Genomic DNA, 144,179 nt, shown 5'->3' with positions numbered 1-144,179 from the left:
CAAAGCCCTACCCTGTTTCTATCCAAGTCTTTTGTTTGTGACGGACAGCCAATCAGAAGAAAGTTGAAGACTTTCAGTTACCACAGCCCAGTGTAAGATAAATAAGGATTAATTTAAACTGTGATTCATGCAAAGTTGGTATAATCTAAGGAATTAGCATAATAGGTCCCCTTTAAATTTACACCTTTAGTTCCAAGGCACCCTATTAGCAGTAGTTCAGTAGTCTTCAGTTTCCTCCAGTCTAAACTATAAAATGTTGTTAGCCCATCTAATGTTAGAAATGGTTACTTGTTCTGTGATAAAGTCATTAACAGCCTTCGTCTGTTTGCAATCCACTGCCTCACTTTCCTTTTGTGACAATAATAACAGTTGCTATTTGAAAACATTCAAAGATTGCATGAATGATTGTCCCCTAATCCTGATGCATGATTTGGATTGTCTGCTTCAGAAATTTGCAAAAATTCCTCAACCTCCTTAAAAGGTTCATCTTTAGAAGCTCTTTCTTTCAGAGTTTTTATGTTTTTTAATTGTATAGAACCATTTTGTGCAGCAGTGACTAATGTATGTAACTATAATTGCACTGGTTCAATACATCTATCTGGTTGTTAAATAACCCCTTTGAAATCCAACAATGTTAATAATTTTTAAAAATGTTAATGGGGAGTAATTTTGCATTGCAGTCAGTCGCCCTAAAAGTTCCTGAATGTGGACTTTTAATAGCTATAAGTTCACAATAATGAAATATAGCCATAATATCAATCTCATACAAACAAAATAAAGCAGAATAAAAATAGTTTTACAGTTAACAGCCCATATTTACATATAAAAATATAACAAAGAAACATTTAACATATCAGGTCAATGTGTGTCACACCCACACACACACACACACACACACACACGCATCCAAACATGAACACACACGCTTAAAAACCTGTACATGCGTACACACACCAGCAAACATACATGCATACTTTGTGTGTGTGTTTTTTAACTGATTTTGATCCTCCTCTAAATGTGTTCCATTTATGGTTTGCATCAACACCTGAAGTCCTGAAAAAACTAAACAAACAAACAAACAAACAAAATCCAAAAATTTAAATCTACACTGCTTTTACTGAGTATTCATGGTCTCTAAATGACCTCATGGACCCATCAACATCCTCTGTTACTTTCCCTTCATCGAAAGACTCCTTTTCTTTTTCCTCTTAGCATCCCTCCACACCATTCTGTCCGTTTGCCAAACACCACAACTCTACTCATCCTGTCCTCTCTCTTCCCTCCCTCCCACGCTCCATTCTTCTCCAGGCCATTAAGAGCTATCATGAAGCTAATTGCCTGTTTGATGAACTCTCCATGGACCTGGAACTCAAGGCTTTTAGCCGTCTGAGCTTAAGAGGAGAGGCGGATGAGACATTAGGGATATACAATGCAGTATGGGTGTGTAATGTGCCTTGTGTCGGCTGCTTTTGATGGTTGGGTCATTTTTAGTGCTGTTTGGATCAGTTTTAGACTTTTTGCCTTTACCTGTAACTAACCGATATTATTTGAAGTTTTGTCCAGGGAGGCGGGAGCTAATGAAATTTTCTATCCAATTTCAGTAACAGAAAATGAAATTGTGATCGAAGCTCAGGTCCAGCTCTAGGGTGTTAAATACTGCTATTTTGTCAAAGCCACTGGTGTCTCATACATACGTAGAATTTTGCTTTGGTGGTACTCCTGTCATACATCCTGGCTTCACATGAACGCTGGCCTCAGTACTCCAGGTAAGCCTGTTTTTTCAAGGGGTATTTTCAAACCTAACCACTCCTAACCAGGAAGTGAAAGAACAAAGTGAGTGGAAATTGCACCAATCAAACAAAGTGCAAAGCCCCAGACTGAAGATTAGAGCATGCTGTCTCCTGGCTGACAAACTCCTGGTTAACAAGCGGCCGTTATTCTCAGCATTGAGTGTGACCTCCTTAGGTGCGTAAAGGCACTGGGACCAAAGCAACCCTTCTGCATATCTGTGCAACAGCAGCTTCAGGCAAAAGCACAGCATTTGATACCTCTAGCACTTCTAACTTTTTACCTTATTAGCTTCCTTGTGTGTCCTTTTCTTCTGCCAAGTAGTCAACCGCTTTTTAGGTTATAGGACGCAATGTCTCCCCATGTTAACCCAAGAATTTGTTTTTAAATGCTAAAACACTTAATGGATTATATAGACGAATGGTTCATTAACAATATGGTTTTCAAAACCCTCCAAGCATTTGGATCATCTGGAAGTTCAGAAATGGCATTTGATTTCAGAATGGGTAGAGAACTGATGGGTGGGGTGGGGGGTGTTTATGTGTAGTAGTGGAGTAGAGGATTGTGAAGGAGGTGGGTCAGAGGAGGGAGCGAGGGAGGTTGGCGACAGGCTGGCTTCAGGAGGAAACCCGACCAGACCCTCAGAGCTCCAGCGAAGCAGGACTGCTAAAAATAACACAAGGCAGGCTTCTTCTGCTGATAAAACAACAAACACACAGGCTCATACACAGGTTGTTGCACAGTAGGAGGACACACACAGACGGACACGCACGCACGCTGCCTCACAATAGATGCATCCTCCCTCTGGTTAAATAATCCCCCAATGAGCTCTAGGCTCACAGGGAAAACATTGTCCATCTACCTCACAGTGCTTTTCGTTTACAAATGAGCTTAATAACATTGAAATTCACACCGTTTGTTACAGTGAATGGTCCCTTTTTGGTGTCAAACTGCTGTTACAGGTGTCTTTCATCTCACTTTATATCTTGGTGCTTTGCTGAGTCTCAGTAAGATGTTCACCTCAGTACAACACTGGTTTCCTCGTTCATCTTTAACGTTTTTTTCAAAGTTCTGAATCTCATTGTAGTTTTAAACCTCCATCTCTCACACTTCTTCTGATCAGGTCAGAATCTGTTTGCAAAGTCCATATGCAGGCTTCTTTCCTTTGCGAGCGATTCCTTTGCAAAGAATTAGCACAGAGAGTGGCAAAGGGTTGAGAAGGGAGGAGATTCAATAATAAATAAATACAATTTAACATGCTGAGATTGCACCATAGAAAGCATGTTTTTTTGTTTTGCCTTGTTTTTTGTCTAGGTGTCTTGGTTAAGGTTTAAGGGTCAGTCCAGCAAAGCACAACAGCTTCTTATTCTTCAACATAGGCATTAATTCTCCAACATAAGCAGGCACATTAAAGCTTTGGTCCCTCCTGAGTTGGAGAAATAAAGGTACGTTAGGTGAACAACTTGGTTGTTTGGTTGGTTGGGTGATTGGTTGGCTTGTCATACGTAGGTAGTTGGGTCACAATGGCACTGTCGTCATGATGTCAACTGAGGGACCATTGATTGGTGACAGCATTGCTTTTGGCCACATCTGAGGGGAAATTCATTTACTTGGCCCTCATTCAAGCCTGTCATAACGGTTTCTCCAGAGCTTTGCTGCGGAGCGAGGGATGGCAAGGATTAGGGTTGGAATTGGAAATCTTGCGGCACACAGTGTTGGTGTTGCTGCACCTGCAGCCGGGCCGCGTAGCCCGGTCATGGGCACACCGGCACAGAGCAAGGCACAGCCTGGCAGGGGGGTAGCAGCAAAGGCAGGGCAGACATAGCGCCAGCAGTCCCATTGTGCTCCAGCGGGCACAGGCGTGGGCTGGAGCACATGAACATGGCTGGTCAGCACAGTTATCTTCATCATCCTGGGCAGAGCAGTGATAGAATAAACCTTTAACACAACACAAGCATGTGCCATACTCCACGGCATTCTCAGCAGAACACAGACAGCGTTGTCCACAGGCCCAGCAAGAAGGCAGGCGGCGCGGGGCGCAGCACTCTTGGCATTTACAGCGACCACACCTCTCGCAGATGAACTGATGGAGACTGAGTTCAGCCTCATCTTCCGCCAGGCGTTTACCAAAAGAATCAGGCTTCAGGTCCCCTTTAGGCTGCGAATGGACCACCGAACCTAAGCCAGAGTGAGATGGTGTCAAACCTGCCAGTAGCCGCTGGTCTGAGGTGGCACTTGTTCGTGACATAGAAGAGCTTATGGTACTGGAACGGCTCAAATGGGAAAGATGAGTGTGCTGCTGTTGACTTTGGCTGCGGGACATGGCTGAGGGGAAGGAAGGCTGGGGGTGATGGATGTATGCAACGTGAGGGTAACGGTCATCGTGGACTAAAAAAAATCCAGACTGTGTTGCAGGTTCCAGTGCCACGGGCCGCTCCACATAGTCATTGTTGGCCCGAATGGCACGTATCTGGTCAAGCGACAGCACTGAGTCCAGCTCCATCCTGAAGGAATGAGCAGAGTCCATCCTGGTCAGCCTGCTGGATGGCACCAGGGTTGGAAGCCGGGTCTGGGGCAAAGTGCTCCCGGTGCTCAAGGCACATCAGATAAACCTGCAAACACAAAGAAAGGAAGCAACAGTGATTATTGGTTCTATTTTTCATGAAATTCTGGGTTATAACATCTCTCTCTGAGATACATAAGAACTATTTTTAACTATCAGGAGTGACTTTAGTAAAATGCATTAATAAAAACATTTAACTGGAAATCTTAAGCCACTTCTACACATGGTAGAAGTGGCTTTGGTATTGGGTTGGCATACATTCAATTTATACCAGGCATATTTTCTGTAATCACAATTATATTAACTAATAAACCTTTGATTTTTGTATATGTCAGATGTTGTTGCTTCATTTTTATGAAGTGAAAGAATGATTTCTTTTGAGTGTATGGTGTATATTTAGTGTTATGTGGAGAAAAATGTTGTGAAAAGCAAACAGTAGCCTGCATGTTGCTCTCCAAAACTTTAAGAAGCATTTGATCAGGTGGATGGATTTTGGCTGCAGAACCTCCACACAACCATCAACCATGTCATCATGACCGCTGAGGCGCTCCACTACTCAAGCTAACACTATTATTAGCCTGCCAGAGCCAAAGAGACACAACCATGAGGTTCACACTGTAATTTAACATCTGTTGAGCACAGCTGCTGATGCCATGAAGGAATCCCACCTGCAGACAGAGGCTGGCAGTGTGGCCAAGCACTTGAGCAACAGCGAAATGGCTTTAAAAATGGTTTCATTGAGACACACACACACACACACACACACACACACACACACACACACACACACACACACACACACACACATATACATATATTAATCATTTTGTCTCTGATTGGCTCAACTATGCCAGCTAAAGGTTTTAGACTGATTTATTGAGGTACATTTTCACTGAGCAAAATATCTCACCATAAAAATACTTTATTTCAGAAAACCATCTGATAAAAATAAAGTAGGCTACTCTGAGTTTCGGTCTGTGGTTCCAATCAAGCAGCAACCACAGCGAAATGCTGAGGCCAGTTCAGAGATACTTAAAGACATGTATTTCCTTAAAAGCTAGCAATATATGCCAGTAAGTAGCTTATAAAAATCATCTGCTTTCCTGTAACAGTTTCTTTACAAACTATTTTCAGAGGAAGCACTTTCTAGAAACAAGGTTCCTGTGTATGTAATTTATAAGTATGTGAGCTATTTGGAGCACCACTAATAAACCTTGTTTATCCTCATGCACACTTTTTGCATAGGTTCACTCCAGTGGACCAGTTTTACCTCATTTAAACCATCAGCTTTTAGAGTTACAGTTATTGCTTCAGTTCAGTTGAAATTTGTGGGTATTTGTTTATGCGCAGCTCTCATAAGGTCCTGCCACAGGATTTCAGTCAGGCTGAGGTCTGGACCTTGACTGGGATCATGGTCCTTTCTCAAACTTTAGCTGTCAGACAGATGAACTCACATTTGACTCTTGAATAGTATAAAGAGGTGTTCATGATGGACGCAGTGACTCAAAGTGCCCTGGTCCTGTGGCTGCAAAATAAGCCAAATCTTCACCTTTTTATCACAGTGTTTGAAAGTTGCTATGAGGTGTTTGTTCAGTGTTTGGTTTTCTTCAAATGTATTTCTTATGGCCAGACATTTCCACATTGGTCCAGTCTGTCCAAAGAATGTTGTTCCAGACGTTTTGTGGTTTGTTCAGATGTAACTTTGGAGAGAAGAGGCTTTTTTCATGGCAACAGTTTTAAATAAGGCATACAGACTCTTTCTCTAGTTTCACTGTTATGAATTTAACATTTTAAATGGTAACTGAGGCCTGTAGAGCCTGAGATACAACTCACTGGATTTTAGTACTTTTTCAAAGTGTTGGACAATCTGACCTTGGGATAAATTTGATGGGACATACACTCCTGAATGCTTGAAAACAGGAAAACGTCTGAACCTCTCCTTTTATAGAGGTGCTCACACCTGTTGATGATCAGTTAATCAAGCCTATTTGAACAGAAGCACCTGGCTGCTAGTTATCCTTTTATTTCCAATGGAAACTGTAAAGCATTGGTAGGCAACTCCAGGCCTCGAGTGCCGGTGTCCTGCAGGTTTTAGATCTCACCCTGTGTCAACACACCTGCATCGAATGATTAGTTCATTACCAGGCCTCTGGAGACCTTCAAGACATGGTGAGGAGGTAATTTAGCAATTTGAATCAGCTGTGTTGGATCAAGGACACATCTAAAACCTGCAGGACGGAGGCCTTGAGGCCTGGAGTTGCCTATCAGTGCTGTAAAGGGTCTCACAGGACGGGATAGAATTAATTTCACGTGACTGTGTATTGTATTTGTGATAAAATAATGCATTTCTTCTTTAAAAATTTAGAGTGGCCCTACAACCAGTAGGACGCAAGAGTGGAAGGAACAGATTAGCAACTGTCAAGGTAAGAGTAAGGGAGGTGTCCGCCATTAAATAAATCCTTTATGTCTTCTTGAATTAAAGAATAAAAATATGAAATGTTACTGGGTAATCTTTGGAGGGTCTTAATATATCTGGTTATCCTGCCCAAGTAAAGTCTGTATGGGAAACACTGGTATAAAATGACATGCATTGTGTTGCATACGCATTCAAATGCTGAGTAAGCCACTTCTTTAAAAGTAAACGTGCATTTGCTTGGAAGTGCAGTAAATGCATGATTATACTATATTAAATTAAAATGTCTGAATATAGATTAATATGCCACTGATTTGATTTCCTGTTTGAACATCAGAGACAGAACGCTGTTGCTTAATTTAGAGGAAAAATGCTCGGTTCTTTGTGTTTGTTTGTGATAAAGCAAGCAGCCAACATATATATATATATATATATATATATATATACACATATACACACACACACACACACACACACACACACACACACACACACACACACACACACACACACAGCTATATCCTCACAGAGAAATGGCAGTCTTGCCAAGTGGCCAACGGGGAGAGATCACTGGCTCACTCCTCACATGGGGCCGGCCCTCTTAGAGAGTAATGAGGCCAAATGGAAATGCGTTTAAAGCAGCTCAGATCATGAGATTAGATAGAGCAGGGAGGTAAGAGGAAGCAGAAGCAAATACGTCTCTTTAGCCGCATCCATATGCATCTAGACTTATTTCAAAAATGTTTCCTCTATTAGTGTCCACTCTTCTGCCAGAGCAAAAGAAACACTGGAGATTCTCTTCTTTGTTTTCTTTTTCAAAAACCAATGCATTACACATTTTCCACGAGCCTCAGATGTTGTGTTATTATGTTATTATGCTGGATTCTAGCAGGTTAATTATTATTAGCTGATTCTGGAATTGCAGTATTGTCCTGCAGATAACTGTCTGAGATGTTAGACATGGGTGGTCGGCTGGAATTATACTTGTTGGGAATTGTTCTGCTTTCATACTCAAATGTATTAAAGACACTGACGCATGGTCATGTCTATGCAGCTCAAAGATGCCCCTAAAATTCTGTCTCCCTGCATTAATGGCATCTTTTCCCCAAAAACTAGTCAATTATCTTTAGAGGACTGCATTATGGATTTGTGTTAGTTGACATGAGGAAAGTCTGTCATTTGATGCATCACTTCACACTTGTTCTGCCAAAAAATAAATAAATAAAAATTAAAAAGTCAGATTAACTGAATGCCACTCATTGAGACACATATTGCCAGAGGAACAGCTGATGGAAATTTATAAAACATGAAAGCTATAATGACATAACACGGCACTGGTGTTGCAAATAAGGCAAGATGGGAAAATTCTGGAAGAAAGTAACTGATTGTGGGAATTCAAGTTTATGTATTTTACCACTATTACAGTAAGAGCATTCGTGTCTGCCGCTGTCCAAGTTTCAGCAGATGTGGAAAAAACTTTAATTTATGGTAGATGAAAGTAAAATGATTTTATGAATTAAATATTCTGTGATAATAGGCTACACAACATTTTGCCCTTACTTTAATTGCAGTACCACATGATGCTTTCTTTTCAAATAATGGTCCAAAACCCAAAATGATTCAGTCTACTGCCAAGCCTCTCTCATAAGTTTCCTCATACATTATTGCAAAATACATTAAAAAACTTTTAAAAATAAATATCTAATCAGGATCTCTCATTTTGGCCAGAAGAATATGTTATATAATTGCTAATGTTTTGGGAGGTTTTTTTTTTTTACTGTTTTGAGTGCCCAAAAGTTAAATAAAAAGTAATAAAAAAGAGAAGTGGATACTGAAAAAGGCAGTGCAGACACAGTAATAGAAGAGCAAACAGATGTAGGGATGATAGGGTGGTTGAAACCCAAGAATGACAATCCATCACTGTGAGAGCAGGAGAGGTGATTAGCAAGAATACAAAATACACTTCCTGTCCTCCGTGCCAGGAGACACCTTTGAGCAAACAGCAAACTGTGGCAGCCTGAACAGAATGGTGCCCAACCCTCTGGCTTTTCTATATAGCCCCCCCGCCGTGCCCTGCTTCCAGAAATCCAGCCATAAAGCAGCAGATAAGGAGGGCCAGGTTGTTTGGATGAGGATGCATTTTCAAATTAGTCTGAGGAGAGAGAAGAGGACCTGGTGACTAATCTCATCATAGAGCAGTGGCCGTGGCTCGCTTATACTCTGCTCGCCTATCACACCATCTAATTGTTAAAAAAGAAGAGGCCTGCCAACTATTTCCATGACCTCATATTATTTATTCTTTCTGGTCGTGCCTACTATTGCCCCCCTTTAATATGACATACTTACAGCAAGTAAAATCAGAAGGCTTGAAACTATAGAGTTTGAATGTAGAGTTACTGTAGGACATTTTCAACAAATTCGACAAGCAGTTGAACGACTCACGATTTTCAGAATGGATTTCTTTTCTCTGTTGCATGATATTGTTAGGTCGTAGACAAAGAAGCAATTCCCCTTAAAAACGAGTTTATTTCAGAACTAAAACTTTGTCCAAAGCTTCTATTTTATGATTAAATTCCACCATAGACTGATGTTTATTGGTGCAATGAAGACTGATGGAAATCTTAGTGAAGTAAATAAGCAGCTCTACAGGTAAGCATACACTTTTAATACAATTATTGTTTCTAGGAAGATTAGAGAGGAAAATATTGTCTGTTTTAAAGGCCCTGGTATCATAATCAACACATGGCCTTTATGCATGCAATCAGCTACTCTGATTGGCTAAGCTGAGATTTCCTGTTGTTTTTAGTGGTGATGCTCAGTGTTGCTTTGCTGGGGAGTGTCTGTCACCAATCCTCTGGTACCAGGAGCTCAGATGAGAGCTTTGACAGAGGATAACAACCCCCCCCCCCCCCCCCCCCCCCCACCCCCCCACCCCCACTTTATCACATGGAAAGTGAAGTATGTGATGCTTCCTTACAAGTCATCTTTTAGTTTTCTTGTTTTCTTTGGTTAATTTGTTTATGCGATACTATGACTCCCAGTCACAGATTATAGGTATAAATCGTAGAGTAAAGGAGCATGCTATGCAAAGTGCAGCAGTCAACCCTGCATCTTTTGAAACTTCATAAACTACAAACATACATTGCTGTTTCTCCAGCCTTCAGCTCTGGTGGATAAAATAGCATCAAGCAGTTTGTATTTTGTGTCTGCATGCACGACCATCGTACATATACAGAACAATTAAGTTCGAGTTTTTGGAGAGTGAAGCATCGTCATCTGTTTTAAGAGAGCACAGTTAACACAAATTTGTGTTAACTGCAAGAACCTAAACCCACGGACTTGGAGACAGGGGAACATGGGGGAATGCAAAACACTAATGAATTTTAGAGTTTCAGGACTCTATAGCAGCACGCTGTATCACACCTTTCATCAAACACTTTGCTATTCTAGTAAATTTAGAATAATTGAAAGTTTGGATCACATGCTTTCCTGATATTTCGTGATCCTAAATAAGATGGATGTTCCCGGGTAACTTGATGCACGTTTGTGGCTTACACTGAACTTCCATGGCAAGAAGCACCGTAATTGTTTTATAATCTATCTGGTTCAGAGTAGAACGAGGATTGGGGATTTTTGTGAAAATTGTGCTCGGCAGCATAAGAACAGGATAAGAACAAGTATCATTGTGGACATAGGGACAGAAAAAGAATCAACAGGAACAGAAGACGGACAGAGAAGGTTAACAGTATGAATACACTGTTTGTTTTGGCACGTTTTTGTTTCTTTCCTTTTCTTTTACCATGATGAATTCTCCAAACATTGCATAAGTAACATAAACAATAGATGTCAATGAAGCAAACCAGCCTAAAAGAAAACAGTCACAGGGAGCTGTTGTTTCAAGAGGCCGTCAGCGGTAACCTGAGGATGGACCTCTGTGCTAGGGGAGTATCAGTAATGACTGAGCCTGTGCCCTGGGACACACACACACACACACACTCCTCTATCACACATTTCTACAAAAACACACACCACACACTGATCTACACTGCTGCCCAGTCATTTCTCATACTGCCAGGTTTAAACTTCAGTGCAGTCTATCTGTATCATTGATACACATAAAACAGGAATTCATTTTTTTTTCTTTTATTGCCTCATATGTTTTCATGGTTGTGATGTAGGTAATCAGACAGGAAGGTTTTTTCATCTCTTTAAACCTTCATATACCAGGAAGCAGGAAGTCTGTGTTTTTCTCAGTACAATTAAACATGAAGCAAAGACTCGCTGCTGCGAGTTACGTTATCCAAGCAGCGCATGTTCAATTACTTTTTGTCCAGGTGAGAGCCATCCATTAGAGAACAGGACAGTAGACAATGATAAAAATACTACAACATAAGCTTATTTGTTTGAAACCTCTAAATATTATCATTAAAAGTTGGCATATTGTACTTCTGGCATTGGGTTTAAGAGCTGACCATCACTGTTTGGATGCGGTCTATGCTAAGTGCGCTTCCAGAGTTTTATAAACTCTGAAAAAAAAGTGTTTAATGTTGAAAACCCATTTGCCTCATAAAATCAAGAGGAAAAAGAAACTTGTAATTAGTCCTGATTCCTTGTCTGCCCGCTGACTCTCTGACTTCCGCTGAGTCTGGGCTCGACCTGCTGATGGTCGATGGAGTTTAATGGATAAGGCTTTGTTGCATCTCCCCCTAGATGACATCATGGTTTCTGGCTATTTTAGAACTGACTGCAGTGACCCTTTGCCTCGAAATGAGGAGGGGTTGCCCTCTCCTCACATCTCCTTTCCTTTCTTCTACTTCCTTCTCTCATATCTTCCCCTATCTTCTCTGCTCCTCTCACTCCCAAATGTCACCTTCACTGCAATCCCTCCGCCTTCTCTTTCATCCTCTCACTGCTCTCCTGTCCTTTTTACTCCTTTAACGTTTTGCGAGGTGTTATAAATTGTCTTTCATGAAAGATGCTATCAAGCGCTGACTGTTGTGGTAAACAATCTGTTAGTTTACATAAATACATTTTGGGAAATTATCCTTTTTTTCAGGGAAGATCAATATTGATTTAATGTTTGTGCCAATATGCCACTGAGCCTGAATATAAGAAGGGAAAACTCCAAACAGGGGCATAGCCAGGATTTTAAGCTACATCCACACTGGAAGCAGTTCGGACCAACGTGGCAAACAGAGACCATAGAAAGACATACATATAGATATTTGGCAACTTCAGGCAACTATGGGGGAAATAATTGCTGGGGATGTGAAGTGGGCGTGACCCAAGATAAACTTTTCTCAACTTTTGGGCAAGTGACTGAAGCAACTACCAGTGAGTTTAAAGAAAGCCACTGATAGTAATGTGTGCAGGTAGTAAATACAGTAAAGTGACCAGCAGTCAGGTTCAGCGCGATGAACAACAGGCAACTCGTGTGGCCAGAACTTCAGAAGTACAGGGATCCAGAGTTGGCCACACATTTCAGAGAGAAATAAAACTACACTTGGTAAAAGTGTTCAAATATATATATATACTCTAAATTATATATGTCTAAAGATTGTCTCTATCCTCACTGGTAGCGGTAATTCTAAATAACTAAACCTTCCCACCAATAGCATTGGGCTTAAAGGTAGCACTGATGTCTGTTTGCCTTAAAGAAACTTTTGGGAGGCTCAAATCACACATATCGAAATAATGAATTCTGTGCTTAAATCATGAATTGTACAATAAATTATGTATTTGTAAATTCAATTACGAATTCTTTTTTTAATTATTTTATCTATTCAAACATTACAAAAGTAATTTATTATTTAATAATTAAAATTTAAATAAAAACACTATTTTTAAATCTATTTTTCAAAATGAATTATTAATCCATCGATAAGTACTTCAAATCGAAAATGATTTCACAAAAAAAGAATGAAACTCTCAATAAAAAACATTTTCAAATTCCAAATTTAAAAAAATGATTTTCAAAATCATTTTTAAAAAACAATTTGAAAAAGAAAAATAAGTAAATGGTTTCCAGAATCAAAGATTTATTTCTGACATTTAAAATGGCGATTCCATTTGATAATCCATTTCCCTTTCCTGTTAGCTCACGGATTAGCTATTATATTAGCTATTGGATTAACTATTGGATTAGCTATTGTGCAGACAATATGGAGAATTGTAATTATATTTAATGCTTTTTTTTTTTTACTTCTACTTCTGTCTTCTTAGAAACAAGAATCACCCACAAAGCATGTTGTGTCCCCAACTGACGGTACACACCTACACCGTGGAGGTTAGCATATAGGTCTGCACGGTGCCTGTGGGATACCATTGCAGTGCCATGCTTGGACCATTAATCCCATGCTGTCTTTGTTACTTTTCCTACTATTGAGCTGCCTGATTTCCCAGTGTAAAACTTGGAGCTATTTTAACACAAGAAAAATAATCTATAACTACAGAAAACCTTTGATATTGAAATATGGGCTGTAAAGCTTCTAATCGCCACAGACCTCTCATTTGAATGCACCGATATACTTCTAGGCAAATAAGTTACATATTTATGTACTTTGCTGTTGTATGTAAAGACTTTGAACTCATAATGGAGCACTTCAAGACCCAACAGTACTAGATATAGATTTTAATCCATTCTGCTCCAGTCAAATTCCAGCTGTATGTGCATGTGTGTTTGGCCAATCAGGCACTAAGACCCAGGGGCCTTCCTCCTGATGCCCTCCGGGAGCACAGCAGGATTGAATGACAATAAACTGGATGAGATACCGGATGTGCCGAATCTGACCCCAACGGAAAGACTGAAATAGACACTGCAGACCAGCAAGTCCAGGCAGAGGGGGTGGGACAGGAGGGGAAGGAGCCAAAGAGGAAGGGAAGAGGCAGCGCATGAGTAAGGGATGGTGATATTAGTAATCATAAAAATGAAAGTGGTGGAGATTTGTTTCAGGAGCTGCACATAAGGTAACACTTTTTTTCTTTTTCCTGACACATAATTTATGTAAAACTAAATTATAGACGGCCAATAACATGAACTGTTATGTTGAGAAATCAGTATTTTTTTTTTTAAAAAAAGCACCAATGGATGAAATAGTGATCGCTTATAGGCTACTGTTCATATTACGGTACATGGCAGGCTGCCATCTTGATCTGCACCATTGTGTGTACAATTATACACTATTATATACACTATACACTATAGATTTAGCTGTAGGCACGAATATGGATCAATGGATGACGTTTGGAGTTGGAACTACATAGTTAGAGCTTTGCTGATTTGGATTTCAGATTACTGTCGTGATTTTTAGGTACATTTTAAACCTTATAAAGGCCCTACCACAGTACCCATAAGGGCTTTTCTGGTGCAGCCCAATTTAGTTACTTCCTAATAAGAACTTTATGTTCAGTAATGTTATTTTCACACCTACACCCCTGAAACTGTCTAGACATAGTTAGCTGGTTAGACAAGATATTAAAGTAGACCAATTATGCTTTTCCTTGTTTTATCTGATAGAAGTTGCATCACAAATGATGGATCCTCAACATAAATGTAGTCATTGTTTCTAATAATGAGGTTAGGATTAAGCCCTGTGAGCCAAAAGGTCAGACTTCACACTGCTCTATATGTTTCTTCAACTTTTCAGTCTTTGTGATGTCAAACAAACTTTCAGCTCCTTTGCACAAAGTCTGAGCGATGTCTGATTTTAGGTGACAATATTAATGTTGACTGTTTGGATGGACTGCTTCTGCTTTGTGCTACACCTTAGTGTAGACAACTTCAATGTCCCGACCTCCAAGTTCACACGTGAAAGTGGCTAGCAGTGGATTTACTAACAGATCGTGCAACTTAGAGGCCCAGAAGGAGAAAAAAGATTGATTTAAGACTAAACAAGTTACAAAGAAGAAATGTGTGAGAACGAGCAGTACTACGTTAACAGTAACAAAGGGGACGCAGTCTAAACATCATGAAAGTATGATAAGAATGAACATTTCTCACATGTGTTGTCAGCAGAGACAAATGAAACCTTGATACTGACTCGATCAGCATAGTTTTTCTCATCAAAGACTTCAGCGTGCAACAAAATTAACCAACTATACTCAAAAAGTATCCCATGCCGGCATGTTCTTCTCAGTCTGACCACCTATTGTCATTTAAAATTGCTCTATGTGGCTTTATTACCACTTTGACCTTCCGATCAATCTATTAAGGAGAGGTCAACGGTCAAACGTGACATGATTTTTTAAAATCTTTATCCTGCACTTTCTATATCTTGGCAATACACACCACACTTGTAAGAACTATAGTTATAAGGATTTTTTTTCAGTTTTTAGTTATTAAAGTTGACATTGAAGACCTTCGTGGATTTAATGGATTGTTAACATGACCCCACTCTACACCCCTACAAAGTTTTTAAGCTATTGTGTTTACAGATAGAGCGACATGCATGCATGCAAACATTACCAAAAACATAGCAACTTAGTGGAGGCAATAAGTACCAACCAAGTGGTGGCATTTGTGCTGAACGCTTAAAAAGCACAGCTTGTCTTTGTGATTCGAGTTGCATGCTCTACCAAACTGGTTTAGTGGTATGAGAGAGTAAAAAAGTATGCAAGTAGTTTTCCTAATGGAGAAAAACACTTCTTTCACTTTCTAGAAGATACCATATTTGAGTGTTTGTATTAATACATTTTTTATATATATTTCCTGTACTCCGGTCAGTTTAGATTTCTTAAATGACTGGATTCCAAATTCTAGCTTCTTGTACAAACATCGTTGGTGTTATACAATCTGAGATTTGAAGTTTAAGGACGACTAAAGACTGAATAACATCAACCACATGAGGCCTGAAACACGAACGCGACGGTAAAGATTCACACCTGTTGCTTGTTTCACACTCTCGTAGTACCATAGATTTGAAGCAGTTTATCAGCTTTCTCATTTTATTCTGTTATATGTTATATAATATATATTTTGAATATTTTATTTGCTCTTTTATAACAAAAGGGAAAAGTTACAAGAATGTGACTAGTTATCTTAGACGTACAGCCAAATGTGATGTTTGATTGTTCGGAGTAAGCAAGCAACAACAGTACAGAGAAGCCAGTGGAAAATTCAGATCACATTAAGCATTTTATTAGAAAATCCTGAGAATATATGTGTAAAGAGCTTTAATTTAAAAGGCAACTGGACTTCTTTAAGCAAAAGAAGTCCATTTTCCATCTTTTGTCAAGCCCTAAAGACGACTGAGATATTTTGAGCATATAAGCAACATTATGCATTTCTTTCTGAAGTTAAACAAAAGAAATATACATTTAAAGAGGGAACTAGTGGCATCTTTTTACTGTTATTGTGTTAAAAAGCATAAAATTCAAATCTAAACTGTATGACATCACTGGATTGATTATTTGGAGCATTTTGTTTGGGGAAAATAAAACTCCTGTAAATGTGGTTGACTTTTCTGATGACTGCCTTACAGTCAGGTGACATCTGGTGACCTTATGCACAGTTAGCACAAGTTTGTGTTTGATTTGATTGAATCTTCCCAAAATCTGATAAGTTTGTGGTTCTCTAGTTTATTAGGAAGTGTATCAGCTCCTGTTGCGTTCCATCTCCATCCATCCCTTCCCTATCTTCAAACATCTTATCATTCTTTTTTGTATCGTCATAGTTTTCCTCTACAATCCGTCCATCCCTTCATGGTCAACCCCTCTGCCTAGCATTGCCACTCCTCTAATCCCATTCACTTTCTTTTTCTTTCATGCTATCCCATCGGTCCATCCCATCAGTTTCTCATCCACCCACCCCTCTAGTCCCACCCCAGCGGAGATGGGTATTGACATTCTGCATCCGACCTTGAGGACAATCAATCCCAACCCCACATGTCCCCATCGCAGTTCCCCGCACACACATACTGGTTAAACGTACCGAGACTGATGTTAACATGCAGAAACAGTTGGCTAATATGATTATAGTACACCATTCCATTTGGTCTGGATCAGCACGAAGTGTGTTTGATCGCACCGCCCCGTGATTTAAAAGAGTTTGATTAAAGTCATCAGACCTTGTGCAGTAGTTGTTATTATTTCAAAACATAAATATAAAAGTCAAAAACGACAACAAAGATTCAGTAAGGCTAAATGACTGAAAGGATCCACCTTTTGCTTGTTATACATGTGTAATATGTATTTATAGAGAATAGAGATTCAAGAGTAAAACCCATCTCTTCCTGACTGTTTCTCCAGCAGCCAAGACAAACACAAGAAACAGAGGAAGGGACAAGACCTGATGTTTTGGAAAAAAAAAAATATGGCAAACATAGTAGGGCAGTGATCATTGAATTTGGCCATTGGTTATCCGGGAGCTGGCTTGCAGTTGATGTTAGGTTCATGTGCACTGAGGCTTTAAAAAGTTCTGATGCAGATTTACCACGTCAAGAGATGAAATCGACAGGAAATGACCATTTTCAGCTGGATTTACATGAAGATCAGAAGGTTGCCTTGATGTTCTGCAAACTTTTTGGTTTCATTTTGAAAAAGCGAGACTTCATTTTTGGAAAATTTTGATTTTTTTTTTGGTAGGTGCTACTCAAACTCCCACCGCATTACAATAAACTTATCAGTTAATCATTTAAAGAACTTTTGAGTATAGAGATGGCTGAGCTTGAAAATTTGCAACATAGTGAACAGCTTATTTTCATTTAAGCAAGTGAGTCAGAACAGGGTCTTTATTTAGAGAACCCAGAAAAAGAACTTAAATGAATTTAACTAAATTGATGCCCAAGTATGAAGTACAAAAAACCTGCAAAGCTGGAAAAAACCTTAATCCGTAATCACTGATTTCAATAAAAAAGAAATTAATGAAAATATCAGTTTCATGCAAATCATTAATAGTCCATCAGCAGATCAGATGGCAACAGGATGAATTTATGCTTACCTCTGATTGGTGCGAGATCCATTCTGCAGCGGTGAGCTGGGGCGTCCTGGTTGTCTGTGTGTATGTATGATTTATAGATGTGTCTATATGTCTGTGAAATTTGAGTTGATGTACTTTTTTATTAGTTTTTTTATATTTTAATTAAACTCACTTTATTGTACAGCAGGGAGTTATTTTCTCCTCTCCAGTTAATTTTATAAGATTACTGAACTCCTGCTGTCCTAAGGGTGTGTGCCTGAGGGTGACAAAGAGGCTGGGAGGATGCTCTTCCCCAGCACGATGCGCCCTCCTCCTCCTCCTCTTCCCGGAGCTTTTTCCCAGAGCACCCCGATCGTGGTGCTGTCCTCCTGAGGTCACCTCCTCCTCCACCTCCTCAAAAAAACCCAACCATTCCTTTCACACACACAGCAAAGAAGGGCTCCACTCTCTCTGTCCAAGGCATTCAAGTTACCACTGAGCCTTCTGATGCACAGATTGTCTCAAAAGCAGGCACAGTTTTGGCGCTTGTAAATTTTCTCAGTTTTCACAGACAGAAAATTGTCCTCTGCTGCAGGAGAGAGAAATGGGAATATCTCCACGGAGAGCGGAAGGAGCAAAGTGAAATATCTGCAGCTCAGTTCTTTTGGTAGCAAAAATAAATGGTGATGAGAAAAAAGTCTTAATTGAGAAACTGATCGCAGAACTTTATTTTTATCTTGTGTTTCTCTTTGTGCTGTAGTTTCCTCTCCACTCTCCAAGAGATGAATGACTGAGAGCTGCATGCACTTTCTCTCACTCCCTCTCTCTCTGTCACACAGATACACAGTCCAGTTACCCCTCCTCCTCCCTTCCTCTCTAACTCCTCCCTCTCCCATCACTGAATTAAATTCAATTCTCTGCTGTCTGAACATGACAGAGCAGAACGCAGTGTTTTAACTAATAAACAGGTGCTGATTCTTGATGTTTTTCTCTATCTGATGTAGCCCAAACCAGTTTAATTCAAAGTTTGCTCAGTGTTTCCAATGAGGAGTATAACATGAAGTGAATTTTGTGTAGTGGCTGATGGGCTTAGTGCCACTTCTGCTTTTCATAATGTGATATAATTTGGCTCCAGATGGTTGTTTGGTTGGCTGTTTTGCAATTTACTTGGGGTTTTTTGTGATTTTAGATCAGTGCAATAGCACGTAAAAGCTGTCGATCTCACTCATGTGTAGACAGCCAACAGTAGGTTAACCAGTCCAGCTAACAAAGCAAGCATATGTCTTCACAAAATGACATTTTCTGTGTGGAGTTTGCATGTTCTCACCATGTGTGCATAGGTTTTCTCCAGGTATCCTCCCTCACTCCAAAGACATGCAGTTAGTGAGGTTAGGTTAATTGGCGATTCTAAACTTCCCATAGGCGTTAATGCGAGTATGAATGGTTGTCTGTCTCTCTGTGTTAGCCCTGTTACAAACTGGCAACCTGTCCAGGGTGTACCCCGGCTCACCCTGTGGCAACTGAGGTAGGCTCCAACCCTTCTACCTGCAGCTTTAAGCAGAAGAAGATGGATGGATGGAACAAGAGTGATCTATATATTGTAGGGTAGAAATGCTACAGCATTAGGGTGGTAACCCCAACGATCCAAGAATCCCCTGGTGAGGAAGAACCCTTTTAACAGAACGAGAGACCTCTCGCAGAACATTAATAAGATACCATCTCTTAAGAGATGTATCCATTTGTTCTCAATACAACCATTACTTCCACTGATAACATTGTTGTAACACAGAATAATGGAATCCACATCCATTTAAGAGTATACTGCCTTCATACAAAGTAAAATGAATCTAGAAATTAGAGATTTAAGCATGTTTAGCTCTGTCTGAGCCGTCCGATTTCTTGTGTATTCTCTATTTGCAAATAAAGAGCGTGGAAATGAATAAACTCTCAGAGTTTTAAAAATTTCTAATTGCTAAAATCATCATAATTAGACATTTTTTATTATTAATTTTACAGCACTTCAGGTGGTCATTGACAGGTTGTGGATTTGAATCTTGCAGTCAGCTGGGAGCTGTCTGTGTGACGCTTACATGTTCCCCCTTTACCTGTAGTTTGCCCATGTTCCTCCGAAAGTCCAAAGACATCCATGGTGGATTCATTTATTAATTTAAATTGGCCATAAGTGTGTATGTGTATTGTTCTCTCTCTTCTTTAGCTTGTCTAGAGTGTACACCAACCCTGATCCTACGAAAAATAAGTTAGTATCCAGCATCACCCACAACCCAAAGCTGGATAACTGTTTAAGATCATGAAAGGACTGATGGGTACAAAAGTTCTCTTGTGCTTTGGGAATCACACGACCTTTAATTCACTGTGGCGTCTGTGCCAAATTATTATGTTGGTAATTTTGACAATAACTGCATCACGGACCCCCATGTCATGACTGCTTCTCTGCTGTGAAGCTGTTAATGCAGTTTTCTAAATGAAAACATTTTAGGATTGTTAGGACTATAAATGTTACACAGAACTTTACCGTGGTCAATAGGGGGGAAAAAGGAAGGAAGAGATTGAAATTCATTCATTCATTTGTTCCATTAGGACAAGTGACATCACTGACAATATGCTACATAACTGAAATATGAACCTCATCTTTTATGTGTGTGTGTATGTTTGTGTGTGAGGATGCTCGTGCATCCATGTGTTCGTGTGTACGAGCTTTTTGTCTTTTTTTGGTCTGTGCCCTTACTCAGCAGGATCCTGGCTAGAGCAAGATACACTGTGCAAGCATACAAGCGTGTAGTCCACACACACACACACACACACACACACACACACACACACACACACACACACACACATTAAGGTAACTGGACACTAGTCCCTAATGGGGGTGAGGGGAGCTCTGTTTCCTGTTGAGGAAAGCATCTGAGATGAAACAAACTGCTGATAGAGACGCTGAGGAGAGGGGGTAAAGACAAAGACAATTAGATTATCTGAAGGAAACCAAAACTACCTTCAATTAAGGCCCTTTCCTTTACGTAAAATCTAAAGAGCATTTTTCAATAAAAATTTAACAAAAAAAACCTTATGGTAACTTAGAAGTGTGTTATGAAATGTACAAAAGGTCAGTATTCATATCATGTTTTGTTTGTGTTGAAGGTTAAAAATACAGCTTGAATATGGGAACAATTTACATTGTGAAAATTGATGGCTGCCTGACAATAACTGCCATAAATGACGACGGCTTTGTTTTATCTTCCTTAGCACTCAGTCAGAAAGGCCTTGAGATTGAGCTACTGGGGAAAACTGTGTAGTCCCACACTAGTTGGTGACCGGTTGCAAGAGGTTACTGGCTTTCATTGGGTGAAATCAGTTGCAAAGTGCTCCATCAAAGACATTCTTGTGATTGCCTCAGTCACCTTTAGTATGCATGGAAGACAGCAGCCTGTCTGCAAAACTCACTAACTTTTAATTATCAAAATTAGACCTATTTTAAGAAAATTTGTGTGATATTTAAAACAATACTGAATGTTTTTTTGGTGACTGCAGCTTCCAGGTAGCAGCATTTAGTAATGCAAACAAAATGAAGGGCAATCTCCATCCTTTTTCGGTGAGCTACTGTCATTGGTGTTTCAAAGTGCAAATATATTGGTAACTTACCACATCAGTAACTTCAATCCACAGCTCACTCTTCCTGTCATATGGAGCGCAGCTAGCGAGCACTCCAGCAAAGCTTACTTTTTGGTTACACATCACCAGCTTCTAGCATCTGCTCCTCTGACTTGTCTTGTTGTGCATGCTAAGGAAGTAAATGCACGTTGTTGCTATATCACTGATATCATGAAATGAGAATTTTGATGAGATGAACAGTCATCAGTCAACAGCCATTTCTGATGTGCGTCTTATTCTTTCACAACCACTTAGTGATCTGTCTGCAAATACTCCCCAACTACTCACTGTCTTCCATGCAAACTAAAGGCTGCTGCAGCAGTCTGCTAGCAACCAAAGGATGCTTTCAGTGTACCACTGTATACTTCTTTGTGACCAGTTTCATCTAAAAAAAAAAAAACAGCAATCAGCCTCCTGCAATCACTCTCCAGCTGGTAATGTAAACTGGGGAATTTCAATTTCTAATGTTGAGAAATGTAAGACCAATTATTTATCAGTTAGTGTCATTTATATGACGACAGCAAAGTGACTGAAAAACAATGAAATTAAATCAAAAAAGACATTTCAGATTAGAGGGTCTCCCAGAAAAATGCTACAACAACTATAGGTGAGATGCACTGTTACAGCTGTCAGTCAGAAATCACAGCTTGTACTTCATCATCCCGACTGCTTGTACATTCTTATCATTCTCACAAGGTTGTGATGAGAACATACAAGCTGCATCAGCTGCTGTTTTGTCAGACGCTAGTGCTATTTCCTAATTAAGGTCTCCTACTTAGTCAGTAGCTTGATTCACCAACTGTGGCAATATTGTAAGGCTAGAAATGATGGCTCTCTTTGAAATAGCTGTGCGTTCCACATTAGGAGGTTGAATGGGTGACGGACGAGCAAGTCAGACATTTCTCAACAAGGACACTGTGGTTGCGTCATTTTGTGTTTGTGTTTCTGTCAACTAGTTTTTCCTTTTAATCTCTGGTTTAGACACGACAAACTTTAGAAAATGACCACGGTCTAGGACAAAATATGTTCCTTCACAACAGCTGTTTGATGCCCTGGAAATGAGAAAGAGCTGACTTTTACGGCATCTGCCAGCTAAACACTCTCCACAGCCTTCTGCTCATTCTTTCTGATTACTTGCTTCTAATTTTTACCTTACCTTATGTTGAAAAATACACAATTGATTCTAGTTATTTCATTTGAATTTGGATATATGTGATTGAACTGCATGACTTTTTTTAAATTCCCATTCTTTTGATGGTTTTAAAACTATTTCTGATGTCATGTTTTGAGATTATATCCTGACATTGACGTTGTCAAACAAAATTTCCCAAAAAACTTCAACTTTTCTGCATAACTGAACTCATTTGTGTGGAAAATGTATAAAAAAGACTGATAAAAGACAAATGACAATCCATAGACACGGGCCTATACATTCTTTTTATGTGTAGCAAATGCAAACTCTTGCTCGTCTAACATGAAAGTTGCATGCCAGCTGATGAAAATAACTACAAATGTGTGTGGATAAAGAGGGGGAGAGATAGAAAGATGTTCTGGGTCATGCAGAGATCAATGCCAAATGGCCTGGTTTACAGCACACAGCTGACAAAGTCATTCATTTCTGCCGGCGCTCCACTCTGGAGGCACTCTTTGTGATTGTGTGTGTGTGTGTACTTGTATCTCTGTATGATTTTTGTTATGTGTCACATTGTGCTGCAATAACAAATGCCTGCTGGATATGGAAGAGGCGTCCCACCCATGAAGCACATGGGTATCAACTTACACAACACATTACAGTATGTCTGTCACGTGAACAGAAGTGCACACACACACACTTTCCTTTCACTGCTTTTATCTGAAGTGCCTGGCTGAACAGTCAGACAGGAAGCAAGGGGGAAATATCTCCTTACTTCATATGCTTCAAGGTTAGTCTGAGAACTGCAGTGCTGACGGGTTTGATGAATCGATGTGAAATGACTGATGAGTCATTTTAGTGGTTTTGCTTGACATGGTTTTTAGTTAAAGGTGAGGAATGATGAAAGTTTGTAGACTAGTTAAACCACAGGCTGTAAAAAGAGTGCTGCCATGTGGTTCCCTGTGTGGTTTCCGAACATATGTTTTGAACCCTGAAGTTTGGGTTTACCCTCCTTCATGGCAATGCCAAGTGCCAGAAAGTCCAAATTTAGCTTATAAGGAAGAAAACTGGGTGGAGCTGAGATTAGACTTTTTCATCATCATAAGTTTGCTATCTCTATCTACCTTTGCATATATGTGTTGGTGTACAGTACTGTACAAAAGCCTTGAGTTACCCCTTGTTTTGTTGTTATATTTTTATAGGAAAAGAAAAAATAGATACAGTGATTTATTGAAAAAAAAAAAGGAAATACATTTTAACAAACGTCTTAAAAGTCAATAATTGGCATGACTACCTTTATTCATCACCCAGGCCTGAACTCTCTTATGCAAGCTTTCTTTTAACTTCTTTAAGTAGTCTTCAGGAATAATTCTACAGGTTTCTTTAAAGACTTTCAAAGCTCTTCTTTGGGTGTTTGTCTCCTTTTGTTCTGATGCTTGTCAAGATGGTTTCACACTACGTTAGTGTTTAGATCCAGGCTCTGGAAAGGTCAACCAATACTGATAGTGTTCTGTTTTTTTCTATTCAGGTATCCTTTTACTGTGTTGATGAAAAATGAAGCTGCCAATCAAATGCTTTCCAGATGGAATTGTATGAAATTGAAAATCTGATGGTGCTTTTCTGCGTTTATAATTCCATCAGTTTTGCCAAGATCCCCAACACCACTGGCTGAATGCAGTCACAAACCACGACACAGCCTCTACCATGTTTTACAGTTGACTGTAGACACCCACTCTTGTACCTCTCTCATGACCTCCTCCATAACATAGTGATGAAAATTTCAACCCAAACTTTTACTGACTGATTCAGTCCAGTACTTGTGTAATTTGGCATACCTTGGCCTTTTCTCTCTGTTTTCCTTTCTGAAGAATGCCTCCTTGACAGATACTCTTCTACTGAGATCATCTACTGATGAAAATTCAGCGAACACTAGATAGATCACCTGGATGGTGGCCATTTCTGAACTGACTCGCTCCAATCAGGTCTCTCCAATCAGGTCCAGGAGTCCATGTAATGACCTCCTTGATAAAGTTCCATTTGACTCTGGCTTGGTTACCCAATGCTATTACATTTTGCAGTCTCCTAACTTTTCCTCCAGCATCCACTGTGATATCAGGTAAATATGTCTCTTTATTACACTCTGTTTCACCCTTCAGTCTGGAAAAGGTCAGAATAACCCCTTTATAAGTCCACTCTGATGTGTAACCATGCCAACATAATGGTTTTGCTCTGTGTTTTAAGAGTTGAATCAGTTCCTCTCCCTCATCTACTGAGCTTGCACATCATCAGTTGTCATCAGTCTCTAGCAACTTAGAGGTGAATATTAGATCATTTCAACTTGTGTTTGGGAGAACTGGCGAAGTCAACATCCTAGTAGAGCTGGTTTTCGTATACTGTTGACAAACATATATTATTGTTTACAGCACTTGGATTACTCACAAAGATGGTACAATATAATTGTTTCAACTGTAGTAAAGAGCAAATCAATTTACTGTGGACTATCCCATTGTTAAGTGATGACATATAAACCCTGCTTCCACTTCACTGGGGTTGTTTTCTTTTTAAGGTGTTCTTATACTTTCTATCTGGTTTTATTTAATCTGAGGGAGCCCCTTAAATAGTGAGTGATCACTGTCGGCATCTCTGGGTTTTTTATTAGCACTATTCAGCGGCACATTTTTAAGCTCAGTTTTTAAAACTTTATGATGTAACCACTTCCTATTGGCTCATGGTTTTCCATAAACCATTTCAAGAGAAAGAATCGCTCTGAGGCTAACTAAGATTTAAATGGCTACATGAAGCTGAGAATTAGGAATTTTTCATTGCAGTCATCCAAACCATGCCAAGTATAGGATGACTAACCGCGTGTTGTGGCTGGAGACTGAGAGAAGATCTCAGATCTTCTCCTGATTGAAATTTGGTCTGTTTCAGCATTTTCCTGCCATGTAGATTGCAATTTTTACTCTGCCCATTGGGATTCGCCACATTAACTTTTATGTAGGGGAAAAAGTTAGCATTCATCTTCTATCTGCACTGCGCTAATGTGTTTATATTATCCTAAACATAGCTTTCTAGTTAGCCACCATTATATACCAACTAGCCCAACTTCAGTAACCTGACAAACATTGCCACCGTTTAGTTTACTGTCTTCATTCATGTCTGACATGATAACAGAGCTTTATGCTTTAGATTCAGTTTTTCAGAAATCCGTCAGTCAGAACATGGTGTATCATCTTTAGATTGAAAATAACAAGCTAACTTCTTGCTAACTTCTAACTCTATTAAACTAGGGTGACCAACCATCCTCTTTTCCCTGGACATGTCCACTTTTCACGTTCTGTCCGGGGCGTCCAGGGAGATTTTCGAGATTGATGAAAATGTCCGGGTTTTCCTACATTGGACGTCATCTCCAAGCTGCAGCTTTGTGAGTTGTTGTTCTGCACTCACAGACGGGACAGACAGCGCGCAGCACCGCGCCTGGTGATGTTTAAAAGATGCCAAAGCGCAACTGCAGCTTTTCAGTTGAACTGCAAAAGAAATTTCCCTCGTACCGTCCTGGTACTGGTAATTTTTCTTATACAGATGAGGCCTTATTTCTGTACCATTATTTAATTCCAGAGGTTTTTAAGTTATTTTTTTGCCCTTGTTTACTTGTAAAAGCCTATATGACATTTTTGTTTCACCATTCATTAACTGCACAGAGAAGAATTGAATATGTTAAAATTTTACTTTAAGCAAACAGTATTATTAGTTCAGTTCAGTTCATTTTTATTTCAAACATGTGCCTTCAAAATCATTACAAAATATCATTTCATTATTTGTTTGAAAAGGAGTAGGCAGAAGTATTTACTTATTTGTCCCTACCCCCTCAAGTTTTACCTCTCATTCATTTAATTTTCTTTTAGTCTTAAATTAAACAAACAACATATGAAACAAAAGTAAAGCAAAACAAAACAAAACGTACATAAATCAAAAACAAGAAATAAGCAAGCCCCACCACAGTATAGTTTCTTTCATATGAAAAATACAGAATGTGTATATTTGCAGATTCACAAGTTATGGAAAAACAAACAAACCAAAAAAACAAAACAAAAAACAAAAAAAGAACCACAACACCATTGCAAGCAACATTACCGTCCTGGGTTAACCCTGTTTTCTTCATTCTTATACTTATTTAAAATTAGGTTTTTATATTTTATTTTAAACTGGTTTATGTTTTTACTTTCTTTTATTTCTTCTGTTAGACTGTTCCATAATTTAACTCCTGCAATTGAGATAGACATAGTTCTTAAAGTTGTTCTAGCACTTTGTATTTTTAAATTCCATTTCCCTCTTAAGTTATACCCACCTTCTCTTTCTATGAACAATTTACAGATTTCTTTTGGAAGCAATTTATTTCTTACTTTATACATTATTTGCGCTGTTTTAAGCTTCACCAAGTCTTGGAATTTAATAGCTTTCATTTTGACAAAGAGTGCATTTGTATGGTCCCTGTACCCCACATTATTTATTAATCTAATGGCCCTTTTCTGTATTATAGTTATTGTTTGTGTGTTACTTTTGTATGTGTTTCCCCAGACCTCTACACAGTAGCTCATATATGGCAATAGTAAAGCACAGTATAATATGTGCAGTGCTTTCTGATCCAACATATGCTTTGCTTTCCCCAGGATGGCAATGCCCCGTGCCAATTTCCCCCGAACATAAGTAATGTGTGGCTTCCTATTAAAGTTCTTCATGACTGGGCCAAGTGTCCTCTTTTTTTGGAAATCAAAATATGGTCACCCTAATTAAACTTCATAAATCCTGTTTTTCCTGGATGCCTGGAAGTTAAACTTTATTGTAACACCTGGGAGAGCAGCCACACTAATCATTAAGAATTTGGACCGTGTTTAACTCTCAGTGACGCCACAGTGTCTTTTTTGAGTTTGGGAACTGAAGAAAAGTTCGGACCTGGAAACAGCTAACGACATCAGACTTAAGAGGCAGATTAAATGTTTGGTCAATCTATTCTGTTAGTATATCATTTAATGATTAAACAAAATGCTATTTTATTTTGCCTTAAAGAAACCTTGCTTCAGCAGGAGGAACACATTAGACTACATGTATCAGCACTCATCTCTTATGCTTACTTTTCAAATCCACAAGCGCAGGCCCAGGAGGAGGAGTGGCAGCAATCTTTTACTCTAGATAGGTTATAAACTAAAGGTTGACAGTTCATCGTAGCACAGAAAAGACACTAATGAAAGTATTTTACTACAGAGATTAGAATACACTATTTTATTCCTACAACTTACTTGGATTTCCTTACCTGAATGATGGAGCATGGATCAAAACAAGTACTTCTCTCCAGAAAACAATACATAGATTTTTATTGCTATGCAGAATGATAAACAGCTGTCTTAATTATGATGCTATATACTGTAGCTTAGACTGTGGGGCTTCATGTGATTTCACTCCCCATGTGTTTATATACCGTATATAAGTAGGAAATGTTTCTGCTAGAAACAAACAAGCAAAGTAAAATTGCCCTGTTGTGGTGCACAGCTTTACAAGAGTTCAACCAGAGTGCTTAACCTTGACAGTGGCTTTTTAGCTCATCAGTGCTCCTGCTACACTCACTGTCCAGAACCAAGAAGCCTGCTTGCTTGATGATATATTGTGAAAGGCATCTATCATCTTATTGCATCTGGATACATGCATATCAGTGTTAGCTGGGCTGTGTGCTCAAATCTCGTTAAAGAGTAAATGTTGATTTACTGTGATGGTGAACATTATATCCGCTGGACATCATCATATCAGAATTATTACTGCAACACTGGTAGAATGCTGTAGAATGGAACAGACAAGGAATGTCACATAAATGTCCAACATAATCCAAATCCTTTTCATTTTTGACCATCCTTTAAGTGTTTAGTATAGGGCTGCCACAAACGATTATTTTTGCGATTAGTGGACTAATCAGATCATGCATCCACTGGACGTAAAACGTACAGCTTTTTGCACCAGCTTGCATCTGCTCTTATATAACTATCATTAGCTTACAGCTTGAAGTGTTTAAGGTATTTGCTAACTAAAAATAAAGACAAGATGATATTTTGTTAAACTTTTAATGAAATTTGCAGATTGTTTCGTTGGATTTTAATAAACTCGGCCGTCTGTTCTTTCTATGTAAAATATAACAGGACACTGGAGTAAATTCTCGACCATTTCACACTTCTGTTTAATCAGTTCTCTGTTTGACATTTATTCAGCTGTGTAAAAACTATAACTTTAATCTCAGCCAAACCAATTTACTGAGGAACAAATAAAACACTGGAAAAAGCCAAACAATAACATTTTTAAATTATCTGAGTGACTTATATATCATGTTTAACCTGAGTAGCGAAAGACCGCGGGGGGTTTGAAAATGATGTGCCGGGAGTTTGCCGTTCTCGGCGGCTCTAGTGACCCTCGAGCACCCGGCTAGCTATCGAGCTGGTGGATAACAGACATCTCCGAAAACGTCGGAGCACTTTTGCAAATATGTGACGTCTTGATAAACCGAACAGATATTTGAAGTTTACACAGCTACATTTTTGCCTGAAAATATGTTAAAAGTTTATTTTGTGACCCAGAAAGAGTAATAAGAGTAATATTAAAACTAAGTAGCTGCCGCCATTGTTAAAAACTGGAATTGGCAGGGCCGCGCTATGAATTCTGGGATAGGTTGGGCCACGAAGGATATACCCGACCCATCCTTCAAATCTTGGGAAATGAAGGACGCATTTTTCGGCCGCGTTTGGGGCAGTCTTTGAATTTGGACAGGCTTCGCCGCGTCGCTGTAACGTAATCGGCCTACAAATGCGGCCTCCAAAGGATGCGGCCGCTAAATTTGGACACAGCTTCTACTTCTTCTTCAGGGTTTAACGGCAGCTGGCATCCCTGGACATGCAGTGCTGCCATCTTCTGTTTCAGTCCGTTACTACACTCTTAAATCCTACTACTTATTCCTGCGTCTTTCGGGATCTTACAAAGCTTCAAACGATGCGTCGACTATTAAATTAGTCGTCAACGATTTTACTAGTCGACTAATCGTGGCAGCCCTAGTTAAGTATAACATGTTTGAGACATTTACAGTCTTTCCTAGGCATAGGATTAATCCAATCCTGCACTTGGGTCAGGTCAGGTATGATTGCACATGGCTGGTTTTTGGAGTACCTACTTTTTAGGTGTTGCTCAGTTATACCAAATGCACAAATGCGAACACACACACACACACACACACACACACACCTTCTAATTGTTGCTGATATTTGGGTGTAGAGAAGAATAGAGCCACTCATCCATTAACTGACCAGGCCCCGCTTGATTGGCTCCGGACAAACCCCTGAAATAGCTGGATTGGCTGTCGGCCAAGCGCTCATTTCCTGTGTGTCTGAGAGGAGCTCCAGCCACCGGAGCTCAAATGCATTTCCTGACTGTGTATAAAACTTTTATTAATGACCAGGAGTGCATCAGCGGCTATGCTTGCTCACCCACACCCATTCCCTCACCCCCTCATTCACTCACTCATCACGGGAGAAGGGAAAAAAGAAAGGATGATGGAAGTGAAAATGAGTTGCAAAGAGAAACGATGTGATGCAAGTCAAGGAAGGGAGAAGAGGGTGTGTGTGTCTGTGAGAGACAAACAGACACTGATGGATGGATTAGGAGATGGGAAGATAGAATTAAGTGAGACAAACCAGAGCTGAGACATTAAAAGATCAAGAGAGAAAAAGGAGATAGGGAGGGGGTTTTCTATAGGCTCCCAACCTACCGTATCACTTACAGTGTTACTCAATTATGTCGCAGCACACTGCAGGTCACTGGGTCCACCTTTCATTCCACTAACAATCAGACTGACACAGAAATATCACTCATAATGTGAACTTCAAATATGTATAAAATAGAATCAAATGATTTGTCATTACTCTTAATAAGCGTTCAGTAGGCTAGTTTTGCCACCTTGAATGTCCAGTAGAGTCAATCAAAACTTTATTTTAAAATTTCTAGTAATTACAGTTGTTGGGGATGGAATAAGAAGTTTGTCCCAAATGACAAATATTAATGAAATAATTTGTCCATGATGGTGGGATGATTGAAATGGAAGTTTTGCTGTGCTTGCCCACTACTTTAATCAAAATCACAAACGCATGGCTTCATAGTAAAAGTAAGTAAGTAAAATTTATTTATATAGCACATTTCACAGATAAAAATCACAAAGTGCTTCACAATAAGATCAGACACACAAGTTAAAATTAATTAAAAGCCCGTTTGTATAAAAATGTCTTCAGCTGCTTTTTAAAGGAGTCAGTAGAGTCTAGACAGCGTAAAGACAACAGCAGGGAGTTCCACAGCCTAGGTGCCAGTGCCTGAAAAGCCCGATCCCCACGTGTTTTAAACCTAGTACGTGGGACCACCAGTAGCCTCTGACCTGAAGACCTAAGTGCTCGGGATGAAGCATGAGGTTTCAACAGGTCAGAGATATACTGGGGAGCTTCACCGTGCAGAGCTCTAAAAGTTACAACTAAAATTTTAAAATGAACCCTAAAATTTACTGGCAACCAATGAAGATAAGCCAACACTGGAGTAATGTGAGACCTCTTGTTTGTACCAGTTAAAAGTCTTGCCGCTGCATTCTGTACAGACTGAAGGCGATCCAGAGCAGATTTGTTGAGACACGTAAAAAGACCGTTACAATAATCCAAACGAGAAGAAATAAAAGCATGAATAATCATCTCAAGTTCTGTCTTTGACACTAGTAGTCTGAGTTTAGAAATGTTTCTTAAATGATAAAAACAGTTCCGGACAAGTTGTTTTGAGTGTTTCTCAAGAGACATTGAACTGTCAAATATAACACCTAAGTTTCTGAGACTCGACTGAAATGAAGGGTCTAAAAAACTGATATGCTGCTGAATTTCTGAGAGCATGTGATCAGGTGCAATAATCAAGGTTTCTGTTTTATCTGCATTTAACTGAAGGAAATTGTCATTTAACCATTGTTTGATTTCTGACAGACAATTATTTAAACAAGACAATTTGTAAAACTCAGAAGCTTTGAAAGAACAGTATAACTGAATATCATCAGCATAGAGATGATAAGAAATATTACTGTAACGTTTGATAATTTGGCCTAGAGGGAGTATATACAGCAAAAAGAGAATAGGACCTAAAACAGATCCTTGAGGTACCCCAGAAGGCAGAACTGACGTTTCAGACAACACATGATTGATACAGACAGTAAAGGATCTCTCAGACAGATACGACATAAACCATTTTAAAACAACACCAGTGATCCCAAACAAGTCCTTCAGCCTATTTATCATGATGCTGTGATCAACAGTATCAAAAGCAGAGCTGAGATCCAACAGAACCAGAACGGTGTACTCTCCAGAGTCTGCTGCCATCAAAATGTCACTAGATACTTTAAGCAAAGCGGTTTCAGTGGAGTGCAATTTGCGGAAACCAGACTGGAAAATGTCCAGAACATTGTTCTTCTCCAAAAAGTTGTTAAGTTGTTCTGCAACTGTTTTTTCCAAGATCTTTGACACCAATGGTAATTTTGATATTGGCCTGTAACTGCTTGGAAGAGATAGGTCCAAATTTGGTTTCTTTAATATTGGTTCAACAATAGCTTGTTTAAAATAGCTGGGAACTGAGCCAGTATAAAGAGAAATATTAATTAAAATATCATGCATTTAAAAGATGAATGAAGCCATTGTGATGTCAATCGCTGTATGTGCACTGGTATTTTATCCTTTGCCATTTTCTTCTGAAACCCTTTGTGACCAGCGTTGGGGTCGTTTCTCAGAAAAAAAGTAATGTATTAAGTTATTTAATTACTCACTGGACAAAGTAGATTGTAGTACATGTTACATTACTTTTGTGTCAAAAAATATTTTCACATAATTACCACCTAACAATTTAAACGTCAGGCTACAGTTCCACACACAATGATTCTAATGAGGACCCACACAATTAGTTTTTATGTATGAACACAAAGCAAAGTTGGCAACCAGCAGAAAGCTTTAGCTGGCTTCAAAGCTACTGACACAATGATTCTTATGTGAGAAACATGAACAGGTAGGTGGACAGGTCATCACTGTCTTTGTTACCTGTTGAAGCTCAGGGTCTGGCTACTGAGCTGAGCCAGCATTCATTCAGCTTTAGCATCATTCTGTGTTCTTGCCTAGCTTTGCTTAAGCATGTCGGCCATGCAGATGTTTGCAAAGATCACAAGCTGTGTTAGCAGTATAATGTAGTTCTTATTGTCCTGGACACAGTTTGCATTTCACCATTGTGCTCTTGTCACTCTTGAGGAGTGTTGATATGGACATTACATTTATTTTTACTATATAAAAGTAATGTCCATGGACATTTTCATTTTTTTTTTACTTTTAGTACTGTCCATATTAGCACACCATAAAAGGTGTACAGTGTTCCCTCGTTTATTGCGGGAGTTACGTTCTAAAAATAACCCGCGACAGGTGAAATCCGCGAAGAAGCCAACTTTATTTTTTACAATTATTATAGATGTTTTAAAGCTGTAAAACCCCTCACTACACACTTTACACACTTTTCTCAGACAGGCACGAACATTTTCACACTTTTCTCTCTTGTTTAAACACCCTCAAAGTTCAAACCTTCGTAGAAAAATAAGTCCAGTATTATAGAATGAAACACGCAGGTGTCTTTGACGGTGCAAAACATTTCATCGACATTGTTGTGTTTGTTGGGGAGAAAACTTACAAACACACATTACAGCACTTCAGAGTCACACTACTAGCAATCAAAGATTTATGTAAATTTCACAAGCTGAATGCATTCTGTACTGTACAGGAGACACGGCACGAGATTGATTAACAATGGTCTACAGCCAATCAGGACGCAGAACACAATGCGCTGTTAAAAAAAGATATTTGCAAAATTGCACAAAAAAAATCCCCGAAACAGGTGAACCGCGTTATAGCGAGGGACCACTGTAGACCACTATCATTTTACTCCTCAATGTACATGAACATGTACTTAGTGAGTTTAGCACAGTTTTGCGTTACAACATTACTTTGGAACACATTATTTAACACCAGTTATTTGGAGAAGAGCTGGAAGTTATATGAAACAAGGACTTAACCATCATCCACTGGTTTGTGGGTGATCTTAAGCTTCAAGCTCATTTTGATTGTTGCCATTATTGCCATTTTAAAAATGGGATGTGACAAGCAAAGGCTGAAACGACTCAATCATCACAGGGTTGGCCTGCCCTATAGCATACTCTGCTTTATCCTAGATCTTTTTATAAATAGGGTAACAATTTACAAAATAAACACTATGTTGTAAAAAAATATATATATTATTTTTTCAATAAGACTAGAGATTGAGACCACAAACTAATCCAAAAAGAGTTTACTGTGGATATAAATCATAATAGCACTATGCTCATTTTCCTATGGACTTCAATACAACCTGACTTCTTGTTATTAATTATTAAGAATTCAGCTTTTTACATCCAGAATTTGTATCTTTTACATTGTTTATGCGAATTTGCTGTAGGAATCTGTAGGTTTGTGTGGTATTAAATGGGACAAAAGATTTTGGCTAGCAAAAAAGAGGTTTTAAACAAAATGCTCTTTGACTGGAAAATTAACTTCTCGGGGGAAGACAAACTGAGCTTTGAACAAGACAAAACTGCATTCATTTGTCATTCAGAGTACCCAGTCCCCTAATTAAAAATAACTTTAAGCCTTAATACAATTTTAACATGTGTTGTCTTCTTCTTCTTTGGCCTGCTTCCTTTAGGGGGATTACAATTGGTCATCTAAGTCCATCTCACCCTATCTCTAGCATCTTCTTCTGTCACACCAGCAGTCTGCATGTTTCCCTTCACTACATCCATTAACCTCCTCTGTGGTCTTCCTCTTTTCCTCCATCTGGCAGCTCCATATTCATCATCCTTTGTCCGATATATCCACTATCCTTCCTCTGCAGGTGTCCAAACCATCTCAGCCTTGCCTCTCTAACTTTGACTCCAAACTGCTCAACTGTCCCTCTGATGTACTGATTTCTTATCCTGTTCATCCCAGTCACTTCCAGTGAAAATCTTAGTACCTTCAGCTCTGCCACATCCAGCTCGGTTTCCTGTCTTTTTTGTTGGTACCACCACCTTCAAACCATACATCACAGCAGGTCTCACTACTATTTTATAAACCTTCTCCAAAGCAGGTGTCCAAACATAAAATTACTACCTGTACATTTGTGATGAAGGGGGGAAATTGGCATTATAAACCCAAATTATTTTTGGAACTAGGAGGAACTAGAAGGCTTTATATTTCAAACATGAAAGTTTCTGTTGGTTAAAACAAAAATATTTAAAGTGGTATTTAACAGGTGACAATTACATTTTATGTTCAAGATTTGAAATGATCTGACTTTTCTAGCAGGTTTTCTATGCTTACAGCCTCTTTTGGCTTAATAATGACTTGTCATAAAACTTGTTACACATATTCACAGTGGATGCAAGAATGAGTCACAAATAAGACGCAAATGTTTCTTTTATCTCAAAAACATGAAAACAAAAGATCAGTCTTTCAGGATATTTTTTGTAAGGCAATTTAGGAACCGTAACTTTACCTAAGTTTATGTTGGGAAGCTGAGAACTGTGTGAGAACACTATGTGGCCTTTTATCCCACCATAAAATGTGAATGGAGAGCTTCAAATGTGGATTGAGAAGCATAATTACATCAAATGGATGAAAGATGAGAGCTGTCAACACTTTCCTGGCAGGGTGGAGAGACAAAGGAAGAGCGTGAGGCAGGGAGAGTGGGGACTGCCATGACTTGGGGAAAACTGAAAATATCCAGGCTGACATGCAACCTGGAGATCCATCCAGACTACTCAGTAGTGTTGAATGACTATATGACTAGAGTTCCTGAGTGATGTTAACCCTGTAAAAGTAGGAATCTCTTGTTTATTCTGAAAACAGATCAAATATATAAATAAAGCCATGTTAGGTCCGAGCATTTAAAACGAAATTATTAAACTGTAGGAACAGAACAATGGAAATATAATAGCTAAAATTTACAAGGCAGATCAATCTGTGCTTTTTAGTGCAGTGCAATGTGATTTGCATCATTGTGAGCTACAGCCTTTTCCCCTACTTAAATGCCTGGCTGTGACCCAGTGTGGAAGCAGGGGGTTGGTGATCATGTGTTATTTTACTGTGTACCCACCACACACTTGCACGCACTTCCCGACACCACAGCCAAGCAGGGGCTTCAGTAGGTCATTGACCCCAGGCATGATGCCTGGTTAGTCAAAGAGAGGGGTCGATAGGCCTGGTTGTATGAAGTAAAGAGGTCAATATGGATAAACGACAAAAAGAAGTGAATATTATGGCTTGTTTGTTTGTTTGTTTGTTTTTACATTTGTTTTAGTCTTGAATTCTCATATTCTTAGTTATGTAATTACAATTATTGTTATCATCATATAATTATTTAACAATTATCTATTTATGATGTAGTCTCAATATTCATAACAGCTTCTTCTATTATTTTTGTGACAATGGCTGCTATCTTATCTGGTAAATAAATCCTTTATTTGAATTGGGTGGGCAAAAACAGAGATCTAGCTTAACTAACACACTTAAATCATACATGAATCCAAGACTACTGTAATATTCTTGTTTAGAGGCAGTAGGTCTAGAATTTCTCCTCTAGTGTTGTTTAATGATACAGTTAAAGCAGGGAAAACAGCAATTGGAGACCAGCATGACCATAATCTTTGCAATGGCGTCCAGTGAACTTGACTTTCAAAATGATTGCTTTGAAGACGAGGTCTGCAACCACTTGCAGGCAGTTGCTGTCTTGAAAGTGACTTTCTGCATCAAGACGGTGATGAAACAGCAATAAGCTGGAGTTCCATGCAATTAGTTTGGGATAACACAGTGATTATCTCTGATAAATAGGCAAAAATTGCAAATCTGCTGCCATCTGTTTTAAATTTGTTGTTTCTGTATGCAGAAACATTAAACAATTCAAGTTCAACTTATATTCAGATTCCAGTCAGAAAGTCAATGATTTAAAACGATTTGAAACAGAAATGTCTTCACAAATGGCCTTGCTTTTATACACAAATACAACCGCATGGCAATTATCCTATTGCAAAAAGATGCATTGCAGACGAGTTGCACTTATCGTGGTGTAGACTGACTCAGGTTGATTGCAACGTGTTGGCAATATGTATACACTTACAAATTAGAAAGCAGTTATTGGCAAAGCCTATCCAATCTAAGAGTGATTGACCACAATTATTAAGAATCACAATCCAACCCACTTCCTCCCACTCAATGTCCTCTGCAATCACCTTGCAATCAAAAACGGTCCCCCAGAGGTTGAGAGTGCTGCACATGCAACCTCTGCTCAATCAGTTGTTTGTCGCAATTATTTGCAAATCATCACAGAACCACAATTTTTTCCTTTTCTAGTTTTGATAAGATTACTGTTCTGTTTTTACTCTAGTTTAATTAATTCTTACCTATGGTATCGACAAACAGTTGTAAACTGATATATTTCTGATCCAAGAAAAACTGAATTTCCTGTATTGCCCACTTGAGGCTGTCTTTAAAAAAGTGAGGACTTTGCCATAGACATAGATGTTTCATGTTTAATGTTTAATTTATAACACCATGCTACTACAATAGTCTCCTCTAGGCACTTTGTATTGTGAGGTAAACACCTTACAATATCAGAAAGGAAAACCCCAAAAATCAGGGTTGCCACCACCGGTTTGGGGTGATGGGAATGAGAAGAGAAAATAGGCTCGCTGTGTGGCACAGACTATCCAAACAGACTGTGCTTCAGTTATGGCAATTAGTTAGTTATTGTATTTGTTTTTGGGTAATGCACCAATATGAAGCTTACTAATGTTAGGTGATAACCTACTACTACGTCATGCCTAACTATAGCATATTTGGACATAAAAATGCAAATCCTCAGGCAAATGGGTGACATTAGGATACCCACATCATCTTTTATTCTGTTTGTGGAACTATGCTCTCATTTCTGGGAACCTAAATATGATCATTCTTTTTGGGCAACCACTTTTGGTGGACCAGTGTCTGCTGATGCCAAAGAACACCTTACTTTGTGACTATTAAGGCGCTAATGATTCTGACACATACAAATATGTCCTATGTGATCAAGCTGGATCAGTGGGCCTCCCCTTGATGATAAGCAAAGAAGTGACTGAGGAAAGGATCTTTTGCTTATATGTCTCCTGGAGGGTGATTGTAGTAAAATGGTTTGACAACAAATGTTTCAACTATCACAGCAATGGAAGTGGGACTGTGCCTCTTTCAAGCATCAAACTATGGAATAATAAGGTGCTACACAAAGATTGCCAAGCCATAGCCATTTACATATACTGGCCAATAATCAGCCACTGACCCTTCTGACACGGGTAGTGTACTGAAACCTAGCTGAATCAAAGCTGTTCAAATTCCTGGCTGGTCTGCAAGAGGAACTGTGGCCCACTGAAAAACCACTGCTCTCAAAGGTTTTGCTTAACAGTCAACCAATTTGAAGCGAGTCAACAAAGTTGGTTGACCATCATACCCCTCTCAACCACAGATGTTGTCTCAGAAGAAACGTTACACCCCAAGACCCTCAGAGTATGTGGTATTTATACTTCGCAGCCAAAAGTACAACTTACAAAAGAGTCCCAAATTACTTTCAAACATTTATCATCCTCCTCCTGTATATTGGCAACTTGCTGATTAATTCACCATTATTTGCCAATATTCATAAGGTACATCCATTCATGCCAATAAAGCATATTGATCTGATTAGAGAGAGATAGAGAGAGGGAGAGAGAGTGAACGAGAAAGGATGACTGGAGTGCGTAATGGGAAAACATTGATTATGGCTGATAACTGGCTCTTTGATGTGGATAATGCAGTCACTCTCTTCCTGTCTCTCCACTGCCTTTACACTCTAAAACCCCCGGGCCTCAGAGGATATTGGGTTTACAGAGAGGGAGAGAGAAAGAGAGAGAGAGAAAGAGTGTGTGTTTGTACATGATGCATAAGCTTGAATTTGATAAAAAAGCAGTTTGATATGGGGGGGCATGTGGCATGAGATTATATTTTCATAGAAAAAGAAATAAGTGTGCAAATGCAAGGGGGTGAACACTGTTTATGTTACGACAAAAGCCAACATTGAGAAAAGAGAAGCAGAAATTGCCTTTTTAGGACTAGTGGAGGTCAGGGAGGATGGATGGGTCAGTACAATGTTGAAACAGGAGTTTTGATTAAATTTTCTGTTAGTCTTAATTTTTATTATTCTAATGTTTACATAACTTTAAATCTACTACAAGAAATTCCCTATATACTCATATTACAACCCACATGAGTCATCTACAACATTAAAAGCCACAGTCGGTGACTAACATTTATGATCTTGTAACAAACTGATGTTCTGCTTGGTCCAGGCATCCTGACGCCACTACTCCCACCCTCCCACACCACATGGCTACAGCATTCCCCGCCAGTAAGGACCTCCCCCAGTAGGATAATGTGCCCTGACATTGTGAAAAATGCTCAGGAATGACTAAGGTAACCCGATGAAGTGTCCAAGACATTGACCCAGCCTCCGAACTCCCCACATCTCTGGATGTACTAAAACAAGCCTCAAGGCCCACCCTCCAATCCACATTAGGCCAAAGGATCCATTCAGTTCCAAACACCACTGGGGTTTGCAGCACAAGGGAGATTTACATTATATTAGACATGTGGTTTTGATGTTGTGGCAGATCAACATCTATTTAAAATACAATAAAGAACACTTCAGTTTACAACAAACTGACACTGTTGTTATTCATTCTTACCAACCTTCTTTCCTCCAGAATTAATAAACACCTGCTTTCAGCAACATTGTTCCAATGAGGTTTGCGAATCGCTGGTGGAAACTGGAAAATTTACTAGCTCTGAATCAGCTGGATGTTTAAATGGCCAGCTGTTTAAGTTTGCATTGATAAATGAGAATTTACTAAGTTAATTTAAATGAATTAATTATAAAAAATAATCAACGAGCAGGTGAATGTTTTGCCAAGTCATACTATGAACCAAGTATGAAAACAAGCGTGTGTAACTGTTAACAACAACTCAGTTTTGTAAGAGCTACAGTCTTTGTTTAGCATTAACTTTTATTGTCCTGCTGACATTAGAGAAAGGAAAGGTAAATACAGTTTCATGTACTTTATGGCCATAAAGTTAAAATTGTATTTAAGCTTATGATTTGCATGAATCCACATTTAAATCCCTTGGTTTATTAACATCATTAATACTTATTATTAATGAATATTTAATCCAAAAAACGGCAATTTGTAGCTGATTATTCATTTGTTAGCTGTGTTTGTGCATATAATCAAACCTCTAAACCGGTGACGTTTGTTTTAGCAAAATTAAAGTTTCTGTTCCTCGGTCTTTTCTTCTGTGGCGCAGCACATTAAAAAATTATTTTAAAGAAAATGGAACTTGTTGTGACTGAACCCAGGTTTGGATAACATCTTTGTTTCTCTTTTTCCATATATTTCCTCATATTTAATTCATAATGCCCACACGGAAAGAGCTGCATAATCGAGTCAAGAAATGTGTCAGTGAGCAAAAAGGAAACACGAAGAGCCACATCATGAAACTAGCATGGATATCAGTCAGAACAAATAATATTCAGCCCATGCTGCAGCGAATATAATTCCATGCTTGGAGATTAGCTAAGGAAAAGATAAAGAAAGATAAATAGACAGGATAAAGTGCTTTACAAACAGTAATATTAAAACGGGAAACCAAAGTCTTAAAAAAGTTTCTTTATTCTGCGCAAACAAAATCCTAAATAAATGTCCTGTCCATTAAGTAACATGTTTTCAGAGTCTAAAATCAGATGATAATAATAAACAATTTAGAAAATCCGATTATTTGTAGTCTGATCGCTTTAATCCTGTTTGGATGTAATCTTTTACTTCCCAGTAATGACTGTTCTCTGAGATGGTTTCTGCTTTCTGCGACCATGTGGGCTTTGAGAACACTGACTGAAGTCAAAATGGTTGACTAGCAGCCAAGTGAGCCAAGCCCTACAGAGCTGCCATGACCTCATTCTCTGTCTCTCTGCTCCATCAGCTCCACTCATTGACCCCAAGTGGAGGGAGAGCTGCTAGGGGAGCTGGCTCCCCCTGCTGACCATTCTTAGACCAGCAGCCTCGTGAGACTTGGAGATGAGAGTACTAGTACAGTTGTTTTAGACATTCTTATACCCTTTAAGGAGGGTATAAGAATGTGCTTTTCTATTGTGAAGACAGTAAAAAAAGAAACAACGTTAAGGGCTTAAAGTAAAAAGAGCTGCTTTTATCCTTGTCATTGTAGACTTTAAACCAGTTTAAGTGACTTGTATTCTGTTTCTCAACCCAGTATGTGGAGCTTCAGGCTTGGATAATTTGTTACAGGGAGTCTGAATAGATTTTTAAAAAGTCCAGATACACACAAGTGAAGGCCAGCAGTGTGGACAGAGGGAAGTCAGACATCTGTGCTTTCATTTGGGTGAACTGACCCTTTAGTAAGACCATAATCTCATAAATGCTTCGTTCAGGCTGTATCTTAATTTAAGTACAAACACAAGCGCACTTCTTCAAAGATATATTACTCATTTTAATTGCAATCCATCTCAGCTGAAACAGGACTGAGGCAAATTCTCTCGGAATGAAAAAATAAAGAAAACAGTTTGCATACGAAAATATATTTAGACATTTAGATCTTTTTGCATATTAGCTACAACCAATTAATTTAGCTCAACACACAGATGATCCTCTGCTGGAAAAGAAAGGCAGGGTTTAATCAGGATAGCAGGCAAATGAAGGCATCTCGTTTGGCGATCAGAGAGCCGTTACCAGAAAGTTTAAAGTGATCCGTGTAGCTAACATGGTAAACACATTAAGGCACTTCAGGTTCCACAAAGTCAAAAATCGTTTTACAGGCTTCCTGCAGAAATGCAGCTGAGTGTCCACTGGGCGACTCTTCTGTCTTTAGAGTCAATCAGATGTTTAGTGCAAGGAGTGTTTTTGCAGTGTGGTTGACACTGTGTGAGGTTTGCGTTTTTTTTCAGTAGGCTATAAATCAGAGCTGCAGCCTGTAAAACCAGTTATAGTACCTGAATGTGCTGCACACGCTAAAATAGTTAGGAATTCAGTTCAGTGTGAAACTCACTGAGACCACATCACAGCAAAAAAAAAAAATATGTACATGTTTTTGACACGATAAACTGCAGAAATATACGATCAAGGAGACAGAAAGAGAGGAATATGGGGGTGGGGGGGGGGGGGGGGGGGATGGGAATTCTGTAATCTCTATGTAATGGTGTTTGTATTTATTACATGATGGAGCCTTTAGGTGTTCACTGTAATCCACTGACTTCCATTAACAAATTTAGAGATGGTAGTCAGAGTCTGTAGTAAAGTTTATACGCTGCAAGTCCTGTACACACTAGAGCAGAGGTGGGGAACTCCAGGCCTCAAGAGTTCGAGGCCTGGAGTTCCCCACCTCTGCACTAGAGGGACATAGCAAAACAAGTGATCAGTAAAATTACTTAGCAGCAAACCACAAGAGGAGCCGTACTTAATTCGGGTTAGTACTACTTCAGAACTTCTCTAATGTTTGGACTCAGAAATGGAGATTTTTTTAATTTATAGATAAATTAGTCTGATATATCAATATAATCATTATTAATTTGTGATATTTAATAGAATATACAGGTATGCAGGAGCTCATTTATTCACTGTGGTGTTCCAGTGGGACATTACACTCCCTGTTTTAAGTTCACATTGTTAAAAGCCTTACTGATCAGTACAAAACCTGTTTTGCATTGCATTTTACCACAACGAAAACTGGTGCGCTCGATACAGAAGCACCAAATACAGCTAGGAGCATTTTGGGGTTGATGATTCCCTCAAAATATTGAAAATACACAAACTAAACCTCATCAGTTATTCCTTGCAGTAAAATACTCCAATATGTGTGTGCTAGACTTTCATAGAAGAGCACAAACCAGCTCCAACCAGAACAGAACAGATATGAGAACCTCAGTACCCAAATGAGCAAGAAGTCAAGTATCAGAATTAAGGAAACGTATGTCTCACAGCTCCTCAGCTTGCCTTCATCATATTCAAGAGATGTTTTATTGAATGGTACCCGTAAAACATGCGTCTCGACTTGTCAAAGCGGTGACTTCAGTTTTCAGCACAGTAGATTGTAAAGTAGAAGTCATACTTGAGACTGGCCAAAGAGCAAAGATCAAAGAGAAGAAAATGCTTTTATTTCTACAGCTCTGCATAAAGCCACTTTTCACTGCTGTTGGTCAAGACTGCTGTTTTGCTTGTACCATTGAAAGGAAATCAGGGGTGTCCAACTCCAGTCCTGGAGAGCTACTGTCCTGCAGCTTTTAGATGCATCCTTGTTCCGACACACCTGAATCAAATGAATGGCTTGTTACCAGGCCTTTGCCAAACTTGATGGCATGCTGAAGAGGTAATACAATCATTTGATTCAGCTGTGTTGGAGTAAAAAAAAAAAGCTGCAGGGAAAAGTAGCTCTCGAGCACTGGAGTTGGACACCTCTGATTTAAATAAAGCTGCCAGTCGAGGCATCGCCATCGCTTTTGCCTCTCACGTCTTTCTATTCGGGTTGTAGCCAGTTTGTGCTGTTCTTTAAAAGAAGAACTACACATTGTTTTACAAAGATCTCATAATATTACTTCACTGTTGTCTAGATCAGTTACAAACAATCATTAACTGTATTTTATACTCCATCATCAGCATCAGTATACTACAATACAAATCAACGACAACATAAGCAGGTTTGGTAGACATATCACGGATCGGTGGTTGTTTTTTAAAAAGAGGATGAAAACAATAACTGGACCTTCTCTATGCTTTCATCATTTTGGGTCAGATTATGTTGAAAAGTAACTATTTGCATGGAAGTTGTTGTTTTTTCATTAGAACTGTCTTACAATAAATTCAAAACAGAAAAACAAATCTAATCCAAAAACTGTTTAACCCTGGAGAACCCATGGGTTCAGAGCCGACCCCATTGGTTTTCTAGGGTCAAATTTGACCCCATGGGTTCTCCAGGGTTAATTACTTTAAAATCATACATTTAAAATTCTGAATTTTCTTTTCAGTTCTGCAAATACATTTGCCCTTAATATAATTTATTAACATCCAACCCTGACATTCGGTTATTTGCAGATATTTTTTTCAGCTTGTGGCGCAGTAACAAATACACAGCCTCAGTTTAAAGTCAGTAGTTTCAGTGTTCTATTTCATGTAAACCGCAAGCTGCTGATGAGCCAGTAAAGCAGGCTACAGTGCCTTCAATACCTCTTTAACACCATCTGATACTGGTGCCAGTAATAGTGTTGAGCCAGTTCTGTCTTCAGCACCACAATGCAACAGGTTTTAGGACTGATAATGTAGTGTCGGGGAGTTGAGGTAAGTTCTATGTTAAGAAAGTCATGGCAGCCAGAAACTGTGGGCTGTACCTACCAATCATTCTTGACTTTCTTGTGGTAGCCCCTCCCACCCCACTGATGTCAGTGATCCCAACTCTCGGCCGGGTAATTTTGTGGTGCCGTTCTGATGCCAGGTTTTTTGGCATGGGCACTGGTCTTTTCTTGGTAGAAACACACTGAACTGGCTATAGACTGGGCACCTGCATCGGTGGCAAAGGGGTATGAGTGCCACCCAGTGGACACAAAGCCTTCTGCTTGTATGTAAGAAGAGTAGAAAAAAAAAGCTGCAACAGAAACAGACTCGGGCATAAAGTTTATATGATATTGTGCTTTAAATCTTCTTGCACCATCTTAACACCCCCCCTTCCCAAAAAAAAAGAAAAAAAATTTGAAATAAATCATGCTTCAGTTCCAGCTATATTCCCCTCCCACCCTCCCACCCAATGTGATGCTTCACACCCAGAGGCGTCCAAACAAGCCTGAATTTTCTCACACGAATGTGAGGCATCACACACCCCGAACCCGAGATCGCACATGAAAGCTACATGTGAACCCATTCACCTCTGAGTCATAGAAAACTTACAAATAAAGTAAAATGCACTGAACAAAAAAACCAGTCACTTAGCACTAAACAGAAGCAAACTACCCGTTAAGAACGTTTGTTAAATGATCATCAAAACCACAGTGCAGAGGGGGATTATTCCACACGCGCACTGGAGAGATCATACACTAAGCACGCCCAGCTTACAAATATACACAAATATTTACATGCAGAGTAGCAGTCATAGAAATGCATCCACTTCCTCGTCCCCTGGGCAAGAATGGCTGTGGTGGCTTTGAGGAGGATTGCATGCTACATGCTACATGGTACCAGTCTTGGCAAAACACACATCGGTGACAACTGGAGGCTGACACTTTGGTACTTAGCATTTGGTTCCACAGCGGTGCATTGTTTTCCTTCGATTAGCTGCAGACTTGTTGTCTCATTGATCCAATCTTTTGACATTTAGTGATTTCAAAGGTAATTAAGCAGATTTGACAGTTTCTTTTACAACTTCTCGTGTTTAGACAGAAGCATAGATTTGCAAACCTCTGTCAGGAGAGCTTTTCTAGAAAAGCTTATTTATAGTGTTCACAGTTAAGAATACTGAAGTCACTTTATTAGGTATGTCTGTCTAGTGCAGCTAGTTCAAAGAATGAACAAAAACGAACACGTTGTACTATGATGCATGAGGCTGCACAGGTAGGCCTAATAAACTGAACAGACGGCATATAAAGTATATATATTTCAAACAATCTCCTTCCTCTAGAAAGAAAATGGGAAATAAATAAGAATATTACTTCCTTAGAAACATCTTAAACTATTTTCATCCAAGAATTTTACAGCATGGGAAGACAAACATCCACGTGGAACCAAATCCAAACTTATCTTGCCCCAGCTAGGTAGAGATGGGACAGATAATCATCAACAGAGCAATATATCACAATACAATCTCCTGTGAATATTCTTGTATATCAGACTAAGCCTGAAATAATTTAAATTTCAGGTCATAGTGTACAATTTTTCCCATTTTGAGGACATTTTCTTCTTTAAATACCTACTTTGTGAGGTATCACAGATGACTGTATTGCAGTATATTGCAGAATCACTTGTTTAGTGATTCCATTGAGTGCATTGTATTAAATGTGCTAAAGTGCAGAGTCAAACCAAATAAGACAGTGAATATTAAATTTAGCGAATCCAGCAGAATGAGGTTATACAGGTGAGAAAAGAGAGGAAGCGTCCATCCACGTCGGACAGTTCAACCCTAATCTCACCGTGTTCCCAGTTGTCGTGACTCTTTTTACCCGTGCCTCAATCCATAACTGGCTGTAGCATCATCTGATCAGATTTGGCCTGTGATTAGTGGATTATTGGTTCCCTTTTTATTTGTTACAAGGAAAAAAAAAGAAAATTTTGATAAAATTGTCACCCCAAACAATCCCAATTTGGTCAAAGCAAAGTTCCCAAATTTAGGGGCAAAGAAGGGGATTTCAACCACCACCATCCCTGGGAGCCCTGAGGGGAGGGGGAGGAGCATGCAGGGGAATAGGGGTGACATCTGGATCTTCTGGTTGGTCATTGTTCATTCCTGTCGGAGAGAAGCAGTGTGTCTTTAAGGGGTTGTAATGATTTCCTGTTTCAAAATAAAAAAAACAGGTAGAGCTGTTATAATTAAGTTTAAATATGCAAACGCTTCACTTGTTTAATGGAGAAGATACACAGCAAACACAGTTTCCACAATTTGAACAGCCTCGGTCTTACAGAGTCCGGACTATCACATTCATTCACAGTAGATTACTCCTTTAAAGTATGGAGCAGTAATGTTATAATTCATAATCAGAAATATTAAATTTACAACAAATATTTTAAAATCCTGGTTTAATTGCAACAAGATGGACAGTCTACATCTCTGATCTGCTATAGCCCTATGTCCCTAGCAGGTCCCTGAGGTCATCTGATTAGGGCCTACTTGCTATAAAAAAGACTAAGATGAGAACTAAGGGTGATAGAGGTTTCGCCACAGTGGCCCCTAGGTTGTGGAACTCTCTCCCCCAAACCTTAAGAACTGTGGACTCAGTAGTTGTTTTCAAAAAACAACTCAAAACTCACCTTTTTGAAACTGCTTTTGATTAATTTTTGCCTGTTTTATATTGTCTGTTTTACCTTTTATTATTTTTTATCTTATGTGCAGCACTTTGTGAGTCTATCTAGAAAGGTGCTATATAAATAACATTTTATTATTTTAGTTATTTACTAAATTAAACATCCGTATTAGTTTAGTTGACAGTCACTTCTGTATTGTATCAATAACTCTGATAATATATCCTGTTATTTAAAAATGTCATTTTTGTTTCCTTTTGGAAGAAAGGAAAATAACTAGCAGCAAACAAAAACTGCTACTTAGAACAAAATTGGAACAAGAAAGAAAGCTTAAGAACACATTACACTATGGTTATGGAAAGTAATTTGTGTTTTGTTTTCTGCATCGAAAAACTGCAGCAAGTAATATTTTTGGTCAGTACTTTGTGTAAAAATGTGCCTTATAAAAGCGATTAAAGCCTTAATTATAACCTGTTTGTCTGTCAACAGTCTCTCTAATCTCACCCAAGTCGGGGAACGTTCATCGAAAAGTATCTGTTTCTTTATGTATCCTTTATCCAAAAAGTGCAGTTTTTATATTTATTAATTTTTTTAATAATGAACATTGATTTACTTGAACTCTTTTAAGATTTGACATTATGCATGAAATAAACAAACTCCAAGTTTTGCATCATTAAATGTCCTTTAAAGTAGAATTTCCCCTTTTTAACATTCTATTTGTCACGTAAGAGCAGATATTGATCATAGACTTTATTGCACATGTAATGAAGCTGCTTGACAATCAGTTGATATAAAATCTAACTGTATGCCCACATTTGGATTGTTTTATTAGTTTATTATCACCTGTTTGCATCAAGTTGTAAATCTGCAAAATTAACTTAAAGTCACACAAAAGTCTTTAAATTTTGTGCAGTTTGTCAGTTTTTCTGTCAGTCTCATTTCAAATCTGTTCTAATTATAAACACAGATGTGTAAATTCCAGAACGTAAGCACCTTTTCTAGTTTCTGTTAAAAAAACAAACGATATTTTTGAATGCAGCTGTATGTACAGAGAGAAGTGCTCCCCCACGGTGCACCGCTATCGTTCATTAAATCAGTGTGGAATGTAGAGCAGCTCAGTGAAAGTGACCCGTTCACTCTCACTCTCACCCTTCACTCTCGTCTCCTGTTTTTACCTGTTTGATCATCTGTCCACTTCTCTCGATGACGATGGTCTTGTCTTCTTTGACAGGTGAGGTGACCTGGTAATCATCACTGAGCAGACCAAGGATCGGGTACTGGTTCCTGTACCTGCAAACGCACATTTAAAAATGACACAGAGTTGTTATTTTTGGTTTTGTGAGTCACGTGGATGGTTAGAATTTGTCTGTATATACTGCATTCAAGTGATTCAACTGTCAGTTATCTTTTTGAAAGTGTAATCGGTGGCAGTTTAAAAAAATAGATCTCCCCAAAACACAATAGATTAAATAATTTTGTTCTATTGTGTTTTTCTCCTTTTTCTTTTTTCTCTTTGGCCAAACAACACGTTCCATAATCGCATTAATTAAGAAGAGCCACACTGGCAAGCTGTACAAGTACTCCTGTAAAATTTGTGATTACAAATCAAGAATAAATGCTATTAAAGGTTTGGTTTTCATGTCATTCCACTTAAGATAAATCCCATTCTTTTACTGTGTGTCCAAATGGGTGTCTTTCAGTGCCATATTTAATAACCTGCCTTATCCAAAAGATGCCCACTGTTCAAAGACCTGAGAAGATAACGTCAGGCTTTGACTGTGGTTGCTGGGTTAGTCCTACACGTCACGTTGCTTCAAAGCATTTTCAGCATGAGCTAGCAAGAACTCAGCCAGTAGAATCAGCAGAGTTAAGGGTCACTTAACATAAGTTAACTTGATATAAAGTTATCTTGTCTGGCAGCGATCTGTCATAGTTATTTCGTACCTTTTGGTGATGATGGTCTTAGTGACGTTCTTGGAGCTGCTGTTCCTGTCCTGCATCAGCCTTCTGATCTCCTGAGGACCACAAGAAGTTGTCAGTTAAACGGCACATTGTGCTCCACACAGATAGCTCACACTCATACCAGTCACTCTGCATTCATTTAGGCAATTTTTTAAATGTGTCAGAGTAAAATGGAACTCGAGTACCAACACATGGTATGGAATTTCCAGTCTTTTTTACTGTTAACTTCACAGCAAATGAATGTCGAGCAAAACTATTTCCTGCAGTTTGTGCCGATTTAATTGCACTGGTATGTGATGCGAGCCACCTGAGGTAATCAAACGCGCCTGAGGTTAAATTAACTATCGCCTTTCAGTCAGAGGAATGTACCTGGACCTGAAAGGTGCCAACTCTGTTTTCTTCATTTACAACCTTCATTTATAGCATTCAGTTTGTTTCTGCATGACTAAAGACAAATCTGTTGTTCATCCAAAATGTAGTAAGTCTGATGGTGATAAAGGAAAATTGCAGTTTACTAAAATTGCTTTTGCAGTTTGCACATAATTGAATCCATACTGGTTTTAACTGGAAACACAGCGAGATCAGTGAACAGAATGAGTCGGACGATCTCACAGGTTAGCTTCACAAGTTACCCTTTTTTTTCGGGTGTGAAAAATGGCAGACGGTAAAATAATTACCTTCACTATCAGTTTATAATCTACATATAAAAAGCCTATTTGCCTAGATATTTCTACCTAGAAACATCTAATCAGACTGCTTCCGCATATGCAGATCTCAGTATTAAACTTTGTGACTATATTGATATTGAAGTTGATATTGTGTGGAAAAATAACTCCACTTTAGTTAAATTCAAACTGAATGGCTTTGCAGTACCTCAAACGGCCACGTGAGGCTGCTAACTGACTCCATCTCCATCCCCAAATGGCTTTTAGTGTCAAAATACCAAACTTTTACAGCAGCAACAGGCAGGGTCAGAGCCTGTAGAAAAAAGTTATTTCTATAGGTTTTCCCTCTTCTTAACAACTGTGAGAGGGTGGAAATTAGAGGCGGGGCTATTTGAACTCACAGTTGGACACAGGCAGATGTACCCACTCATCTTTGTCCATCATTACAAACATGTTGGTCTCATCACAGCCAGGTCTCCAGATATAATTAATACTTGATCTGTATTTAAGGTTTAACAGATTCTTTATAAAACAAACTGAAAACCATTTTGAAAAACAGCTATTTTATATAATATCCAGCTGATTCTATTTAGTCTCTTGATTCTGAGAGCGCCGGTTTGTCTCAACTGATCCTTTTGATATCTCATCTTCAGGATGAAAGTCTTCCATCTTTGACTGGCACAAAATTAAACACAGTGTTGATGTGTTGTGTGTTGCAGACCTCCTCTTGTTTGGAGATGGTGGTCTTCTGCTGCTCCAACATGGTGAGAAGCTCTGTGATCTTCAGTTGAAGACTCTTCTCTGAGGACGACCTGTCAGTGGTGACCTCTGTCTGAATCCTTGTTATCTGGGTCTGGAGAGATTAGAGCAAGAGACGGAGAGCAAACCAGGAAAAAAAAGGAGTTTAGGTAAGACTACGACTGGGAGCATGTTAGAAGATATATTTTTATGTTTCTGGCCTATAACATGCAACTGAAACTGCCAACAACGTGCAAGCAAAAAACAATGCCTTCCTTAAATACAAGCACCGGGATGCACCGTCATCTAAAATTAATCATTATTTCATGGTTTCTGGTACCAGCACTCACTATGGGAAGCACGCAAACAGGAAGCATTGTGATACTTTGGGCAATGTTGTGCTGTTAAACCTTGGGTCCTGCTATCCATGTGGATGTTATTTTGACACATGCTACATACGTAAGCATTGTTGCAGACTATGTACATCCTTTCATGGAAACAGCGTTCCCTGATGGCTGTGACCTCTTGCAGCAGGATAATGTGGCCTCCCACAGAGTGAAAATGGTTCAGGAACGGTTTGAGGAGCACAACGACAAGCCTCCAAATTCCCCAGATCTCAATCCAATCGAGCATCTGTGCGATGTGCTGGAAAAACACGACTGATCCGTGGAGGCCCCACCTCGCAACTTACAGGACTTAAAGGCTCTGTTGCTAACATCTTTGTGCCAGATACCACAGCACACCTTCAAGGGTCTAGTGGAGTCCATGCCTCGATGAGTCAGGGCTGTTTTGGCAGCCAAACAGGGACCAATGCAATATTAGGCAGGCAGATCTTTGGCGACAAATCAACTTTTGTGCAGCTTCCGTAGCTCGCCACTTACCTATCTGAAAACCAAACTTCTGTGGTCTATTTATGTTTTTTGTTTTTTCATTTTGACGAAAATCTAGTTCTTCCTGTCTTACCCTCAGCCTCTCGATCTCCCGATCTTTTTCTCGGGTCAAGGCGCTGAGCTGGTCATTGTACTGACGGGATAATTCCTCTGTTTTTATCTGAAAGGTGGAGCTGCTACCTTGTCCAGACAGCTGATAGGAGGGACAGACAAGACAAAAAGACAAAAGATTATTGACACTGGAATGTCAAACACATTTTGCTAAATAACTGTACAACAGCTTTCTTTATTTAAAGAGATGTATCTCATGAAGGGAAAAAAAGCATATCCAGAATGAGATGCTTTACCTTCTGTCGGAGCATCTTGTTCTCATTCTCCATTGCTTTCATTCTTGCTTCCATCTCTTTCAGCTTGAAGTCACGATTCGAGTCGCTACTTTGTTTGCTCATGATCTGGCTCTCCAGTGAACGGTGGGCGGCCTGGGATTCCTTCAGAGACAGCTGCAGAAAGACAACACATATAGACGCTATATAGACGCCTGAATCCAACACATTCAGAAACTGCAGTACCTGGCTGTGTCGAAGAGTATTATTTGTTAAACTGAAGTTCAAATTCTTGCCTCAACATTGACCTGCTATTTGTGCACATGCAGTAAACCATACTCTGAGGAATCACTACAAACATCTTGCGTGTCCTCATTCCAAATAAAGGATTGCCTTGTTAGATGAACTGACAAGCAAAAGTAGCAAAGCTACTTACATTTGTCCTTCTCTGATACATGAACCCATGCAGATAGATTCACAGAAGCAGCACACATTTTCAAAGATTAAAAAAAAAATAGCTGGGTTGTTCAGGTTTTTCTCATTTTGATCCTTAAGTGAAACATCTCCACTGTTTGCACAGTAATGCTGGCCAGTGACTGCAATGAAATACAGTCTATGAAGACAGAGTGCAACTGAGTCCTGCCCATGCTTGAAGGCAAAACAGTTCATAGCTCTCTGTTGTCTTTGCAAAGATGCCTCCAGAAAACTCTGGATTTCTGGAATTCTGTTTTCATAGTCGGCACACGTGAAAGAATGGAACTGCCTTTTTTTCTGGCAATTTTCATAGTGTTGTGATAATACGTAAAGTTCGTTTTTTGATTTTTTACACATAGCCTTCAACTGTAGTAAAATACTTCTCTGTGACTATTAGTGGAAATGACAGCAGTCACTCTTAACAACCGCAATGTATCCTTCCACATTTCTCTCCTTAACACCATAGCTACCCAGGACCACCTCTGCTCCCTGCTCCCTTGACCTACATGTCCATTGAAGTCTGCTCCAATCACCACTCTCTCCTCAATGAAGACTCTCTTCTAGCACTTAGTCCATAAATCCTCTCTTTCATCTGACTTCCAACCTGTGGGGCACACACTTTAAACATTCGACATATTTTCTTATTATTTCCAGCATGAAACTCTAGACCCTGTCTGGCACTCTCTCCATTTCTCTTCCTATCTACACCACCGTAGAACAGTTTGAATCCACCTCCCCTCCACCTGGTCACCTGAATACACAACATATCTATGTTTCATCTCTCCATCATATCAACCAGCTCTCTCCCTTTACTACTCACAGGCCCTACATTTAGGGTCCCTAATCTCACATTTACGCACCTGCCTTTCCTCCTCTGTCTTCACCCAACAGTAGCACATTTTCTCCCATTTCCAGTATCTCATTCTTGATGATCAGCACATTTGATTTAACGCAAACGTTTAACCCTCTCCATTTATGCAGGAAACAGGCACTAGGAGCACACTGGCTTGTGATCCTCCGTCACTGGATGCCAACAGTATGGTGGTGAATTTTTAATTTTACATCTGCATATTGGACTTATGGGCACTTTGACTGACAGCTGGCTTTGCAAGCACTTTGGTAAACTACAGTAGCTTGTTCTGGTGTAGAGACCTAAACATAAAGGCTACAGAAAATGTAATATTTTTTAGCCTTGGGTAACCATTTTGAAGTTCTACCTGCTAAGCAGAGAGAGGCCACTAAAAGAAACCTCTGACACTGAAAATCTTAATAATTTTGTCTGTTTAAAGTAATTTTGTAGCCTCTCATTGGTCCATTTCATACTGTAGTACCAGCCTCTCCCTCAGCCTGGTTCTGCCTGCAGGTCTCCTCTTCCAAAACCCTGCCATGCTTGCTCATCATTGTCTGATAGTTCGGGTTCTGTCTCTGCTAACGTAGACACTGACATTAAAAGAAACTGTACTGAAATTAAACTGGCTCTTTTCCCCTCCAGTGTTTTTGTGGTATTATGAAACAAACCAAATACAAGTTACTCAACACCATCAAAATGGTGGTTTCTCCAAGCACAATTTGGAGAAACTAATTTTGTACATGAATATTAGGCACACACACTAACAGACAGACACACATGGAGTACCTGGAGCTGTCTGTTGTTTTCTCGGACGGTCTCCAGGAGGGAGTCATACTGCCGAGCCTGGTCTGTTTTGAAACTCAGATCTCTCTCCAAAGATTCCTTCTCACTCTCCAGACGCTGTAATATCAGACAGACATCTTTAACAGTAATAATCATATACTTCATGATCACTGACGTGCCTTCTTCTTTGCTTCTGGATTCTGATTAGATGGCAGTCATTGCGCTGGGCTTGTTGTTGGAGTCAGAGAAAACACACATTTGCATTTTTGATTCCTTGTCAGTTTAAAACGTTAATTGTTTTTCTTCAGAAATGTAAGCACAATGAATGTGACTCACCACACCTCATTAATAGTTTGATACTATCTTTCTGGTGTCCTGTACGTGCCTGTCTAATTGAAACTATTTAACTAACTCGCACCCCTGTGAAAAAGCTCATATACGATGCGTGAAGCCTTTGGGCGCATACTGTTCTACCCTGACAGACGCTGCTGTACATGTTACTTATGTAACCACACCCGCTGTCATGTTCTTCTCTCAGTGCTGATGTTACACTGAAGTCGTTATCAACCAAATAGGTTCAAGTGGACATGGCAGAACCATGAAGTGTTGATGTTACTATCACATTGACACTCCTGACTTAAACCCTTTAATACTGAAATGTGAATGTTTAATATAGAAGCATATTGAATGTACCAGTATATTTATTCCCCTACAATATTATAAAGTGTTAGCATTTTTTCTTTGACTTTCTTTCTTAGGAGATGTTTGCTTGTTTGTTGTCATTTCTCAGTTGCTTAAAGATGATCTGACAGCTTTGATTTATACTGCTGTTTGTGTTTGTTACCACAGTTCTTTATTTTATTTTGCTGTCGCCGCAGAGTCAAACTAGCGGCTCCAGTTTCTCTCCAAAATTCCAAGAAGACACACAGCCAATCCACCCTACTTTTTATCCAGATACCAAGCACTGTGCTGCAGAGGACAGTGTCTGAGTTATGGTGACTGAGCTGGGACTTGTCTGAAGTGTTTCTCCTTCTTACCCGCAGGTCCTCCGACATGTGCATGAGCTCCTCTCTCAAACTGTTGAAGGTGGACAGCAGCAGACGCATGCTCTTATCTGCAGTGAGACGAGTCTGACACACAAACACAGAGAAGGTAACACCAGAGAGGGGACAGAAAAAACAAAGGTGTGAAGCTCAATGCTTTGCAGTCGTAAATATTATTTAAAAAGCACATATTCTGCTGTTTTAGGCGGCCCAACACAGATGCTACTGGTAAAGACAGAATTTCAAACGGTAACTAATTTGACCTTATTAATGATCTTATCTGGATATGATTGTGAGGTCCTAAGTTTCATCATCAGGAGGAATACATTTGTGTTTTTATAATCTCAGTGTGTAATAGTGAGTGTGAAGAAGACTCCCCATTTACATGTGATACAATTCAACCTATTTCCTTTAATAGCAACAGTGTATTACAGCCCCTACATTAAAATATTATGACTGACAGTATTGAACGCTTTACTAAGGTCTAACAGGGTAAACACAGAGCTGAATCCACTGTCAGAGGCCATAAGAAGATCAATCTAACCTTCACTAGTCCTGTTTCTATACTATGATGAATTCTGAAATCTGACTGAAACTCTTCAAGCAGAAAATTCCCCTGCAAATGATCACCCAGCTGTTTCACAGCTACTCTTTCAGGAACATTTTAAATAAGAGGAAGGCTGGAATTCAGCCTATAATTAACTAAGACATGTGGTTAGCTAAGACAGCTGGAGGAATCCCAGCTCCCATCTATCCGAGTACTAACCGGGCCTGACACTGCTTAGCTTCTCAGATAAGACAAGACCAGGCATCGTCAGGTGACAGGCTTGAATTTGTGGGATCATATTCTCATTGATAGCAAAATGTGTTATTAATTAAACTTGTGTAGTATTGGAATCTTTCTGTCTGTCACTTACCTGTAGCAGGTAGCGCATTTGTTGCTTGGTCAGTTCAGTAGCTCCTTTTGGAATCAAAGCCTCCACCTCCTCTTTATCCACCTGAAGTTAAAGAATGACAAAAACACTTTTACTTTAGGTTTTTTTAGGACTTTAGTCAAAATCTCTCATATTCTGCAGAAAATGTCTGAAATCTGATTAGCTTCAAGCTTGTGACTCATTTTGACCGCAGCTAATGTTGTTGTGTCTTTCTGAGATCTCCTCAGATTCACTTATCAGTTATTTGTGTGATGGAAGACTGGTTCTCACCGTGAAATCTTTTCCCAAATCCATCTGGTGTTTCCTGGAACACAAAGCAAGGAAAACAATGAGTAAAACAGCGTGACTGGAAAGAGCTCCAGTAGGCGTGTTTAATGACTCTATCTGAACAAAAACCTGTTCATCTCTGATGATGCATCAAAGATTTGGGCTCCTTTTGGTGCACAAACTTATTTTATGGTTGAAAAATAAAATGTAGGTCCATACTGAGATTAGGCACCATGGGAAGCAGCCATATTTAAGGTCACATGAAATCTTAGGATCATTTCCTGGTGCTGTGACAGTCCCTGCTTTTCTACTACTGTGTGGATAAGTTCATGTGTTTTCCTGTGTGTCCAGAGAAGCGCCTGTTGGTGCCACTCTGACTAGCTCCTCTGTCCCATCCATATTCATCAGGGTGTGCGAGCTGGCTAATGACAGCTGCGGCATTTTAAAGAGGTTTTCAGCTTTTCATGGAAACATTTCTTGATTATATGAAAACATCCTGAATCTCACCAGACTTGTCAGTGTGATATTTATTTCAGCCTAATTGCTTAGTCTGGACTGTGAGTCAGCGCACGTACAATAGTGTGGAACAAGTAAGTACATCTGTGCTCGGTGATTTAGAGACATGTAGGTGGTTGGCAGGAAGGTGAAAAGTTATGGCTACCCTCTCACTCACCCACACCTCATGAATCAACTGGGTGTTAACTTAATGGAGCTCCATTTCACTCCCATTGGCCTTTTTAGCAAACCTGACCTACAGTTCATGTCATCATCCTTTTTCTTACCTAGGTTTCCTGTACTAACATGCAGAGTGATGTGAAAATTAAGCAGAAACTGATGACTGCAAACGGTGAAGCTTTAATGTTGAGTCTCAGTTTCTAAATGTATCCCTTTCCTTTTTTTTTCTTTTTTTTTTTTTTTAAACTTTGCTGTTGGAATTTTTGCAAAATCAACATGGATCATTCAAAATACACGTGCTGTACCAGGTTACGTTTTCATCTGTGCATACTGTGCAGGCACTCCTTATGATTCACAGACAACATGTGTACAGCTATATACACAATTAAAAAAAAAATACAAATCTAAAACTGCAGAATCCACTGTCAGCAATCCCAAAAGCACAAGAAAATTCCAAAACATGTGAACCAGAATGCTTTTATCACTCTTGCACAGCTCAAACACGGCACGAAGAATCTTTTAATCAAGTTTTCAGTCTGATTTGAAAATACTTTCCTGTTTCTTTAATGTAAACCATCTCCAACAAAACTCCAACTTATCACACTCGTGTCCAAAGCACCGAATCTCTCCCAAATGACAGAGCAATCACACAGTTTGCAGGCGACGCTGATCACCACAGTTCTGTTGTCTCACTCTAAAATTTAAAAGCTTCTCCCACAGCAGCTGCAAACAGTGCTCACGCACTGTATAGATCCAGTGCTGTGGTTCATCTCCATCTTTAGTATATTGATTATAAAATGGGGAGCGACATGCTGGGTGTGTGGATATCTGAATGGGCTTCACCAGAGGTACTGCATGACCTCACCTGGGAATTTGAAGGGGAACTGCGAGGTACTGTAAGAAGATCAGAGACGAGAAACTGTGGGAGTTACGAGCGAGAGAAACCAACCCGAAACTCGCCTTCAACCTGTTTGAGCATGCTGCACATGAAACTAATCCAAGCTGCCAAACCCAGTGTCTGTCTCCATGACAATCTCACACAGCTTATCTAAATGGTGTATAGCAGTCCAAGCCAAAACGATGTATGCGTATAACATCTCATCTTTCCGTGGACAGACAGAAAGGTGTGATGTTAAAGAAATATCCAACATAAAATTACTTGCAACTATATGCTGCCTTGGCATTCATTACACATCATCATTCGTTGTTCTGATCTCTCAAAGTTCACTTGAGGAATGAAAACAATTCTTCCATTAGATGACTGGTTTTTGATGATGGTGTTGGAGATCTTGCAGGTATTGATAAAAGATCTCCCACAGGTTTTTCAGTTTTTCATGTCCGCGTGGACTGGAGTCATCATGGAGGCCCCTCCCCTCAGGATAGAAAGGTTTCATCATAGCGTGGAGGTGAACAACTCCGTTAATGGTTTGAAAGACAACTCCCTCTAATGCAGTGGAGCATGACGCATTGGGTAATTTAACCAAAGCATGACACAGATGTTTCTCAGTTGTGCTAAACTCCATAAATTTGGTAGAAATGGAAGATTTTTTTTGCAAAAGGCTATTTGTCTTGCTATAAGGACCGGGGTTCCTTTTGTCCCCTGGTACTTTACTTATTCCAGAGTAAGATATTTGAAATTTCCTCTTAAAAATAAATCCATACTTCTCAGTTCAAACTTTTCTGTTTTTTTAAAAGCATATCACACAAAATAAAGGCTTCGTGTTTTGACTAGGTCATGGCCAGCTTTGCATTCTGCACTAAAACTGTTGCAGAGCATGTCTGAGAACCAGACAATAGATGTCCTCATTTCACATCACTGCTAAAATAGCAGTGCAAGAAGTTGAAACAGGAAGCAAGAACGCTGTGTGAGTTATTTTCAAAAACTCATTCTTTTCAAGTAGTTCTTGCATCTGCTTTATATAATAATAGAGGTTAAAATCAAATGTAAGCTTGGATTTAACCTCAAATTATGAAGACTCTTCCCTTAGGCTATTTTATTACAAAACACTGCATATAGTTTAACTGCTATCCAGATGATACCCAGTTATATTCACGCCAAAAATATTCCTAAATTGAGAAACATCCTGTCACATCCTGTGATACTAAGAAATTAGTCCACACATCTGTTACTATTGGGGCTTGACAATTGGAATTCCTTATTATCAGGCTTTTTTTAAAAACACAGTCTAGAAGGAGCGACCATAGTAGGCTCCAGAACTGAATTTAAAATCCTTCATCTCACCTACAAAGTCTTGAATAATCAGGCTCCATTATATCTTAAAGCATTAGTACCATATCTTACTATCATACCTGAAATCTGTCTGTGTTTGTTCCTTTTTCCAATGCAGGAACTCCTGCAACACTTAAAGGAAGAGGAAAATTTTTATTGACTGACCAACGCGTTTCGGCGAAATTTTTGCTGTGATTTGTTCCTTTTCCCGCCAACTCTTCCTACACAATCAGAAGTTGAGCAATCAAACTTTGCAAAAAAGAACAAGATATGTCTAGCAACAGGCTAAAACTACCAAACTTTACCTTGCTATAAAAGGATTGCATCATTTTAATTTCACAACCACCAGCACGAACAGGGCATTTGCTACTTGTTTATTCAGTGGTTCTTAAAGTTTTAGAATGGGAGGCAGAGCCTCTCCTCTGAAAACAGCTTCAAGTTTGAATTCAGACAACAGACATCTTATCTACTTCAATGATTACACAGTAAAAAAAATATTTAAAAGTATATTGTTTTGTTTTTTAAATGAACTATGAAGCATATCATTAATGCTGGATCAGATGACCCAGAAACATCCATTAGTTATGGCTCAGGCTGCTGGCGGTCTTCCCATGATGCCTTGAAGGTTTCTTCTGTGCTCACGCCATTCACTCCCCATGTGTTTTATTACTGTCTTCTCTCTTATAGTGGCTTTTGTCCCCTCTCCCTATGCTCTCTTTTCTTTTCCTTCAATCCCATCGACTAGTTGGAGCACAAAGCTGCCCTTCCCTAAGCCGAGTTCTGCCAGAGGTTACTTCCTGTTAAGAGGAAGTTCTTCCTCCCTATTGTTGCCAAGTGCTTGTTCATAGGGGATGTATTGATTGTTGAGATTTTCCCTCTAATATTGTGGGGTGTGTAACTTACAATATAAAGCATCTTGAGGTAGCTGTTTTTGTAAATTAGCACTAAATAGATAAAGTCATTTTAATCTTGTGTGTACACTGATGTGGATGTGAACTTAAATACCTAAAGTTTACTTACTGTCCACGGATCTTGGACACATGCTCGTAGATGTAGGAGTGGATGTCGCAGTTCTTCCTGTAGACATCAGCCAACAGCTCGCCGAAGTAACGTGTGTCCAACTTTGTTGGCTCTGGTATCTCCTTCAACTCAGTCCTCACCTCCCTCCTTGAGATCTTCTCTATCACTGGAGGTGGTTTCGACTGTATGACATTAACTATCTCCACCTCCTCCACTTCTACAGCATCCCCCTCCTCCTCCTCCTCTTCCTCCTCCTCTTCTACCTCCAATTCAACCTAGAAGTACCAGGACAGAAACAGATCCATAAGCACTGTTTTATCTGAATGACATGATTAAGTCCGTTTTCAGTCTTTTTTCATGGTTAATTAGCCAAAGGCTCTCGGAAACAGACACTGCATCGTATTCAAGAGAAAGCAGACATTTCTGCAAATCTGGACAGCACACATCAAATCAATCAATGAATAAATAACATTCAGATCAGAAGTAAAGTAAATAAGTCTGTTAGGTAATCTGTTGGTTCTTGCTTTCCTCTCCAAAAAGGTATTTTAAACATCTTTAAAGAAAATCACCATAAGTGATTTAGCACAAATGTAAAGACAGCAGGAAATAAGCCACACAAAGCAATTCAGAATTTCACGAGTCCGTATGATGACATGAATCTGTCATCTTTTGTCTGTTTCTCAGCCGATAACTGCAAGGAATGCCATTTTGTGCTTTAAGTAAATTCTCTTCTCAGCTACATGCCGAACACCTGCCAACAGGGATCACGATTGAAGAGAAATCCTTAGCAGACCGAATCACAGCTGCACTAAACGACATCTTAAACCTTTTTAAGGTCAAATAAAGGTTAAATAAACACATTAAAAATTGCAGCTTGTTAATCTGCTGCTTCAAAGACCCCACTATTCTTGAGAGGACTTTCTAGGAAGGTTTAAAATCTAACTACCAGGGGGCTGCACTCCTTTATTTACATAAGGATTACTTAAATATGTGGGGAGACAAGGCTTGGCTGGCAGTTTGCATTCCAGTTCATGTCTGAAGCTGATGGGGTTAAGGTCAAGACTGTGCAGGACACTTGAATACTTCTGCTGAATTTTCTTTGTGGCTTTATTCGAAGAAGAACCATTGTGTTGAAACGCTGAAGGGGTTTCCCTGACCTGCTGGCCTTCACTACAAATAAAGATCCTATCCAGGCCTGAACCAAAAGTACTGATCAATATTGGACATTTAAAAACAGGTGGCTGAAATCTGCCATGCTGCACTTCCAAACTACACTCAATCAAAGCCAAACACATCTGTCAGCTGCAGCTATGTGCATGTAGCAGCAGAGTCGAGTCAAGCTATCGTTGCGTAACTGGTTATTGAACACGCTGAGCTGAGCTACTGGCTGCGTGTGCTCTTCCCACAGAGAGCACCTTCACGCTCTGCAATCATTTGTCAGTCACACTTGTTCGCTGACACACGAGTGCTCCAAATCAACATTGTTTACAAAGTAATGTCTCATATCGACCTGTTTTCTCAGATGTTTTTATTGCAGAATTGCAAAATGCTGGCTGTTAAAAAGCACTTATTCATAACTCAACCCTCCAGACCTTCAGTGACATCTTACAACAAGACAATCTCATCTCTGAATCTTTTCAGCTGAGGGAAAGTCCCAAGTAGTGGCTATAATTATTTACAGAGGAACAGAGAGACAGATCGCTTGAAAGAGACAGAGAGTGACTGAGAGGGAAAAAAAGTAAATGGTTTTTCAGACATGTTTGTGTTTTGCCCATAATTTGAGACATTAATATTTCATTCAAGTTTACACACGAGGGGAAAAAACTAAGATGAACCAAATGAGTCGATACTGTCATATTAAATCTTTAAACATTTTATTGCTCAAGAGCTATTAGGTACATGGACAACCAGTCATTAATATAATACCTGCACTTTGATTTTATATCACATTACACTTTCTGTCCACTACAGTAGAGATATGTTTCACTTATACAATATTTGGCAGGTATTTTCACAGGGATACAGATTTTACAGGAATAGTCAAACTGTAGTTTTTTAACTTCTTCACAATTTTAAAATTGCTTACTAAAAAGTAACGTACAGCTGGGGCTCTTTGTTTACAGTTCCAAAGAGCAAACAGGGAGGTGATGCTCGCGTTATTTAAGTTTTGACTTAAAAAATAGGAAAACTTAAAACTGTGACGAGTTTTACGTTTTAAAGTTTTAACTTTTTTTGCATGCATTAAAACTTAAAACTACAACTAGACTGAACTGTCTGACATGTTTTTAATGTTATAAATCACTAGTTGCACCCTCTCCACCGCTGCTTAAAGGCTCAGTATTAACAATTAAATTAATAACACCTTATAAATAACAGTAATAAAACTAATAAAGACTCATCAACAGGCACATACTGTTCAGTTTTTTTCTTTTTTCTTTTTTACAGTTCACAGGTATAATTAATACTGACTTCTATGTGAAAAAAGAAACCTACACAGGTTTTTACTGTCAGTGTAATCATGTTATTGCCTGACTCTGAGCACAGTATGTACTAGCAGGTTTTTTTTAAGGCCTACCTGTGACTTAGGTGCACAGAAGTTGCGATGAGTGTGATGTCATGGTTTTGCAATGTACATCTGTGAGAATGCCAGCATCAACATAAAAAGAGTCTGGCACCACAGCTGAAACAATTCCTATTCCTGCTTATGCATTCCGTTACTACAGAATGAGTACTTTTTACTTTTGGTACTTTAAAGTACATTCCACTACTAACGCTCCAGTTCTTACTTAAAAGGTATTTTTACGTGTTGAAATTTACTTATTGCACTTTTAAACTCAGGTATTTAAACACAGGAATTTGGCCAATTTGACGACCAACACTGGCGCTAACACTGGAAATCATGGCATTAAAGCTGCAAAAACAGCTACTTTATTATGTTCTAGGACTTTTTTAAAGATTTCTCTGCATTTATTTATTTAAAAATACCTGCCTGAATGATCTTTCCGGACTGGTAAACTCTGAAATTTCTTTTTAAAACTAAATATGTTGGACTAAACAAAGATAAGGAGAACGACTGTTTTATGAAATCATTTCTTCCTACACATCCAAACCGTGACTGAGCAAAGTGGTTCAGCCAGATTCCACACAAGCTGAGGGAAAATCACAAGCTGGAATTTCCCACCAAGTGAAGTTTAAAGCATTGTGCCATTGGAGAGTCAGCAGGTCCTGCACAGAGCACTACAGGTGCAGCTTCTTTCACCACTGTCAGAGAGGTGTTTATTCACTAATACTGTGTTGCACAGTGCTAAAGAGAAAGGTGTTTTAAAATGTTTTGCTCATTTTTGCTACAAGAGACATACACAAGACTACAAACAAAAGAACTCTGCAGGATTTTTCTATAATTCATGCAAAAAATTGTTTTTTCCCCACACACGATTAAACACTGCACATATACACAAAGAAGTTACTGCAAGGTTGTGTCAACAGATTACATCATAATTTACAGCTTTTACTGATGAACTAGTATTTCAGCATATAAGGTACATAAACACTACCAGTGGGAACCTTGGTTGTAATGCTGCGGGCTTTCCTTTATGCATGGCTCATATAATAAACTACTGTGTAAGTCAGGAAACAGTGGCACAGGAGGTGAGTTTTACTATTGTTAAAATAAGGGTCAAGGAAATTCCAGAGAAGGGAAGAAAAACACATGTAGTGAAGCTGTTTAAATGCCTGAAAGACAGCAACAAGCTCAGGTAACTTCTCACAAGCCCTGGGAAGCCAGAAATGCAAAACAATCGCTTACCTGTGGGAGACAAGCCTGACTAAACCAAAAAAACTGCTGAAGTTTCAAAACTTTAATCCCTCAACAGAAAGAAAGGCTTATCTCAATGTTATCTTTAATTTTTGCAAAGTGAAAATATAAACATCCCTCTAATCCTGAAAAAAACCCCACAGTAAGCTTCATACGCATGATCTGTGTTACGTAAGTTAAGTCTCCCACCTGTTAGTATATTTTATTTGTGCCTATTTATTTTATTATTTTATTTACTTGTATTTATTATTGCTCTTATTTGGTTTCTGTGAAACACTTTGGCATACATCTGGTTTTTAAATGTGCTATATAAATAAAATTGTATTGTATTGTATTATGAGATGTGAGGCACAAGAGACAATGAAAGTAGCACAAAAGCATGATAAACACTAAGTAAAATGCACGTTTTATATAATAAATCACACAAAGAGCGATTTTGTTTATTAAAACAGGTCCAGCTCTCACAGAGGAAGGAAAAACAAGCGACTCAGATGACACACAACTCTGGTATTTGACAGGCTGTAAATCCTATCTAGACACTGTGAAACCTCGAGGTTGGTTAATGATCCCACACAGAGCTCAAAGGTCACAGCAGTGCCAAAGACTGGCACTACTTTCTCCTGTTTCTAATTCTTAAACAGTAAGAGTAAAATGGGAAACAAAAGGAATAAGGCGGCTACACAAAAACTATAACGGCGTGGAGGTGGGTGTGTCTGCTAGAATGACAGGCATGTCATTCTTGCAGAGAAAAGGAGTGTAGAAATGACTGACGGGCAGATCAGTCTGGACACAAACACGACTCTAAAACAAGCCACTTGCTATCAGCAGACATGCTGGTAATGGTGTGACATCTATATAATATTATTATTTTTCACAGGTTAGTGTCAAAAGTGTAAATATCCTCCTTTTAAATAAACTATATGCCACAGCTACACTCACCAGTCCCATTTAAAGTGACTTAAATTAGTTTTGCAAAGTAACTTGTTTTATAGTACCTGCAAATCTGTGATGTCTTTTATCTGTAAACATGCACATACAGCTTGGTAGCAATGTGGGTAGCTCCAATGAATAGAATCTCTCACAACGCACGACAGACAACTGGTATGAATGTCAACAAAAAACTGAATTTTTGCTCAAAGAGCCTGAAATTAAAAAAACAAACAAACAAACAAACAAAAAAAACGGATATCAAAAAGATATAAAACTGCAACAAAATCTTCAAATTGTATACATTTATATATCAGGTCAATAAGTTTAAGGCCCATTGAGCAAAAAACTGAATTTTTGCTCAAAGAGCCTGAAATTAAACTTGACCCCTGAGCTCAGTGGGGAAAAAACAGAAGGAAAATAAAAATGTTACTAAATATCGCCAACTAATATTTTTTGCACAGTTAACAGAAGTAAACTGATGGAAAGGAATAATAAAAGGCAGTACTTGGAGAGAGTACAGCTTCATTTTTTACTACATTTTATTACAATGTTCGCTTTTTTGTGCTATTTTAAAGCCTAAAAATGTGTTGGCTACTCAAAAAAAATATTAGTCAGTATATCACTACAGGTTAATGCAAATAATCATTAGTTACAGCCTTTCAGCAGTATGAGGGTAATCACGATTCATGTTTACCATCTCAAATGGGTGAGGCGCTTCAGTTTGATTTTCTTCTTCTTAACTGGAGATAAGATTGTTTTTACCAGTGATAAGAAATCAGGTATTTTAAGTAAAGGTGGTAAAAAAAAAAGTTGAAAAAGCAGCAGCTTCCTGTTTCAAATGCAAACAAAACTCTTTCAGCCTTCAGTAGCTGACTGTCACGGGCTATGAATGGAGCTTCCACAAAGAGCAGTAACTCAATACATCATCACCTCACTTCTTCACCGTGGCAGGCCTTCTGGTCAATGTGTGTGTGCGTCCGTGTGCATGTGTGTGTGTGTGCAGGTCAGTGCATGAGCCACACAGGCTCTCAGAAGCCTGAGTGACTGAGAAACACAAGAGATTGTTACTGGAGAGAGAAGAGTCACGTTACCACACAAGCCTCTTTGTGTGAGTCTCTGTGAGTGTCTTTGTGTGCATACTGAAAAAATCATGCATCATGCATTTGTGTGTGCATGACTCAGTCTGTCTTTTTAAGTCTTTTTAAATTATTTAATTTAAAAATAATTTAAATTATTTTAAATTGTTATGAATTATTGACCCAAGAACAGTCAGAAGCCGCATAAAAATGGGGAACTGAGGTGAAGGTGGGTTGCAAAGCTGCTTGCACATAGGCATCTACTGTTGGCAGACTAAAACAGCCTAAACTGAACTGCCTATTGAGACTCATATATAAGTTTCTGCTGTGCAATCGGCCATCATATGGACGGCAGAGACACCTGCTGATCTGATGTCAACATCTTGGCAAGGCTGAACAAACATTAAATTTAATTTTTAAAGACATCAGACGTGTAAAATCCTTCGTTCACAAAAGTGAGACACGAGACATTTTAATCTTGTTAAAAATAAACATTGAAATGGGATATTATTACAATAGAGTTTAATGCTGTTTTAAGCCAGACCTTTAGTTCACAAGTTTTGTCCACAGTTTTCAGATACCCTCAGTAGGAAATAAATAACTCCTACACTGGAAGCCACCGAGTAAAACTAAAACAGGAACTCAACAGGATGCATTGAACAGGTGGGATATTTGTTAGCTGGCAACACTGCATGTGTTGGGTTTCCAATTGTAGTGCAGGGGCTTCTGTGATTATGACCATTAAGTTTGACCTTTAACAGGTACAGACTGTGTTACCTTAATGATTAGATGCTTGGATGAACCACAGTTTTGTAGCTCAGCAACAGCACTGACATGTAGTGCATGCTCGTGAAGATGGATTCAGTCACTGAAAACAAAAAAGGCACCGCACTGGTAACCAGTTAAGCTTAGACTATCTGTCTAATTCATTTTTTAATGAATTAGAAGCAACTGAAATAACCTGGCTCCATAGTGCAGTGCACTATACACTCGCCTAAATTTGAGAATGTGTCAGGAAGGGCATATGGTGTAAAAAATCTGCAAAAATCACAACATTCAACGCTACTCGCAGTGGTGACCCCCTTGTGAATAAGGGAGCAGCTGAAAGTAGCCAGTAGCAGGTAAAACAACACGAAAGCCTACCAAGCACATAGACTCAATGTCACCATAGCAACAATGAAACTACCTTGGATGTAATAAGCGTGTGAAGCAGTCATCATTAACAACTCTCTTTAATGCTGTCACAACTAGAAAAACAGCTGATTTCAGAGTGCCGCCCAAAGGAGCAGACATTTATTTGCTTGGCACTTGACTGGATGGGTCATTTGTTTGGTACTAACGGCAAACTTCAATCAGTCAAATCAGCAAGTGATACGAATCATGGAACGCCAAAGAGGACAAACAAGCCGCAGCCTGAGAAGCTGCAAAAGCTAGCAAGCAAATAACAAAGGTAACTATGGAGTTAGCATGTCATTAGGTGATTCTTGCCAAATTTGTCAGGAAAATTTTGTGCATAAAAGGCAGTCACAACCTTAAAATAGTCAAAAGGTGATTGGATGAAACATATACTGTAATATGTAAAGCATGCAGTACATGATGCTACTTTCTTAGTCAGTAGTCATAGGACACTGAACGGGTCCAACAAACTGTGGCTTGGCCACAAGTCCACAGTTTGAAGCAAAACCACAGTTTGTCTTGAAGGCAAGACGGATTCACATGTGATAGTGATATCCTACAAGAATCCAGCTGCACCGGAAAGTATTATTTACACAACGTGTACATCAAATAATGACTATAATTACAAAAAACGGCCATTTCTTTAGGAATCCTGAAATCTCTGGGCTTTTGGATATAAAGAGGGCAAAAGGTGGGGCTCACTCTGAACAGGTCACCAGTCTATATTTCTCTCATTAATGTGCCTTCTATAAATTGTGAAAAAAAAGACAACAAGCATGAATGAGATCAACATAGCTGTGCCGGCTTTTTCAACTACAATTGATAAATGACTTTTAATCTGCTAATTTAATGGCAGTTCAACTTTCACAACCACAAACCAAAACAAAATTTATAATCCATTAGCTTCAAATAAAAAATAAAATATGACACTGACAACGAAAAAATGTGAAAACTTGAACAGACACTATGAAGTCAACTCAACTGGAAACCTCACTGAAGCCAAAGTGATTGCAGCATAAGGTTATAACTCTGTGTCTGTGGGTGTTTATCAGCAGAGAAGACTGAGGAGCAGATGGTATACTCATGATAAAAAACAAGATGCATTTCAGCTCTTTGAAACTTGCTGATATTTGAAAGGAGTTGACACTGCAGAAAATATGACAGGAAACTCACGTCAGACAGGCTGGATCTGTGTGGATCACCTGTTTGATCAGCTGTTGACCTTTTTAACAAGATAAAAAAGTGGACAGTGATAATTCCTAAGAAATTCCTTAAATTTAAACATTAAAAAACATGATATCATCATTCTTGCTTCACCTCAATGTGTCTCCCTTCTTTACCATCCTATAATTAGGCTTGAATACCTCACATACCACACAGCTGTGAGAAAACCCTCTAAGGAAGCATCGGCGCATAAACCTTCAGAAACCTTCAGCTCAAACACAGCTAATCACTATCACTTTCACAGAAGATAGTCGTAAAGACTGCATCCTCCACAGCAAACATGTCTGTCAACAACCATCCTGCTTAAATACCCATGAACCTGTAGTTCTTCATTTGGCAGAGAATTTTTGTCAGAGCACGAAATACTTCAGGGAACCCTTGAAATTTGATTCTTTACGCGATATCAGAGATGTAGAAGTTTCCATCCATCGTAAAAGACAGAAAAATGTGCTGAATGTTGCTTCCACATCAAATATCTTCCTAGGAGAAACTATAGAGCCACACATTAATGTGTTTACCTTTACTGTGTGAGAATTTACTATGTGCTTGTTGCTGAATCATAAATCATTAAATCAGACAGATCTCCTCTTCGGGGTCGTCTCCGTGTGCACCTCTGCACCCGTTCTGCTGCTATTTTTAAACCACTCCATGGAAGCACATGAAAAATTCACAGGAAGGCAAATCCACAGCTGTGGCTGTTTGAGCCAAATGTTGTCCCTGAGGACTCCACAGTAGAAGTCTTTGTTAACAGTCTGGTCCTGTGGGACACATGTAAAAACCCTCCTGGTCATTCTACTGACACATAAAGGTTGAGACAGTTTGACAAATATGTTAAATTTGAGGTTCACAGTTAAGAAATTACGACATTCATCCAAGTTGTCAGAACAGGAGTTCCTTGGAGCTAATCTGCCCTAAGATGACCTTTGAGATGGAGTCTCCAAACCTTAAGATCCCTCCCCTGTTATTCTAAGGTCATATCTATTTATTTTGGACAGCTGTTTTTCTTCTTCACTTTTTCTTTATTTTGTTAAAAAACTAATTGCAACATCTTCTGGCATAAAAGCATTAATTAATGAAGAAAAACATCAGAGAAATTATGAAAACATTCTTTAGCTGCAGCCCTGTTCTTGTTCGTCAGAGAACCGTGTTATTTTCTAAAACTTGCTCCGTGCAGGTAAGTCAAGTGCTTTCACACAAAAGTGGGAAAACATGAACCTGGCAGGGTGAATGAACAGGTCAAAACTACTGCCACACAGACAAAAGCACTCCCGTTTAATAAAAATGAATCCTATCCTCAAGCAATAAGATTTCGCTTCACATAAAGCAAGAAACACATGTGCAGACGTGCTTTTTACTATACCTTGCAAAAGCTGGGGCCTTCATATAACACCTGAATTTGCTACCATGTGAAATTTGCGTTTCATTGCACCAGATGTCACAGTCAAACCCGCTCCCAGGTCATAAATATGCTAATATATAGCATTTTAACTTCAGCCTGTACAGACCTGCAACTGTAAACTTGCATTTGCATGCAAAGCAGTGGAGCGGTGTAGAGTGTCCTACGGTCACTGCAGGCTGACTGGCTCTGTGACAGCAGCATTTTAGGTAGTGATGCATTTTAGAGAAGCGTCCCTTGCGTGCCTGTGGAAGTCTGTTTATGTTGTGTGTGTGAGAGAGAGAATAGGTTAAATGTTTTTTTTCACTGTGGGTAATATTTTCAAAACTGGTCCGCCAACTTTTTTCTCCTTTGATCTTCCCGTGTTTATCGCTCGAATTTAAGCTGAGACTTGGCTGGTGACAAACATGATGTAGGTCACAGCGGTAATGGTTACCTGGTCAGTCCAAAGGAAGCGCTATATTCATTTTCTTCTCTGTAGGCGCCTTTTACAAGTCAGATCTACAAAACAGAGTTTGATCTTGAGAAGATTCAGTTATGCCACACCTTCCATTCAGGGATAACTGATACTCTTTGTTAATCAGTCGCGTCGTGTTGCTTTTGGAAACATTTTATCTGCCGCTGTCACACACTGTACAGCCTATGAAACATGACTTCATTCAAACCAAAACAAAAATGTGAACAGCCTTCAAAAAGAGTAGCTGGGACTCTCTATCACTTCATTTAGAACTGAAGAAGCCTTTTGGATGGAGGTGAAACACACAAGTCCAGTTCTCTTCGTTTCAAGCGCTCAGGGCAACGATTACCTGGATGATGTAGAACCTACACAGATGTGAGTTACCTCACATCTGTTAGATCATAGTATTTAAATGTATATATGTTATATATGTTACCTTACCCTAATAAAGTAAAAGCCCTAAACAGCTCTTTGTATCGTGCTTTAAGTGTGCATATTTCTATTGTAAAGATGGGCATTTTAACAAAATTGATGTGCCTTTGGAGTCAGCCTGCAGAACTGCAGTTTCTAGCAGGTATGCGTTGGCTTCACTTTTCAGGCCTGGAGGTTGCAGCTCAAGGGTGAATTTCCCTTTACGCTTCAGATTCTACCTCTTATCTACACTGTGCAGCCTCATTGCGCTATGGCTGATGATGAATATGGAAAAAGGTGAGAGGTAAATGATCAGTCTGCCAATTAGCATCTGCATTTGCATCTAATAACCAATCCCCGCCCCTCTCAAGCGCTCAGGGAATGTCTTCAGATAACAAAGGTCAAAAGGCCTCCGTGACATTCAACAGTACACCAGCCGTCTCTGCACACTACAAGAATCCATCATGTTTTGGGTTTTGTTTTGTTTTCTGAACTTGCTCCCCTCCCACGGAGACGGGCAATTTTAGCCCTCCAATCCTTCCGGCCTCACCGGTGGGTCTGTGTTCATTACAAACATGCTGTGTGTTGAGAAATGTTTTAGTCAAATTTCCAAGAATGTGTCACACAGTAAGAGTGGCGTTTGTGTTTAAAGTGGCTTCTAATGACTTCAAAAAAAGTTAAACATGAAAACCATCATTAAAGTCAGGAGCAGACTGACAGACATTTCTTTTTCTGAGCCTGATAAAAAAAACAAAAGTCAGGTCAACCACAATTTGCTTCATGTCACTTTATCCTCACTAAAAAACGAAATCATCAAGAAAGAATTCTTCAAGCAGGTCAAGAAAAGCTGATTAGTAATAAGTTGTAACTGATGAGCTGACGGGAAAGAACGCTGTGAGCAAGTTGGAGCGAAAGCAGATTAGAGGCAGGGGTAACTCCAGGACACTCTGCAGATGGTTGATGTACGAGCAAAGAAAGCCCAGATTGTGATTACGAGGCTTTACCTTTTCATATCAAACCGGTTTATTCTAAGATTAAGTGAAAAGAAATGAAGAAAAAGACAAAAATGCCAAAGAAGACACAGAAAAAGATGAAAAAGTCATAAAAGCAAAGAAATAACACAGGAAGTGAATGAGTTTGACCAGACGGGCTTCACCGATGCTGATAAAAAGTGGCTTGTGATATTTTCATCAGACTATCAAAACATTGAAATGACAATGCTGTAAGCTTATAAGGCAATGTAGCTACCTATAATCAGGCTGGTACAATATTTGTTGAATTGCAAAGTTTTACAGCATTGGAATGGTTTCATTTACACAAGCCATTTCTTTTTTATCAAGTGGTCAAAAGCAGCTTTACCTTCACAATAAACAAGTCAAATGTCATAAAAGTGGAAATATGTCAGTGATAAAGTATTACATAACTGTGGACTGGCTGATTAATTTGTTAGTGGACTTAACAGACTTAACAGTGTGTTTAGATACACAGGATTTTCTTGGGTTGTGCCAAGAAAAAATGCCACACCAGCTTGATAAATCAAAGATCCTCCCTGCTGTAACAACAGCCATATACATGACACTGCAGGTTCAAATCAAAAGAATGCATCCACCTACAGCAAAGGCCTCTGGGAAGTGGCCAGACACACCTCAATTTTCACACCCACCCAGCGTGGTTTGTCAGTGTTGTGACCGTTTCAGGTCCTGTGATTACGAACAAAGTGCTGTGGTAACAGTGTGACTGTAAAGCAGGGCGTTGCTGCCCGCACAGAAAGCATGCATGTGCAATGAGTTGCCCCTGGCTGAATTCATTTTAAAACAAAACCAGATAAAAAAAGAAAACACTTGCTATGCTACTGTACTTTGATGAACTAGTGTTCCCATGTTGAGACTGATGGGTGTGTCGCTGCCTAACTGACAGATGAACTCCACACCCCTTCTGCATTTTTCCGACTTTTTCAATTTTTATGTTGAAGAAACAGCTACGACTTCAAAGTGTCTGTAACTACAGAAAGAAACCAACAACTGTTGTATCAAAAATACTGGACCATGATCAGATTTTTTCTGTGTTCAGATGATCTAATTCATAATTTGATTCATAACAAGTTGAGGTCTTGTTTTTTGGGTTTAGATTTTGATTTTTTTTGTTGCATCAGTGCTGATACTCAGGTACAAGCAAACAGTATTTCGGTGATTAGACGTCAATGTGCAGCATGTTTATAACCACACAACTAATGTACATGTTTAAATATTCGCTGAAATGCGGCTGAAACAAAAGATAGATTTAAACGTTTTAACTGTCCAGTCACTCTCTGCGTCAGAACTTCATATTTATGTTGAATTACTGTTGATTTAATTTGTATATAACTGTAATGCAGTCCATCCTTTGCGTTTACATGTCAAACACAGTTTGGGGGTTTCTTGGCTCTCGAATGCTTGCAGGGTGAACCTGTTGAACTAGACTGTGGTGTGGTGCAAAACCTCTTCTCTCTAAGTTTTTCTTTTTAATCTTGAAATGACACTGTCAGGTAATGGACCCACCTCTGACTTGTTATAACAAGCTACAGTCTCATTTGCCTAATGGTGTGTTCATCACTGACATGAAATGTCTGTTGGTGGAGTTTCGACCTGTATTCCTATTGCTGCTGACATTTTTCAAATATTATTCTTATCATTATTTGCTCTTTTCGTTCGTCTTAACACCATGAAACAAACTAAACTATACTTTAAATAGATTTGAAGCTTGTGCTTTTGTAGCTTTAAAATCAGTGATGAGCTAATGCTTAGGCAGTACAGAGACTTCTGCTTTATAGAGCATTTTGTACCCAGTAAGGAGGCTTTTGTGACTGGATGAATGTGAGGTCCTTACCTCCTCCTCAACACTTGTCGCAGGGCTCTTGATAGGACTGGCTGAATGGCTGAACACAGATGAAGACTTCCTGCTGGTGCTCTGAAACAGCCGGCAAAAGAGGGAGAGAAGAAAGAAGAGACTGTCAGACATAAAAGAGAACTACAATAGACCTCAGTCCTTGGGACACTGAACCCATAAACCCCACTGAACCCCATCAAAATAATCATCATTTATCTCATACTGGGCTTTGAGAAGCCCTGTTTGAAACAAGCTGCACCACTCTGTGATGCAATATAAATCCACTAGTAGAAAAAACTCTGAATCTGAAACTGAGCCATCAGAGCAGTTGGAAGCTGAGGTCCGTTGGTAACATGAATCTTGCTCTGCTAGACCCAAACATGGCCTCATTGTCCTACAACACTCAACCCCATTTTACTTTTTCATTTCCCAGGTTCTTCCTTGTACTCTTCAAATAAATAATTACAGTGTGTTTAAATAAATCTGAATTTGTGATTTTGTATCATGACCTTCAGGATATTCAGCTCAGAGCACTAATAAATAACAGTGCAAAATAAATGGAGCTCATTGGGAAGTTAAGTGCAACTTGGAAAAATTAGGAAGCTTATTATTTCCCATTAGAGGGTGTCTACCCAACAACAATGTGCCAGAAATTTGAATACAGCTGCTTTAGCCTTGTATGCTTTAGAATTTTTTTTAAAAAGGGCTTCCTGACATTGTGAGAATTGTTGACACTTGGTTTTTTTTTCACTCTGAAGGCATTAACAAAACCGAAAATTGAATCCAAGCCAGTAAAAATCAAAATACATTCCAATGAGGCAAACAAGCTGTGAATTAGACAAAAAGCGGTCCATGGGTCATGAGGTTTGCCGCTAAATCCAAAAGAAACAGTAGAAATCTGAAATGCTCAGCTATTTTTCCCCATGAATCTATTGATAATAAAAGTATACACGGATGCACACGCCAATTAAAAGTTTTGCAATGCTTTAAAAATCAGAAAACAAATCCGTACACCAATACACCAGCGCCAAATGTCGTATTTTAAATGAAACATGCTTTACCCATGAGAATCACCACTTCATGGCTCTTATTTTTTCCTTTCTTCTCCACTGAGGCATTGAATTGTGATATGTTGTGTGTAATTCTCCAGGATGCTCTTGTGAGTTAGTCGAATTCCCATTCCTAATCAGTCAGTCCTATTAAAGTGAGACGTCTGGACAACGAACCGTTTTAAAAAATGATGTTTAACCCTTTATCTACCATGGGCCTGCTAGCAAGCCCATTTTACAAGTCCTCTTTAAATGACTGCAACTTCATTACCGTTTCCAATAGAGACAAAATTAAACAGTTTAAGAAAGAAGACGGGCTTTATGGGAATAATCAGTGTATAATGACAGCACAAGACATTCAGAATGTATTGTTGTCTGAACACAGACAGAACGAATCCCCTCTGCCTAGATTTACCATGTCTGCTTCTATTCCCTTACTTTCCTGAATGATGAGATTTTAATCTTTTTACAATTTTATAGCCAAGATAACAAATAAGTATTCGAGGCCTTTATGAATCTTGGTCAATAAAGGGTTAACAAACACCTATGATGATTACTTGAACTATGAAACAATGCAAACGAGTGCCAACGGTCACACTGAAATCTGGAAACCTAAAAATGATAAACGGTCAAATACAGCATGTAGTACTACTACATTACTATACTACATGCACAGCCTCCAGTCATTAAGAGCTAACTATAGAGCATGGCAGCTTTTTCTAAAGTGAAAGTCCTGTAAGTTACTGGCATATTAAATCAGCTTCAGCTCCTTCATTAATTAAAAAAACGAAAGACGAGCGACAGTTTAACCCTCGATCACCAGAGTCTACTTGAGCAGATGCAGATCCCATCAGGTGGAACAATAAATGAGTCTTCAAAAGTCAGGGCGTGCCACCTCAGCACAGTCAGACGGGGTGTGGCAGCACTTCTTTATCACACACGGTGTGAGCACTTAGCTTTCAATGCAGTGGCTTAAGCAGCAGAATGAGCCTGAAATTGTAAGTAGCCAAAGTAAAAAAAGACGCAGAGGAAGTTTTTCAATTCTGCTGCACTCGACGCTAGATATATGAAATAAAATCATCATTAAAGAGGCAGCAGATAAAAATGTAGAAAGCTGATATAATTCAAATGTTTTCAGCCTGCAGCAGAAACCTTGTGTAAACCATTCCAGGCGCAGAGGCCAACATATTCAGGAAGCGATTACTGGAGCAGGGAAATGCTCGCTGGCAAGACTTTGGGAATTGGAGGACCACACCGGTGTCTCGTAAATCAACAAATGATCAAGGAAGATAAAGATTCAGAGAAATCGGAGCTCAGGCTGAGTGTACTCAGGTGGCAAAACTCAAGAGACCTAGAGCACACTTGGTAGTGATCATGAGGAAGTACTGATAATAATGCCATATCGTATTTTGCCAGCGACCGAGCTCTAAGCTGTTTGTTTTACTGGCAATGGGCCGAGCTGGCAAAAGTTCCTTAATCCTTGAATAAATGTGGGGAGATAATGCAAGACATTTAAAGCACATTATTCTTACCTCTACTATAGTAGCTTTGTATACTTCACCATTAAAATTACTCCTCATTTATCATAGTTAGCCCGTGGTTTCTTCTAATTGGCGTCACCTTACAAACTGATGATTTTAACTACAAGTGGATGGTGCTGCTGTTCTCACAGCCAGAGTCATGTGTCTGAGATGACCATTTTCCTTTCTAACTGACCTCATAAAGAGCTAAGAGCAGAAAAAACTGCCTTTACCTGAGCATTAATTGGAGCCTGAACATCTGGGTCATACATTATCTGCCTTTTCAGCACAGCAATAATTTACTGGGTAATCAGTTAAGGAAACTAAATACTGTAATCAGAGTATCTAAATAAACAAGTTAAACAACAACAATTACTTAATACTTGACAACTGCTGACACAGACAGGTTTCACCTTCTCCATCTGTATTTTTAGCCTTTTATTTGTTTAGGAATTCACTAGGAAATTTTGGAAACACTGCTGACCCAGTTTTACTTTGACCCAGTTTAGTCCAGATGGGTAAAAACATACTTTTAGAAATAATAATGCATGCACTTGTGACTGCTACCTGATTGGGGTACGTATCATTCTATTGTGCCTCACCCTTCTAACACATGCACCTTTATATAGAAGAAAGAATTGTCCCCCACCACAACTACTAATAGTTATTCAACAAGGCTAGCAGCCCTCTTCTAGGAGATGTTTTGCAGACACGGTACGACGACCTCCATGTGTAGCTTCAATGTGAACAATTGGTTGTGTTCTCTGTGTTTGTATATAATGAACAGAAGTTCTTGCCGTAGTACAAGTAAGTATTTATGCACTCATGCATTTCTTTAAAGACATAAAATCTATAAAATAATGTTAAAAAAAATCTCAACTAAATGTTTTCTGGCTTTATTCTGGATATTTACTTTACTCTGCATATTGTTTTTAATCTAATGAAGTGATACACATGACAGATTTTCACTCTGCTAAACCCCACTTTAAAAAATAGCATATGCAGTAGTGCTGTGTCGGTCGCGAACGAAACGGTTCTTAGAGCCGAGCCGAAAGAGCCGGTTCTCTAAAAAGAGCCGGAATTCCCATCACTAATATGCAGAATTAAATGGGAAAGGCTTAATTTTATATTTACATAATAAAAATCTAAATTCCTCCTTCATGCCAGCAAATCAGAAAAAGTGTCTTCAACTGCACAAACATCACCTCAGCCTTGAGAAAATTTACAGGAGAGTGAGAGAAATGAGAAGCTGATGCCATATTAGGAACATGCTTACATGGCTAATGCTTTCCTGATGGCTGACCCATACTGTCTGCACACAGCAGACTCCCTGCTCTGATAGTTGACTGCAACTTAAACCAATCACCCATCTAGAGATGCTTAACAGCCATGTGTGAGCAGAAACTGATTTATACCAACACAAGATCTAGTAGATTGCATCAAAACCACCAAATCTGTACTGATACTCATATTTAGCATTTTATGCTTGTGTTTTTATCTCTAATGGGTAAAACGCTTAGTTTTAGTGAGTGAAATCAGTCAGTACGTAGCCCACTGTACTGTGTTAAGTCTCTACTTCCGGCGCCCCCCGTGTGCGGCAGCCTGTTACAGCAGCTCTGCTCATTCTGAGTTTCTTTCTTTCTTATCTTTTCTTCTCGTAATTTTTCTATAACTAACGTATTAGTAATTAGACTCTGTAACCATGTTCTACCGTTTTGTGCTAGTTCTGGTCGTTTTTCTTAGTTTTTTTCTACTTTTTTCACCCGTGTCTGGGGACCCAGAGCAGGGATCCTTTGTTTACAGTAAGGATCAGCTGTTAGCGCTGCGTCCCGCAGCGGTACTGCCGGCGGACAGACCTGACATTCCCAGTGAGCTGAGGAGGAAAAGACGGGGGTGTCGTGCTGGGAAGGAGCGCCGTCGGCCGAGAAGGAGACGTTATCGACCATCTCTTCCTTCTGTAATTATTGGAAATGTACGTTCTTTGCACAATAAATTGGATGAGCTCACGTCGCTAACCTGGTCACAGAGGGAGTACCGGCAATGTAGCATCATGATGCTAACGGAGTCGTGGCTAACACCGCTAACTCCGGACACGAGCGTGACACTACCGGGATTCCAGCTGCTGCGAGCGGACAGGACGAGAGAGAGCGGTAAGAGGAAAGGAGGGGGACTGGCAGTGTTTGTGAATGACAGATGGTGTAACCCTGGGCACATCACTGTGAAAGAACAACTCTGCAGCAGAGACATTGAGCTGTTAGCCGTTAGCATGCGTCCGTACTACCTGCCCCGGGAATTCTCGCATGTTATCGCGATAACAGCGTATGTCCCCCCCTCGGCCAACGCGGATGCAGCCTGTGACACTCTCCACTCAGTGGTCAGCAGACTGCAAACACAATCTCCGAGAGCCCTCCTCATAATATCAGGGGACTTCAATCATGCCTCACTGGACTCCACACTGCCCACCTTCACCCAGTATGTGACCTGCCCAACCAGAGACAATAAAACACTGGACTTACTGTATGCCAATGCAGAAGAGGCATACAGTTCATCATCTCTCCCTCCCCTGGGCAGATCTGATCATAACCTGGTGCACCTTGTCCCTGTGTATGAGCCCTTAGTGCGCAGGGAGCCACCAGCCACCCGCACAGTACAGAGATGGTCGGAGGAGAGCGAGGAGGCTCTTAAGGACTGTTTTGAGTCGACTGTGTGGGAGGTGATCTGTGACGACCACGGAGAGGACATCGACAGCCTTACTACATGTATTACTGACTATATTAATTTCTGTGTGGATAACACCGTACCTACCAGGACTGTACGGTGTTTCTCCAACAACAAACCTTGGATTACCCCAGAAATTAAAGCCGTCCTCAAGCAGAAGAGGAGGGCCTTCAAATCCAAAGACAAAGAGGAGTTGAAAAGGGTGCAGAGAGAGCTGAGGGGACTGATAAGGAATGGGAAGGACAGCTACAGGCAGAAGATGGAGAACCAGCTTCAGCAAAATAACGTTGGTGAAGTCTGGAGAGGCCTCAGAACCATCTCAGGCCACAAACATCAGAACTCTCTGCCTGGGAGGGATGTGAGGTGGGCAAATGAACTGAATCATTTCTTCAACAGATTTGATTCAGCCATGAGGCAGTCTTCAACATCGGCTGCAGACTCACCCACCCCCACTGCTGCTGTTCCACCTCTGACACCTCAGACACTTCACACCTCCTCTATTCACCCTGCTCACTCCTCCCCACCCCCAACAACAGCATCCAATACACAATCAACACAAGGCTCCAGCCTGTCTCTCTCAACCACCCAGGTTAGGAGGGAACTGAGGAGGATTAAAGCCAAGAAGGCAGCGGGTCCAGATGGCATCAGCTCGAGGGTCGTCAGGTCCTGCGCAGACCAACTGTGTGGTGTGATGGAGCACCTCTTCAACCTGAGCCTGAGGCTGGGAAGAGTCCCACAGCTCTGGAAAACCTCCTGTGTTGTACCAGTGCCAAAGACTTCACGCCCCAAGGACCTCAACAGCTACAGGCCGGTGGCTCTGACATCCCACCTGATGAAGACCCTGGAGCGGCTGGTCCTGGCTCAGCTTCGGCGCCTTGTGAGCTCATCACTGGATCCACTTCAGTTTGCCTACCAGCCTGGCATTGGAGCGGATGATGCCGTCATTCACCTCCTACATCGCTCCCTCGCTCACCTGGAGACCGCTGGAAGCACTGTGAGAATCATGTTCTTTGATTTCTCCAGTGCCTTCAACACTATTCTTCCCTCGGTTCTGAAGGACAAGCTGGAGAACTCTGGAGTGGACCATCACCTCACTACCTGGATTCTGGACTACCTCACCGACCGACCACAGTATGTGAGGACTCAGGGCTGTGTGTCGGACAGGGTCGTCTGCAGTACGGGGGCCCCACAGGGAACGGTTCTGGCTCCGTTCCTCTTCACCATCTACACTGCAGACTTCTCCCACAACTCCACCCAGTGCTTCCTGCAGAAGTTCTCTGATGACTCTGCTATAGTCGGCCTCATCACTGATGGGGACGACAAGGAGTACAGAGGACTGACTCAGGACTTTGTGGACTGGTGCCAGCTGAACTACCTCCAGATCAATGCCAGTAAAACAAAGGAGCTGGTGGTAGACTTCCGCAGGCACAAACATCCTCCACTGCAACCACTGAACATCCAAGGTATGGACATTGAGGCTGTGGACAGCTACAGGTACCTTGGTGTTCATCTGAACAGCAAACTGGACTGGACTCATAACTCAGACGCCCTCTACAGGAAAGGGCAGAGCAGACTGTACCTGCTGCGGAGACTCAGGTCTTTTGGAGTGGAGGGCCGACTCCTGAAGACCTTCTATGATTCTGTGGTGGCCTCAGCCATCTTTTATGGTGTGGTCTGCTGGGGCGGCAGCATCTCTTCTGGGGACAGGAAGAGACTGAACAGGCTGATCTGCAGGGCCAGCTCTGTTCTAGGATGCCCTCTGGACCCAGTGGAGGTTGTGAGTGACAGGAGAATGGTGGCTAAGCTGTCATCCCTGTTGGACAACATCTCCCACCCCATGCATGAGACTGTGACAGCACTGAGCAGCTCCTTCAGTGGGAGACTGCGGCACCCACGGTGTGGGACGGAGAGATTTCGCAGGTCTTTCCTCCCCACTGCTGTCAGACTGCACAACAAAGACTCCAACTGATCAACACACACATTCACACATGTGCAATAATCTTTTCTGGTATCGTTGTATTTTTACTGAGTTGTATATAGCACTTGTATTCTATTTTTATCTTATTGCATATTTTATTCTATTTTATTCTACTGTATATAGTATTTTATTTTATTCTATTCTGTACAGTTGTGTACTGTATTTATTCTTATTTTATTTTATTCTAATTTTTGCTTCATAACTTTTGCACTGTCCACTTCCTGCTGTGACAAAACAAATTTCCCACATGTGGGACTAATAAAGGTTATCTTATCTTATCTTATCTTATCTTAAATAAATTATTTTGGGGGAAATGCAAACATATAACAGTAACAGTATAACAGTATGAAAAATGTCTGAACCTTTTTGTGTTGACTGTCACGTCTAGTTTATTTATATCTAATGTAAATAACAGAAGATAACCCAACGTGCTTTAGAGACAGGCACATTTACATTCCACGCCTCCAAAGAAAATAAATTTCAAAACACATGAAAAGTTGAAAGGTGTGTTAAACAATAATGATAGTTATTTAGGGGCCATTAAAATGTCTGATGATTAATTTCAAACACACATTGAAAACAAACACAAGTAATATAAAAGCAGTGGTAGAAAAAAGTAATTTTTATATTAAAAAGAAATCCCTGAAAATGCTGCCTGAAAATATCTGATTTCTAATGAAGCTTCTGCAAGAATCTCATGTTTTGAAAACTCTCTGTGGTGTTTTGTATCACACCAACAAAGAAGAGTTTAATGTGGGTGATTATTGTGGGTATTGCAAATAACATATCTTAAGAAATCTTCATTCTTAGTTGCTGTCAGTAAACCATATTCCTTTTTTGGTTTGCCTCCCAGTATTTCTTAGACTTTTGAACTGACTAAATAATAAGAGTTGTGGGGGGAATCTGGGTTGAATGCGCGCATGGGCCTCACCTCTGTCATGCTGAGATCCTGGTACATGTAGTCGTTTTGGTTGCTGATGCTCAGCTGTTGCATATTCTGCAGGTACATCGGGGACACCACCTGCTGCATCACAGGCTGTTGCATCATAGGCTGCTGCATCAGGACGAAGGACTGCTGCTGCTGCTGCACAGGCACCAGGTACCGCAACGTCCCATAGCCGGCGCCGTTTACCGCGTACGGCACCGCGGACACCTGAGACACCTGAGACATCGGTGTCACCGACGACACGGAGCTCCCGGAGAGCACAGGGCTGGAGGAGACAAACTTTGCAACCATCGGCTCCGGAGAGGCCTGTAGATTCCTGTAGCTGGTCGTCGTCGTGATCGTTTTCTTGTTCATCTGAGACATCTTGATGGATCGGCCCAGAACGTCACAAAACCGACGGAGAGACAACTGAAGAGGGGAAAACGCACAGCGGGATAAAACAGCACAGGTCTGTCAGCGCTGGCTGGGCGGAGGAGTCGATCCACCCGAGTTTAACTTCCACCTCTGCCGAGCAAAGTCTGGTCAGAAACGTACTGCTTGGAAAGGAAAACCAAACTCTTGAGGGAGGCGGGCGCTCTACTCCTCTGTATGCAAATCCTGGCGTACGCGCCACAAAGTGGGAGGACGCAGGGCGAAAACGCTGCTCACGACTTACAAAGTTCAAACTGACTGCGCTTCGTCACAATGGACACATAGTTTGTAACCTGTAATAAACGAGTTACCACCACGCCCTGATCTTGGCTGTGCGGGGAATGTGTGCTGCATGCTCCTCCAACACCGCCAAACACTTTACCTGTACACCTGTGCTAAATGCTGAAGAGGTGTTCTCCTTTCATTAATGTGTTGTATGTCAGGTTGGACTTTCTATAGGCTGTACCTGAAGAAAATACAGGTAGCCAGTGAAGTTTGACATCAAAATGATGCAAGTCAGCCGCTAGGCGGAGACAAACACTCACTTATGATACACACAAACACTGAACAACTAAAACAATTACACATAATGTAAGTTCAAATGTAAGCGCATGTTTTAGTAAAACAGTGAGTATTAATAAACTCCATGACAATAAGATGTTGCTTAGTTTTTGTTTATGTGAAATTGGTTGCATAAAATGTTCAGCACGGCTGTAAAATTATATTTGACCAAAGGCAGAATGTAGAAGTGTTTGCAGTATTATTAGTTTTGTAACACTTTTTTACTCATTAGCTGTGTTTTTATTAACATTTACATAATCACATATTTGAAAAGTGTAACTTTGCTTGCTTTTTAAATTTATACAAAATGAGACTTCATAGAAAAACAATAATAATAACTCTGTAAATTAATCTTTGTAGCATTATTTTTCTTGCCCTTACTCAAAATAACAGATATTTCTTTGATTCTAGCATTTAAATGCTGGTTATACAATTTAATAATATAACTCTTTAATAAGATGCATTATCTTGGACCACGCTGTTGCACTCTTTCCTGTAATACTGGGTTGCCACAGCTGATCATCAGGTTATCCCGCCCTATCCCTAGCATCCTCCTCTGTCACACCAACCTTCTGCGTGTCCTCCTTCACTACATCCAACATTCAGCATCCTACATCCAGTGTTTCCTCTGTTCCACCTCTGCACATGTCCAAACCAGCTCAGCCTTGCCTCTCTATCTTTTGTCACCAAACTGCTCTACCTGGGCTGTCTCTCTGATGTATCCACCTTCCCCCTTCAGGTTACTTCCAATGAAAATTCTAACATCTTCACTGCTGCAACCTCCAGCTTGACTTCCTGTCTTCTTCAAAGTGTAAAAACCATTTCCAAACCATCCATCATAGCAATTCTCACTACCATGTTGTAAACCTTTCTTTTCACTCTTGCTGCTGTCTGTCACAAATCATCACTCTCCACACACTCTCTTCTTCACTTCCTCTCCTCTTGTCTCCTTTCTGTTTAACAATACTATTTATTTCATAATGCTCGCCCTTATTTTATTTTTGTTTTTGCTGGCTTACTGAATTAAGACAGTAGCCAAACATCTCCACTTTGGTCTGGTCACACAAGTCTTGTGGTTTGCTCACATGTAACTTTGGAAACCTAAGTTGTGCTGCCATGTTGTTGTTGTTGTTGTTTTTGTTGTTGTAGTTTAAGAGAGAGAATAGGATTTCTCCTTGAAACCTTCCCAAACAAACCTTACTTGTTTAGTATTTTTCTAATTCCCCTCTCATGAACATTTAGTATGCTAACCGAAACCTGTAGAGTCTGAGCTGTAGCTTTTGGGCTTCTTTTTTTGTTGTAATATGTCCTGTGAGTTATATTTACTGTGCAACTTCAAGATATTTCTCTGAATAAATGTTAAATGTTGTTATTATTATTATTGTTGTTGTTGTTGTTGTATGTTTTAATTTCCTTTATGGGGGGAGGTGGGCAGGCAACACTTTCCTGAGATTATTATTATTATTAAGATTTTTATTGCATATTTAATCTCCAAAATATAAGTGGTTATTTTAATAAAACATAACAAAGAAAAAAAAGTTTTTTGAAGTAGAAATTGTTTTTATTTGTAGTTACTGTTACAGGTACTGCGTTACACCCAATGACTGTGGAAAACAGTGTCCTCACAAGTACGGAAAGGCACACGTGTGAAGGCCAATTCTCGCGATGAGATGAGAATGCGCGAGAACAAGCAAAGGGAACCGTCAAGGAAGCGGCTGTTATTTATCGAACCCAATAATGGCTGCTACCCAACAAGTCTGTTGTTCTCTTCGCGCGCTGGTCGACATTGGAGGGTCATCCATATTTCAATCGTCACTTTGAAGCCGTCATTACCTCCGGTAAGAAAAGGCAAACAAAGCAATGCTAACTTTGCTGATAAAACCGTTTTAAAATACCGTCAGTCGCCAGCTGTTTTGTGTCTTTTTGTCCAGCTCAGACTGGTTCCGCTATCTCGTTCCGCAAGACTCCACTCAGAAAATAAATAACTGAACTATGTGGCAGGTTTTGGTTTGTTTTGTAAACGTGAAAAACTCAGTGCTAGGCTTTTTGTGAATATGTAACAACCACTCTCAAATTCGGGAAGGTTTAAAACGTGCCAAACAGCACCAGTTTTAGTGAAGCTGTGCTAAATTGTTATAGACCTGTCTATTCTCTTTGACCTGCACATTATCGGCGTGCAGGAATCTCATGGCATGCTATTGGCTCATTAGCGTCTGAATTTAAAAAACATGATAATATGTGATCCCAAAAGCAATTGTACAGGTATGGGGCGGTTACCTTTATAATATTAGACTATAAAATACGAATTTCCTCAGTGGAGTTCTGCGTGTGCAGGGCAGTGGCCTTTATTACGGCTAACCCTGTGACGATTTCTCCATATATCTGCTTTAAGCTTCTTTTAATTCACCCTGTGATTGAAATTCTCAGACAGATAAATTTCTGCATGATAGTTTGAGAAATTGTCCCGGAAGAGGTCGCAGTTTGTTTATTTCCAAGATCACCAGTCACCTCTGCATCCACCCAGCCGTGGTGTTTACAGTGTTGGAGGATATGGCGTGCATGTTTTTTGTTCCATGTGGTAGGAAATATGTGTTTAAGGAAACCTTCAGCGTGTGCCTGATTGAAATCTAAGCTTTTATTTTGAAGTGGTCATTGCCGGTGTTGCATGCACCTTGCTGCTGCAGCAGGGATTATGTAATGCAGCCTGTCTGCAATCATCCTCTGGAATAATCCTGCAGGCAAGCGGTGGCTATGTCAGTGTTATAGAACAGGATAATGGTCTTTGCTCATTCATGTCACTGTGTCTTTCTCTGTAGCACTAGAAGTTTCTCTTTCACTTTGAGAGGATAGTTGGTTTTGAGCTCTTTCATGCCTTTAAAAACATCTTTTACAACATTACATTAGTTTCATAAAGTATTGTTGTCATATGCGACGAAGCATGTTCATCCTCTCTTAATTTAGTGTAACAAGGGTTTGCCTTCAAACTGAAATTCCTCACAGCTGACCTTTTGAACTCTGGTGTCTCTGTAGTTGCTCTGCTGGCCTTGCTGCTCTCCCACAATGCATTGCCAGACGCGTTTCTGTGTGTCTCACCAGCCATCATAACAAAACCCACCAAGCCACCTAGTTTACACCAGTGCAGCAAAACGGGAAGGTAGGAGCCTGTTTACCACCCTTCTACTCTTTGTTTGTGAGTTGCTGTTTTAATCAGAGGCAGCTAAATATTTATGGAAAAAACACATGTTGAATCTCCTTTCTTCTTTTATTTCTTTTTTAGGTCCTATTCTGGTCTAACTTGTTCCTCGTCTTTACTCCAACCATGTCTGGTTCTGGAGATTTACCAGGTGAGTAATTCCTATGACAGGAGTATTCAAATTTCACTCAGGACTAGTTTTCCATTGTTAGAATTGGGCCATTCTGTTCATGTGTGCAGAAAGAATAGTGCGCTTGCAGCTATGTAGAAGCATCTGAATAAGGCTTTTATTTCGTTGTATTGTTGCCTGTTTGGGAAGAGTTTAAGCCTTGTTTTAATACTTCTAGCTACATGTATATTTCCTCTGGATGTGTAACATGCAGGCAATCATGAAGTTGCTGTTTTGAAAAGAGGACAACTGGAGTTTTGACTACATGAATCAGTTTTTATTCCTGCTTAAGAGGTGGTTGAACAAGCTTTGTCCAAGCAACATGAATGAAGCCATTTGTCAGTTAGACAAAGTTAAAAGTTACTCTTTTTTTTTTTTTGGACTTACCCTTAACCGTAAACCTAAATGTAAGGCTTAGTTCTCATGGTGCCAATATGACATACTGGATTTCCCCATGTTTGTGTTGTTCCTGCAACTGGATGATTAATATTGTTCCAGGATCAGCGCTACGTATCATACCAGCCACATAGTTGAGATGTCATAACCTTAAAAACTTTAAAACTAGTGTCACAAGTGGTAATTGTGGGTGTGTAATGCAATATTTTGTATCCACAGATGAGACAACCCTTTTATTTTGTTTTGAGTTTTTTTGTTTTTTTTTTAACATGTTACAGATTATTATCTTCGAGGCTTTTTACCAAAAAGAAAACTTGAAAAAGCTTTCTAACACATGGTTGATGTTTGTGGGGTGGGGGGCGTTCTTTTGAAGTTTTGCCTTCAGAAGTCAGGTGAGCTAATATAAAGAGATGCAGTGTAAGGAGCAGGCTGCGGTGGATGAATGGACCCTTTTTAACACGGGAGACTGGCATTTGGGTCCGGGTTAAAACGAAAAGTCAGTGCTGGCTTAATATTTTTAGACTTTATGTATTTTATTTTATGCTTTTAAATTAAATTTTCAGTTGTTGCTTGTTTAAGTGCAAAAGTGTCAGGTGGATTTAATTCAACAAGGTCAGGTTTAAGAGAGGACATGGGTTTGATTTTATACCTTTTTTGCAAACACTAACTATGTTTAAGAAAGTGTTTTTCTTTTTTTTTCTTTTCTTTTTTTAAGGTGTGAAAAATGCTGCGGGTTGTCCATTTTTGAATCATAGAACTGTAAGATGCTCCCGCTTTGCAAAAATTATTGCATTTTGTGCTAGTTTTACTGTTTTTAAGGTTAAATTTAGGTTGAGTAACAACAACAGCATGACTGGTTAGTTCTACCAGCACAGAGATCTCAGGTGGTGATTAAAAAAAGAAAATCCACATTTGAATTTTGAACTGTGAGTACAACCCCGTGAATAACAAGCTCTACATGATTTCAAGATACAGCAGATTAATGCTTTGAACCTTAATGACCGTGTAAACCTCGGCCTTCTACACCTGCTATGAACACACACAAAAAAATCTGCAGCTTTCTGTCGTCATTGCTCCTGAAAGTTGCCTTTAACAACCCGTTCATAACTTTCTCCTCTTTATACCGTTTTTGAGCTTTGTTCCATTATTTTATTTTTTGCATATGTTCAAGTTTTCCTTCCAATGCAAATTGTTGGCACGTGACTGTTGCCAGTCATGGTTTCTTAGTTGTGGTTAAGAGATCAGCAGTTGTTTTTGTTTTTCTACAGAATCTGGTTAAAGCATGATATTTTTTTATAAATGAGTCATGCAGAATAAATGAAACTTGGGGAAAAAATGTGGCATATTTTAAGCTTCGATTTGTAGCAGCAAACCATACTTCACAGATGCTCAATTGAATAAAATGAAGTTGAATATCTAATCAGCACACTTGTCTTTGCACCATATTGCTGAGAAAAATTGCATAATTTTGGCATCTCTCATCCTTACAGGGAGAGAATTAAAAAATGATAAAATAATTTGCCTTTGTTTCACTTCCATGTTTTCCACTTCATTGTCCATATGAAGGCACTTGCAGTGACTTCACGCCCACCCTACAGTTTAGGAGTCACTGCCCTGCACACAGAGTGGCGCATTGAGCAGTTGCTCTCCAGATATCTCTGGTAACAGAACAGCTTACAGCAGCTCATCCAAACAACCATGCTCAGCCCCCCTCAGCAAGCACATTCTCTATCTGAAGCTGATAAGCTAAATGATTGTCGAAGTAGGCAAAGAACAGACACGCGGGCAAATATACTGAGATACTGATTTATTAGTAAACTGATGTAATAGACTATAACTTCTGTAGGTCCAAAGATAGTTTCCCCACTCATTTCACATCGCTGGGATGAAGTGAATAGGGTAACTGCCAGGATGCTGTATGATTAATTCTCAGTTGCATGTTAATGTGCAAAAAGTTCAGCATGTTCTTATCCACATATAAAAGGATTGCACACATTGTTTTGTCTTCCCCACCAAACGCAGCTGAGCAGATTTCAAGTTAACACATTTATAGTGAGTCACACGCTGAATCACACACGTTCATTAACTATTAATATCTGTATGTACTATGGTTTATTATTGTTCCTGACACGAACATTAACAAAACAGATGCTTATCACAACATTTGCCTGAAACTGGAACTTCCAGCAGTAGCAGATATTTCTCAACAGTCAATCAATATGATGTAAACATTAGAAAACCTATAAATACGCACTGTTCTCAGGTTTGCTCTTTATATACCAAACATGTTTTTTGGGTTTGTTTTTTGTTGGGTCAGGGTGTATCCACAGGTGTCTTTTCTCACACAGCAGGATTTTCTGCCTTAGCAATATTTATAGTATTTGAAATAATCCATGTGTTTTAGGCATGGTGGAGAGGGCAGAAGGCAGGGTACATGATAGATAATTAGCTGTGGTGTTTCCACAACCGCACAGTCTAACACGACATGGTCTTAGCAGGTAAAAGGTCAGCTTATGTCTGAGCTGACCATGTAGGGGACATGCATTGTCATGAACCTGTAGGTAAGCTTCAGGGCTACAGTCCCACACAACATGAAGATCGAACCACAATCTCAAGCAGTGAATGCGGGAAATCCTGGTAATTCTAAAACACATCTCAGAATGATTTTGGAGACTGCACTAGACGAGGGAGAGCTGTTGTTTAGTCCCCATTGGGATTATTTTTTGTGTCTGCAGCCATCGAGGGATCTGGGATGGGTGGGATGAAGCTTCCTGTCGGAATGACCCGGCGTGCCATCAGCTATGACGATAATCTGGAGGCCCCCATGTCCACACCGCCTCATGACATCAGTATCAACAACCTGTGGAAACGACCAATCATACCCGAAAGGAAGTTCACACACCTGGCTGAGGTGACACACGCTGCTGCTTTACTATTAAACTGCCCGTATTTTCAGTGCGTGGGTGCTGATGATGTTTTCCCACCAGGAGGATGAGAGTGGGGCGAGCCAGTCTGCAGCGCAGGACACTGGAGCCTCTAGACCACAAGCTGTGGTGAAAACCAAGGCTTCTTCCATCATCATGAATTCTCTCATCAACAGTATGTTACTCCTGTTAATGATGATATTCTGTATTAAGGGTGCATTTATCTGAGTGAGTGTTCTTGACAAGTTTGATCAAATACTACAGCAGAAACGTCAAACTGATTTTACATCATGGACTGGACGAAGTGGTACAGACAAATTAAATTCCCCTTTTTGTCAGTTTAAAGAGCTTTAACTACACATTTAATTACTGAGATATTTCAATATGCAAAGAAGTGTAATTTCAACAAAAATGTCAGTATTAGCACGAAAAAGAAATAATACTTTAGGATCAATTTGTAAGAAGAAAATGTGCAAACTTACAGAAAGTTCTGGTACAAAGTAGTTTTTTACTCATTGTTTGAATTTATAATAATTGTGCATGAAAATGCATTCACATTAGAATCAAGCTGTTTTTCTCTGTTTCAGAGCAAACTCAGGATAGCGTATATAAGTTTGAGCAGACGGCAGGGCTGTCTGACACCGGCTACACACCCCACAAAGGCCTCACTGCTGAGGAGACGAGACATCACCATCGCGTGCCCGAAACAATCCAGGTCAGACACACGTGTAACCCGTGTGCACCCAAAATGCAGCTGATTATTACTCATGGTTGTTAAATCAGCCTTGAATTGAATTTTTACTTTATGCCACCAACCTGGTTGATGGCTAACGAGATTGCTCACATAACTGTTTCCACCAATTAAATGTGCAATGTGGAACTGAATCCATAAATTCCCACTGAGAAAAGACCAGTGCCAGTCATCAGCAAATATGCATTAAACCAAAAAAAATCATATATGGCCGTATCCAATGCTCCATTCGTGACCATCAGAATGTACCTACTCCATACAAGGCCGTGGTGAGCAAGCTATTAACATAAATGGGTCAACTACAGTTCAGTAAGCTGCTGCACCTGTTGTTACTGGTTTTAGGCTGTATTGGTGAACATCAGTGGACTTTTGTATGCTGACACATTTCATTTAATTCATGTTTGGCTCAGGAGTTCTACTGTTTTAGTGGGAGTTTATTATCAAAGGGCTCCAGCTGTTTTTAGAATAATATTATATTAGACTGCACATAGATGATACCCAGCAGGGAACTGAAAACTAAAAAAGGAAGCCAATGTGCACACACACATGCGCAGGAGATCATAATATTTGGAAGAAAATAACATTTAAACTTCTATTTAATTTTTTTTATATAACGCCACATTAAAACAAGAGTCACCTCAAGGTGCTTTATATTGTTAGGTAAAGACTCTACAATAACAGAGAAGAAAACCTCAACAATCAGACAACCCCCTATGAGCAAGCAGTTGGCAACAGTGGGAAGGAAAAACTCCCTTTTAACAGGAAAAAACCTCGTGTAGAACCAAGCTCGGAGAGTGGCAGCAATCTGCCACGACCAGTTGGGAGTGATGGGAGGAAGACTGAACAAAAGCAACACCGTGGGAGCGAGATAGAGATTAATAATCACTATTCATTAAATGCAGAGAGGTGTATAAACACTTAGTGAGTGAAAGAGGCGAGTGAAGTGCATCATGGGAAACCTCTTTCAGCCTAGACCTATTACAGCGTCACTAAGACAGGATTCAGGGTCACCGGATCCAGCCCTAACTATATGCTTTAAAAGTAGAGAAGGTGTGCGTTTCCCAAATCCAAACTGGGAGCCGTTTCCACAGAATAGAAGGCCTGATAGCTGAAGGCTCTGCCTCCCATTCTACTTTTAAACACTGTAGGACCCACAAGTAAACCAGCAGTCTGAGAGAGAAGTGCTCTGTTGGGGTAATACTGTACTACAAGGTCTTTAAGATAAGATGGGGCATGATTATTCAAGTACTTATATGTGAGGAGGAGGATTTTAAATATTGATTCTGGATTTAGCAAGGATCCAATGATGACCTGATGTTGCCTTTGAAGGAACTGCTGTTTCAAACACTTCCTCTTTCGCTTCAATTTTCCGTGCTTTAGGTGCTTCAGGGTGTTCTGCCTTAGTTGCTTGTTATTACAAATCGTTAAAAAACCTAACCAGGGACATAGTCTGCAAATTAGCTGTGGCTAGAAGTCCTACATATACTGTGTCGGTTGCATTTTTGTTTAAATGCAGTGTTATTTATGTGTTGTCCCTGGTATAAAAATAAATACAATACAAATAAAAGCATTTGCCATGCAAGCAGTATGTTTGTCTCAAAGTGAGTAAAGTAACTGTTGCATTTTCACAGAGGTCAAAGGTTTACGGTGTGTTTTGTTGTTTCTTTTGCAGAAACTCCAGATCCAGAGCATGGAGGCCAAGGAAGAGCGCCAGAGCTCCTCCGCCCACTCCACTCCATCCAACACACCACACAGCTCCCCTAAACCACAGCGCAGGTACAACCACACACTTACACTCAGTGTCCTCAGGTCAACAGCCTGTTTCAGCCTGCCCGTCTAAACCCAACAATGTGATAAATGCTAAAAACCTAACCGTGTTTACACTTTGTGTGTTTGTGAAGAGGCTGGTTTGGCAGTTCGAGTTCAGAGCTCAGTATTGCCTCCTCCTCCAACAGCAGTTTGGACATGGCTGGAGTAGATGTCGGGGGAGGAGGAGGTGTAGTGGAACGATGGGGTGTCTTCGGACCTCGACCACCTGTCCATAAGTCGACTTCTGACCTGGGATCAGACTCCACAGCTGCAGGTAGCAGCACTGCCTCAGTGTGAAGCCTGTGGAAATGACTTGAGTGTTTGCTTGTTGTGTGTAAACAAAACTCGAAAAAGGTTCTCCTCAGAATTCCCATGAGACATGTTCAATACAATAAACAAAATAAAGAGTACAAATATGAAGCGCTGCGGTAAGAAACTAAAATAACCCCTCACTATGGAAGAACAAAGGCCCATATAACCAGTTCAGTCCAGGAGTGGGGTTAATGGGTGATTGAATGAACTTCAGACTGACAGTAAACACTGAACAACATTCAGGGCTGCCAACCCTGAGAGACTGATCAGTCATTGGCTTTTAGCAATGGCGAGCTGAGATTTCTTCATCGCATTGATATAAAACTGCAGCTCACCGATGACTTTTGAGAAACTGCATTTAGGTCTTTACATGTGGGATGTTCAGTTTGAATCAGAGACTTTTAAAATCTTCTTCCCAGGATGACTTTAGGTAGGTAACCTGAGAAAAGTAATATGTTTGCAGCGACCTGAGTGAATTAGATTTTTTTACAGCTTAAAGAATTTTGTCTTTCAAAAGACGTTTCTTTCAGAATTTCACAACTTTTATAGAGTTTGTAAAATAAATACCAGACAGCTGCTTTATATTTATAGTGTGGTGGGAGAATCACAGATTCTTTATTATTATTACTATTGTTATTATTTTTTTTTTGGGGGGGGGGAATGTGTGTCTGTGTGTGTTTTTTACACATGCAGTTATAATGGGAATTTTTCTTAATTGGCTCTGACAATGAATTCAAAGAGATAATAATTTAAAAAGAAACCCTTATTTGTGGACACGTGTTGTAAAATGTTTAAAATGTATTGATTTTTATTTTATTTTTTTTAAATATTGTTACTGTATATCAACCACCTTCTGAGCCTCTTGCAAGTTGTATTATCATCTTTTTTCCCCAGCAGGCTTTGCTCTGCAGGCGTACCGTGGCGCTCAGAAGCCGACCCCGATGGAGGTGATGAAGACGCAGGCTCGACTGGCCGACAGCGCTTCCATTCAGAAGGTGTCTCCACCCACAATGGAGATTCCCACGGTGGAGGGTCGGCGGCATGGAGCCCGAACGCACAAGCTCAAACCCAGAGATATGAACATCCTGACGCCCTCCGGCTTCTGAGAAAGCAAGCTGCCTGACGCTCAGACGCCACAGGTCCCATGAAATGATGACGTCCTCATGCTTAGTTCAGTGTATTCCAGTTCTCTTTTTTTCTTTTTTAAAGTCCAAATCTTTTCAAATGTTACCGTGTTTAGGTTATTAACGCCCTCAATTTGAGGTCAGGGTACTCTTCCAAATATAAATCCAACAGGTTTTGCACTGCCTAAAAAGTCCTGTATAAGTTTCTGTCGTTAAGCCATAATTTAACCCACCAAGTAACTACCTTGGATCTGCGAGTGCAACACTATTTGCCACACAGGAGTTGGATGGAGAACGTTGTAAACAAACCTCCACTTAGTCTAATTTAGGTGGCTGAGCTGTAAGCTAAGCACCCAAACTGACGGTCAAACATCACAATTTACAGACCGACCTCCTAATCAGCTTTGACCTACAGTAATTACTGTAATAATCCGCAAAGGGTTTTTGGTCAATTAATCCAAGCTTGTGGTTTTGCCTCAAAATAAAAGCGGACCAGTAAATCTGACTGACTAACTGACTGATTGTCATCTGACCTGCCAGACAAGAACTCTTGCAATCATATGTTTCAATTTAGATCTTTTTTTTCCCCTCCCACATTATCCAAAGGCTTAAACGTCTCTGTCCTGAAATTATGCTGGTAATGACTTTTCCCATTCCTCCATAGATTTGGGGGTGAGCAGCTTTATGTAAATATTTTTGAAATATCAACTGTGGAACTTAAACTATTTCATGGGACCTTTTAACAGCAGCTCTAACCACTTAAGATAACCACTGTGCTGTCCACCATCTTTCCCATTTAAAAACAAACATGGTTATATACATTTAAAAAACAAAAAAGAAAACCGTGATGCATATTCAGTGTTTCTTGGATGTAAAATAAAACGCATTGACCAACCAGGTCAGCATGAATCACCCCACAATGAAATGAAGAGCTTATGTTGGTGAAGCTGAAGCTGAAGATGGTTGCAATCCAAGTTTATAAGTATCATATACTAACGCACTTTATCCTCATCATGACTTCTAACTCAACCCCAGACCCTCTGCTGTCATGCAGCCCTCCAGGGTAACGATGCTAAAGCTTCCTCTGATATGTTCTGCCTGTCACTAAAATATTTTTCTTCCATTTTGGGATGAATAAATAATAAATTTCTCGGGTGCAGTTCAGTATCAGCCAAAATAAACAGGACAACGATTCTCTAATTACATTGTAACAAGTTTTGTCTCAGGAAAATTCACAGGCTCCTCCTCAAACGTTCCAGTTATTTCTTTTGCAGAAAATGGTTTTTGTTCTCTGTGGGATATTTAATGTATAGATTGAAGTTTCCTTGTTTTTTTTCCACTTCCTCTTTTCCAGAAGATTTTATTCCCTTTTTGGGTATGAGAAAAAACTATCTTAGTAAATTTAGGAAGAAAAGCTAAACGATGGGAAGAATTCCTGTTTGTAGTTAGTGCTTATTAGCTGATGTGTGCCCAGTGAGCATCCTGCAGAAACCATCACAGATGCTCTTTCTGCTTTTGGTAGTTTTTTTTTTTTTTTTTTTTTTTCAGGGGGGGGCAACAGTGTGCAAACAAATATTCTTCATCTCTAAAAGGCCTTAATATAAGAGGAAGTAAATGTAATGCAAGGTTTTATTTTACTTCTCTTAGTGGTCCTACAATGCTAGCTTACTGGTAATTATCGATGTTATATGCAAAGTTTCTGCAGGATGATGCATGCTACGCTTCTTAGAAAATACTGGGCGCTGTAGTTCCACCGCTAAATGAAAAGGTAGATCCTGGTTGGAGTTACTGATGATGCACTCTTGTTATGAAGTGGAAACGGTCCCTTTGCTGGGAATAGATTCGGCGTGTTTTGTAACACAGCAGTGGACGATTTCATGAAGTGGAAAGTTCCAAGTCCATGTCATCTGCCACCTGTAACTCTGCTGTGGTGTTTAGTCACATGTTGTTTCCTTTTGGTCCTGTGTGAACAACCCTGGACACAAAAGCAAACGCCCACACTGTTGTCAGCTGTGTAGCTGTTAAATGACTGTTTTTTTTGTTTTGTTTTTTTGCTGTTGTTTTTGTTTATGTTCACAAGTGCTTTGTGTTTAAAGTGCGACCCTTTAAATCTTCCTCCAGACCGAAGCATCAGAACCGAACCTCCTCTGTATGTACGTGTGACTCTGTAGTAGTGACTGAAGTAATATTTGGTTTTTTTTTGTTGTTTTTTTACCAATTAATGGTTCAAAGAAGTTTTCCTGGATTTTTAGTCTCTGTACAGTTTTCTTCTCTTTGAGAATAAATGTTACACTCTCATCAGCCACACAGGAGTCAAGTATTCATTGCGTGTGTTTAAAATCTGTTTAGTCAAACATTTTAAACAGACCCTCCTGCCAGAACAGTTACATTTATCTGTTCATTTTATAGCCTGTAAATAAAAACAGTTATATACACACAGTGACATCACTTAATAGTTGTTTATCTCCCACATCCTGCTTCGTGCTTTTAAGCTCTAAATGTTACCATAATTTCTAAAATGAACATTTTGCAGACTTTAAACTCTTGATTGAGACGATACACTCAACAGCAGTGTTTATTGCAATTATAGATCCATTTACAGTTATAGTGGACTCCTGATTTACAACTATGAATTTAATTTGGCTTCATTTTTATAGATCCAGAAACTACTTCTGTCTTTTAATTACAGTTGTTGGGGGTTTTCTGTTAGCTGGTGGATGTTAGATGGGTTACAAGTTGGCATCCTAAGGTTTGGGTTTGGGTTCAGTTAACATCCGCTCTGTTTCATAGACACCCACCCCACCCTTTTTCTTTTCTTTTTTTGACAGTTGACATCTTTAAAGTTCTGAAGAAGTGCTACATCTTCCTTTTATAGATAGTCTGCGGCTGACTTGACGAGCAACAAAGAAAAAAAGAATCAAGTTTTTATTTTAACAAGTTTTTTTTTTATTGTTATTTGGAAATGCATCATCATGCAGTCTTCAAGTTATTTGGCACACTACACTGTAGAAAGAAAAACATCTCCCCTCTGCTTCTGTTGCAGTGCATCTTGAGCCTCAGAGATTTCCTGCAGCGTGAGTCAGTCTAGTTCCCTAATGTATAACCACATCCAGTCCATATGCTGTTTACATGACGTAAAACAGTCTGTCAGCCAGTGTTGGTCCACCTGACTCAGAGATCTTTACAAAGTAACCCACTGATTTGAGCTGTGAAACATTAATGTTATTTCAAACCAGTCTTTCCATTTAGGACAACAAAGTTGATACCGGCTCACTTTGATGAAAGACATTTTGGTGAAAGGTTTTTTAATTTTGTAGGATGAAAAATATGAAAGTGCATGTGAGCCTGTTCAAAAAGATCTATGTGGTTTATGGATGCATGCCAACAGCAACCTAGAGATGATCACTGAAAAAGCACTTTAGCTTCTCTTTATGGTTACTGTTTACTTAGCAGGAAACGTTGGGAAAGTCAAATCAATATCAAAATTCTAGATTATGCGTCCCATGTTGTCCCACACAAACAGTCTTTGTCCTACATTTGTTTGTTGGGATCTGGTCACCTGAGTTCTGACTTTCTGAATATCCTGACATATTCCTCATATGTCAGGTCATAATCCACATCAGGAAGCTTGTGTTAGAATATCTCTGAGGTATATCTGTGACTCTGCAGCAGCCTGAAAATCCAAGAAGAAAGTCGAGTAACTGGGCAGCGATAGATCAAGCAGTCCACCTAAGCATAGTTTTAGAGAAGACCAGCATTAGTCTTCCCTCTACTACATGGACACAAAAAGTGAACAAAGCTGGAATTCCTGGAATTCTCTGACATGTGGTCATAACACATCGTAATCCAAGCATGTCAGATGTATGGGTCATCTGTGACGTTTTCAACTTGGAGAAGGTCGATGTCCATGCTGAGAGCGTCTTTCTCCCCTTCCTCCTTTCACACTGTTTAGTGCTCTCCCTTCCAGGCTTATCCAGATCTGTCAATACACATCTTCAGATACTCCCTCCTACTCTCCCTTTTTTGTCTTCTTCACTTCTCCTGATATCTCCATACATCTGGAAAAACAGCTCCATGTCTCTCTGCAGTTTGGTGTTTCGGCAGTCGGCGTCTGCTTTGGCTCGCTCCATCTTGCGAATCTTGATTTCAGCAACACTTTGGCTGCGCTTCTGCTGCTCCAGGCTGGCCCGCAGGACTGCAACCTGCCTCTCAAGGACATCATTGCAGCGCTCCAACCTGCAAAGACACCATAAAACGTGGTGAAGGCTTTAAGCAAACACTGGTGGCATGCCACACTGCCAAACATCAGTTTTAATTATTATATAGAATCATTTATGCTGATTCTGTTAAAAGGAAGTCTGATTGTTGTGATTTCCATTATTGTAGGCTCTTCATCTTAAAGTGCTTTCAGGCAACATGATTTGGCACTATATAGATAAACTGAACTGAATACACTGAAGGTATTGGTGTCTCACCTCTGTATCCTGGTCTGGTACTCAGACTTCTGCTGGGCCATCCTTTGCCGCAGCTCCGCCAGGAGTGAGTGGGTGTCCCTGTGTTGTAGATGATCTTCAGCCCCCTGGAGCTCAGGAGAACCCGAGGGAAGGAAGACATCTGAGCTGCCTGTACTAAGAGGGCTGCCACTGTGTACTGAAACCGAGGCTGGAGAGTTTGGGTGGTGGATGTGGTCGTCATGGTCATTATCACTGTTTTCATCATCATCCTCGTTGCTATCTTCATGATCGTCTTTGTTTTCCTTCTCTGCTTCCTGATTTGAAGGCAACCCTCCATTTCTGACTGGACTAACTACACCGACATCATCACTGCTTTCATCCAATGGTAAAACCTCGCAGGAAGACCATGAAGAGGAATCCCTCGTGTGCTCCACTTCTTCAAGCTCTGCCTCATCTTCACCAGTTTCAATGTGGCCTCCGGAAGAGTTCATTTTCAAATGTCCATCAGTGACATCCATCATCGGTGGGTGTAGAGACACTCTGCTCAGATTGTCATAGGCGGAAGGGGTGCTCTCCTCCTGACCCTCACTGCTGCCCCCACTGGCTGTTTCTGGCACTGCACCCTCTTCCTCAGCACCAGCAGAGCTCCAGAAAGCAGAGCTGGCCTCTCCTGGGCCTGGCCAAACTTTGGTCCAGCCCATGAGCTCTGGTCTGGGCTTAGAATTTTCTGGCACCTGGAAACTGGTTTCAGAGGCTTGAACATTTGCAGTGGGTGCTATTTGGTGAGTGTTATGTTGGTGACAGTCGACGTTATGTCTGTCAGAGTGGTGCTGAATTGGCTGACTGGAGGAGGGCGTGGGGTAGAAACAGTTCCCTGGGTGGGAGGAGGTGTAGCGATGTCCGAGGTGTCTTTTCGGACCGGAAGACAAGTCTGATTTGGCAGCAGCTGAAAAGGCACAGCTAGACAACAAAAAGAATGCAAGTAAAGATGTGAAGGAAGAACAGGTTGTTGGGATAGACACAAAGACTGGGGACGATTATCTGGGATCCATCTCTTGCACAGGAAGCACGTGAGCAAGGCTTAGATAGAAGTCTGAGGAAAACAGAAGAGGACAGGTACCTATGGCAAGCAGGTGAGGTGTGGTTGAAGCCACACATTCTCATTCCCAAGACATCACAAGTTGATGCTTGGTTAAAAACCCAGTCTCATCATATTTTAATTATATTTAATTTTATTTATTTAGCACCAAATCACAACAACAGCCACCTCAAGATGCTTTATATTGTAAACTAGAGACCCTACAATAATAATCAACGTATACCCAAATACCATCGTTTTCTGAGGCACTGGAACACTGATTTTAATAAGGAACAACAAAACTACAGAATTCCACAAAAAACAACCAGAAGCCAAATTGTTGAGCCCTCTTTACACCTATTTATTGCACTTTAAGTTGCTCCTACTTCGGTTTGGCGAGGTTTAGGCATGGTTGGGTTTAAGTGTCTCCTACTGCAGAATTACCCAGAGCATCACAATCTGAGGCCAGTGGGTACTGACGAAGTTGACATGTTGACAGTGAGAATGAGTTGGCCATGATCTCTATTGTTTACAGCTGTGCAAAAACCTGTCTCTTGTTCGTTTGTTGTTGTCTCATTCCAGACCTTTTAGATTTGGATCTGGAGACTCGGTGCCCTCTCTTAGCTGCCATTTGTTGTCTGAGAATCACAGCCCTGCCTTTCTCTATCTTACCTCTTTGGATCGGTGTGAGCTCCGCCCTTATCGCCAGCCTCCTGTATCTTCTGTATCTGAAATGTGTCCTCATATTTTTGTTCGCTAAGTGAATTGTGTCTTGCTCCTTTCTCCCTGTGAGCTTTGTCCTTATCTCTTCCTCCTCCCTGTAAATTGTGTTTTCTCCTCTCACTCAGCCAGTGGTGTCATCTGTTTTCCATTCGTGGGAAGTGTCAGTCCTTCTTCTCCCTCTGTGTAAATGTTGTCCTTGAGTAATGCCTTTTGTGTGTGTGTGTGTGTGTGTCTTTCCTCTTCCCTGGCCTTTGTTTTTGTGGTGTAGCTGCTCCCTAGATCTCTTCTGTATTTGTCATTAAAATCTGTGTCTATCAACATATTACTAATCCTTACATTAGGACCTATTTGTGAGTACTGACTTGGTACCCAGAGCACCCAGAGACAGTGTAAGTTTTGAGTTGTGAGGTTTCCACATTGCGATTGTTAGCTGATGGTGAAGTTGTTAGAGCAGGTCAGTTTTACCTGGAGCTCTCTGCGTCTGCAGCAGGCTGTCCCGTCTCCCTGAAACGCTCCGCTATGAGAGGCAAAGACAGCTGGCGAGGGCAGGGCAACGGGTGGAGATGAGGCTGCTTCAGAGCACTTGGAGATCCATGTGAACTTCTAGTTGGGCGGGCATAGATGGGTGGAGGAATTTTTGCAAACAGAGACTGGTGTTCTCTGATCAGCTCTAACATTAACACCTGGACCAGCGCTGCACCTAGAGCACAGACAGATATTCTCATTAGACCTCGCTGCTTGTGTTCACAACCTTAAAACATTCACTGCAGTCAGACCAATCAGATGACCACTATTATATCGGGCTAATCGGGTGTGTATGCTGCTCACTATGTTCTAATATTAACTTAAGGAAGAAAGAAGCACTGGCTGCAGCACATGGAGCATAACAGCATCACAGCTAAGCAAACAGGGACATGGAGTCATGCAGCTGACTAATTTGTGAATTACACTTCTAAACGATGACATCATCATTTAAAACCTTGGCATACCGTACGTATTAAGATTAATATTAAGATTCTTTATTTGTGATTGTAGAAAGATACAACAACATTTCTTTTGGTGACTATCAACCAACGGCAACTGATAAAAGTGGCTTAAAAACTCACATACACACAAAAATACTAGTAATTAAAAGAACTATCAAAAGTATCAAAATAGCTATGTATCAATGAGAGGAATACACAAAATTACACACAATACAAAATATATAAAGATATTTATTAAAGCTACTCCACAGTGTATATTCTGGCTTTTTGGTGTTTTGAAAGTGACTTGTCAGTCACAAAGAAGACACACCCTAAAGCTTACCCTGCTTTATCATCCATTTAACTCTAAATATGGGACCATAACTTTTAAAAATGAGCTTCACGTTGTACTAAAGAATATCTGAAATAAGTGACTAGTGAGAAACTCATCTTCAGGTCAATCACCGAGGTCATACCCATGAGACAAGTAGTAGAGTCACCCCCTTGTGGCCAATAGACATCATGACGGTTTATGGCATTTCTGCATTAACTTCTCTTTTCAGACTTGGAGGCTGTGTCTGCCTTTAAAATAAAATCTACAGATGGCACAAGCATCGTGTTTACCTCCCACGATGCTTTGTGGGTCTTCAGCTTTGGCTCGGAGGATGTTTGGTCCAAACACGGTGGCCAAATTCTGGACACTCATCTTGTTGGTGCAGGAGTAACTGTGGACCTCATTCAGAAACCTGCACAAACACACACACGTTTCCAGTACCCATGACAAGACTAATTAAAAAACACTCATTCTGTTTTACTATTATTCTTACTTTACTATTATTATTATGGGGGGGGGGGGGGGGGGGGGGGGGGTGTCTTACTGGCAGATAAAGTTGAGCAGGTTGAAGTTTGCAACTGGTAACTCATGAAGAAGAATTCTTAACTCCCTCAAACCCTAAAAGAAAAAGGAGAGCAATGCATCAAGGTGACATGTTAAACCACTGAAGGCTAAAATAAGAGTGCAGATTTCCAGAAGGGTGACGCTGCTTTTAATCAAACAAACTGCTTGATGGTGCAGTGTGCAGTTACCAGTGTGCGGTCACTTGACAGCTTTTGGCCACAGAGCAGGAAGTCCTGGTAGTGGCTGTAAGGAACCAGCGGTTCAGGCAGCTGTCTGAGGTAGAGCTTCAGCAGTGATGCCACCGTGTGGACGTCTGTGTTACTGCAGATAAAACGTTTTATCTTAAGAGAGCAGATCAGAAGAAAAGCAAAGGGAACAATCAGAGAGGAAATTTACCTATCGAAGGATGGCCTCTCTCCTGAATCGAAAGCCTCCTGCAGCTCTTTGACTAAACTGGCCCGTCCAGGCTGGCGAAACAAGCCCACTTCATGCAGGCCTCGCTCTCGAATGAAGGTCACGCATTGCTCCACCACCAGAGGAACCAAACGCACCCCATAACGTCGCTCATACAGCACCGTTTCCTCCAGGCGCTGACCAAAGACGCCTGCAAGATGGAAAGATTTACTGAGTGCTCTCTCTGAAGAGTCTTCAAACCATAAACAATAATAAGACTTTACAGTGTTAGGTAAGACTTGTAGGTGACCTTGCACATCACATAGCTCCAGTCGCATAGAGTCAATTTGACAATATGAGCAAGAGGAGGCAGGGATGCATGCATGAACTGTATCTGGGATGCTTACAGCGCCAAAGTGTTGTGTTTGTATAACAACACATGTAATAATCTTCTCACATCTTAATCCTTAATCTCAGATACCCTTCATATATAGAGAGCAAAACCAAACGAAAGCAGGATATTTTTAAGCTGTGTACCAGTGAAGAATGAGAAATAAAGCCAATGAATACATGTACCTGTGAAAGGGATCCAGACACCCTTGTTAAGGCTCTTCAGCCACTCGTCACCCTGACCGGCGCTGTTGGATAAAAAGAAATAGGAGCCTGGGCTGGCCAACACATCTCTGTTACCTACAAACACACAAACGGGGAGATGTTAAGGAGCTTACTCAGGTCAAGTCTGGACTTGTTATAATAAATCCAGATATTATTGCCTATCCTCATAGTACTTTTATAAAACATCAGATCTTATTTAAAAAAACAACAACTTTATTGTACTTCTCTTATGCTGTTTAATGATTATCACTTGTAAAAGCAGAATAATGGTGCGACGTCTGCATTTCAGTCACAGCGTTTACAGTTTCATTCACAGATGCTGCAGCCTCACTTTCACTTCCCTCCCTGAACGCATTTCTTCTTTTCGTTCTTTTGCTCGTCTCTGAGATGTGGAAGTGGAAGGGTAGGTCAAATCACAATTGGCTGGAAGCTCACTAAATGAAATGGCTTACAAATTAAAATTTAGTGATACGCTCCAAGGCTGGAGGGTAGCCTGGGTGGGTAAAACACACAATCAGACCGGATACATATCAGTTAGATTTTGAGCAAAGAGAAAGAGAACAAGGTAATGATTGAATCAGAATAAATATTTAAAGTAATTTTGCAGCGGACCCTGAGACACGAACCATAATGTTACTCTGTCAGCAGTGTTGTCTGTCATCAGTGACTAACTGTTGTGATATTGGGTTGATGTCATTTTATTTGAAAGTGTTCTGTTTTATTCTGTTATCGTTTGCCCCTCCTCATTAGTTTCAGCTTGGTTTAGGCTGTCACACCTGTGCCCAGTTAGTCATTGGTCTCCTCAGTGTATTTACCCACGGATGTCTTTTTCTCGAATGGCAGATCATCTTGTTGTCACTGTAGTAAAGTAATTCAGGTCTTTCTGGATTCCCCACTTTTTTTTTATTTCCTTGTGTGTGACTGCTGGACGGTTCTATTGATGCTCCTTGATTGTTTGCCACATAGATTGATCTCCTGTTTATGCCTTGGCCTCTTTCGATTTATCCCCTCTTTCTTAATATAGTGCTTCAAGCAGAACGGAGCAAAAAGATAACAAGCTTAAACAAACACCCTGATTTTGATTTGTTCTCTTTAAATCCAGCTAATGTTGCCTCAAATGACAGACTTTGTCATACTAACATTAGACCTCTCCACACTTGATGAGTAAAACCTTTAAAGTCTGATTTGGCTTGGACACAAAAAACCTAGTTGGTTCTATGTGCTCTTTACAAAGCTTTCATTGATTTATTCACAGTTGACAATAATCCTTATATACTTTATACAGGGCCTTGGAGCAGCCTCACTGTGCATTGACTTCCTGAATCAAACTGTTTTATCTCTCTTCCTTCTCTTCCCTTTAAGCTTTCTTATGATTGGCTGCCCCTCATGAACACACACTGGAACAGCAGGAGGGAGGAGCTTCTGTGGTAGAGTGTGGGGTTGCAGCAGTCTGTTTTACTGGATTACGATTATTCTTTGATGCCATGATGATCCCAAAAGTGCTCTACTGGATTGAGATTTGGTGACTGTGGAGGACATTTGAGTACAGTGAACTTTGTGACATGGTGTGTTATCTTGCTAGAAGCATCAGCCATTAGAAGATGGGTACACTGTGGTCATAAAGGAATGGGCTTGAGCAGCAACAATACTCAGCTAGGCTGTGGCAGTTAAATGATGCTCAGTTGGTCCTAAGGGACCCAAAGTGTGCAAAGAAAATATCTTGCACACAACCACCAGCCTGAACACAAGGCAGGATGGATCCATGCTTTCATGTTATTTACATCAAAGTCTGATGCTACAATTCCAAAGGTCACAGCAGAAATCAAAGCTGCTGAATTTGGTCAGTCCCTGCAAACTGTTCTCCAGGTATCTGTTCTTAGCTGAGCTTAACTTCAAAGTTTGGTTGTAATGAATTGTTATTTGACTTACTGTTGTCTTCTTATCACCTTGAAACAGTCATTTTCCTCTGATTTCTGCATCAACAAGGCATTTTCACCCAAAGAACTGCTCACTGGATAGTTGGTCTTTTTTTTAGGCAGTTCCCTTTAAACCCTACAGACAGGCTTGTGCAGAAAAATCCCAGAAGATCAGCAGTTTCTGAAATACTCAGACCAGCCTGTCTGGCATTGGCAACCATGCCAAGTTCCAAGTTGCTTCCACATTTTGAACTTCAGCAGGCTATCTCAACCATGTCTACATGCCTAAATGCATGGAGTTGCTACATGTGATTAGCTGATTACATATTTGTGTTTACAAGCAATAGGACAAAAGCAGACTAGATCTTCTTTTAGTAATTTAATTTATAGTTATAATGATGAACACGATTTTGTTTTGAGGAAATTCTATATTTTCTATTGTGGCATTGTTGTATTTTTAGAATAGTAATCCTGTGTAAAGTGGACTTCAGCAAAGCAGCACTGTTGTATCTATATATATACCGCAGTGTCACATCCATTAAAATATGCATTAACCTTCTGATACAACCAGCATCAGGACACAGAGACATCTCCCCACTTTAATCACTGACTCTTGACGCTTTCCTCTCATCCTTTCATCCTTTCATGCTCCACTGTCTGTACTCCTCAAAGTCACATGAAACACACAGACACATATGTCTGAAGCACACTAAAACACACACACACATACATCGTCACCTGAATCTGAAGACCCTGACTCAGCATTTAACAAGTGTCACTCAAGGGCAACACACACTAACTCACACAGCTGGAGTTTGGGAGAGATTAGCCATGGTGTGTGTGTTGGTGTGTCTTACCTTTGTGGCCCGTACTGTCGTGCTTCCAGGACTTGAAGCAGCTGAGTCCCATGCTGCAGCACTCCTGCGAAGCGCAAACTTCACACGGCAATGAGGAATTTTTTTTGAAGACTAGTAACTGAATGTGAGCATTTCGGAGAGTGCAGTTGCATAAAAATGAAAAAATAAACAAACAAACAAAACAAGATACTTCTAATTTTGCTGTCGTTGCACTTACTCTTCCTCCTTCTATCAGCACCCAGTTTCATCTAGCAGTATTTCAGTCTGGTTTTGAACATCTTGGTAGCTCAAAAGGAGTTGGAAAAACCTTTATAGGGGGTATTTCTGGATGGATGTGGACCATGACATACACAATCTTGGAAATGTCCTTGGGTGAAGGTAAACTTTAGATTCTTGGTGGATAATACTGCTTAAAGAGAAGTTCTGGTAGAAATATTTTTAATATGAAATTCCAGATGGAAAACTGGCCAAACAGGAAGCTTTCTTGGGATGACTTAAAGAGTTTCAGAGAATTTCTTTCTTTCTTGTGTCTTCTTGTTTTCCTCTTCTATTACTACAGTTTTAGTTAGTAGAGTAGTTTTGAACTTCTTGGCACACCATAAAGAGCTCATTCTTGTTCAAAAAAAGACTTCAGAAACAGACATTGTTGATGGACAAAGACCACAAAACACATGTTGTTGTATAGACTTTGGTCTTTGTTTAGTGAAAACTCTTGCAGAGATGCATTTGATGAAGAATAAACCTCAATTTCTTGATGAATACTGTATCAAATGTTCATAAAAAGTAAGTGATCCTGGTAGTGACAGAAGCTTAATACTATGTGTCATTTGGAGAATTGTTTTTTACAAAGAGCTTCCTTCTTAGATGTAAAGATAATCACACATTTTTTAAAAAAGAAGTCAAAGTGGATATCAAACCTTAAATATAGGATCCAAATGATTCAGTTCCTCTTGAAGATGATTTCTTGGTGGATATTGTAACGCCAAATGCCTTAAAAGGAAGTTTAAACCAAAGCACGAGATCCAGAGGGATATTAAACTCCTGGAAACCTCAACTTGGCCTTGATTGACAAAAAAATCAACAATGAATCTTGTAAAGCTGCTGTTCCAATCTGTAAAAAGACATGTGTCTGAAGGAGAGGTTTCTTGTAGATGAGGGGTGTGAGATTTTAACTTCAAATGGAATGACATCTCATGGTTACAGAGCCTCTTTCGATACAAGATTTCAGCTTTGGGATTTGCTGGACAAACACTTTATGGGAGGTTCCAGGAGGGTGTCTGTTCTTCTTTAAAGTTGTCATGTTAAATGAGATTTCTAGTGGATACTACTGGACATTAAGCAAAGGGAAGTTCCAGTATACTGCATGCTTTCTTTCCCACCTCTGCAAGCAGACAGCTCATCTCTCATGCTCTTCTTAAAATAGTTTTCCCTTCTTGCTTTGAAAATCTTCACTGGGCTTGAGGATCTTGTGTTGATTTTAGGTTGTGACTACCTAAACAAAAAACAATCAAAATTTTTGGCAACTGATATTTTTCAGCCATCTCTGCTCTGTGAACACAAATAATCAGCTGGTTTCTTAATAATGAGAAGATAATTGGAGTGTACGAAGAAAAGATGCATAGCACGCAAGCACAACCTTCCAAATGTTCCAAGTTGCCTGTTAATGAAGCTTCTTCAAATAGCTGTTTTCTCCCTGCAGAACTTCTGTTACATGTCAGCCATTACCCCAGCAGATTTCTCTATATCCAGAGCCCAAGATGTCCAGTCTTCATTTTTCCTTTTCCTCAGACACCCATGAACTCATCACTACCTCCAGGAGTGAAACGTCTCACTTTACTTCCTGTATCTCACGATGACTATCAACGGATCAGCATGATTTCCACCCGTCTCTCCCTTTGCATTTCTTTTTAATTTTATATTTTCTTTCAGAGGTTAAAAAGTAAAAACCATCTATCCCCCTCCCCATTTTCAGTCACTCCTACCAGAGAATCAAACTACTCCATCCTCTATTTGGAAAGACACAATCTTAATACTTATTCCTGCATCCTTCCTCGTCTCCCTCTTCACGTCCTTTGCTTTATCTGCTCGTTATCTTGCAGTCTCGCTCCAGTTACAGTCTACACATCTTAATGTCCACGTCATTGCCAGCCCTTTCCTTCTTCTTCCTCCTCTCCATCCCTTTCTATCTGTATCTCTCGTTGTCCCTCCCTTTGTCCCCATCCAGCTTGTCCTTCTGTCTCATTCCCACTATCCCCCCCTCTCTCTCTCTCTCTGTCTCTCTCTCTCTGTCTCTTAATTTCCCAGCAGTCTGTATGCCCCACTTGCCCCCCTCCCCATTTACCTCATCAATAACCATAGTCTCTGTGTGTGCGTGAAGGCTGTGCATTAGGAAAATTGGTTCACTGCGACGCAGTGCTGTTTTACCAAAGTAATCACAGCTGATGGTGAGAGAGAGAGAGACAGAGAGACAGAGAAATGGAGAGAGAGAGATGATCTGGCTCAAATTCTGCTGCTGCTGAAGTATGGCCTGCTGCAGAGAGCGTGCACACACACACACACACACACACACACACACACACACACACACACACACACACACACACACTGGTACCATGATTCAAGCGGACATTAAAGTAAGAGAGGCTGGCCGGTCCAGTCAACTTTTGAACTCCATTAAAGTATGAGGAGCCTCTCTCGCAATACAGTCCAATTCAATAAGCTTCATTGGCCTGATGTAGAATATAATGTACAGTGTACTCCTGGAGCCTTTTTCAATACAAGGAATCAAATAAACAGTTGTCCTGCCTACAGGTTAATACATCAAAAGAATGTGGACATGTGAACTTTACAGTCAAGCTTGACCCCACGAGAACAAAAACAAAAAAGGAGTGGTCGATTTTGAAGGGGGCTGAACAGCCACAGGTATAAAGGGGCCCTCTTGTGGTCATATGAATGACTGCATGTAAACCATCCAACATTTGGACAGATCTAATGTTACACAGAATCTGTATGAGAGTGTCTCAGCTGTAGGGCCAGGGGCTCCTGTAGTTGAAATGATGCTGTAGTGATGTGTAGGTGGACCAGTTTATTTTATTTCAGGTGTTTACCCTAACATAGTTTTCAGGCAAACTTTGACTTGTTTTAACATTTGACAGCACTAAAAATACCTTAAATGTCATTCTTTTATACTGAAATTTGATGATTTTTCCTAAAAGTATCCAAAGTATGAATAAAATCTTTACTTTTCGCTGGGCTGTTCTGGGTCTAATTTAATCTATATCTATTCAGATGGATTTTAGATCCACTAATGTGCTCCCATTTCTGTGAGTGTGGGAAACAGATGTGTAAGTCCCACACATGCGAGGTTTCCTAACACTGCATTAAATGTACAGACTAGTTTGCAAAAAGCAAACTAATATTGATAATTCTAGATTGAGGACTGTCTTTATAATACAGCAGTGAAGACAGTGTCTAATGATTGTAGTGGTTATATAATAAAACCAAACAGTTCCAGAAAGTTCTTCCCTTTTCGCTTTTAATAAACTACTTTAAAGTCATTATGACAGTTAGTTTTTCATGTTTTAGGTAAAATGATGTGTGAAAATACACATCACTGAAAATAAGAGTTGTAAATCCTAAAAAACACGCTCTCCCTGCTCTTGGAAACATTAATTAGACTTTAACAATTGTTTACTGATGTCAGACGAGCTATTTTTACATTCTAAATCAATCTATGATTCAAAATTACTTATTATGATTGGCCTGGGTCACAACTGACCTGAACTAGATTCATGAAACAATATGAACAGTATACAAAGGTTAATGGCATTATAAAATTGATCTGTAAATGGTTCTAGATGCAGTCTAGTAAGATTGATGTCCCCAACCTAAAAGCAACCATAATGTTAACATGTTCAGATGCTGCCAGATAACGCAGTCGAGCACTACCTGTTTGAAAGCCAAACAATCTCCAACAGCCATAGCGCCTAAAGCTTTTTAGCCCTGTTGAATCACTTCCTCACTTTTTCTGAGACAACAAGCAGCCTTAAGTAAGCAAAATAAAAAACAAAATAACAAACACAAAATTCCCAGTTTGCAACACACAGTTGTATCCGTGTCTGTCTGCTCGTGCCGTACTGTAACTCTGCTGGTTTGTGTGACTGATTGACTATATTCTAATCACAGCTGAGAGCTTTCACATCTGTCTGTCAATACATCTGGCAGTGAAAAGGACACTCTTCATTAGAAAGTGGTGTGTGTGTGTGTGTAGGTGTGTGTGTGTTCGCCACTAAATTAAATGTGTCACGTCCTCACTATGACTGCATGTCTGTAATGAATCACATGCGTGGAAATATTGCTAACCAGGAGCTCGTCTTCTTTTTCTGAAAAAAAAAAAAAGATTGATCTCCTTAGTCCAGCAACCCCTAATCACACACACATATCAATCACATAAACTGTCCAGTGGGTTGGTACTATAAAGAACAATACAATACAACATACAGACTATTTATATACTGGTTCTGTCGTTAAATTGTAAATGAAAACTGTTCATGTTATTCAGGAAATATGTTAAATTATTTACTGAGGACTTTATGTTTTAAAGAATTGAATTGACATTTCAGAACTTGTTGTTCTGTAAAGGAAATTCCTAAAAAAACTGACCAATAAAAGCACTATAATTGCTTCATAAGGAATGAAAAACTTCAATAAAGTTTAAAGCTTGATTATTGGGTAAAAAGAGAAGAATACACAATGAAAAAGTCCAGATTTTAAGATAAAATAGGATTTTGGAACTCAAACTAAGTTCTAAATATAAAAAAATGTCAGATTCAGGTGACTAAAATATCAGGTTAAAAATATCTGCACACCTGAATGAACGACAAGTCTTTAGGATGAAGGAAAAAACAAAAAGTGATAAATTATATTATACACTGTAATAAAGAGTTCAGTAGAAAAACAGAAAATGTCCTGGTAATTATCTGCCAGTACATTTTCTGTTTTTTTACGGCAGTTGACAGACTTTTCCATAAATGATAAAATGGAAAATTCTGTAGATTTACAGTATACTCTCTGTACTATTTATGGACATTTCTTTCAGCTAAAAAACAGAAAACTCCATTTTCTGTATCATTAACTGATATTTTCCTTTAATAGAAAAATTGAAAGTTCTGTTTATATTACCATTTACAGGCACTTCCTTTTACTGTAACTCATTAAATGTACTTCTTTATATCCTCTATACAATTACAACCTAATACACCACTTGCGCAAAATTTTGTAAATTAAAACCTTTTAAATTAATCTGTGCTTAGTACACAATAACATTGGTACAATTATTGTTAAATATTCTTTATTCTCAACTCAAAAACTATACTAAAATATAATGACAGCACCCAACTTGTCATTAAATGACTCACAAACTTTAAAATTTGAGCATTTTTATTTCCTTGAAATCAGTTTGTCCAAATGTAAACGTGTTTATATACAGTCAGGTCCATAAATATTGGGACATCAACATAATTATAACATTTTTGGCTCTATACACCACCACAATGGATTCCAAATGAAACAAACAAGATGTGCTTTAACTGCAGAGTGTCAGCTTTTATTTGAGGGTATTTACATCCAAATCAGGTGAACGGTGTAGGAATTACGACAGTTTGTATATGTGCCTTCCACTTCTTAAGGGACCAAAAGTAATGGGACAATTGGCTTCTCAGCTGTTCCATGGCCAGGTGTGTGTTATTCCATCATTACCCCAATTACAATGAACAAATAAAAGGTCCAGAGTTCATTTCAAGTGTGCTGTTTGCTTTTTGAACCTGTTGCTGTCAACTGCCAGGATGAGATCCAAAGAGCTGTCACTACCAGTGAAGCAAGCCATCATTAGGCTGAAAAAACAAAACAAACCCATCAGAGAGATTGCAAAAACATCAGGCGTGGCCAAAACAACTGTTTAGAACATTCCCAAAAAGAAGGAACGCACCGGTGAGCTCAGCAACACCAAAAGACCCGGAAGACCACGGAACACAACTGTGGTGGATGACCAAAGAATCCTTTCCCTGGTGAAGAAAACACCCTTCACAACAGTTGGCCAGATCAAGAACACTCTCTAGGAGGTAGGTGTATGTGCGTCAGAGTCAACAATCAAGAGAAGACTCCACCAGTGTGAATACAGAGGGTTCACCACAAGATGTAAACCTTTGGTGAGCCCCAAAAACAGGCAGGCCAGATTAGAGTTTGCCAAACGACATCTGAAAAAGCCGTCACAGTTCTGGAACAACATCCTATGGACAGATGAGACCAACATCAACTTGTACCAGAGTGATGGGAAGAGAAGAGTATGGAGAAGGAAAGGAACTGCTCATGATCCTAAGCATACCACCTCATCAGTGAAGCATTGTGGTGGAAGTGTCATGGCGTGGGCATGTATGGCTGCCAGTGGAACTTGTTCTCTTGTATTTATTGATGATGTGACTGCTGACAAAAGCAGCACAATGAATTCTGAAGTGTTTCGTGCAATATTATCTGCTCATATTCAGACAAATGCTTCAAAACTCATTGGATGGCGCTTCACAGTGCAGGTGGACAACGACCCAAAGCATACTGCAAAAGCAACCAAAGAGTTTTTGAAGGGAAAGAAGTGGACTGTTTTGCAATGGCCAAGTCAATCACCTGACCTGAATCCGATTGAGCATGTATTTCACTTGCTGAAGACAAAACTGAAGGGAAAATGCCCCAAGAACAAGCAGGAACTGAAGACTGTTGCAGTAGAGGCCTGGCAGAGCATCACCAGGGATGAAACCCGGCGTCTGGTGATGTTCCAGACTTCAGGCTGTGATTGACTGCAAAGGATTTGCAACCAAGTATTACAAAATGAATGTTTGAATTATGGTTCTTATTCTGTCCCATTATTTTTGGTCCCTTAAGAAGTGGGAGGCACATTTGCAAACTGTTGTAATTCCTACACCGTTCACCTGATTTGGATGTAAATACCCTCAAATAAAAGCTGACACTCTGCAGTTAAAGCATGTCTTGTTCGTTTCATTTGGAATCCATTGTGGTGGTGTATGGAGCCAAAAATGTTAGAATTGTGTCGATGTCCCAATATTTATGGACCTGACTGTATATTCATTCAAGTGGCTCCAAAGTGTTTTATTCAAACAGGACACCTGACAAACAAAAAATGTAATATTTAACGATATGTTTACATTTAATAATATCCAGAGTCTTAGAATCACTGCCTTGTGGTTGTTTTGCCTCAGCCAAACAGTTATGGTGTGGTTTTCATCCATGTCTGTCCACTCATGATACAGTATACACATGTAGTCAGTTATAGCCACTCACTTTTGATTACTGAATTGCATTTACTTCATCAACGAAGTGAATCTGTGTGAACATTTGTCCTAGATTAACTCTTTGGGGTCTTTACCTTACAATATAACAAACTTTGAGTCAGGATTTGTTGACTGTTGACGCCACACCAGAGTCTATTTAAAGAAGTTTAAAGTTTACAGTGGAACACCTATATCTATGATCGGATTTTCAAACGCTATCTTTAACAAAGAGAGAGTAAATTATTAGGAAACAAATGCAGATTAAAACACAATGGGATATAAAACATCTAAGAGTAATCCAGAAAATGTCAGGAGTGAAGTCACAGCAAATGATATGAGGCCATTCCTAGACGAACTGCTAACAGTGTTACACAGGAGCAGTGGCAGCAGTTTCTATCAGGTCATGCAGATTACGCCACCACAGAAAAGATTTTTAATTTTGTAGAGAACATCATTGACGTGCTCGCAGTCGGCAGGTGTAGAACTGACGTTTTGCCAGGACACCCCCGTCACTAACAGAAAAACAGTGGTCCCAAAAGAGACAGAGACAGCTCCTGAACGTGACTCTAGGTTCAAGAAAAAATGCAAAAAACTATATGCATGCTTGTGTATGCGCTGCATGCAGACTCTGAACACAGATGACTCTGACATGGAAGATACAACCCGTGTGCCAGCTGTTATGTCACAGGAACAAATGGTTAACCCTGAACGCAAGTTTCATTTTCAAATCATCACAGCAAAAAAAATGGATAATTTCATAATTGTTCATATGCCTATAATATTCATAGCAATAAGGTCAGGAATACTCAAATTCAATTCATGAACAACAATCAGTTAACACTCCCATTGTGTCAGCAGTAACAGACATCAATACCCTTGAATCGTATAAAAAAAAAAAAAAAAAGCAAAATACAGATTTCAGTGAAAATCTGTATGGAAGAACTGGTTGTAAAAAAATCAGGCAGCCAAACTATCAAAGAGACCAAATTGCATACATCGGTTTTTCTCATTTGTAGCCTGAGTGTTTTGTTGCACCAGCAGACAAAAAAAGGTTTCTGTAATGTAGAAAAAATTGTGACATCGATTTTAAAAAGTTTCTAGAAACCTAATTGGGGACTTTAAATTGGCCAGTTTTAAAATTATAATGGCTCTGTTTAATTCATCTCACACTTAGAGAGGTTTAATGTGAGAGAAGCATTACAAAAACGTCTGAACACCGCAGAGAGCATTCCCAGATGTTCTGACCATGTCGGAGAATAAACAACAATGTCGTCTAAGTACGCCTCACAGTTTTTCACTCCAAACAATACCTTTTGCATCAGACGTTGAAATGTTGTGGGTGCGTTTCGCAACCCGAAAGGAATTACTGATAACCACAGCCCTCTCAGCACAGGGCTGACAGCACTTTTCCCCATATGATAAATAAAACACAAAATACATTAAGACATATTACTGTACCAAACTTAAAGATAAAAGACTTATTTTGTCAGCTCTTGCTTTTCAAAGACAGTGAGGGGCAAAGTACAATAATAAGTGCTTGTCCGGATGAAGACAAACTGTAAACAGCAGCTAAGTGAAAAAAGATCTGTGTCCACACATCCTCAGCAGTGACAACACTTAAACAGCATAGTTCAAAATCCTCAGTGCACACCTTTGTTTGTTTTCAAATGGTCTTAGCTGTTTAACTTTAAGTAGAGGAAAAAGTACATATTTGCACAACCACTAAATGTTAGAGAAGCCTCTGAAAACGAGGTCACAGTTACTTCCCAAGCGAAAACCTCTGCTTATGTGCACAGACCCTAAATTGCAACAAATAAGACAATAATAAGACAAGTGATTACAAAGTGACACCAGAGGGAAGAGGAAGAGCAAGCACAAAGTGACACGTTGTGTGTGCACACTTTCTCTTGGTATGACTTCATATGCCAGTGTGAGAAAGTCCTGAATGCAGCCTGCATCTTAGTCCATCAAGTTCCATCTGAGCTTTAAATAAAATACACTAAGCTTTTCCTTAGATTTTCTGAGTTGTTCAGTTCATACAGGAACTTCAGCAGTCGGGGTTCATGTGTTGCTGTTTCGCTCCTCCATCTCAGCCATTGAGACTAGTCAGAATTTATTCAGAGGAAAAAAAGAGAAACAAAAAGACATTTTAAAAATTTGTTTTTTGTTGCTGTTGTTTATGTTTAAGCTAAAAAAATGAATAAAAATACAAAGGATTATAATACACGTAGAGTTGCATACAAATAACAACATTCTGTTGCAACATAAGCAGTTTATAAATAAATTAAGATACATACCTTGAAAAACTAAACAACCACAACATTAAACCCACCTTGTATTTGTAGAGAAGGTGATCAGGCTTTTTCTTCATTTCCTGAGACCAGCTGGATCATCATCAGCTTGTATCTTCATCCTTTCTTCACTCAGTGAGGTCTTTTATTTTCTTGGCCATTTCTCTGAGCTGGAAAACCAAAGTGTGTGTTCACAGATGAAATAAGGAATATTTTTCCACTGCAGGTTTTAGAGTGGTTCAATTAGTGATAGGTGTTGATCCACTTCTCAAATAATCTCTAAGGACTTGAATTTTTAAGAAAGACACATATATCTCTGCTTATATTAGCCTAAAAGCTTGATATAGACATTACAGTGTCTATTTGCAAATATTAATTAAACATTTCTATATGCTACAGAATGGACATAATGATAAATGTGCTGAGGTGAAAATAAACTTTCAATAATATTACCACTCTAGTCTGTTAATCACCAAATTAATCTATGCTGGTCAGCTAGCTAAAAGTCTTTACTTTAGCAGCCCAAATAAGAGGCTAACATTAGCTTTTGTTAGCGTCAACCAGGAAGGTCTGAGGCTGAAACTAGGGTTAGTATAAGTTTGCCTGAAACCTTTTAACGTTTACAGTAGAGGCAACCTTAAAGCATAGGTATTATTATAGTATTTATTAGAGTCCTAAAATAATTTCTTCCTCTCTATACATTAGTAGAACCATGAAGTTTTCACTTTTCCCAGTTATCTACATCAGCGGTCCCCAACCTTTTTTGCGCCACAGACCGGTGTTCTGACCGGTTTATGCCCGACAATATTTTCACGGACCGGCCTTTAAGGTGTCGCGGATAAATACAACAAAATAAAACTAATACCGGTACCGAAAAAAAAGAAGATTTATTCATAACACACGTGAAAAGACCCAGGAAAACCGAGTTAACGAGAAAAACGATAACAAAATAACGCTGATACCCGATAAAAACCCTGAAAACCATACATTTCACACCTGAGCCTCAACTCTCGCGCCCGGTACCAAACGACTCACGGACCGGTACCGGTCCGAGGCCCGGGGGTTGGGGACCGCTGATCTACATGGCTGACCTTTGCTAATTAGCTAGCTAGCAGTCACAGCTGTGTAAAACCCAGAGAGAAGCAGACAGCTAACTATAGGATTTATGAAAACCGGTCCAGCCACTGGAGGGCAAAACTGGTGTTATCATAGCGAAAAATAATTTAACATAAACTAAAATGAAAAGCTTAAGTCATGTTAAACCTAATCGATTATTTGAAAAATGACTCAGCAAAATATTCCCGACTTATCTAGAGACAGCGGAAACCAGTTAATAAATAAATTAACAATTCTTTCTAAATAAAAGCGCGGAATCTTTTGAAAAACATTACTTTAATAAAAGAAAATATGAGCTTTAATATTTACCACAGAAATTTGAAGGCAGTTTCTCCAACTCCATAGTCCAAAATCCAGATGAAGCGAAAGAAGTGTAACGGCTGCACTTGCTCTTACTTTTCCCTCCTTTTGGGGTTCTTTTTCCCACAATGCATTGCAGTAGTTAAGAAATACAGAAAGATACCTGTAAATGACTAATACGAAAATTCTTTCACATTTATACAGTACATTCAGTGTTGGGTGTAATGCGTTACTAAGTAACGCGTTACTGTAATTAAATTACTTCTCCACTGAAAAAGTAGAGTAACTAATTACTGTTCATTTTTAGGTATTTTAATTACAGTTACTTACAATGTACTTGTGTTACATTGTAAAATAATTAAACTCGCTGAATATCATTATTTAATTTCAATAATTTATCTTCTAAACGTAGAAGTAAACTCTGCCGCTTTAACATCGCTGTAGCGCAGCTGCACGTCATTTCGCGCCAGTTTGCTGCATAGTCGCATTCTAAAGCGGAAGCTGTCGGACTCGGCTGAAGCGAGTGGCAGTTTTTTGAAATGGACATATTCCCGTCTCTTCACTTTTCTGAAACAAGCAGACAAGAATATTACAGTAATATGTAAGCTATGTGCTGGGGAGAAAAAACTATCGGCTGCTGTTAATAGCGCGAGTAATCTACTGAAGCGCCTGACACAGAGCATAGATGAACACTTCTGAGTGATCCTTGTTCATCATCCATGGATAACACCAGGGCAACTCCTGCTAAGCAGGCAAAACTTGATTTTACTTCAGCAGCACAGAAAGCGTCTGAAGGTGAGCTTAAAAAATGATTGCAGGCTACATTGTGGAAGACATGCTACCGCTGCGTACTGTAGAGTCTCCGTCTTTAAAAGAAAATGTATTTATTATTTAAAGAGTTTAATTTCTATTGTTTGTCCACTCAAGGTTTATAGGGATTTTAAGAAGTATTTAGTTAAATTACTTATTTAGTAATTAAGTTACTTTTCTGACACAGTAATTAGATAAGTATTTTAAATACAATATTGACTAAGTAATTAGTAATTAGTAATTAATTACTTTTTTAAAAGTAACTTACCCAACACTGAGTACATTGTACTGTATTTTTACGGATTTTTATTATTATTTTTTTACAGTGTAGCCTCCGATAAATTCACACCCACACATCTTATCCATCAGGCAAAATTTAATAATCCAATTAGAGAATATTAACTGGTGAGCATTTTACACATGCTAATAATCTGAAAATTACACTAATAAGAACATAACTTTAGTGGTAAAACATCCATAAGGTCTCTAAAACAAATAGTCAGTTTCATCCACACACCTCAAATTAGGGCTATGGACATCCACTTAGCAAACTTCAGAACTCATTGTCCTGTAAATAAGATCCATCACAGATCACAACTCCCCCTGGAGGGCAACAGCCATACTTAAATTTTCATGTTTAATGATGTTTTTATTACAGTATGATGACATCAGCCTATTATGGCGTAATTGTGGATGACAGGGTGTCATACTGAAAAACTGAAAAATATGTTGTACTCTTCCACATGATATATTACTTGATATGGTTTCTTGAAATCATTTTCATTATCATTAGGTACTCACATCCCCCTAGGCCTAGTATACTGTTGTGAAACTTGAAGACGGGTTACATACTTATTCTCCCTTTGGGGTGAGAATAAAAGCACTATAATTTCTTCAAGTTCCCTAGACTCTGGCTATAGCTTGCTTATTTGGTAAAAAGAGAAGAATATTTGACAAAAAAAAGTCAGAATTTTAAGGTTAAGTATGGTTTGAAGTAGAATGAAGTTCTTAATAATAAAAACATAAAAATCTGCTGAGTAAAATATCAAACAGTCTAAAGAAATGATCAGATTTTTAGAGGGGTTGCCTTTCAGTCTTCGTTTCCCCTTCTGTCTGTCTGTGGGCGTGGCTCCTTCAGCTCGTTTTAGGCTCTGAACTGGCACACCTGTCCCCATTCGAGTACTCATCAGCTGCAGTGTATATATACAGCAATCCTGTCATTCACTGATTACTCTGTCACACAATGCAGTTAAAAGTCAAGGCCAATAGTTTTAGCGTTTGTTCTCAAGTTCAGTTTACTCGAGCTACTAACGCAGCTTTCCAATGCCTCAGATTTTCCATGTGTGCCAAGTGAAACCTCTTATTCCACGTCAAGAAGCCTTCCTTTCCTCTCTCCATCTGTTCCTCAGGAATGACTTCTGACGCTCACTTTTTCCATGAGATCGTTTTCAATAAGCTCTTTAGGTGAGCCTCCGGTCATGTTCTTGTCTCAGAATTTGAAGAATGCCAGTTGTTAAAGGTGCGGATATCTTTACTTTGAATGTTTTGAAAAGAAATCTAAGTAGTGGTGGGCGTGAAACAGTATCAAAGTGATGCAACAGTGCCCTTTCATGTCCTCTTACCCAATTAAATACGTTTTATCAAGTTTCATTAAATCTTATCTTAAACTGTGAATCAATTAAACAAGACTGATTTAAATATATTTTGGACTACAATATTTATGGATACATTGTGTTAAATGTAAATAAAGCTGCTTTTAAGTGAAACTGGATGTGTACAAGTAGCAGCTGCAGCTTTTTTTTTTTACGTTTTTAAAGGAATTTCAACATTTCTATCACAGGAGGTAATAAAATGCAGCTCATCTGGACAAATCCAGCATTGACGTCATTGCACAAACCCTGAACATTTGCAGCTAATTGTAAAGACCGCATTTAGACCATATTTAGAGGAGTATTTGTGTCGTTCTCAAATTTAGTTGTAAAACTTAAGATATTTTAACAGCCAAACATAAATTTTAACTGCTAATGTTTAAGCATCAGTTGGTTTTTCCTTCATTTGATTATGTACGCTGTTAATTTCTTTTTGACCCAGGATGATCAACACTAAAGGATTTATTTAAATTAGCGCATTTATGAACAGTCATCTGTGAAGCAGTGAAAAAAGGTGATCCTTCTATGATCCCTCTGAATCAACTATGGGCCTAGAAATGAACTCTGCACTAAAGTGTGAGTGTGATATTCAGTCATCTCTGAATCTTAGAATCTCTGGTCTGATTTAAACCTCTCAACCTTTTAAAAACCCAAACCCCGTCACAGTTCTTGCATATGGTGTTGCTCAGAGTATGTAGGCTGTAAACTAAATTCAATCTGATACAGCAGAACAAACCTGTTAGCAACTAATTTAGCATTGATATTGACAATATAATAACATTAGTTCTAGACTTTTTGGGAACTCTAAGTAGGTCTTTGTATTAAACCAGTGGTATTGTTCCACAGTTTGATTTTGGATGCATGTCATCCCCTTTAGTCCTTCATCTATGATAATTTGTCAAATGAACCAAAAACAAACTCTTTACTCATAAAGCATCTCAAGAAGAATGAATAACCAGTTTTCATGTTTCTGGGTTTGTCAGCACATACCAACAAAAGTTAAGTGTTCAAGAGAAAACTTTAACCTCACAAAATAGTAGTTATCAAACATAACTCTGGTTCTATGCTTACATGTCAACATGTTTTGTTGTTATTTGCTGTATTTAGACTTTATTATTATTATTATTTATGTTATATTAGCTTTGCAACATTTAATTTAAAGATCAGAAAATAAAAGATACTGCTCTAAAACAGTATCAGTGAGTAATAGCTTACTTTTTGTGGATCCAAGCCTTAATGCGGCACTGTGTTTACATGGAACCACAGTTGTGTATGATTTGCTGGTGGATCGTGTGCCCCGTGTCATTCATAGAGTACATCACCTAATGTCCTGCATCATCCTGTATCCACAGTTTCAGACACAGTACACTATGTTTTCTCCTGAAGGATGAAAGAGGAGCCTTTACGGGGTGAGGCCAAGGGTCGAGGCAGGAGCAGCCCCGTGTCCTTTTTCATTACAGCTGGCAGAGGATTTTACTGCCTTGAAGTACACTGGAATGTCCATGGCTTGGTTTCCTGAAGGACATAATATTTTATTGCACCATGGACGCCATTTTTCCCTTTCCTTCTTTGGCAGCTATGCCATGTGGCAACAAGTGGTTGTGTTGCTTTGGGGGGGCGTGGAATAGTGGCCCGAGGAAGCTAAAGAAGAGGACGATAAGTTGCTCAAACAGACCTGCAAGAGCCCAAAAAGCAGATAGAAGAGAAGCAGAAGACTCCACAGCTTCAATTCCAAATACAGGTAAGCAGATAGATCACTATCACTAAACACTGCAAAATCTGTTGTAACCAGTTAACTGTTTTGCAAATTATTACAAATCTTACTTTTTAAAGTAGTTTATTATTGACCTCAAACAATAATGTATGGTTCTTATTATATTATATATATTATTATATTTTATTTTAATTTGATTGATTTTTTTTTTAAATTGTTACTTTTATAGCTAAATGAGTTTGTACATTCGAGGAATTTTTCTTGTTGCTTCAGTGACAAACATCCAATGGGGGTGTGGGGTGAAAAAAAAGCACTGAAAAAATTTACAATATAAAAACATCTTTTAAAATATAGAAATAATCTATAAAAGATTTTCTGTTTATAAACTGATGGAGACATGCAGTAGGCTGCAATCCAAGTAGAAAATATGAACCGTGCACCAAATGTTTAAAATAAAAATTATAAGAACTATCCATTACTGTGAAAGGATAAATGGACAGAAAAAAACAATCAATATAACTTACAGAGTTGGATGCATGATTTTTAACTTGGAATAAGTGAAGCAGTACATTGGTACTTAGCACCCAAGTAAGATGTGGTTCTTTACAGTTACATTTTAATTTGAACTTGTTTACATGTAGTTATTCCTGAACTCTGCTGAAGTAACTCTGCATGAGTCACAGTTAATAATAATCCTTTTGTATCTTATACTGGGCATTGGAATGGTTTATCCTTTTACCCCCTTTACGATAAGCCAGCTTCATTCTGATTGGATGCTCTTCGTAAACAACAGGTTTGAAGGGGGGTGGGTTTTCTGTGCTTATAGAGCCAATAATGATAATAATAATAATAATAATAATAATAATAATAATAATAATAATAATAATAATCAGTCTGGAAGGAGCATTTAGAGCCAATGTAAGTTTGAGCTTTTTTCATTATTTGAAGCTTAGTTCACGTTTAATATAAACATCCAGCATTTTAGCAATACTCTATATGACGCACAATAATAAGCTAACCTGCCAGCCAACCACAATTTTTATTTATTTTTTTCATAGCCATGGTGTTGTGACATTTCACTTTGCTGCTTTATTTAACCCGTGGTTAAATAAAGGTTCTGTCCTGCAGTATTCTTAGTGTGTCGCATGCATAGACTGTACACAGCAGCAGTGTGTTAGCAGACATAGTGCTGATTGTTGGAGCTCTGTGGTCTGGACAGCTTTCAGAGCTCAGTTAGAGCTGTTGTTAGATTTCATCTAAGTGTATTTTCAGCTGTATCAGATGACCTGTTAAACTACAACTGAACTGAACTAAATAATCCCCTCCAATTAAAGCAGTCACTCACCTATCTCAACCATCCAGGTTGAACTTTATCCTATTACGTAATACAGAAAAAGGGTACAAAGGAATAGAACTTAAAGGAACACAGTAAAAGTCAACTTTAGCAACTTCGGCTGTTTCAGCAGTTATCCAGAGAGCATTTTATGGTAATTTTCAAATGACAAAGACTCTTGAGGTTATGAAATTGTTATTAGAAGTAAAGAAGAAAGCAGGCTGATGTCACAAAGCAGCCCTCTGCAGAGATCTGGAGCTCTTAAATCTTCAGACTGCAGACTGCCTCCTGATTTATATCCAGTCAACAGCTGTTTCTTTTAATCATTCCTGAAGGAAGTAGCTTCCCTTTTACTTACAGTAACAAGGTACCATAACTCTGACCTGATTTTAATCCAAACAACATTTCCTTTCCCCAGTTTGTATTTGCACAAGAACACTTCAAGATAATAACTCAAAAACAAAAAAGCTTTTAAAAAAATATTTTGCCATTGTGTTTTGTTAGGAAGTTTTTGTGTTTCAAGTAGGGCTGCCACGATTAGTCGACTAGTCACGATTACGTCGACTATCAAAATCGTCGACGACTGATTTAATAGTCGACGCGTCGTTTGAAGCTTTGTAAGACCACAAAAGACGCAGGAATAAGTAGTAGGATTTAAGAGTGTAATAACGGACTGAAACAGAAGATGGCAGCACTGCATGTACAAGGATGCCAGCTGCCGTTAAACCCCGAAGAAGAAGAAGTAGCTCTATCCCAGAATTCATAGCGCAGCCCAGCTCAGTTTCCAACAATGGCGGCAGCTAGTTAGTTTTAATATTACTCTTATTATTCTTTCTGGGTCACAAAATAAACGTTTAACATATTTTCAGGCGAGAATGTAGCTGTGTAAACCTCAAATATCTGCTCAGTTTATCAAGACACCACATATTTTCAAAAGCGCTCCGACGTTTTCGGAGACGTCTGTTACCCACTAGCTCGATAGCTAGCCGGGGGCAAGGCTCACTAGAGCCCGTGAGAACACCGGACTCCCGGCAAATCATTTTCAAACCCACCGCCGTCTTTCGCTACTCAGGTTAAAAGTGATATATAAGTCACTTAGATAACTTAAAAATGTTATTGTTTGGCTTTTTTTAGTATTTTATTTGTTCCTGAGTAAATCGGTTTGGCTGAGATTAAAGTTATAGTTTTTACACAGCTGAATAAACGTCAAGCAGACAACTGATTATCAGAAGTGTGAGATGCTGGAGAATATACTCCGGTGTCCTGTTACATTTTAGATAGCAAGGAGCAGACGGCTGAGTTTATTAAACTTCACCGAAACAATCTGCAAATTTCATTAAAATTTAATAAACTATCATCTTGTCTTTATTTTTAGTTAGCACATACCTGAAACACTTAAAGCTGTAAGCTAATGATAGTTATATAAGAGCAGATGCACGCTGGTGCAATAAGCTGTACATTTTACGTCCAATGGATGCATGATCTGATTAGTCGACTAATCGCAAAAATAATCGGTGACTAGTCGACTATCAAAATAATCGTTTGTGGCAGCCCTAGTTTCAAGAAGTGTTATTTGCAACTCATAACCCAACGGTGTTGTCAATCTGGGACCTCCATGGTTGACCTCCTAACATCAGTCAGGTCTTAACCATATTCGGTCAGGGTTATGTTATTGTCCAAATTTTTTAACATCAAAATGTGCGCAATATAATTTGAAATCCTCTTCTAGCTTGTAAAAATGTGGCATATGGCTAAAACAAGACCCACTCTGTCAGCACATCCGATCAGGAACACCTCGTACTTTGTTCTAGATTTAAAATTTAGGCAGTGAATTTGTTTGGAGCAGTAAGAGAAGATTTTCTTCTAAGAAGAAGATTTTGTTTTTCACATCCAAAAATAGAGTTAAATTAGTTTTGTTAGAGAAAATAAGCAATTGGGTAATAATAAAATCATTGCCTAGCCAAAAATAATCAATCCCTATACAGATGACTACAGGCACAAATGACTGGTATTGCCTTTATGTAAACCAGCATGTTTTATATAGATCATGTCTTGGTGGCTGCACTTTTACTGGGCCCTATCCTTCAGCTGTATTGGTTTCTTATTCTGCCTATCAGTAATTAGGAGTGGCATACTCTGTGCTCCTGGCAGTGGCTGGTGAGTGAGTGTTGGATATTCTTAAGTGAGTGACAACGGTCCTACATGTTGTCAGCGAGAGTGAGCCATCCTCACTGCTGATTTACAGTCGATCAGAGACAGCCGAGCCAGACGGGCACAGAGAGACAGATCTATGTCTCAGGGAGGAAGAGAACCCTGCAAAAGAACAACTAAAAGCCCTTCAAGAGCAAAACTCCTCAACGTCTCATACGCGAAACCAAAATGCAGTTATTTCATGACGCATTTCAAAAACACACTGCAGTAGTTTTGACTATATTAGAAGTTTCACTTATTCTGAGTGACTGAATAAGCTTGGGGCTTCTACTACTCTTACTTGACTAAGAAATGACATATTTTGACAAGCATGAAGAATTTGTCTTTCTGTTTATGTGTTAGTCTTTCTAGGCTAAGGCTTAAACAGCTGTTCACAATCTCCCATGAACCATTAAGATAAGATAAGATAAGATAAGATAAGATAAGATAAGATAACCTTTATTAGTCCCACACGTGGGAAATTTGTTTTGTCACAGCAGGAAGTGGACAGTACAAAAGTTATGAAGGACAATTAGAATAAAATAAAATTGCACCTTAGAACACATATACATCAACACTACATATGAGCGGGTAGAGGGAGGTTTGGAGTCTTCTCACACCCCCGGTCTCTGCGGCCTGCTGGAGCGGGGGGGCTAGGAGGAGGAGTTGGCCGTCCGACTGGGGTCTGGTGTGTGGGGCCTCCCTGCTGCTGCGGAGTCGGGGCAGTCTGCTTCTCCCCACTGCAGGGAAAAGGGTAACACCACCTGGGTCTGGGTGCAGTTTCCCCCTCCAGGGGCAAGGGTACCTAGACCCGGTTCTTAGAGTACGCTTGGGGAGTGTGATTGTGTGTACAGCGTCTCTTTATGTCTGTCTCCACGTTGGTTGAGTGTGGAGTAATTGCCTATGAGAGCATGAGGGTGGGAATGGATGTTTGTATTTGAGTGTGCCTGTATGTCTGTGTCTATATGTCAGGTTGGGTATCAGACGCCACCTCTCTGGGGACATCTCAGGCCCTCCAAGGTTTGGAGGCCTATCTCCCCCCACCACTTCCCCTGCCGGTGGCAGACGCCCTCAGACATCGATGCGTTGGTGGTTCTTTGTGTCCGGGCGTGGGCGTCCGGGTACACACCGGCTCACTCCTTGGTGGCTGCTTATCCGGGCCTGGAACCTGGGGCTCGCTCGGGCCACTTCGGGGGTGGGGTGCCCTCGGCCTCTCGGCCTGGGGCTCGGTCACTCAGGCACAGCTGGCTGCCGGCGGAGCTCACGGGCACGTCACTGCAACCCCCCCTGGCTTCTGCTCCGCGGCTGCTGAGTGATCCCTCATCTGGGGCTCTCCTCAGCTCTTTCTGGGACAGTGGCGCGGCTGCCCCTTTGTTGGTCTTCCTTGGTCTCTTGTGTTCTGGGGGCCTCTGGATGTCTGGAGTTTTGATCTCCTCCATACCTGCTTCATGCCCTGGAGGATGGGACTGTGGCCCCCCACACCCTCTAGCAGATCATTACATTAAGGAACCTTTTAAATACAAGCGCGCTCATGCTCACAGGTGTACACACAGGTGATCACACACACAAACTACACCCTTTTTGGCTCCTACCTCAAAGCACACTGTGCGCTGTCGATCTTACGTGCTGCACAATAATGTTTAATATTAAGTATTTAGTGTTATATTCCCATATATCATTGTGATGTTGTTTATTCTATTACTCTCGTTTTCTTCTGCTTGTTTTCTTTTTTCTTTCTCAACAGGTGATCCAGGTGATCGATATATGTATTTTTTGTCTGCTTATTTTGTTGGTTTTTGTTTTTTGCCCTTTATCCCCGTCCCTCTTCTCCGCTGTTTTTTTTTTTGTTTTTTTTGTTTTTGTTTTTTCCCCCCTCTTTCTTTCTCCCTTTTCTTTTCCCCTGTCCCGTATCTAGCAAGTAAAAAAAAAAAAAAAAAATAAAATAAAATAAACAATAAAAGGTAAATCAAATGGACCATTACGGCAAGGCTGGGATGGTCCATTTGGTAAAGTAAATCCGTTGGGCATCTTTCTTCGCCTTTAGACAATAATTCTGATGGCAAAAGAACCAAACGGGACAGGTTTAAAAAAAAAAAAAAAAGAATAAAATAAAATAAGAATAAATACAGTACACAACTGTACAGAATAGAATAAAAATAGAATACTATATACAGTAGAATAAAATAGAATAAAATATACAATAGGATAAAAATAGAATACAAATGCTATATACAACAGAGTGAAAAATACAACGGTGCCAGAAAGATTATTGCACATTTGTGTTATTGCACATTTGTGGATGTGTGTGTATGATCAGTTAAAGTCTTTGTTGTGGAGTCTGACAGCAGTGGGGAGGAAAAACCTGCGAAATCTCTCCGTCCCACACCGTGGGTGCCGCAGTCTCCCACTGAAGGAGCTGCTCAGTGCTGTCACAGTCTCATGCATGGGGTGGGAGATGTTGTCCAGCAGGGATGACAGCTTAGCCACCATTCTCCTGTCACTCACAACCTCCACTGGGTCCAGAGGGCATCCTAGAACAGAGCTGGCCCTTCGGATCAGCCTGTTCAGTCTCTTCCTGTCCCCAGCAGAGATGCTGCCACCCCAGCAGACCACACCATAAAAGATGGCTGAGGCCACCACAGAGTCATAGAAGGTCTTCAGGAGTGGGCCCTCCACTCCAAACGATTATGCTATCATGCTACCTACACATCCCTAACTTCACCTTCTGCACAGAACATCATAATATAGGCTTTTCTAAAAGGTCAGTGATAAAGAACCGAAACCCTTGAGACTGTGTGCTATACCTCATGTTCTTAAAGTTAAGAATATGAGGTATAGCACGGAGAGCAATTATATTATTCCAAGAAACAACAACAAAAAACACAGCAAGAGTTTCTCCACTTCACTCTTAAGAGTCAAATTTCTCATTCAGGTGCAGCAACAGTAAATTATAATGCTCCTGACTATTTTTAGAAGGACTTTATGTTTACCAGCACAGAAAAGCATGTTGTCTGTGTTATATTCTACTCATGGGATGCATTTTTAATGTTGTTCACTACTTTGGTGATATAAAGTTTAATCCAGTGTCATGAACAAAGTAGTCTATTCAAAGTACCAGAGATTTTTGTTTTTTTAATAAAAGCTACATCACTCAAGTTTCTACTGCTGCCATTAGCCATTTTGCATTCATAAAAGCAGTTCATAAAATTATGAATATAGATAAATAACATATATATTACATGAGTGCAAGATTACATTCCCACTGCCTCGTGGGAATTTGTACTGGCCTCATGTAAGAGTAAAAGATCCTAAGCTTAAAATGCTGCTAATGTGCCAGTAAAGAATTTATATATTTGTATCGATAATGTTTGTACCAGTTTGTTTGGCACCTGTCATTCCTAAATTCTAGTACGATAACGCTGCCTCACTCGTGTGTGTAAAGTTTAATGCTAAAGTGTGGCGATTCACTCCTTAGTCTGTGAAGCTAAATGTGAAATGTCCTTTTTGCTTTTTAAAGCTTTCACAAAGCCTTTTTTGAAAATAAAGTTCTCCTTCTTACCTTTGCAGACACTACCAGAGTGTGGAGAAGAGGCCTGAGTCAGGTAGAGTGTTGACAACAGTACAATGGGCAGAAAGGATGACAACTCCGAGTACTGGAGAGGTAACATTATTTCCTCTTAGGTTTTGGTTTTAATAATGTTTGTTACTGTGATCATCATACAGGTTAATTAATGTCTGTGTTTCCTGAAACTGTTTTGAAGTCTTTCTCGCTCTGTCCTTTGGTAGATGGCGATGACTCCAAACCTGATTTACAAATGGATACAAAGACTGGAAGTTTCAACCACTGCATCCACCACACCACCTCAGAAACTCATAACTTGGTAGGATAATCTTCTTTCTGCTGAGTCCCCCTAAGTTTGCCTGAGGCTTTTTTTCCTTATTGTTAAGTACATTAACATTAATTAATTAATTACATTATATACAGTGCATTACATTATATTATTTGTTGCTAATTCAGATGAAAAATAACAGGTGTGAATGAGTAACCCATCAAAACTAGGAGTATCATCTAATATGGCAACAGCAGGGTCTTGTGTAATATGATTACCCCAAATAATCCACTGACTCAGTCGATGAAATAGGATCTCTATATAAAATATATTTTTGTAGTTGAACTTTTGTCTTATTTTGGATGGGAACACATCCCAGAACATCGGCAATTAAATTGCTGTTTGAAAAACTTTAAGACATTTCTTATATAATCTAATGGCTTCTCAACACTTCTATGGTTTTATCTTAATATATAAAAAAGGACAGAACTGAGTCTTTTATGATTTCAAACTATCCCATTATTGGAATTAAATTCTATGAAAAAATTGACATTTTTCAAATTGACACTCTGTTGTTCTCTTTCGCTTTCTTATCCATATATCTGACTCAAACACAACCAACACTCAGGCTGATGACACCGCTGGCAGCACCAATGATGATGAAGTGGAGGAGGGTCAGAGGGGAAAGAGCTGTGAGGATGATGAAGAGGGCCACCTGGCCTATCACATCGGCCTCGTGATGAAAGAAAGATGTACTCATCACATTTTCCCCCCTTTCCCCTTATGCTTTTTTTTCCTCTAAAAGGGCAACTGACACCAGAATAGCAACTCTAGAAATAGTTTTCTGTTACTGTGATCACCTGACTACTTTCACTGGTACAGAGGAACTGGCTTATTATTTAATTCAATTCCTCTTTTGTACAATAAATGTACTCTCAGGCACTTACTCCAGGATGCTAAACCTTTCACTTTTTAATTTGCTGGAATGCATTACCGAAAATTAACCAAATGGTTTGTGATTAAACTTGAACTAAACCTCATGCCATAATTTGGAAGCATCACACAATCGTCTGGCTGTAGAAGAAGAATGAAAGGAAAGCGACTAGTTGACTTTTCAAATGTGTTTGTGACAAGTCAGAAGCTGCAGGAAGTGTGTTTTAGAGTGTTTTAAAAGTGCTCTGCTCTGGACTGCACTGGTGATCCAAATAAATATCTGTCTGTCCTTCCCAGATGAAGTTGTCTCTGCACTGGGAGAAGGAGCATTTGGAAAAGTAGTGAAGTGTATAGACAGAGAGAAGTAAGCACGCATGCTGAAAAATCCTTAGAATTAATGCGTATTTCTAGTGCTTCGAGATTAAATGGGTTTTTTTTTTTGTTTTCAACATTCAGAGGTCCATATCAGCTTTAAACCTCATATACACCTCTGCATGTTGTCTGTGTGTCTGTTCAACAGAGATGAGCATGTAGCTGTGAAGATAGTGAGGAACATTGAGTGTTTCTGTGAAGTAGCGAGGTCTGAGATCGCTGTGCTGGAGGAAATCAACCGCCTGGATGATGATAACAGATTGTAAGTGTAGCTTACATGAAATCCAGGGGGTTACATTTTTCCTTGACAGCATTCAGTTAAATCTTTTTTCTTCTTGTTTAACTGATGGGCTGCAGGAAAGAATAGCTGGGTTTTTGCTGTTTGCATTGATTTCTCATTCCAATCTCCAGCGATTGCGTTATTAAAATGATTTATCGTGTCTTCTGACAGCGCCTGCGTGAGGATGCTGGACTGGTTCGAGCATGAAGGCCACGTCTGCATCGTGTTCGAGCTGCTCGGCCTCAGTATCTTTGAGTTTCTCCGACAGAATGAGTTCCTGCCGTTCAGCGTGGAGCAGATTAGACGCATGGTCTTCCAGATCTTCAAAGCTGTGTGCTGTGAGTCGGGTGTTTACTTCTGTGAGACTGGGCGTTATAGGTAACTGTTCACGTTGGCGATCTTGGGACTGAAACATCTCTTAGTTTCTAAAGACTTTTTTATTGTTTGTGGGTTTTTTTTAGATCATTTTAGGAGAGAAATCAAAACTAATGTAGTGTAACAAAGCGTAACCCTGTTAGCTTGTCTGCTAACACTTTGATCAACAGTAGCTGAGGACAAACAGGCAAAATTACTGATTCATTAAAAAAATGTTTTTTTGCCTTCTACAGGGACAGTTGAACACTGTGTTGCTCAGTTTAAAAAATGGTTGATTTCATGCACAATTGTATTGTGTATTTTTGTGTGTTTTACAGTTCTGCACCGTAACAAACTGACCCACACAGACCTGAAGCCAGAGAACATCCTGTTTGTGCGCTCTGACTATGACCTGGAGTATAATGAGGACCTGGTAAGAGTGCAATATCACGTCATGGTTTTATTTTAAGGTTTGCTATGTGATGAAGGATGTTTACTAGAGAGTGTGTGTGTGTGTGTGTGTTCCTGTTTATGTGTATGCGTCCCTTTTTATGTCAGGAGTGTAAGCAGAAGAGGCTGAGGAGTCTTGATGTGAAGGTTGTGGACTTTGGCAATGCAACATTTGACCACGAACCCCATGAATCCCTGGTTTCAACGCGTTACTACCGAGCTCCAGAAGTCATACTTGGTACACAAACAACTCACACATGCACACACACTCTTACATGAACACTCAGAGAATTAAGCTCAGTTATCTACATTTTGTATGTGTGTCTGTTCTCAGGTCTGGGCTGGAACCAGTCATGTGACGTTTGGAGTCTGGGCTGTGTCATGATGGAGTTTTACCTAGGACATGCACTCTTCCCGGTACACACACACACAGACACACACACGCACATGCACACACAGTAGTATAACTGATGGTTTTGTTTCAGACCCATGACAGTAAAGAACATCTGGCCATGATGGAGAAAGTCCTCGGACCGATCCCCCCACATCTGCTCAAACAGACCAGGTAGCTACACACACACACACACACACACACACACACATGTCTGGTTTGCTATCCTCGTGGGGACATCCCATTGACATAATGCTTTCCCTAGCCCCTTACCCTAACCCTAACCATTAAAAATGAATGCCTAACCCTAACCCTTACCCTAAACCTAACCATAACCTAATTGTAACCCTGACAGTAAAACCGCATTTTGAGTGTGAAAATTGCTTTCAACCCCAAGGGGACCTGGATTTTGGTCCCCACGGTGCAGAAAGTCCCCACCACGATAGTAAAAGTCAGATTTTGGTCCCCACCAGGATAGTACGAACCCGTACACACACACACACACACACACACACACACACACACACACACACACACACACACACACACACACACACACACACGTGTGTGAATCAGTTGTTCTTGTATTTTGATGTCAAAGACAAATGAAATAAAGAAGCTGGAGGACTGTGGTTGTTGAAAAGTCATACTTACAACTTACAAGAGAAAAGACAGAACTATTAATAGGAGAGCGAATAGAGAAGAGCAACAAATGATAACTAAGGACATTTGAGAACATGGCATGAAACCATGACTAGACAAAAGGGCTCATAGAGCAGTCTAATTATGCATTGCCCCTACAAAGATCCTTCCCAAAGGGTTTTCTGCACCATTCTCAGGGTCTCATAGGTCATTCGTACCCATGGAGGCTGCATAAAAGCATCCCTAATTGAGTCCCAGTTAAGTGCAGGAGTGCCAGTTAAGGCACTCCTGCACTCAGCCTGCACTGCATACTGAAAGAGCACTTCATTACATACATCTGAACACTGAGGTGAATACTCTGAATGTAACTTTTCACCTGAATATAGCACAAAGTTCAGCTGAATTTCCCCATAGTCTGCAAATGAATGCATATTTACACCCACAGATGCAGATGATGAGAGAGACACTTTCAGTGAAATCCAAAAGAAATCATATTAAACATGGCAGAAATGCTGCATTACATTTGTGCAAACACCAATAAACAACACTTATATGCAGCATTTTTCTAAAGAACTGTCCAAGGAACTGTGCACAAAGAACAAAAAATATATAAAATAATACTTTGATTAAAAAAGATTGTGCATCTGCGGGTAAATGAAATATAGCAGTAAGGGTCTCCAAATGGTGATATAGAGCTTATCCATGATCTCTTTTGTGAATATGCTCTCCTCAGCTCCAGGTGTAATTTGAAGTAGTGTGTTGTGTGTGTTGACAGAGTGTTTTTGTCTGCAACTGAATATAAACACTGTGCATGTAATCTGTGTAGGAAGAAGCATTATGTGCACAGCGAGTGTCTGAACTGGGACGATGAATACATCATGAAACACTGTCGACCTCTCACGGTACCCAGCACTCACATCAACCAGTCAGCTTCAGCTGTGAGCTGGGACTGGTAGCTGTAGGAAATCTGATTATTTCTGTCTCTCAGCTGTACATGCAGATGCAGAACGAGGAGGAGAGGCAGTTGTTCGATCTGCTCAGCTGCATGTTGGAATATGATGTCTCCAGACGGATCACCCTGGAGGAGGCACTGTGGCACCCGTTCTTCAGCCCACTGAGGACGTAGTAGCAGCAGCAGTGCAGCTAGCTAATGCATGCCTACACACACACACACACACGCGCGCACATACACACACATGCACACATGTTTTCATATCTTAGTGAGGACCAGTGTTGGTCAAGTTACTTGAAAAATGTAATTAGTTACTAATTACTGATTACTTCTCCAAAAAAAGTAATCCTGTTAGTTTACTGATTACTAAATTCAAATGTAATGATTTACTTAGTTACTTTTTAAAACATCATACACAACCTGAATAGGTAATAAAGCAATAGACCTTTCAGCCCAATTCTATTTTTATGCACAATCCATCAGATAAAATTGAATCAAATGGAAAGCCTCTTTCTAAAAATTGTTTTATTAGTTTTAATCTTTTAACTTTATGCACATTGCATTAAGCAAAAATTTAATTATAAATTAAATTGACTTGAAGAAATTGTTTAACATTTAAACCTATTTTCTGCATACTCCAGCTTATAAAATAAAATAATGTGTTGTGTTTACACTCACTCTTTCAAATAGATGCAAGTAAAACACAGCAAAAAATTCAGTGGCACTCAGTACTGTCTCTCTTAAATCTGTTGTCACCTGTTTAGCAGGAGTGGGGTGGGTGGAGGTTTGCCCGGTGCAGAAGCGGTCATGTCAGTGGGAGGATCCGGGGGTTTCTCTGTGAATTTCACATTCCCGTGGCAGCGTGCTAGGTGCTTGCTCAGTTTCGAAGTTCAAGTTTTTGCTGTGGAAAGTAGCTTTCTTCCCACACAGACTACACAGCTGACACTAATGTTTTTGTCACTTTTTACTGAATAAAACTTAAAGTAATGTAAGTACGTCCATGCTTTAAATGCTGCATGGTCAAACTCTCTCCTGCACTCCATATTATCCATTGTTGATCTACACACGTCTGTTGCTGCCACGGATGTCGCACGCTCGTACATCATTGTGATGAGACACTCTAACAAACAAAATCACGACAGTTTAGTAATGCAGTAATGCAGCGTGCTTACGGGAAAGTAACAGTAATCTCATTACTTTTATGCAATAGTAATCCCTTACTTTACTCGTTACTTTAAAAAAGTAATCGGTTTACAGTAAAACGTTACTGCCCATCTCTGGTGAGGACATCTCATTGGCATAATGCTTTCCCTAGCCTTACCATCAAAAATGAATACCATACTATAACCCGTAGCCTAAACCTAACCATGACCTAATTGTAACCCTGACACTTTAACCACATTTTGAGCCTCAAAAATGCCTTCAAACTCGTGTGAATAGGCATAAGTGACTGTTCGTCCTCACAAGTATAGTGGCATGCCAATTTTTCTGTCCTCACAAAGATCTTTAAACATGCACACACACACACACACACGCACACACACACACACACACACACACACAAACATACAAAGACGCACTAAACATCTACCTCAGGCTCTAGCTAAAGAGTGCAGATTAATTGATTGCTTGGTTTTTAATTCTGAATTGAATTTTCAGCTGTATTTATAGATTCAAAGAGCATTCCTGTTTGAAATAATCCCACCATGATGCTATAATCCACACAGTGCTTAATTCCATGTTTTTGATTATTTTTTTTGTCAGCTGTTTGTAATAAAGATTTCAGATTTGATGTGTCTGAAATTTATTCTGTCCCTAAGTGCTGATCCCATTCAGGGTTGCAGGAATGGGTGGAGAATATCTGTGTAAACCCTGGAGAGGTCTCCAGTATAGAATTGCTGTTTTATATGATTAATTAGTATTCTTTTTGTAAAAGTACTTCCTGCTCATGTGAAATCATGTTAATGTCTAAAGAAAAAAACAACACAAAATTTTGTTTTTCCAGAGTTTTTCAGATGCAAATTTGCATACTAAAATGTGTATACACAGAAAGGATTGCATTTTTGCAACAAGTTCATCCTCAAAAGATAAAAAATAAAGTCATCGAGCTATAATAAGTTGGTCATAATGTCTAAACAAAAAAGGAAGAATGTGGAGATTCCTATTTCATCAAGAAGTTCATGTTTGGGTGTGTAAATACGTAACACGATAAATTCGCATTTGAAAAACACACACACTCGGTATGTAAAGAACAAAAACTTTAAAAAGTGGGAATTTTATGTGTTTTGAACAGAAGGAGGGTGAACTAAAGTTTGTGGTAGTCGAGATTTGGGCCTTAGAGCTACTAAAAAAGGACGTTGACAGAGTCTCTCAGAGTCAGCCACCAATGACCATTTTTAACATTCACTGTAACTATAATGAGTGATCTCTACAGCAAAAATAATCTGAATGACCACGCTGGCACAGAGCAGCATGATGTAATGACAAATATTTGTTCAGATTTTTAGCTGAGCTTATTATGCTTAATGTAGATGCTGCAGCCTATCAGTCTAAAGTAAATGTCAGCTATCTAAGCTGTCTGACAAAGTCTCTGACATTTGCTGGTGTAACTGCTTTGTTGATACAGACTGCTGACATGTAAAGTGGACGGTAATTTCAAGATTTAAGTAGACGAGGAAGTCTCCATGACTGAACAGTTATCCAGGTATGAAATGTTACATGTGCAATAGCTGCTACTCCGAAAACAGCCGGCTCATCGGCTATCCGAGAGTCATCAGCTGAAATTACATGGATGTAATAAAACAGGATGAAAACAAAGTGTGTCCGAGAGCCAAGGCACACAATTTATTGATAACGTTATCGGTTCCAGCCTGTTTCCAGACACGCAGCTGCATGTTGTTTATGATCCGTATGACTTCAGTTTACTTTTCACCAAAGAGACGCTGCATATCTAAAGCCATAGGCTGTAATTTTAAATGCAAGATAAGGTTATAAATTTTGTTTTTTCCTGTGATAAATCTGGAAATTTCCATCTTTATCCAGTTGAAGATTTTGTCAGTAAAATTATCAAAATGATGGTTAAAAGGATTTTATAGTGACTAAGAGCATTTAGGTCCTAAAAAGATGAGAATTCTTCAGACTCTTGTGAATGTTGCCAGTTTAATAATCACTTAAGAGCTAACTGCACCACTTGTTTAAGGAATAACAGTGGCAGCACTTCAGCTCATTAACTGACTGTGTGGTCCTTGTAACTGAAGACTGCTACATGTTCTGGTTGTAAATGGACTCATTCTCATATAGCGCTTTTGTGCTGTACATTTAACTTGTACATTCACCCAAGCACTTTTTTCTACACTGCTTCTGAGTGCTTCCTGTCTAACATTCACACATATTCATACTCCGATGGCTGCATCGGAGAGCAACGTGCGGTTAGTATCTTGCCCGAGACACGAACCCCATGAACAGACTGGGATCGAACCACCAACCTTCCGGTTAGTAGGTGACCTGCTCTACCACCTGAGCCCCACCACACAACACTGTTGTGTTATCCCAAGTTCTGTAGTGAAGTTTTGATGTATAAAAGTGTAAACACTGTATCACTGGTCAACCTCTTGACCTTGGTTGTATCGCAGGGCCAACTAACAGAGACATACAACCATTCATAATCACATTTACATCAAGGGCCAGTTGATGGAAGGAAGCCTGAGTACACCACAAGAACCCACACAGATATAGGGAGAACATAAAAAGGCTTCTGTGAGCCTTGAACCCAGGACCTTCTTGCTGTGAGGTGGTAGTGCTAGCTACTGCACACATGTCCCTCCTGCCAGGACCTACCTGTGGGACAACTGTTTGTGTAATACTAAGGTCTGCTCTGTAGTTTTCTGTGCTGCAGTTTCATCCTTCCATCTTCTTTTGCCCATCCAATTCAGGAAGCCTATTAAGGCACAGGAAAGCATGCAAACTCGAAACAGAAGGGCCCCAGCTACATGGTGGATTTGAACCCAGGACCTAACCACACCACCGTGATGTGCTCCAGAGTTTGTGAGTGAAATTCCAGTATTTTATCAGCATTTTGACAAATTATCAGTCAGTCTGATAACTTAGAACTCCACCCCGTCATCTAAATATGAACACTTCTGGCTAAAGAAACTGACATGGATGTTGGCAGAAATGATCAAATTAAAAACATGGCTCCACAAACCACGGTGTGACATCAAAGTCATTTACATAGAGCCAGGAGATTCTGAACCTGTCAGTGAACTGGAACCAAAATATTACACAAAATTCAATTCAAACATTTCAAATTAATTTTCAAGTCAAAGCCAGAGACTTGTATACTGACTTTCTAACAGGCTTCTCATCCCACGTCCTTGTGGGATTTCTGCAGGCTGTACACAGACGATGTCCTCTGTGAGTCTCTGTGGAATATCAGGCTTGCAGTAAGTGGGCATAAAGGGCGTCAATATTCGGTAATTCTAGTAATTCTAATCTTGGGACTGGTCTGAACCCCTCCAGACTTATCAGGAGTACACGTCAAAGTCTGTGAACTGAAGCACTGAACTTCCTGCCCCCTGCTATCACTGACCTCTGACCCCTCGTTTCACATGCAGCAACAGAATAAATATCCAAGTTATACAGAAATGTTGTTGTGCTCACATTTCTCCCTCATACAGTCATTGAGCACAGGGAGTACCAAAGAGAAGTACTGGCCTCACTCCTAAATATATAAAAATATTTCAGGAATTACCCTGGTTTGTCATAATTTATCATAACTATTAAATATATGGCTAAAACAGATGACATAATAAACCTGAATTCCCCTTGACTGTCAGATGATATTTGTGATTTTTTTCCCTGCCAAAATATTATACAGATTAAGCAGATCAAATATGCATCAGAACTATAGTATAATTCAAATAATTAAATTAGATAAACAAAGAAAGCGAAAGTTTTGACTTGAACTTTATTAGCTCCGTGGCCTGTTCGTAGTCAGGCTCGAAGGAATTGGGTAAAATCACATTGAAGCCTGAGGTGCAAATGTGGTACTTAAAAAAGCATCATATTTAGTGATAATAATAATAATAATAATAATAATATACTTCAGGGGTTACAAAGCCTATTAATCAATGCTTTATCCCTCAGAGAATCATTCACATGTGTTTTTGTAGTATATCTCGAGTTTCCCAGTTTATTTCACAGACTTGTTGTGGCCGTTTGTGGTCCTGCATGAGCTTCATTATTGGTGACTGGTTGCAAGAGTGCAGGGTTTAGTGTAGCTCTTCTAGAAGCAGAGGCTTGAGTCTGCACATTTGGTTGTGGGTCACCTCTCTCTGTGACAGCTGGTGCTCTGGCTGCCAATGAGCTGCCTGTAATGCAGGAAAACATGGCTACCAACTGCAGCCGCACTTCCCTTTGCCAAATGGCATACACTATAGGGTTGATTAGTGAGTTGGAGAGTCCCAGCAGCCATATATAATTCTCAATCAGAGTTTTGAGAGCACAGCTTTTACAAAGAATGTGCACTATGGACACCACAAAGAAGGGGCACCAGAGGACTAAGAAGCAGCCCACGAGCACCGCCACCGTCCTCAGGGCCTTGACGTGACTCCAGTAACTGATCCTCAGATATGAATGGTGAGGCTGATGCTGGCTATGTTGACTGTGGTGGTCACCGTTCCAGGAGCTTGCTTGCCTAACACGGCAGATCTGCTTCTGGTGGTTGCTGGCAATCTTCAGGATATCCAGGTAGATGTAGATGAAGATGGCGAGCACTGGGAAAAAGACGACGCTGAGGAAAATGACGATTGCCACATTGTGAATCACAGAGAAGAAGGCACAGAAGCCATCATAGTTTGATTCCACCTGCAGCTGCCGCACCATAACTGAGGACAAGAGGACATGAGGTGGTTTTTTTATATATTCTTTATATATTTATATGCTCAGATTACAAATCAAACAATGCAAAAACTTCATACATTTTAGCATACGGCAATACCAAGGTGACTGTAATAACTCATTTCCTTTCTTTTTATAGTACTGCAGCCTATCTTGACCCTGGAGACAACACTACACTGGCTCCAAGAAAATAGTGACTGTTTTGAAGGGAAAAATATACGTGCAGTTGTCACGGACCCGGTTCCGGGGACTCGGGGTCCGTGAACAGTGTGGACCTTTAGTATCATTATTATTATTATTATTATTATTATTATTATTATTATTATTATTATTATTGTGTCTTGTCTGCACTGCCTCTGATCTATCCTCATCTGTATGTAGGCAGGTTTGTGTGTGTTTGTGTGTTGCTGTTTCTGTGGCCAAGTTACAGGCATCTTCAGGCCTGAGGGGCGTGGCCTAGCTCGAGGATTGGCCACACCCGAAGCCCTTGCCACACACCTGCTCCTCATCAGGGCTCGTCGGTGGAACTATTTAGAGGAGTGATGGAGCTTCCACCGACGCGGGATTATTGCGTTTGACTACACGTCAGTCTTCTAGCTCGTAGGAAGTGTGAGTGTATGCCTGCTAGGATATAGTGTGTTAACGGCTGCCTCTATTGTTGTCCCTCAGGAGGAATGTGGAACGAGAAAGAGCAGTGAGCACGAGGAGTGCTCGAGACACTGGAGCAGAGAGCACTACACGGGGACTTTTTGGGAAAGAAGACACTACACGGGAGTCAGGGACACTAGGGGATTTATTGTTGTTTACTTCACCACCTTTGTAAATAAACACTGTCGCATTGAAGAGTCCAGCGTTTGGGTCCTATTTCCCCATCTCCCCACGGTCTGCCAGCGCAGTCCGTGACAGCAGTACAATGAGTCTGCACTTTTTCTATGAAAAAGTATCCTCTATAAAAATACTTCAACCCTGCATTGCCTACGTTTGTTGAGTCTTTTTTTTCTCCCTTTAACAGCACATAATTGCATCTCTTGGTGCATTACCTCCAAACGTAGGCCGGTTGAATGTAATGCAATAGAATGTAAAAGCCTTTGGCAGGGTTTTGCATCACATTAACTTTGTGTATTTGCATCAGGTTGATTGATCTGGCCAGTACAAACCCTTACATGCAGGTCCGCACCAGCCAAGGCCTTAATTAGGCATTCATCTAATTGGTATTCCTTAAGCTATCTGTTCAAAACAACACTAGCAGTGCTAAAAGAGGGGTAAAAAACAGTATTTAAGGGCTAATACTAAAAAATTAGTTACTTAGCACCGCACCAGGAGAACAAACAACCCGGTCACAAGCCAGTGTAATCCCAGTGCCGATCCCATGCCAGGGTAAATGTGGGGGGTTGTGTCAGGAAGAGCATCGGGCATAAGATCTTGGTCAAATCAAGCATGCGAATCATCCAGAATGAGATTTCCATAAATCGGTCAGGACCTGGATTAACAACTGCCTCTGGTGCTGTTGTGTGTGCAGGAGACCAGGTGAATTAGAAGCAAAGAGAGTGGTGGAAAAAAGAAAGTAAAAGGCTTAAATGAGTTGAGACTTGACCTCAAGGAAGGAAAAAAATGACTTCCATTGATTCTCTAGAGAGATTCATCAAGCTGCAAGGGATGTGTAACAGGTTAGTGTGGTTAAGGATAGAGATAAACTTGCTAACAAGTAAAGAGAGTGTGTTGAGAAAATAGAAGGCTCGTTTCTGATGAATGAAAGAGTGGATGATGGATGGAGGACAGTTAATGAATCAGGAAGTACAAAGGACTGCTAAGGAGAAATTCTGGGAAGAGAAGGTGGTAAGGAAAGGTCAGTGGTGCAGGAGGAAAGGAGGAGGAGGCTTCAGAGGAGGCTCATGGATGTAGTGATGGAGGACATTCAGAGAGATGATCCACTGTGGCGACGATAAAGGCCCGAAGAAGAAGAAGACACGAGGAGAACATGCAGAAACAAAAGCTTGGACTGAGAGTTTCATAGGCAGTGACATCACTTTTTGTTGCTTTTGCAATTTAGATGAATGGAACACTTGCAAGAGGCCACTTATTAGATTTGCCATTGGAGAGGAATGAAACAATGGAGTTACATGATCTGTCTCACTGGACCGTAGCAGTTCAAATTTTACCGTGCATGCTTGTAGGCCTCTCATTACAGGAGTAAAACAGCCTGAATACTCATATGATAGAAACTTATCGGTCAAAAGGAAGCCATGCTCAAAAGTGCACACAGGCAATCTCAACGTGATCTGCAACATCCTGAACAAGCCTTCCTCGAGGACTCTCGAGGTGAATACAAAGTAAAATGAGATTTGTGTTTCTCATCCGTAAAGCCCAGTGGTATATCATTTGAACTTACAGTTTATGGAGCAGTGACTAAATCTGGGCCTTTTTGCTTTCCAAGTAGAAATTTTAAAGAGTAGCATTTGAACTCTTAGGTCAAATCCAGAGTCTAAACCTTGTATAGTCCCTTCTTACATATGCCTTTTATTTCAGGATTACACAAAAGCACAGTCCTCTGCATATTTCAAACACACTGATTGATCATTTCTGTTTCTCACCTGGCATAAATCCCATGGTGAGTGAAATGATCCACAGAACCAGCAAGGCTCCAGCTGCCGTCCCCTTCCCAGACAGCAGCGAGTATCGCAGGGGTATCTTGATGGCAGCATAGCGGTCCAGTGAGATGAGAAACATGGACATGATGGATGCTATGCAGGGTGATATCACAAATGCCATTCGCAGCAGGCAGCGGGTCTTGTCCTGGCCAGTGGAAGGCGTAGTGTTTGAGGGACGATCAGCGAGACTGACATTCCTGCTGAGGTCTTCTGTGGCCAGGCCAGTGATGGCTACGCCAACCAGACTGTCAGCGAGTGCCAAGTTGAGGACAAAGCACCAGCTCTGGCTACACTTCTTGAGGAGTAGCTTAAGTAAAGCAGCTGCCACGAGCAGGTTTGTGGAGATGATGAGGGAAGAGGCGACGCTGAGGATCATACCCATCACCCGAGGGGAGTGGCCAAAGGAGGTCACTGTGGGTTGGTTGGAGCCTATGTTGTCAGGAGTCATCCTAAAAGGCGGTAAGACGTCTGCTTGTCCAGTTAAATTCACAAAGCCAGTGTATAGCTGCAATGGGCCAATATTGTTGTGATCACAATCAGGGATTTAACTCTTACAGTCATTGTACATCAAAACACAAAATGTGAATCTAGCAAAAAAATTTTTTTTCGCAAAGATCCTTAAAAACAAACAATTTTTGAACTTATTTTAGGCTGTTTAACGTACCAAATGAAACATCAGATATCACAGTACTCAGTCCAGTGGCTAAAAATGTGACTAAACTGAAGAAGCATGTGTTCAATCACCGCAATCAGAAGAATCTTCTCAACAATGCCCCATTAAATGAATCTAGCTTGCAGTAAAGAACTTTAAGAGAGTTAGCTTGTTCTGAAAAGCATCCATTGGATCTCGGCAAACTCGGCTGTGTCCTTAAAATCCCTTCAACTAATGGAAGGAGGACAGAAACGCAACAATATCAGCAGGTCTCTCTTATCCCCTCCCCTCTCACACACAGTCTGCAGACACACACACACCATCGTAGAGAGCACATACATCCCCTTTCACTGCTCATCCGCTGCTGCTGTTGCCTCTTTGTGGTTGAACCTTGTCCCAGCTTTCCCCTCTTCTCTCGCTCTCTCTCTTCCATGCCGGAAGATTCCTACTTTCATAATCACTTTATTGTATTTATCATCTTTAATCGAGAGGGTTGTTTTTTTAAACTAGGGCAGGTTAGCACTAAAGCTTCCTCTTAGGGAAGACATAAATCATTTAAAGTGGGTGAGTAACTAATAAAAGTAAACCACAAAATAAGATTTAGCTTTTTAGTTCTGCGATTGTGAGAAACATGTAAGAAGAGGCTGTGTAATACAGTCTTTTAACTCCACTTTAAACTATATATATATCACTATTTATAGCAAAAAACAACTAAAGGAAAAACACACATCCTAGTAACTGTGCTTTCCCACCTTATCTCTACTTATGAAGCACATTTGTCAAAGCTAAGCTAAGGTTTAATACTTCTGTACTTCTGTAAATTTGTTGGCTCAGGTATTAGTACTATTGCTCACTATTACTTGTGGTTATTGGAGGAGTGGAGCCAGACTTGGTGCCAACCTAAATAACTAATACAACGGCCTGTAGCCGGATAAACATGATGCTTGGACTAAGTTGATTTTTTTAATGGAATGAAATTAAATGCTCAATCACTTGCCAAAAGCAGAGAGTTTCTAGACTTGGTTTCATACAGATGTTCTCTGTCTATGACTTCCAAACACGAACAAGAGGAACACACATTACTGGTTGTTGCACATTTTTTTGGCACTGCCTTCTGGTGACAGCAAACAGCTACATTTTGTAGCACATGCCGGAACTGGAGTTACATCTAATAACTACTATTTTACTACAGCGCTTTTTCAGAAACAAAATCTTAAAGTATGGAAACTTTTCATGGGTGGAAAAGAAAACATTTATTGGGGCATCTACAAGACAAATTTGGGGCTTAACATCTGTAAATCAGTGTAGATAATTTTGACAATATTGAGGGAAAAAAATGAGGTGCAAAAAACAAAAACAAGGTTGGGTTTTTTTGGCAGAGGAAACGAGCTTCCACCTAAAACAGACCCTTAAAAGTTCCCATAAATTTGAACAATTTAACTGTAACTATAGACATCATAGGTATATAAATATGCTAATATTCCTAGCATATTTATAATGAAACTTTCTACCACATAAAATGGTAAATATCTTTCCTATTTTAATAAATGAATGTGTCGTTTCGCTGAGCACCTGGGGTGTTTTTGACTTTTCGTGATAGTGTTACAGAGAGTAAAAGGATGCACATGTGGGTATTAACTGTGAGCAACATTAATAAAACAAAACAAACCACATAAAGTAGATATTTACTTTTCAGTTACAATGTAAGCAAAACAATGGTTTGGATTATGTTGATTCATCCAGTTTGCTCCTCCATAAAAAAGCCAGCAGCATACATTATATTAACTTTCAGAGTACTGTGATAGCATACTATCACCACATGTATCCAAGCAAATTTTGCCTTGTGGACTGCAGGTTTATTGTTTGAGTGTCCAGAAGTGCAATAACACGGGGACGTGTGACACCGGAGCTGAAAAGAGACGCATTTTCAGACTTTTGTGTTAAGAATTAAGCTGTTGTTCTGTTGATCATTACCTGTGACACGGTTACATTAAAAGCAGAAGCAGCTAAAGTGCAGTGCTGAATGGGCTTAGTTGAACTCCAACCCTGCTGGCTAGCATCCTATTTTGGCTCCAGAGTCCCCAGGAGAGACATCTGGCTTGATGGGACAATTTTCCACTAGGATTCACGCACAAATAGATCAGACTAATGATGCTTTCTCTCTGCACACACTTCAAACAGTACCTGGCATCACACCAGCTTCTAAAACCTGCAAATGGCAGCTATATCCAGCTGAAGAAAAATATCACTATAATTCGATCAAATCTTATCAAAATATGGCAATGATTAGCTTCATAGTCTGTTTACCTGTTACCCATGCTTAATGTGTAACAGGCTTTATGTTTTTAATAAAGTACTGACAAAAAGGCCCATTTCCTTAATGATTTTTTTAAATAAATTAACATTAGATTTTATATATTTCAGCTGTGTTTAATCAAAGTTATTGCTGCATGTTTATTGAGGGTGCAGAATCATATTTTTGAGTGTAGAAGTGTAGAAGTTATCACTTTAAAGTTTGCAGCTGAGTTCAGTGTAACACACATATATATATATATATATATATATATATATATATATATATATATATATATATATATATAAAAGTCTACATTTTCAGATGTGCTGATGAGAGTTTTCATTAAATAATGCTTCATTTTTCACATTGCAGTGATTTTGAAAGCAGGCACTGTACGCATTAAAAGTTCTGGAGACAAGAGGTGTAAGTGACTCAGCTGCAGACTTGCAGTTAGCATCAGAATTTGCAGGAGCTTTTAAATATATAGAAAGACTGGATAGAAAGGTTCAGTGTACAATGATATGTCCAAATTACATTCATTAGTCATTTTGTTAATTGAAAATTTATTAGTGCAACTTAAATGTTAAGTTAGGCAAATTTATTGGCACAATCATTCAGCCCAATCTCCTCCTTGTGGGGTGATCTTATGGTACTTTTGTTCCCAAGATCCAAAGAGTCATAGATTTATACTTTTTTTTTTGTTTTCCCTGTGAGGTCAAACCTAAGAGGAATTACTCAAACTATTGAGAAACAAATAATGTTTAACGAAAAACTAGACAAGTCACAGTGTCGTGATGATAAACTAGAACAGCCTGTTCCATGTTACGTTCAGGTTTTACCTCTTCTTCTTCTTCTCCTCCCTTATCTGTCTCCATAAATGCCTTACTAAGCTGCATTCACTCACTTTTGTTCATACATTGCTGGTGCTTTATGTTTCGCTCTGTCTCAGCGAATATGCAGAACATATTATTACATAATAGAAGAGAATAAATTTGAAAGGTTCTTGAAAAACAAAAAGAAGATGGGCATCAGTGTTTTCTTGATTGGAATGAAGTGGATAATCTATGTTGCCAATATGCCTCTGCACCTCCGTGTGTGTCAGGG

The 144,179-nt window shown here is 39.7% G+C and overlaps 6 protein-coding genes across 9 annotated transcripts in view; 2 read left to right on the top strand and 4 right to left on the bottom strand.

The window, feature by feature from the left end:
• LOC134636397 (protein sprouty homolog 3) overlaps nt 1–18,464 on the bottom strand; it is a 20,196-nt gene extending 1,732 nt beyond the window's left edge. The window contains exons 1-2 of the mRNA XM_063486359.1: nt 17,701–18,464; nt 1–4,400 (exon numbers count right to left, since the gene is read on the bottom strand). The exon at nt 1–4,400 is cut by the window's left edge and continues 1,732 nt beyond it. Coding sequence (XP_063342429.1) covers nt 3,419–4,315 — 897 coding nt within the window. The 5' untranslated portion in view covers nt 4,316–4,400; nt 17,701–18,464 and the 3' untranslated portion in view covers nt 1–3,418. The remainder of the gene's footprint in view (nt 4,401–17,700) is intronic.
• Nucleotides 18,465–44,490: 26,026 nt separating this feature from the next.
• Nucleotides 44,491–82,141, bottom strand: pof1b (POF1B actin binding protein). 2 transcript variants are annotated; one of them, XM_063488320.1, is made up of 13 exons: nt 81,074–82,141; nt 72,878–72,958; nt 59,529–59,803; nt 55,607–55,640; nt 55,319–55,399; nt 54,396–54,488; nt 53,362–53,475; nt 51,276–51,428; nt 51,002–51,121; nt 50,022–50,153; nt 48,618–48,688; nt 47,849–47,963; nt 44,491–46,206 (listed from the first exon to the last, which is right to left on the bottom strand). In XM_063488320.1, exons 1-13 carry the CDS (start codon nt 81,449–81,451, stop codon nt 46,186–46,188), a joined length of 1,668 nt encoding a protein of 555 aa, XP_063344390.1. In that variant the 5' UTR covers nt 81,452–82,141; the 3' UTR covers nt 44,491–46,185. The 2 variants fall into 2 exon arrangements, with proteins under 2 accessions (XP_063344390.1, XP_063344391.1); XM_063488321.1 differs by having other exon boundaries at nt 44,491–46,161.
• A 1,621-nt stretch (nt 82,142–83,762) lies between these two features.
• Nucleotides 83,763–95,043, top strand: LOC134637191 (putative monooxygenase p33MONOX). 3 transcript variants are annotated; one of them, XM_063487554.1, is made up of 9 exons: nt 83,763–83,898; nt 85,157–85,214; nt 85,338–85,404; nt 88,554–88,729; nt 88,806–88,917; nt 89,330–89,457; nt 91,166–91,269; nt 91,395–91,576; nt 92,509–95,043. In XM_063487554.1, exons 3-9 carry the CDS (start codon nt 85,380–85,382, stop codon nt 92,718–92,720), a joined length of 939 nt encoding a protein of 312 aa, XP_063343624.1. In that variant the 5' UTR covers nt 83,763–83,898; nt 85,157–85,214; nt 85,338–85,379; the 3' UTR covers nt 92,721–95,043. The 3 variants fall into 3 exon arrangements, with proteins under 3 accessions (XP_063343624.1, XP_063343625.1, XP_063343623.1); XM_063487555.1 differs by having other exon boundaries at nt 85,091–85,214; nt 92,512–95,043; XM_063487553.1 differs by having other exon boundaries at nt 85,091–85,214.
• A 1,690-nt stretch (nt 95,044–96,733) lies between these two features.
• LOC134637855 (rho GTPase-activating protein 24-like) lies at nt 96,734–104,772 on the bottom strand. The gene is made up of 9 exons (XM_063488378.1): nt 104,638–104,772; nt 101,826–101,939; nt 101,253–101,460; nt 101,045–101,177; nt 100,837–100,910; nt 100,583–100,704; nt 99,459–99,693; nt 97,214–98,152; nt 96,734–96,974 (listed from the first exon to the last, which is right to left on the bottom strand). The coding sequence occupies exons 1-9, from the start codon at nt 104,687–104,689 to the stop codon at nt 96,734–96,736; spliced, it is 2,118 nt and encodes a 705-aa protein (XP_063344448.1). The 5' UTR covers nt 104,690–104,772.
• A 22,229-nt stretch (nt 104,773–127,001) lies between these two features.
• Nucleotides 127,002–131,755, top strand: LOC134637835 (dual specificity protein kinase CLK1-like). The gene is made up of 12 exons (XM_063488358.1): nt 127,002–127,038; nt 127,164–127,258; nt 127,836–127,959; nt 128,438–128,504; nt 128,661–128,774; nt 128,964–129,130; nt 129,485–129,579; nt 129,705–129,834; nt 129,931–130,013; nt 130,082–130,161; nt 131,456–131,531; nt 131,618–131,755. Exons 1-12 carry the CDS (start codon nt 127,002–127,004, stop codon nt 131,753–131,755), a joined length of 1,206 nt encoding a protein of 401 aa, XP_063344428.1.
• Nucleotides 131,756–136,777: 5,022 nt separating this feature from the next.
• On the bottom strand, nt 136,778–140,579 carry LOC134637905 (glucose-dependent insulinotropic receptor). The gene is made up of 2 exons (XM_063488466.1): nt 140,071–140,579; nt 136,778–137,466 (listed from the first exon to the last, which is right to left on the bottom strand). Exons 1-2 carry the CDS (start codon nt 140,573–140,575, stop codon nt 136,778–136,780), a joined length of 1,194 nt encoding a protein of 397 aa, XP_063344536.1. The 5' UTR covers nt 140,576–140,579.
• Between the last annotated feature and the right edge of the window lie 3,600 nt (nt 140,580–144,179).

This window comes from Pelmatolapia mariae, linkage group LG10_11 (assembly GCF_036321145.2).
Source record: "Pelmatolapia mariae isolate MD_Pm_ZW linkage group LG10_11, Pm_UMD_F_2, whole genome shotgun sequence".
NCBI lineage: Eukaryota > Metazoa > Chordata > Actinopteri > Cichliformes > Cichlidae > Pelmatolapia > Pelmatolapia mariae.
This window is presented reverse-complemented; position numbering and strand designations above follow the sequence as displayed.

Excerpts from the sequence above, each read along its gene's own strand:
- pof1b (XM_063488320.1), bottom strand. The coding sequence starts at position 81,451 with ATGTCTCAGATGAACAAGAAAACGATCACGACGACGACCAGCTACAGG. Across the intron at positions 72,959-81,073 it reads AGGATCTCAGCATGACAGAG|AGCACCAGCAGGAAGTCTTC; the intron begins GTGAGGCCCATG and ends CGGCTGTTTCAG. Across the intron at positions 54,489-55,318 it reads AAATGCGCTACCTGCTACAG|ACTCGTCTCACTGCAGATAA; the intron begins GTAAGTGACAGA and ends TTTGTGTGTCAG.
- LOC134637191 (XM_063487554.1), top strand. The coding sequence starts at position 85,380 with ATGTCTGGTTCTGGAGATTTACCAG. Across the intron at positions 88,730-88,805 it reads AGTTCACACACCTGGCTGAG|GAGGATGAGAGTGGGGCGAG; the intron begins GTGACACACGCT and ends TTTTCCCACCAG. Across the intron at positions 88,918-89,329 it reads CATGAATTCTCTCATCAACA|AGCAAACTCAGGATAGCGTA; the intron begins GTATGTTACTCC and ends TCTCTGTTTCAG.
- LOC134637855 (XM_063488378.1), bottom strand. The coding sequence starts at position 104,689 with ATGGGACTCAGCTGCTTCAAGTCCTGGAAGCACGACAGTACGGGCCAC. Across the intron at positions 101,461-101,825 it reads TGTCTGGATCCCTTTCACAG|GCGTCTTTGGTCAGCGCCTG; the intron begins GTACATGTATTC and ends TCCATCTTGCAG. Across the intron at positions 98,153-99,458 it reads GCAGACGCAGAGAGCTCCAG|CTGTGCCTTTTCAGCTGCTG; the intron begins GTAAAACTGACC and ends TTTGTTGTCTAG.
- LOC134637835 (XM_063488358.1), top strand. The coding sequence starts at position 127,002 with ATGGGCAGAAAGGATGACAACTCCGAGTACTGGAGAG. Across the intron at positions 127,259-127,835 it reads CCTCAGAAACTCATAACTTG|GCTGATGACACCGCTGGCAG; the intron begins GTAGGATAATCT and ends ACCAACACTCAG. Across the intron at positions 129,580-129,704 it reads TGGAGTATAATGAGGACCTG|GAGTGTAAGCAGAAGAGGCT; the intron begins GTAAGAGTGCAA and ends TTTTTATGTCAG.
- LOC134637905 (XM_063488466.1), bottom strand. The coding sequence starts at position 140,575 with ATGACTCCTGACAACATAGGCTCCAACCAACCCACAGTGACCTCCTTT. Across the intron at positions 137,467-140,070 it reads CACCATGGGATTTATGCCAG|TTATGGTGCGGCAGCTGCAG; the intron begins GTGAGAAACAGA and ends TCTTGTCCTCAG.